At 36.1% G+C, this 144,179-nt stretch overlaps 1 non-coding gene across 1 annotated transcript; it reads right to left on the reverse strand.

The window, feature by feature from the left end:
* Positions 1-106,727: 106,727 nt before the first annotated feature.
* On the reverse strand, positions 106,728-106,855 carry LOC114677239 (small nucleolar RNA SNORA25). Its single transcript, XR_003728530.1, has one exon. It is a non-coding gene; the product is annotated as a small nucleolar RNA SNORA25 (small nucleolar RNA).
* Between the last annotated feature and the right edge of the window lie 37,324 nt (positions 106,856-144,179).

The following is a 144,179-nucleotide window of genomic DNA, read 5'->3' on the forward strand; positions in this document are numbered from 1 at the left end:
TTGGTGTATTTCCTGAGAGATGTATTAGACTTTATGCAAGGTGCTAGTATAGAAGTTTTATGTACAGCTGCCTGATACCAGAGATCATGTAGATGATGTTAAAAGATAATGTGAATTCTGAAAATTTGGATACTGGTATTTGCTTACTTTGTTGCCGAATTGCCTGAAGTGAGCCATTGCTCTCCAAATTGCAATTTTCCTATGTCTGTAGTGGGAATAATAATATCTGCCCTGTCTAACTCAGGGAGATAGATGAATAAATTGGGTGTAATAATGTATACCAAAATACTTAATAAAATAAAGCTCTAAATAAATAAGATATATTCAACTTAATCTTTGGTAAAGATCTTCACTTTTAGTTAAAAAGATCATGTAAATAATGGCTATTTACCCAAGTTATCTGATTTTTTTTAAAGAGAGAAATGTGACTGTTTTGGATTAAGAGAAATCTATGTATTATATAAATTGCATGAGTGAAAGTCATTTCATAGCATTAAATCTTATTATTTCAGCAATTGAGTATTTAGGATGTTTAAATGCCTGTTTCATGTTATCTATCACTCTGTTAGTCCAAAACACTATTTTTCATATCTCTTGATTTTTGTGGATCACAAATTTTGATAAGTGTCTACTGAACAATTCTTATGCCTCATTGACTTCAAGTGAGGCCACATGGCGGTATTTAGCTAGTGGCAAGCTAGTCTACACGGTTGACCACATGGCTTCATTTGCCTCCCTAGTGCCTTCACAAACATATCTGGAGGGTTGAGTTCAGTGGGACCACTCTCTACTTCCATGCAGTCACACTGCCTCTCCACATGGTCTCTGCGGCATGGATTTCTTACATGAAGTTGGTCTTCTGACAAGGTGATTTAGGCTCCAGAAAAACAAGATGGAACTGCCAGTCCTTTTAAAAAGTGAGTTCCAGAAATGGTGTGGCATCACTTCTTTCGTACTCTATTGATCAAATAAGTCATAGACCAGCCCATAGAGAGAAAATAGATCCACTGAATTGATAGGAAGCATATCAAAGAATGTGTAGCCATCTTTAACTGCCACAGTGCATTTTAAGGATAACTAAAGCATGTATGGAAATAAAGTTTTCATCATTGAATTTTTTTCAGCTAAACTAGGAGGATTGTAGCTTTAGTTTTAGTTACATATTTCCATCCAGTACAATCAGTACAATCATGAGTTATTTCATTAGAAATAATTAAACCAGTTATATGTCTGCTATGTGCCTTGACTTAGACTAATGGTTATCAGTACAATATTAAAAGAGAAGTTAAATTTCTATATAGTCAGACATATGATCAAGCAAAGGGGTCAGTAATCATTTATCTTAAATTGTTCAAGTCACCAGAAAGATTTAATTTGTTTGGGTTACATAGTTAAATCTGTAAGTCCTTGAAATTATTACTAATACAACAGATAATAATGTTTTAAGGAGACATATATTTATTACTAGTAAGAAATTACTTAAATTATTTGAAGTGGAATGTTAATTAACAACAGTATATTCTGTATCTTAATGAGAAATTTTGCATTTTATTCAAGAGTGAAGGAATTTTCTGACAATAATTTAGCAAATATTACTTAATGAAGGCTCCATTTCATAACTCTTAATCACTAAATTATTAGCCAACATCTAGAATTGTATGCAAAGGAAGCACTATTCCTGTTTTTAATTAAGAACATTATATGTATATTATATAACACATTTGTATAAAATGTTTGTTTGGAAGACTAGAAGAGATATCCCAACTTACAGCTTAACAGACTGCAAGATGACTCTCTTGCTCTCTTTTCCTCAAGTTTCTTTTTTCTATTCTTGTAATATTCGCACATAAATGTAATACTAAATAACAAGTGTAGAGCATTCCACATTAACGGGGAAAAAGCATCTCTATTTCTTTATGGAAAACAGTATGGTGATTCCTCAAGGATCTAGAACTAGATGTACCATATGACCCAGCCATCCCATTACTGGGTATATACCCAAAGGATTATAAATCATGCTGCTATAAAGACACATGCACACGTATGTTTATTGCGGTACTATTCACAATAGCAAAGACTTGGAATCAACCCAAATGTCCATTAGTGACAGACTGGATTAAGAAAATGTGGCACATATACACCATGCAATACTATGCAGCCATCAAAAAGGATGAGTTTGTGTCCTTTGTAGGGACATGGATGCAGCTGGAAACCATCATTCTTAGCAAACTATCACAAGAACAGAAAACCAAACACCGCATGTTCTCACTCATAGGTGGGAACTGAACAATGAGATCACTTGGACTCGGGAAGGGGCACATCACACACCGGGGCCTATCATGGGGAGGGGGGAGGGGGGAGGGATTGCATTGGGAGTTATACCTGATGTAAATGACGAGTTGATGGGTACTGACGAGTGGATGGGTGCAGCACACCAACATGGCACAAGTATACATATGTAACAAACCTGCATGTTATGCACATGTACCCTAGAACTCAAAGTATAATAATAATAATAATAATAATAATAAAGAAAAAGAAAAAAAAAAGCATCTCTATTTCTGTTTTAGTGGAGTGATTATTGTCCAAACCTGTGTGAAATATGTGGTAGGTTTGTTTCTGTTTTTTTTTTTTTTTGGAGATACGGTCTCCCTCTGTTGCCCAGGCTGGAGTGCAGTGGTGCGATCTCAGCTCACTGTAACCTCTGCTTCCTGGATTCGAGTGATTCTCCTGCCTCAGCCTCCCAAGTATCTGGGATTACAGGCGTGTACCATCACACCCAACTAATTTTTGTTGTTGTTTGTTTGTTTTGGTAGAGACAGGGCTTAGAGCTTGGCCATGTTGTCCAGGTTAGTCTCAAACTTCTAGGCTCAATTTATCTGATCCACCCACCTTGGTCTCCCAAGGTGCTGGGATTACAGGTGTGCACAAACCTGCTGAAATGTGTTCTTGAGTACATAATTGAGAGGGGAATCTTTATTAGAATGGCTGAAATAAAAATAGTTCTTAAAAATCCATATACTTTGTGATATCATATGTGTATGTGTTTATTCAGTCAAGTAGTCATTCAACAAACTATTTGCAAGCATTGAACCAGACCCTGAAAATACAAAGATGAATGAAACATGGTCCTTGTCCTCATGAGTAGAAAATCATCAGCAATGGAATAAAGGGCACTTTTTTACACTATGTGATAATGAGCACAGTTACTGCAAAGACACAAAAATAACAAAGAGTGATGATGATTCGGGTAACTACAGATTGACGGGAATGGACAAATACAGAGTGTGTGGGTGTGAGGTGGGAAGTGGCAGTGAAAAGCAGAAATAATGAAAAGATTCTTTTACATCATGCTAAAGATGTAGGTTTTAATTTTTGCTGTAGACAATGAAAAAACCATAAAAGAATAAATAAGCTAGTAATAGGATCTAATTTGTCATTTAGAAATTTTACTCTGGGAACATTTTAGAGCAGAAGTCAGGAAATTACATCCCATACCTGCGAAATCCATCTGCTGCCTTTTTTAAAATAAATAAACTTTGACTGGAACATCACTCCACCCAATACTTTCACATAGTGTCTATGGCTGCTGCCCTGCTACAACAGAGTTAAGGAGTTGTGATGAAGACTATAAGGATGTACAGCCTAAAATATTTACCATTTGACTTTTTACAGAAAGTTTGCTGACATCTCATTTAGATAATTGATTGGAAAGGTTTGAAATTGGAGATAGAAAGAACAATTAGGAGGTGAGCAATGGTGATGGCCTCTATTAAATTAGTGGCAGTGGAAACGCAGAGAAGACATCCCAAGGATGTTAGTAATATAGAATAGCAGGACTTTGCAATTGATTAAACGAAAAATAAAATTTATGATGATCCTCAGGTTTTTGGCTTATGTCATTTTTTAGACTAATAATAGTGGAGGGACATAATGTTCTACACATGTTCATTTGGGTGCATGTTTAGATGAAAATATCTATTAGCACCCAGATTTTAGAAAAGAGGTCCAGGACGTTAGATGGTAACTGAAGATAGTCTTTGTTATGATCATTGAATGGGAAGCCTGAGAAGATCTATTGTATCAGTAGAAGACCAAAGATAGAGTCTTGGGACATAGCAACAGGAAAAAAATGTATGCAGAAGAAAGAAGCTGGCGGACGGAAGTTTGAGATATGACTAAAATGATTCTCTTAACCATCATGCTGCATAAAAAGAATTTATTTTTAATTGTGTATCCTTTTATTGACAATGACTTGATATTTTAAAATGTAAGCATACAGTACATTTAGCCCAGGTTATTCATAGAATTGAATTAAACGAAGTCTGACATAAAATCTTTTTTGGCCCCTTTTCAAAGTTGAGCATGTAGTTGGTATTAATATAAAACAAGAAAAAAGCCTTAACTCAAAATGAAATAAAGTATTCTCAATCATGTTGCTGATGGAGAGGTTTTATGGAATACCCATCTAATGGTGATGTTTGGGAAATGAAGTAGCAACTGTATTACGTCAGACATCTACAATACATAATTATTTCCAGAAGACTGAAACTGTGATTATATCCTTGTTACATAGAAATCCATGTGATAAAAGACCATGTTCAAATATGATTCTTTTATGAGTCTAAACTCCAAAACTTGTCACTAACCCATCTACTTCAGTTAAAACTAACTGTTAATAACATGATGCTTTATCAGAGAAGTCTAACATTTAGAAGATGTATTTTTCATATATGAACTTGTTATGAAATACATCATTTTATTTATTTTGAACCTAGTTTCATAATTATTATTTCAGAACTTCAGAAGTTCAATTTTTAAAACATTTAATAATTGCTCTGTGTTGTATTAGAAAGCAAAAATTCCCATGTATGTGAATCACGCTAATAGTGATGATTTATGGAAAGTTAAAGGGCACTTAGTTGGGAAGATATAAATAATTCTACTTAACCAGTAAGACAGTGATATAATCAAGGTTAACATAGCATATTCCTCTGCCACTAATAAAATTTGATATGAATAAATGTAAGATTGTGATAAACCGTAACCACCATTTAAGCACAATATAATATCTGCATATAGTGTTACATAAACTGCAACTAAGATTTAAATAGTTTAATAGTGTAAAATCCTTTTTTATTGTACTATACCTTGCAAACGTGAAAACATGACAAAAGTTATAGCAGTTTATAGTTTTTCTATGTCTTATACATTATAAATAAATACATTCATTATTAAAACAGGTATTAAAGAATCTATAATTATAAAGCATGTAATTAGAATTCACTCTTTAAAAAACTACTTTTTCTAACTGTTATAGATGATGACTACACCACTCTCAGACTATGTTGTCTGATATGTTACCTTCACAAACTGGGGTAAAAAGGTTCATATAAAGAATAGAATATTGAATTATTTTTCCTCAGAGATAAGCTTTTCTATAGTTATTTCATTTTCTGGTTTTCAGAAGTCTTGCATTAAGTGAGAACCCTCAGTCGGTAGCTCCTGCATTTGCCTGTTTCTGGTGTTAATTATCTTTTGTTTGCCCTTGATAATCCTGAGGTTGGTATGCAGATGATATGAAGGCTGCGGAATCATCTCAAAGTGTAAAAAACAATGGCATTGTCAATTCTGCATCACAACACTTTATAAATTATGAATGTTATCCACATTAAGGAGAGTGGTAGACTTTTAAAATTATTTCCATGAATAGATTAAATTACAAGTATTATTACATTTCATTTTATTAAGTGCATCTTAGTAGTTATTAGAGCAAATGAACATGTTCTCTCAATTACATAATAACATTAGAACTAAAAATTATGCATCAACACTCCCAGATGCATAATGGAGCATTGTATATTAATCACTCTAAACAATATTTTTGAGTTTATATAAAGGCAATTATTACCTATTGAGCAATAACATTATTTTATTGGTTTATTAAAATTCAGTTTAAGAACTACTTCTTTTCCTAAAAGCTCTAGGTATTTTCAATTTTTATTCATGAAACATAATGTATACGAGTAGTTCAATTTACTTGTGTTTGATGATGTTTACCTTTCTATAAAATAATAAGATTAAATGCATATAACAGGAAGTGCCTAAAATGTAATGTCCATGATTAGCTCTTCAAATTAAGTGAAAACCATTCAAAATTATATTGCTAAAAGTTTTACTTATGCAATGTGGCAGTTATAGTTTAGTATTATAATAATAACTACTAACATACATTTATGTTAGTGTTAATTGAGAACAAAGAGTTACAAATAAATATGATTACAATCCACATATAATTATAGAATTGATTTTGAATTATTTTTCCAAGTTTAGATGACTTTTAAATATCAATTTTCAATGGAAGTATTTCTGTATTTCATATTTAATGTTCTAAACTCATATTGTTTATTTATCTTTAATGGTTTGATGGTTTTAAAAGAATGATTAATTCATATTAGAATGTTATTTGAATGCTAGGAATTAGTTTTCTTTCTTATATCTCAAACTGTTTAGCTTTAATGTTAGAATCATGTTTATGTAACTAAAGTTTTAGTAAATATAGTTAGAATTGAATATAACAGTTTCCTATATCAATACTACTTAGCATGATTGCACAAACACCATTGATGTCTTTAAGTCCGGTGGAATATAGCAATTGATTTATAATTAATTTAACAACATAAGTAAAAGTCATTTTACACTTTTTGAACATCTATTCAGCTTGAACTTTGTCAAAAATACATGGTAACAGTAACTCAGTTGACAAATTTGAGAATCTAAATTTTAAAAACAGTAAAACACCTGGTTTTTTACATTGGTAACTTAACCGTGTATTATCATCTATTTGATTAGCAAGCATATTATCATAAAAGTAAAAATCATGATTTAAAACTAAGAAAAGATAATCATCTACAGAATAATAACACTTTTATAGGTTGATTAAAATTTAATTTGAGAGTTTCAATGAAAAATCTTTCAGCTATATGTTTAGGTATATTCCTTGTTTAACTTTTTTATATGAAAATGCATCTATTAATCATTCTTTTTCTAAATAAGAGCTGTTTTATTTATAAAAATGTCTAGTTCTGCCAGCAGAAGGAAGGAATATGCAATAATTCAGATCAAGAAATATTCTGAGGATACATGGACAAAATACAGAGCATTTTTTATTACTGTTGAAAGGAATGTAAGTCAATATGACTCATTTATCTATGTATTTAAGTGAACAACAAATACTATCTCTGAGATATTTTTAGAACATTCATTTTTAATATTTCTCTCAAAATGAGATATACAGTTTATATAGCATATGGCACAGAATAACTAAATTTTTAAAAATCTTCCTCTAATTCTTTTTTGTTTCCTTCCTGTTTTCAAAGAAGTTTCCGATATGAAAGTGTTAATAGTGCCTTTAAAAATTATTCTTATTTAAGAAGAAAAAATCATATTACTTCTTAATCTTTCTAATTCTGTTCTCATAAGATGAACTTGGATTTGTTTCTTTAACACTGAATCCTTTTATGGAGACCTGATTTCTTTACTAATGAATTGAAAAAAAAAAAAATGAGATCAGGTTCCTAGGTAAGTACTATTACCTAAGTCACATGCAATAGTAATGCTGCTTCACATAATAGAAAATAAATATTTGGTTCAACCTCCCATATATTTTATAAGAGTAGTGATTAAGATAGCAGGTAAATAGCATGCAAAAGATTATGCAGTAGTTTGCAATCTGCCTTTAAAGCATCACTGAAAAATTTCTGTGAGGAAATGAGAGCCAGGCATAATTCACTAAAATTACATTGAACACCTCTTGATCAATAGTGATAAATCTAGTTTGGTTGTTAAATCAATTTTCTCCTTTATAGAGATATATTGTCGTGATTGTTTTAAGAATAATTGTTTCACTGAGGATTTTTATGGTGATTAGGAAAAAGTAAACAAGAGAAAACTTAATGTCGCTCCTTGGCATTGTCAGCATTTCAAGTTAATTTGTTAGAGATAGCAATAGTGATTTATATCATTTTGGGCAATTATGTTTTCTTGAAAGAAATTCAGTGAGACTGATTTCCTTTCAGAAATAAGCAACCTCTGTGTTTGTTTTACTTTTATAAAAATCTCAGTTCTTGCCAATATAAATATTCACTAATGCACACTCTCTCTTCCAGCTTTTATCACTTTCCTTGATTTCCTGGCATAGATCACATTGAAAAAGTCCAGATAATATTTTTGTATTACAAAAATGTTTAGACTAGACTCAGTGACAAAAGCAGACTCCAAAGATTGCTAAAGTGGTTTTTCTGAATTATTTCTCAATCTAAATATAAGGGACATATGTGTGGTTGTGTGTGTGTTCTCTCCGATTTCCAATTTTTACTAAAACAATGGATGCTTTAAAATATTTTATAAATAATTATTTAAACACCTCAGTGTTTAAGTATACTGTAAAGGAAGAAAAAAGCAGATACAAGTTTAAGTAACAAATCATTAATTTTTAAAAAATAATTGAAACAAAACATATTAAATATACTTGACTGGTTTTGGTAGGAAAAATAGTACAATGCTAGATATCTATATATTTATGTCTATACATAAATTAATAATGAATACGAGCATAATTTTGCTTATTTCAATAATTTTATATAACTCATCATTTATAAAATCTTGTTTAAAGAGTGAAATATTTATTTTGATGAGCAATTATAAATTATAATTCTTATGGGATCTTAAATTGGCAAGTTAGGTGCTTTTGTGAAAGAATAGAATTGTCTAAATAATAACATCACAGGATGACATAGTTTTAAAATGTTTACAAAGTCTAAAACGTAATACAAGATATTTCTTTGGGTCAATAACAATCTTATTTGCATATAGCTAAGATAATTATATTTCAGCTAAACCATTGTTATTTACCCATGGCAAACTACACAATGAGATAAAGTATTTTAATTAGAAAGCATATTCTATATTTTCTTCCACTTGTATGGATATATTGCAAAATAGAAGCAAAGCATTAATGAACCAGTACATTAATATAACTGTGAATTTATCAGTGTTTTGCTTTTATTAAAATATAAAAATCCTCACATATATTGCAGCACATCTTCCTTTGAAAATGCAAGACATAATATATTTAGTATGCAAATTTTTGTTACAAAATTATGTTTTTTTAAATGCCAAGTAAATTTTAACCCATAAAGTCAATCTTGTGTGTGTGTGTGTGTGTGTGTGTGTAAAGTTGTTTTATCAGTAAATTTTTGGCTTTTAAATAATTGTTTAAGTTAAGCTACCAATTATTCCCAGATTTCATCATGTATCCACAAATTATCTTTACAATTCTTTAATATTGAAAGATGTTGTTATGTTTAAGTATGTCTTAAAACTTCACTTTTCCCATCAGTGAGGGAATATGATAAATAAAATCCAAGGAAGCTAAGTATGATAAATAAAATCCAGGGAAGCTAAGTAAAATCAAAATAATTGTGACTTCCAAACAGAAAATATGTTGCAAGTTAAAGGCAGAAAAAGATGGTAACTTCTTAGGCAGGGTGTTGTTATAGAATCTGTGTTTGACATTGTCATAACATTGAAATTTATGAAGTGTATTTCTCTGCTGTATTTGATGTACTTCCTTTGACCGGACCCCTGCACTGTGTGTAGAAGGCAGCTACAGGTAATCTTTTTTGATTTCTTTGTAACAGATATTAACGAAATAAAAATTATCCAGTTTTATTTAGAAATGAAACGTTTAATGAGGTATAAAAGGCATACCTGTAGGAAACTGATGCATTTATTTAAAATGGAGTTTGCTCAGTTGTTAAGATACTTGGATGATACAAATTATCACCTCTCATATGTTTATAAACACCTCAGGCTTTCACAGTTAAACATAAAATTAACTGTTTAAAAAACCTCCAAATTATTTGTGGAAAATTTACATGCCAGTGGTTACTTTTTCTCATGGAAATTCGATAAGGCCAGAAGATATGCTTTGAGGTCACAGGTCACAAGTAACCTTATACATATTAACCATTCTGCTATATATCAATGCACCAAGATTTCAGCAGTCTCTGGAACATTAAACCTTCTGTCATTCTTGTCCCCACTGAGTTTGATTCTGCTGAGGTTTAGTGGAATTATAAACACATATGAAAATATGCAGAATATATTTCTTTTTTGAAGTGATTATAATGTGATGTTTCTGCACTGCCAGCATTCCTAATAAAGCAAATGTGATGTTTCGGTGCAATATGACATCCACCATAATCTTATTAACATGTAAGCAGCATAAGACAAAACATGCACTGTATTACCCGCTTTATTTAAAGGCATAGAACAAATAGATTTCTTAATGTAAACTTTTACAATCTTTGGCAAGAGACGCACGCCATCAACTTTGGAATTCCTTGCAGTTTGCAGACACAGGTTTGTCAAATGAAGGGTTTTAACAGTTGTTAAGTTCTCCCTTACAAATAAAACAATAATATCCAAAGTAACTAAGTGTAGTTTTAAATCGATTGATCATTTTGAACACCCAAAGAAGATGAATGACAGTGAGCAACATTTACCTGACACCCCTGAATATTTCACAGAGACAAGTTGATATGAGTTTGTATAAATACTAATATTAAGCAGAATTAGCTTTGGAAAAAATAAAGAAATTGTACTGAGGTGAAAATTGTCACTGTCAGGAGAAATGAAGTTATATCAGAGAACAAGTGACATACAATTTTCTCTAGAGTGTTTTTAATAAAAATAGCTTTTCTTTGAATATTTTGAAGTCAGACATGAGAGGCAATCTGGGCGTTTGTCAGAGTTTGAGAGTGTGAAAAATTGCTGCCTTAAATCATTTAAGCTGAAAAGCAACTTCTTCCTGCTGAGATAATTTCACATTGACTTACCGTGCAAGCCCTTCAGGCATTCCCAGCTCAGAGCAGAAGTTTTCAAGGTAAAAACATAGAGCGAGAACATGGGAGAAGCTGGGACAAGGATCAGCAGCAACTCCAGGCGTTCAGGCACATCTGACTTTGATTAATTAGAGAGCTGCTTTTCTATTTCCACATGTACTGCCTGATGGAAAGGTAGAATGGACTGGGATACACAAACTTGGAGTTGACTCTGTTAGATATCAGCAGGTTTTGACATCTTCTACCGAGCTTGCAGAATATCTGCTAAGAGGACTAAATTGCTGAAGCACACTTTTAATTTATTCATTTTCCTAATGCAGAGAAATTGTCTGAATTGCAATAGATTTGATTTTCAACGGTGAATAAATCAGTTACTGTAAATGTTTAGGTTAGATGAACAGGAAACTATCTTGCTGCATAATGAAAAATGAGTTATTTCCCCCTTTTTTGGAAAGATTTTTGATAGAACTATTCGATTTTAAATTTAAGTACCACTCAACATGATTTTTCCTCTTATTTTAATGAAAAATACTTTAATGTGTTGAAAATCTTTTTATGTTCTGCAATCATTTTATATTCAATAAATTGTTTTCTTAAATTCTCTTTATAAAATGTTAACATTTAAAAGATATTCCACCTTTTAACATTTTATTAAAAATTAATACACAAGATAAAATTACTTCAGGAATATTGCTTTTAAAGTTGCCAAGCATTTAAATAATAAATGTAAGTTTAAATTTTTTTTAAAGTGTGTATTAAAGTCTAAATTATTTTAACTCATTATCTGATATTTAAATATATAAATGAATTCTTTTGAAAAAAATTGTGTTTATCACCTACAACATGTTTTGAAATATATAAATGCATTCATAATGCATAGCTTTATTTTAATTTCTTATTTCAGAGATAAAATACTTAAAAATTAAACCCTTTGGTTTCCAGAAAGATAATTCTTTTGAAAAACAGTATTTATGCATTTGCTTAAACTTTCATTATTCTGAGTTCATTTTAATTACATAATGAAGATTCTCCTCCACCCCTTTTCTGTTTTTTTGTATGTTTGTTATGGAAAATGCTTTGTTATATTTTTAACATCTAGTGAATCTCGTAATTGCTTTCTTCTTATGCTTTAGCTCCTAAATAACTCTGGCAGGATAAGCGACAGCTTCAAGCAGATTTCCAGTGATACTGTCTCTGTCTTAAACTGTTAGACTCTTAAGAGTTCAAACTGATCCTGATCGACATTCTCCCCATTCCTGGTTTGGTGACATAAGGGATGAACACAGCCTTGATATCAATCACTTCTAAGGTAGATTCTGAAAAGTCTTGCTGTGCATCAGCCAAGACATAGATTCCTTAATGAAATAATAGGATCCTTAGTTATTATCATAATTTTTTAAAGAGAAGTCCTCACATCAGACATTGTCCCTTGCCTCTGTCAATCACACATTGCAATTAACTTATTAAATTGCACTTGAATTGGATTGACTACTAGAGAGAGGAAACGAAAGTTCTTGAAAACAGATTCTTCTTTTACATCCTTCAAACACTTCTGAATCAGGGAATATGTGATCTGGGTTTTTCTTTTACAGCGAATTAATTTTTTGGTTTTGACTTAAATAGGAAAGATTTTTAAAAACTCCTTCAGTGAACTGGCTAGTTACAGTTCATCTCCTATACACCCTTCCTCCCCACTGCCCCACCCACCACAGGGGAAGTAGCAACCTAACATGACTGAGATATGCTTAATGTATTAACTATGAACTGTCCAATTCAATTCATGAAATATAAATTTAGTTTAAAAAATATGTATAGGACACAAAAATGAGTGAGATATAATTCTTGTCTCCAAGTAGCCCATTATTTAGTTTTGCCATAAGAAAAGTAAATGATATGTGCCAATGAGAGGTAAAAATAAAGTTTCAAATGAGTTCAAATTGAGGAAGAAATTAATCAATTTAGAAATTGAACACAATATTTATTATCTTTTGTGTGCCTGACACATATGACATAATTCCTAACCTCTAACAGCTCACAGTATAGTGGTAGAAACACTTGTGTAAATTGCATGATTACAATACAAAGAGTCAGAGGTATAACACAAGAATAAAGAATGTTGGGGACAGACGTGAACCCATTGAGAGTCCTGAGAGAACCAGAGAAAAATTTCACACAGTAGGGGTGACGATTCAGAAGGACTTTGAAAGTTTCCAGCAGAAACAATGGCATTAAGGAAAGGCACAGAAAGGTAGGTGGCCCATCTGTCTAGGGTAAGATGAACTGCTTATTGTTTCTGAAACAGAACTGCACACAGTTCGTGGGGAACCGGGAATTGCCAATGTGAAATCATACCACCTTTAATGTCACATACTTCTGGAATTACACTCAAGACATAGAGTGTAATTGGTGGAAATGAAGAAAGATAAAATAACACATGTATTAATTAAGAATGGCTGGGACTGCAAGAAACCAAATAACTGACCAAAGTGTCAACACAGAAGAGGCTGTGGAAGAAGGTGGCAGCTGGCCAGCCTTTCTGTGATACTTTTCGTCACAACATGCTTACTACACATTTAGGCAAGTAAAAAAGAAGTTGAGAAAGTGAATGGCTTTCTCCTTAGGAAGTTTGTGTTTTTAGCTACAAAGAGAAGATTTCCTCAGTAGGCTTCCACTTAACTTCACACTAGCCAAAACTGGGTCAAATGTGTACCTTTAAATACAAGGGAGACAAGTAAACCAAGTACTTCGCTTTCCAGCCTCTACAGTTAAAGGAGGTTGTGGGAGTAGGAATTTGAGAGTGAAAGCTAAGTGAGCCAACCGGCAGCATCAGCAACAGTGTACTGTCCCTGCTCTGTAGCCTGTGATACATAAGTAAAATCCCATTTCCTGTACTTTTCCTTAATGCACTCTGAACTCCACTTGCTGTCTACCAGATCCAACTTCTGGAAGTACCAGATACCTATTTGTTACCCTTTTATCAGTAAATACTTTTCTACCCTCCATACCATATTACATGCTCCTCTTAGATACACAAGAAAAAAGCAAAATATGTTATTCAGAAAGATAGGACGATAGCCAGCTGTGTGAGCACAATTCTACCACCATTTTCCCTCTGTCTACCGCTTTTCATTTCTTTATTGAGAGATGCCAAGGCAAAGGTAAACAAATCCAGCATAACGCGATGACTGTGGGGAGGACACAATGACTTGAACCTAAAAGTAACCTCTTACTGATTAGCTGGATGACTTTTCTGAGCCTGTTTCTTTACTAGTGGAATGCAAACAATAATGATATCTATCTCAGGCATGATAAAAGGATTAAATGAGACAATAATTGTAAAGTGCTATGTACAGACTTGGCATACAGAAGTAATTGAAATGTTTTAAGTCTTTTTAAAAATATATAAGTTATATCTCCATTATGAAGATACCACTCCAACCATAAGCTAGAAGTAAAGAATTGGCACTTCTTAATGCCAGTCAGAACTTCTTATAAGCTGTCTATACCTAATATAATGACTTTTATTATGTCCTGCTATGTTTTCTTATACATTGCTGTAATTTCTCAGAAAACTAATTGTTGATAGCATTAGTTGAATGTTTCTAATTCATCACAAAAGGACCTTTGTTTTATGGCTTGTGATGGAATTGCTCTTTCTCTATGGTCTATATTTGACTGGACTGATTGGGCTACATTGGGCCACATATCTCATGACCAGAATAGAAGCAATGGGGTACACCTTCTCATAGTGAGAAGTTGAGTACAATATGTTTATAGGTACTGAAAGTTATGTGGTCTTTAAATCTATAAAATTAGAGAAGAATAAATTACCCTGAAAGTTGAAAAAAGTTGACGTTCTTTCTTTTGCTTATCAAGAAATTATCATGACTAAAAAACAAAACAAACAAACGAACAAAAAACAAAACAAAACGAAATGCGGTGGTGGGTGAAGGTAACAGCAGCAGCTTTGCACGTGTGACAAGAGTGGACTTCAGAAACTTTACAGATAATATTCCACGTGTTTCTACAAGTCCACAATCTCTTACCTGAAATCAGATGTGTATTAGAAGTCATAATTTTTCTAATTATATGAAGTGAATAGTGTGCATCTACCGTATATGACATAGTACAGGACCTGGGACAGCATGCTATAATCAAACACATTCTATTGCTTAGAAAAAGTTAAGAATGTTCCTACTGCTTGGGATAAATTAAGTATTTTAGTCTCATGTCAAATCAGGTCATATTTTGTGCTAAACTAGTTGTAAACAAAAAAAAATGTTTTTAGACTATTTTGCATTTTTGAATTGTGATAAGAGGCTGTGGACCTGTACATATATAGTTTATTATTATGTCTTTTTTTTTTTTTTGAGATGGAGTCTTGCTCCATTGCCCAGGCACAACCTCAGCTCACTGCAGCCTCTGCCTCCCAGGTTCAAGCGCTTCTCCTGCCTCAGCCTCCTGAGCAGCTGGGATTACAGTCGTATGCCACCACTCCCGGCTAACTTTTGTATTTTTAGTAGAGACAAGATTTCACCATATTGGCCAGGATAGTCTTGAACTCCTGACCTCCTGATCTGCCCGCCTTGGCCTCCCAAAGTGATGGGATTACATGCATGAGTCACCACACCTGGCCCTTATTATTGTCACTTTTAAATGAAGAAAAAAATTAACATATTAAATAAAATAAATAATATCTTCCTTTCTATGGACATTGAGATGTAAACTGATAATTTAATTAAGCTTTATTGTAGTTAGGTCATTTATGGAGAAGCCCTACATCTCTTTAATCATGGATTTATTTATATTTCACCCTAATTAATGAATAATTTGGAATAGTTTACAATAATACAACACTAAACGGTAAAGAACTGGTTGAAGCAATTGGAGCAAAAAAAAAAATAGGTAAAATATCAGTAAAGCTATAGGCTAGGAAAGTATGTAGAAATGGATTTTCTCTAACCTCTACATTTGCTGGAGGTGAAGACAAATGTAGCTTTGACCTTCCCAGAAGTCAGTGCAAAGAAAGGAATGTGATTAGTTTTACGTTTCTCAGAGTCCATAAAATAAATGCACTGTGATCTTTTGTGAGAAGCAGAGCATTTTGTAAATCCAAACCTGAAAGTTTTCTTCTCATACAGTTCCAAAAATTTCTCTACCAGAAGGAACAACAAATTCCTCTTGGCTGTTTGTAATGTCTGTAAATGTTGACTTATGGTTTGATAAAAACCATATTCATCCAAGAGCCAAACAATGAAGTTCTAGTGCACAGACTTCTGCCTAGAAAAATGTAGATGGGATTGAGTCATTCAATTTTTTCAACTATGCTTCTAACAAATGGGCTTTTGATCAAGATTCTAACTTAGATTTTCTACTGCTCTCCAGTCAGAGCCATTACCTCTCCTGGAGAGTTTCACTCATAAAGGAAAGATTATATCCCGAATATAAGGCTGAGATGGATATCCTGATGTCTCTCTCTAGTTTATCACTAGAAGCTATGTTGGGGAAAAAAACAAACAAACAAACAGTTTTTACTGTTTCTCAAACTCTTACTACCTGCTTTACTTGTTATATTACACATCCTTCTTGCCTTTCTGTTACTCTCAAAGCAGGAAGATTCCTCCAACTTTAATAATTGACAAGCTTGACAATCTACAGAATCAATGCGATTCCTATCAAAATGCCAACATCATTTTTCACAGAGTGAGAAAAAATGATATTAAAATTCATATGGAACCCAAAAGGATCCCAGATACCAAAACAATCCTAAGTAAAAAGATCAAAGCTGGAGGCATCACATTACCTGTCTTCAAATTATACTATAAGGCTATGGTAATCAAAAGAGCATAGCACTCCTTTTGAAACATGTATAAAAATACACATATAGATCAATAGAAACAGAATAGAGAACCCAGAAATAAAGCTGTATATCTACAGCCAACTGATATTCAAAAAAGTTGGCAAATAGACACCGAGGTAAGAACCCATTCAATACATGGTGCTTAGAAAATTGAATAGCCACATGCAGAAGAATGAAATTGGATGCCTATCTTTCACCATATATAAAAATCAATGTAAGATGAAGTAAAGACTTACATAAGACTTGAAACTATAATAATTCTAGAAGAAAACCTAGGAAAAACTCCTCTAGACATTGACTTAGGCAAAGAATTCATGACAAGGTCTCAGAAGCAAATGCAACAAAGACAAAAATAGATTAATAGGACACAAACTAAAAAGCTTCTGCATAGAAAAAAAATCAACAGAGTGAACAGATGACCTATAGAATAGGTATAGAATAGGATAAAATATTTGCACACTGTGCATCCAACAATGAACTAATACCCAGAATCTTTAAGGAAGTCAAACAACTCAATGAGAAAAAAAAAAAAAAAAAAAAGAAAGAACCCCTCTAAAAAGTGGGCAAAGGACACAAACACACATTTTTCAAATGAAGACAAACATATGGCCAACAAGCATATACATAAAATGCTCAACATGACTAAACATCAGAGAAATGCAAATTAAAACCACAGTGAGATACCACCTTGCACCAGTGAGAATGGCTATGATTGAAAAGTCAAAAAATAACAGATGGTGGAGAGGATGCAGAGAAAAAGAAACACTTATATATTGTTGGTGGGAACGTAAATTAGTACCGCCTCTATGGAAAACAGTATGGAGGTTTCTCAAATAACTAAAAATCAAACAATCCTTCAACCCGGCAATCGCACTACTGGATATCTACCCAAAGGAAAATTATATATATCATTATATCATTATATCAATTATATATATCATTATATCATGATATCATTATATCAAAAAGATACCTATACTCATAGATTATCACAGCATTATTAACATTAACAAAGATACGGGATCAAACTAAGTGTCTATCAATGGATGATTGGATAAAGAAAAGATAGTGTTATATACCAGGGAATACTACCCAGGCATAAAAAATAATGAAATCATGTCTTTTGCAACAACATGTAGGAACTGAAGACCATTATTTTAAGTGAAATAACTCAGAAACAGATGGTCAAGTACTGAAGGTTCTGACTTATATGTGGGAGCTAGATAATGTGTACATGTTGACATAGAAAGTGGAATAATAGACACTAGAGACTCAAAAAGTGGAAAATAGGAGAGGATTAAGGGAAAAGAAATTATCTGATGGATACGATGTATACTATTACACAAGGTGTCCTTGTAACCAAATTGCACCTGCACTCTAAATCTGTAACAACAAAAAATTTAGAAAGATAATTCATAGGCTTGAGGACACTATCAAAATTGTGGAGGGCATTTGCTGCATACATCACTCTATGCAAATGGTACCCCTTGCAGTTTGCAGCCAATATTTATGGCCTTACATGGCTGCTCTCCTGTATCTGTAACACTCACCTTCCCTCCCCCACACACATGGCACTCACAGTCTGATAATGGGTGTATAGATTACTACTTCTCTGCCTTTGAGTCAATTCTCTAGTTCCTTCTATAGCTCTGAGAATTATTCTTCTCCTTCTTTTCAGACTCTTGTTTTATGTCCAGGGTTCAATTTACTCTCTGTTTCCCACTTTGTCATTATATGAGTTTTTTATTTGTGTCAAATAGGGTAACATCAATAATTACAATTGTCTTCTATGCCCAAAGTATTTCTGTCTTTGAGGTAAAAGCTAGTCAACCATACCAGTTATATTTTGATTAATAGCATTATTATCTTGATTTATTACTGTACTAGACTCTAGTAATAATGACAAATAATTTTGAGGATGGGTTTGAAACAAAAAATTCAGATTGCATATAATTTGAAAAAAAGTAAAATTTAACAGGTATTGAATCTCATTTCTTTATTTCAAATAATCTGAGATCAAGTTCAACAAAATATTACATTTTTGGTGAGTCGTACATGTAAAGCTGAATGTTATCTCTGAGGCTTTGTCTTTGGTAACTCAGCAGGCTTTCCTTCCCTACACCCTCTCTCCTTAAAGACTATCCTATGCTATTCAATTTATGATCAAGTTAAATTTTGATTGATAACTGATGAATATCCAGAAAAACAATGATTCCTCCTTGCTCTATTAAATACCAAAGTAAAATATTGTGGGGAGACTTCCTTAGACTTATATTTGAGTCTTACAAAAAAAAATGGCATAATGTAGAGGAGGATGCCTCACAACACATCTTTCCCAAAGAGTAGGCCAAGCACAGTGGTTCATGCCTATAATACCAGTACTTTGGGAGGCCGAGGCAGGAGGAGCGCTTGAGATCAGCCTGCGATTCAAGCGATTCAAGACCAGCCTGGACAACATGATGAAACCCTGTCTCTAAAAAAAAAAAAAAAAAAAAGGAAAGAAAAAAATAGCTCGTGGCACATGCCTGTGGTCCCAGCTACTCTGGGGGCTGAAGTGAGAGGATTGCTTGAGCGCAGGAGGCTTAGGCTGCAGTGAGCTGAGATCATTCCACTGCACTCCAGGCTGGGTGATAGAGCAAGACTCTGTCTAAAAAATAAGAGTTTGAAGCAACTGAGCTGCCTCTAAATTCAGAAGTTTCTATGCTTCTGGAGCATCAAAAACAACAGAATGAGAGTGCAGAGGAAGAACAGGAACCCTCAGACGTCTTCATGAAAACATTAACCTAGACAGCCAGTTTTAGTCATTCCCAAAACAGAGAGACCATTGCCCATGTTTGTAGCTTGATGCTCCAGAGAAAATCTTCATAAGTTTGAGCCGTTTGGCCAACATTTGCCAAGAGGTCAACCTTTTCCCAGAGACTGCTGAGGAGTCCAAAGCCCTAATCCTAATCCTGGAGGGGTTGTTTGAAGATGAGAAGCTGCAGCAGATTCTTAATGATATCCAGATTAAGCACAGCTTTGAATATTAATCTCCAAATATCACTCTGCTGCTTGGAAGAACCACGTCCCCAGCAAGGCACCACCTTCCCAGCTAGGGCTGACTTGCACAGAAATTTTGTTGCCGAAAACAGTTGGGATTCCTTTGAAGAGAATATCCCAAGTGTGGTTGGGTTAGGTTTCTGTTTCAAATAACTGTTAGGCTACGATGACACATAAACTTGGGGCAGCCTTGCAGTGACTGTCTATGCCTTCCTGAGCATTCCTCTAGGGAGGATGAGTTGAGAGGCATATACAGGATGTTGTTGACAGCCTTGTCCATGGTTTCTGGCCCCTGCATCATCTTTTATTCTTAAAATTTCATTTTTTAATTTAAATGTGTTTATATTTTCTGAAACTAGACCAGACATAGTAGACTTTATAGGGAAAGGACAGTTTTACCTAGTTGCTAAAGGAAGAATTAAGCTGGTGTCATTGTTGGAAATTGAGTTGAGAGTTGAGAGTATTGAGGACTGAAAAAGCCTAGGCACCATTGTGCCTGACCTGGGAGACAGGGAGAAAACATGCCATGGAAGCATTTACACCTGGGGACACCTGCTAACTGCTGTGGGGCCCCTAGCCTTGAGATGGACAGATATTTCGTCTTTTATTCCTTGGACCGCCTTGCGGAATATGAATTTGGAGTAAGTGGTCCTGAAGTACTCATTTGCCTCCCTTAAATTAAATGTTTTCTCTCATAGGCCAGACTTGAAGGTCTGAATACTTTGAAGTCTGCTCTTATGGGGCACCCTGTCTAAATCTCTGGCTTGCTACTTAGCAATAGATATTCTGCAATGAGGTGATTTGCAAAGAGGGAGTCATGCCCTTCCTGAGCCCCTACAGTGAAGTCACCTGATCTGAAGCTGGGTGGGAGAAGCACTTTAATAGCTCAACATTCTAGGTTTGATTTTTCCAAAGGGAAATATGCCTCTTTTTAAAAAAAAAATAATTCAGAAGTTTTTCTTTGGGGCACTTGCTGACTGTATATGAATTAGTGATCCAGGGAACAAGTTGGGGGAAAGAAAAAAGTTGGCTTTAAAAGTCAAGATCATTTTACGTTCACTATTAGCTAAGGCAAAAATGTGTAATTCTTATTTGTATAATAAAAGGAAATGTATTTTGACTATATTGTAAAGTTAAATAAACAAATAATTGTGGAATTATTGGTCAAAGAGGGAAATAGGGCCTTTAGAAATTATTCTTCTGACTGTGGTCTCTTCACTTTCTAACTTCCTAAAATTTTCTTTTGTGAGTATAGACATAAAGAAATCTGGAGTGATGCAAACTAATTGCAGAAGTCTAGTCTTAAGTTTTTCACTGTCACAAATATCATCAGTTTACTATTTTCACTTTTCATAGTTTTCTCAGCTTAAGCATAAGGTCTGCAATGAGCTCATGATTGTAAATACATTCATTTCATCAACTTCATGCTGTTCCTAACCAGTGTTTTCTAAGTGTTTTTTCCCAAATCTTTTGCACTGTTATGTATTTTCATATGTTCTCCTTACACCCTATGTGTCTCTTTTGTAATTAATTACAACTGCAGTTAATTACTTATTTAGGCTCTGTCCTCCTGCAGGATTATAAATCCCATGTCTCCTTTGCTGCAGTCCCTAGGTCCTAGAAAACAGCCTGGTTAATCAAAGGTCCTACATAAACATTTGCTAGGAGTGCAAACGTGAGGGAGTAGATGAAGCAGAGCAACACACACTTTCCATAGGGAGCTTTTAGAAAATATTTTGATTTTAGATGGATCTCACATCTATTTTGCTCAGCTTTTTTTTTTTTTTCCTTTCTTAAGCCTGTGCATTTTGAGGGCAATTCAATTCACCTGTTTTTATTAATCTACACTCAATTATTCAGGATGCTTCAAAAAGCTTATTTGATGTTCAAGAAACTTCACCAACAAAACAAAATAAAAAACACATTCTTTTATGGATGACATTCATTTTATTATGCTTTGCTTTTAAGGAATAGTTTAAAGCTAGAACCATTTTGTTCTCAGGTGAGATTCATCTTAAACCTGAATTCATCCAACTTTTAATTATTTGCAAAGTTCTCAGCATCCAAGGTTGGCATTAGTGGGAAAACTACTAGTGTTTATGATTCACTGAAAATTAAGGGGGCTGACATGTTTGTAATCTATTTTTATCATGGTTATTGAGTTTTCAGTTGATCTGAACATGTATATATACATTGACTGAGTTTTATAATTTTAGATAAAAGTAGCACTACTGCCTACTCATTTCTTAGATATCCTCATAGACTGAAGCACAATATACACAGCCATGTGAACATTTTTTCTTTTTTTGAGACAAGTTCTCACTCTGTCTCCCAGGCTGGAGTGCAGTAGTACAATTGCAGCTCACTGCAGCCTTGACCTCCCAGGCTCAAGCTATCCTCCAACCTCAGCCTCCTGGGTAGGTGGAATTACAGGGTCACACTACCATGCCAGGCTAACTTTTTATTTTATTTTATTATTTTTAGAGAAGAGTCTGGCTATGTTGCCTAAGCTGGTGTCAGAATCCTGGGATCAAACAATGCACCCATCTATACCTCCCAAAGTGTTGAGATTACCAGTGTGAGCCACAGTGCTTGACCAGCTTTTCCTTATAACAATTATAAAATCTACGTAAAACAATCATTTTTTCCACATGATATGCTCTCCATCACACAAACAACCCTAGCATGTTAGAGAGCACAAGCTGTTACCTAGTGTCTGTTTTCTTTCCTCCTTGATAATAGCAACGCCTAATTTTTACCTAGACCATCACTAAAACTAAATCCCCTAGTCCCCCTTGTGTTAGAGATGAATACATTTGACCAATAGGATTAATCGGAAATGTTTATAATTTGCAGGAACTTTTCCTCAAGGGAGATGCCGCTCCCTATTTAGCTTCCGTCTTGTCTTTCCTGCTGGATGGAATGCAGCATGGTTCTGAAGGCTGGCGCTTGAGCAGCCACACAGAGACTGAGAAAGCTACAGGGCCATGCTGCAAACCATGGTAAAAGCAAAACAGGATTCTGGGTTCCTGAGTTTTTCATGAGGCTGCTCTGCACACTCACTCCAGATTACCTCCCTCTAGATTTATTTTATGTCAAAGAGAAGCAAATTTGCTATTTTGTTTTGGTCATTGTTGTATTTTTTTTTTTTTTTTTTACCAGATTTAAAAAATCTAGCCTCCCTCCATCAAGAAAACTAAAACTAGGAAGTAATTTAAAAAGAGATATATGATTAAAATGACAGCCAAGAAGACTAAAACTAAGAAATAATTTAAAAAGAGATATATGATTAAAATGACAGTCAAGAAAACTAAAACTAGGAAGTAATTTAAAAGAAATACATGATTAAAATGATAGTAAAGTTTATCTGTCTGTTATATTATCCATTGGTAAAAGTAAAGGATTCTAGAAATTTTGAGATAATTAGTTACTGTTGTTATCACTTTTTCTTTAAATTATTCCCTAGATGTGTCACTAAGGAAGAGTTTCACTGTGCGTATCACGCTTCTTCTGTCCTTCAAAATAGAGAAGAAAAAAACCCCACACTTTATGATTGGAGTATCAAGTATCAAGACACCTTAACCTAACAATCACACTAAACTTTATTTATTCAAATTTGTGTTGCATTTTATTGTATATATTTTCATACCTAATTATTTTCCACTTGCATTCTTATTAACCTTTAGTCACCTTCTGTGGGGGAAGATCAGGAAATAAATATTTTGATGATGACCTGATGTATCAGATTAAATGAGGAAACTCCCTCTTTCATTTAGAGTGCTTTCTCTAAGGCCAAGAGGCGGGTCATAAAGAGGTGATTCCTGAAGGACAAAAAATATCTTTTCATTATCCAATAGACTACATTTCAGGGCAAATGAGTAAAATGTGCATGGACTAATTACTAAGCATTAATTGTCAATTAAACTCATTCTGGTTGAAAACAAAAAATCTTCTCGTCTAATAAAGTTAAAAGACATTATCGTGAAGGAAGAAAAAGTGGTTATCATGTCCATGAGGGGCTACCATGCTCAAGATGCCTCAGCATCAACCAGTGGGGGTTACTGGTAGGAGCAGAAATTTCAACAGTATGTTCAAAGACTGACTCATTTCACCTACATTACAATAACTTAAATGCTTTATATAGGATGATATTCCAGGAGAATTTTTCCTTACATATCACGAAATGGGCTTATTGTATGCATATAGGCAAACTTTGGGACAACATAGAGGTCATAATCATAATGCATATTGTCATATGGGCTAGACAAAAGCAACCTCACAAACAGGAATTTACACATTGAGTGAAATAACTTTAAGTAAATCTCTGACATGGCTTTCCTCCCTGTTTGTCTCTCCCTTCCTCTCCCCCTGCCTACGGTTGTTGTTGTTTTGTTTGTTTTTTCTGATTTCCTTAAGGTCTGTAAAAGGATTATCTGCCCTTGAAGGGTTCTGCGAATCCTTCCTGATTGCAGAGCTGCAGCTGAGCCTTAGCTCTTTTGCTCTTATTTCTTTGTTTCCAAGCCTGCAAAATGGGCTTGGAAATGAAAGGATGTGAAATCCAGTGCATTATGCTAATCTCACCATTTCAAAATAACACATATTGAAAGGGCAATATAATTGATATTTCAACCAGTATAAACAAAACTCAAGATTCTTTGGATGCATAAGAAATAGAAGACTATATGTGCCTTAATAATTAATGTGGCATCTGGACGATCAACCCCTATGTTTAGATCTGGGAGTAATTGCTTGATTTTCATCAAGTGTACACCCTGGTCAGCTTCAGGCTCTTTCTACAGAGGATGCTGAAACTCCTAGACTGTAAGCACGAAAGCAGAACCTTTGTAAGGTGTACCAAGTCACATGTCTTATGTTTGAAAGTAGTTTTTAGCCAGTGAAGGTCTCTGGAATTGATCTCTATACGCATGGCTTTAAATCACCTGTTTCTACTAAATTAAAAAATAAATCCTTCAGCTGTAAGAATATCAGCTATAAGAATATCAATACACATATGCATATATTACATTTTAATCTTAAAACTAGATTGCATGCATTTAGCCCTTGAAGTCGAGTCATTGAATACAAGATATTAAGACCACTAGAACTAGAAGTGTTTCAGTGAAGGTTGGCTAAACTAGGAAAAGGTTGTTGTTTATTATTTGTGTTTCTACCTTCTTTGAGCCTGGTAGCCCCTAATGCTTATATCTTAAAAGTGACTTTGTGTATAATATTGTCTGTGAATTTCTAAATGCAAACTTCCAAATATTTCTGTTTTAAGTTTGCTGTCTTATTCCATTTGTGCTGCTATAACAAAATATTCAAGACTGAATAATATATCAAGAAATTCCATGCACATGGTCTTCAAGGAAATTATAGGATCCTTTAACTTAGAAAACATCTTATACTTCTTTCACATTTTCCTTAGTTCCTGAGTTTATTGTAGTTATTTAATAAATATTTGTTGATATTATATATAAAAAAATGCTGGGGTATAAAGCTCTAAGTGGTGAAAATTTTCATAAACTTTTTTTGTTGAGGGAGAAGAACACATCACTATCTTAATTTAAAATACGAAGGAAGATCTGATCTTCCAAATTTGTTTTCCTTAAAACTGACTTTGATAGTAATTTGATAGTAAAATGTAAGAGCCAATGAATCAAAACACGGTGATAGGACAGGAGCTGGTCAAACCTTTACAGGACTGATCTTAAGATTCAGAAAAGCAGAGAATTCCGCACAAAGTCAACAATTAAAATTCTAAGGATATAAAATAAGGACATTTTCAGACATGCAAACTTCCAAATAATTTCTATTTTAATTTCGCTGTCTTATTCCGTTTGTGCTGCTATAGCAAAATATTCAAGACTGAATAATATATCAAGAAAAGAAATTAATTTTCTTAGAGTTCTGGAGGCTGGAAAGTCCACAGTCAAGGCACTGACAGGTTTGGTGTTTGGTGAGGTCTACTCTCTGCTTCCAAGATGACAGCTTGATGGCTGTATGGTCCAGTGGGGAGGAATGCTGTATCTTCACATAGCAGAATGTGGAAGGGCAAAATTAGCCAAACTCAATCTGACAAGCCTTTTTTATAATGGCATTTATCTATTCGTGAGGGTGGGCTTATGACCTAAGTACCTAAAAGGCCCCATCTCCCAACACTATTGCATTGGAGATTAAGTTTCCAACACATGAATTTTAGGGGACACATTCAGATCATAGCACACCCCTTTCAGATGAATCTTTAGAATGGTCTTCTATACCCATGAATAAGGCACCCTGTTCTATAAAGGAACAAGAGAACAAGGGGCTAAAGGAGAGATGACCCAGGATAAAAATAAAACAGACTGTCAAATGGGTTTGATTGTGTATAGAATCACTAAAAAGTATTGGCTATGATTGTTGAAGTGTGTGGAGATATTTAGATATAGGTTTAAAAATCCAAAAACAAACAAACATTGCAATAAGTAACCCAAATAAAGGAATTTTAAAGTGTCCAAAACATGATTGCATGTTCAGAATTCTGAAACTACTTTATATGTATAGCATTGAAAAAATACATATGTTAATTGTGGTAATGGATATCATAATAATAATGGAGGCCAGTTGTCTCATTGTTGGAGAAAAAACATTACAAACAAGCAAGGGCAAAAGACTATAGTAAACTCTGTGGTGCTGCATTAGACATGGAGATATGAGCAAAAACAAAGGTTCATTTTAATACACATGCAGATTTATAGATACAGAAATAATTGTACATGAGTTCATATACATACATATGTTCCCTGCCTATGTATCCTTGAGTGAGCCAAAGAGCAGTGACATTCAGTAGCAATGAGCACACCTACTGCCCAGATGTAGGTTTCTAAATACCACATTCTAATAAAAGAAACTAGGGCTTCTTGAAGAAATGGCTGATACTAGAGACAAATACAAAATGTACCTGTAGCAACTTTTAGTGCCAGAAAGTAAAGTAGTCAAAAACAAAAATAGAGGAACATATTAAAAGGACGTAGGAGCCAACCTGAAAGCCCTTTCAGTGGCAAAAGCTGGAATAATTTGAACAACAAATAAGTAACTATAGTATTGGTTTACAACCCAAAATATAAATATTCCGCTAGGCGCAGTGGCATATGCCTATAATCTCGGCTGCTTGGGAGTCTGAGGTGGGAGGATCACTTGAACCCAGGAGCTCAAGACCAGCCTGGGCAACACAGCGAGACGGTATTTCAATTTAGGAAAAAAAAAAAAAAGGAGAAAAAACCCATTTTTAAAAATATAATTATGCATGAGTCCATGCTGTTATAAATAAATAAGTAAATAAATAAATGGTGGAGAAGGCACAAATTTTCCTTACAGAAAAAATCCATTTAAGAAATATAGAAAGAGTGAAGGAAATAGAGAATCACCATTAGTATGCCACAGTAATAATTGCTGCAGGCACTGGTAAATGCTAAAATTAGTGGATGAAACTTTAAGGAGAAATGGAATATTTGCATAGCCCCAAAGTATCTTCTCTTACGTATGCATTAATTGCTGTGGTGATTTTAACATATGTCCACAAATTATTTGATACACCTCCCTCCAGGTGGTGGCGCTTAATTCCCCTTCCGTTGAGGATGGGCTGAATTTAATGACTCACTTCTAATAGATTACAGAAAGGAAAAAAAAATAGTAATTTTACAGTATAGAAACCTGACAGATCAAAGTTAGCATCACCATTAATAAGTCATGTTGGAGTCATGTTCTCCTTGTTATGATGCTATGAGAACAGTACCTCACCATTGTGGAAAAATGTATTTCCTCAGTATAATTATCACAAAACATCAAATAAACATAAATTAAGGAGTATTCTATAAGACAGTTGAGCGGTATTTCTCAAAAGTGTTAAGATCATGAAAAACAAGAAAAACTAAGAAAAGGTAACAAAACAGAACAGATTAAGGCCACATGACAAGTAAATGCAATGTGGTACCCTAAATTAGATCCTGAATGGAAAAGTGACATTAGTGGGAAAACCAATGAAATCTGTACAAATTTCAGACTTTATTTAGTAGTATTGTACCAACACTAATTTCTTAAGTTTGACTATGGTTATGTAAGATATTAATATTAGGGGAAGCTGGGTAAAGGGTACATGACAACTCTCTGTAATACAGAAATTATACAATATTGGAAATTCTTCTGCAAATCTAAAATTTTTTCAAAATAAAAAGGTTTTTTAAAGTGTGTACAACATTTGAAATAGAACTTCATTTAGAGGATAGGGGAGAAGAAAGGCATGTAAACAATTAAAATTCTCTTATACTTTATGAGAAGTAAATTGTTTTTAATAGAAATAGCAGTCTTCACATACTAGTTAGAAATATGATTGTCTCTGGGGAGCAGAATCAGGAAAAGAGGGCAAGTAGCTGTCCTCCCCTGTTTTTCTGAGACACAGTCTCCTTCATTGTCCAGGCTAGAGTGCCATGGCACAATCATAGCTGACTGTAACATTAAACTCCTGGGCTCAAGCAATCTTCCCATCTCAGCTTTCCCCCAAGTAGCTAGGACTACTGGCATGCACCACCATGCCTGGCAAATTTTGTTATTATTTTTTATCCTTAAAATTTCTTGTAGAGATGGGGTCTTGCTATGTTTCCCAGGCTGGTCTGAAATTCCTGGCCTCAAGCAATCCTGCCTCTATCTCCTAAAGCAGTGGGATTACAGGTGTGGGCCATCATGCCCAGCCTAGAACTGTTTTTTTATTATTATTATTATTATTATTATTATTATTATTATAAACTTTTTAGCACAATTTAACTTTTATGACACAGTACATATACTATATTGATTCGATATTACAGAAGCAAAGCAATTTTAGCAATAAATAATAATCCAATTGATTCTTAAGAAACCTGCATCAGAGATCATGACAAGAGCCAAGACAAGATATCGGGTACCATCAGCAGTTACCAGGAGTAAGACCCAAAGCCTCCCAACAAACAGCAGTATCTGGTACTGATTTGCACAAATGCACTGTACTATTTAAAAGCCTTCTCATATGATGCTGCTAAAGTCAGCTACCCAGAAATGTTTTGAAGTTCATGAAAATCAAAATGTCTTAGAAATATAATAGATCCTTTAAAAGACTGACATTCTGCCTTCTATTACATAACATGGCTAAGTTCAACAGAGAGCTAGAAGCATAAAAGGCACATCAACTGCTAGCAAAAGGGAGATGAAAGCAAAACAAATATCTGGGGTAGGGGGGACGTTTCCTCTAGGAAGACTAGGATTGAGGCCTTTAAGGAAATGACATGCTATGGATTTTGTTGGCATACATTACTAGGAGGGAGAGGGGACTGGCAAAGCTTTAATCTCAATGTCATGATTTTTTTTCTTTTTAGCTTTCTATTTTCCTGTCTTCTTGTTTCCAGTCACCATAATCTCCCCACCTTCTATCTTCTCCTTCCCTCTTTTTTATTTACAATTTTTCTGTGTTTTTATCTTTCCTAAAAAAGGCCTCTTTTGAAGTGTACGTTTTATCTCAATGGCTAACAAGAGGCGCTGTTAATAATTGGGACTCTGAGATAATGGAGAACATATACTTAGAATGAGAATAAGAAATCTTTAATTTAGCCACAGTAATATCATTTTTCTGACAACATTTTTGATGGCATTTCATTGATTGTTAAACATTATGCAAAGAAGACAACTCAAGGATATTGAGAGTTCTTTACTGTTTAAAAACTTCTAAGGAAAAAAAATTAGATGTGCTAGTTTTACTACTATTGCTCTATTCCATAATCATTCTGAGTTATGAGGTCCCAAGAACATTTATGAAGATGCAATAGGTAAGACATTTTGAGAAGTGAAAAGAGGTAATACGTGTTACTGGTTCCTATGAGATACTTCAATTCTTTCCCCTGTGTTTGTTTTTTTATGTTTCATTGCTAAATCCATCTGTAAAGAAAGACTGGAGTCTTTGCCTGAAGGAAGGAGTATATGAATATGTAAATAATACTTTAATGTGATGAGATTTTTCTATTTGAATATAAATTTGATAGGCAATGTTATGTTATCCTAAATATCAACACAGCTCAGAACCAGATGATCACATTTTGTTAACTATTTCTAAATTTCATTTGCAACTGTGTGATTTACTGATAAAGATTAAGACATAAAAAGGAAGTATTTTTATTTAAACAAAGCTAGACCTTCTTTTGCCTTGTTTATTTTATTAAGCATAGCTGGGGATAAAATAACGGAATTTAAGGACAGCCGGGGGCTTACTACAGATGGTCAGTACTGCATAGTTTCTTCTATTTTAAGTTCTTTCTCAAAGTACAATTGATCTACTAAGTGTGTGCCTACTTTCTTTTTTTTATGTTTTTAACTGACAGATCAAATTATATGTACGTACAATATGATGCTTTGAGTTATGTATACATCATGGAATGGCTAAATTTTGCTGATTAACATTTGCATTAGCTCATATAGTTATCATTTTTGTGGTGAGAACATCTAACATTCATTTCTCTTAGCAGTTTTCAAGAATGCCTACTTTCTTTATCCAAATCAAGACAGAAAAAATTCCCTTCAGTGTTTTCTATTAAACAAAAAGTAGTAAATATTATCTTTAAAAATCACTGCACTAACAAGAAAACACACTGGACTATGGGAATTGGGTTAGCACTTATATTCTTTATTTATCAAGAGAGAGTTCATGAAGGTCACTGAGAATTTGGCCTTGGTAAGGAAAATCATAAATAACATTCAAATGTATTTAATAAAAATAGAAGGTCAGACAAGGATTTCAGCATTGAGAATAAGGCAAAGCAGCAGTACAAATGAATAGTAAGAAGCCTGTTTTGAATTACACTGGAAACGTTAGCATGGAACAAAGACTAGTACTTTTCAACGTCATATCTCTGTCTGAAAATGATCACCCAGTAACAGTGGAAAAGAAACCTGACAGCCCACTTTGTGTTGGCAAAAGCCCCAACAACATAGTAGAGGAAAAGGAATTTTTCTTCTTCAAATTTAAATGAGAAGGAAGTCAGTGGCTAGAATAACAGAGGTGGATCAGGGCTCAATATATCAACTAGCTCATGCCATTGCTTAACTAAATATAAGCAAATCATTCAAAGTCAGCCAGCTAGTCTATTTTAAAGCCTCCTATGAAATATGCCTCCTTCTCTCTCATACAATCAGCTTTAGTAAACAGCTGCAGAGCATAAAGGCCTGTATATTGAGAAATAATATCTCAAGGTTAAGAGAAAGAAATGCCCTAGATATTATAACCATACCTGATGTAACATTGCAAACACTGTAGAGCTTATCACATGATCAATTAGAGGAGGTATTTTCATCTACTTTTATAGAATTAAATACTATTTAATTTGGCTGTTACTTAAAAATTTATCAATTCTTTCACCTTTCCACTGAACTCTGAATTTGTATATCTAGCTCTATATTTAAATCTCTATTTAGATTTCTAATACTCTTCTTAATATCAGCATGTCAAAAATTAAAAGCCCGCATACCTTCTTATGCACACACACACACACACACACACGCACACATGCACTCACCCTTACTACAGTCTTGCCAACACACACACAGCTCCTATAGTCTTGCCATCTTAGTAAATGCCATCTTTATACTTTGAGCTTATCAAGTAAAAAATCTTGTAGGATTTCTATCAGGAAATACTTTTGACACATTCTTTTAGACACAGTCAGAGTCCCACCACTTCTCATCACCTCCATTACTGGCTTCTCCAAAGCCATGGTCTTCTTTTACATACTCAATTCCAATAACTTCCTACGTCCTCTTCCCACTTCCAAGGTAGGATAGGGCACTTGTTTCCTTCCTTACTGATTATAATCCCAATGCTCTCTTCTAGTTTATTGTCACAAAAGCCTGATGATCCTTTTAAAGTATAATTCAGATCTTGTCATTTCTCTGCTCAATATCCTTTAATCATTTCTTGCCTCATCCAGAGAGTGTCATTGTATTGGTAGAATCTCCTCTAACCATCTGATACAAAGTACTCATCTTTCCTTGGCAGACCTTGACCTTTCTACCCTGCCTTATTGTTTTCTCTGATATTTATTACTATCTGACACATTCTATGTTTAACTGTTTATATATTTTCTATCTGGGTGTTAGAATATAAGATCCATGAAGGTAAAGGCAATGTGTATTTTATTTGCGACTGTATTCCAAGTACCTAGAAAAGTACTCAGCTCAATAAATATTTTTGAATAAATAAGTTTATCAATCAATAACAAGAAAAACTTTAAAAGGGACTGTAGCTGTAAGTTATCATATGATGAACTCCCATAGATTGAATCGTGTCCCCCAAATGTGTGCAGGAGTCTTGACAAAAAAGCCTTATTTACAAATATAGTCATATTCACAGGTACCAGAGGTGAGGACTTGAACACATTTTGTCAAGACCCTATTTATAAATTATGGTGAGGTTATACTGGATTAGAGTGGGCTTTATTCCAATGACTCGTGTCCTTATAAGAAGAGTTTCCTTTGGACATAGACACACACAGAGAGAGAACGCTATGTGAAAATGGAGATAGAGAATGGAGCAATGTGGCCACAAGCCAAGGAATGTCAGGAATTGTCTATAACCATCAGAAGGTAGAAGAAGCATGGAAGGATCCACCACAAGAGGCTTAAGAGTGATCATGACCTTGGCAACAACTTGATTTTAGACTTCTATCATCTATAACTGTGAGACAATAACTTTTCTGTTGTTTTAGACTACCCAGTTGATGGCAATTTGTTATGGCAGCCTTAGGAAACTAACATATAAGTGTTAGTCTCTTTTTCATCAACTTCTGGGATATTGGAAGTTTAATAGAATCTTTGAATGGAAGATTTAAAACAAATATACTGAATATATTTTGTACAGGACAATATTTACTATGCTTAACTAACAGTTGTGGTCTTGGGTTTGGATTGCCCATTAAACTCATGAGACAAAATGAACTTCACTCAGACCCTAAGAATAGACTTCACATATCCTCCAAAAAAGGACACAGGATGGCCAATCTTGAATGTGCAAGAACAGCAGAACAGAGACTTATGACCCCCAGCTACACTTACCAAATGTTGAATCTCTCCAAATTGGGATATGGATAATCATAGGAGGTAAGGTCTAGTGGCCATGGACCACCTCAGCTCAGGGAAGTCATCAGCTCTAGGATCTCATCAGCTTTTCTACTTCACTAGACTCAGAATCCTTCCAGAGGTATGGAATCAAATCCCATCTCTGCTGCAGCTAAATACTTGTTAATTATAGGTTATTCCTATACAAGCCACTCAATAAACAGTCTAGGCACTCAAGTATAGGTGTGCTATTCATTATGTATCAACCTTAGCAGGATTCATTTATCTTGCATCTGCCACACACTAACATATTCCTGGTGCTCATATTTCAAGGAGGCGGATTTAAGCAAAGGTCAAATCCTTAGATGTGTTTGAGGATAGAGGAAAGGCAACAGACCAGGCAAATAACATTTCCTCTCCACAAAGAATAATGTATAGCTCAAAAATAGAATATTTCCAAGAATTGTCTAGATGTATTAATAGAAAAACATTTCTTTCACTTGTGCAGCACAGTCTATATGTCAAAGCACTTACATCCAACCACATTTGTCCTCAACATTCACTGAGGTGAAATAGAGTACTTGTGATCTTCTTTACTGATTATAGTCCCTCGAATGAAAAAAATCAATAGCCTACGAATGGCCTTTCTACTAATCTTCCAATTACGATGTTTAGAAGTCTGCTGATTATGTTTAAAGTCAAATTAGGGATATTTAGATGTATTCCCAAATATTTGAGAAATGTTTGACAAACCCTATAAAAATAGTATGCTCTTATTATAATCATTTATTGACTCCACTTTGGACATCCATCATTAGGATATTGCAGACTTTACCATTATCCATTGCAGTATTGTTTGGTGTATTTTCTTACCTAGCTGCGAATGGCTCTCAGAACTAATCTAAGCAATAGAACAGTCGGATCTGTGAAACTTTTCAGATAACCAAATGGAGTTATTCCATCATGGTAAACTCTGTAGTACAAGGCAACAATTAGGGACCCATGCCGGTTAAATCATTCCATAGAAAGATACTAATAATATGAAAATCAAGACGATGTAGAATCTTCAGAGAGGTCATATTCTATTTATTGGAATTTAGTTATTTTTTTAATACACATTTTAAAAATTAATTCTTGCCGGCACATTTTGGTATAATAAGTTTATTCTATCTACATTTTCCTCTTCTGTAGAAAAATGTATGCATGCATTTTTCTTCCTAATCTGAAAGTTTTTAAAATAACTTTCAACAGCACACATTTCCATTAGTATGCATTATTTGTATTTTCAGATGGTCCAAAAGCATTTCTAATTCAGTATAATTATTACATGCAGTGCAGCAAACACTTTAGTTTGATAAAGCTCTCATTGCTTCCTTTATTAAACAAATATTTATTGAACACTTGCTATATGCCAAGAATGAGTAAGTGCTGAAATGTTTGCAACAAGGATGAATAAAATGTAGTTAATTTCTGGCTCATAATCTGATAGAAAATAAAGCTTAATATGTGAAGGCTTTAAGATGTACAAATTGTCATAGTATCATCATAATGAATTGCTTCACACTATTTTCTGGAGTTTAGCTTTGAAATTTTAAAATGTTTTCTAATCTGACATTTTCAACATGGAATATAAGTATTAGGAAAGTTACTATAAAAATAAAGTTCCCTGGTCAATTAAGTTTTAGATCCCAGCCTACTATATATTGCAGAGTATATCATTCCCTCAACTACTATGAAAAGTATTTCAGTAAAAAAACCTATTTGCCATATTTGTTTTGAACTTATTTGATTTTGGATAATTTTTTCACATTTTGTCTAGCAAAATCCTAGAGAACTGATGTTTTGCAAAACACAATTTAATATACTCAAATGAATGCTGATGGATTTCTTTGATTTGAAAAGTAAATTTAAATCATGTTATTTCCTAAAATAGTTACATGTAAGTTTAATAAATCTGAGTCTTTAATCACTATCTATTTTTCGGAAGATACTTCTCTTGAAGGGTACAACATCAGAGATTAAGTTGATGTGTTTTTTCCCCCTTCTCTATCTTTAGTTAGAAAAGGTGCCAAATACTTCACGCTATAGCTGGAGAAAATTACTTTGGAGCAGAATTATTAATTTGTTAACTTCAAAAATATTTATCATCCCTTTTTGCATCAGGTTCTGTACTAGGTACTGGAGAAACAAAGAAAAACCAAATGAAAAAGGCACCTACACTTGTGAAGTTTCCAAGTAGTAGAAGACAGGCATCTATTCAATCACCACATAGACATATGCATAAATTACAAATACATACCTTGTATGAAGGAAGGCTACCCCTCTTTATTCTGAGAAAAATTGCTTCAGTGCTCTATATAAGGGTAAGGGCAAATTACCTTTATATGATCTTTTCTGCTCTTGGAAGAATAATTTTAGTGTCCCCGAGATGATTAAATGTCTAGTTAGCAGGCCCTATTGTCCTGGAAAAATAATGTAGCAAGACTTGTTATTCTTTGAGCAGCTTTGAGACACCTTTGTTAGGTGGCTTTGCAGGACACTGGGCAGAGTTTCCATAGCTGGCCTCTAGAACTAGCCCTGACCACTCATGCCCCAGGGAAGACTGACCAGCACACAGCTTGGGAAGCTGTAACTCTAAACTGCAAAACCTGGTAGGCATGAGAACAATACTAGATCCTCAGGCCTCCTAGGTTATGAAGGCCTCTAAACTCAACCTAACACCGGTTATTAGCAGAACTGCTGTGAAAGGGCTCTAACCTTCTGATACAAGCTGGAATGAAGTATCAGTTGCCTCCATGGAGTTATAGAATCAATCTTCCAAATTTACTTTATCAGTGTGAGAGTGACTTCACAGCCTACAAGCCTACCATCTCTGCCAGAGATAATCGGACACCATGATTTTCTAAACAATGTTGTTACTGATGCTAAAGTTTAATCTCAAACACTAACACAGTCTTGAATTCTAAGACACAAGCACATGTGTCTCAAATCTCTGTCAACTGAGGCCCATGAGACAATAGAAGTAAGAATCTGGCATTACCCCTTCTCTAGGGGTAATTTAGAGCCCAGTGGAAGTAAGTAGATGATGGGGTTGAGAGGGAATTCATATCAGGCTCCTAGCCTATTGGTACAGTGTTTCTCTGAACAGCTTGTTATTTTGGAATAGAAACTATAACAATGTGGGATTTTTTTTCTTATCATTTTCTTGTACATAATATTCGTCCCATTTTTAATAAGACTTTTATTTTTTATGGCTTGGGATATATGAATTATTATCTTTAGAACAAAAAATTAAGAGAAAATAGTTTCTGATCTTCAAAATAGGATATTTTTAGTCTCAAGTAAGACAAGTATATCTAGAACTAAGCTTTATCTAGAAAAAATACTTTTAAAAATATTAGTTTTCACATCTTGAATATATTGAGCTACAGGCCTTGTGAACTATATCATACAGCTTGACATAGAAATGATCTAGAGTAGGACAGATGCTGCCCCTCCAAGGGATTGTAATGACAAAGAAGAGTGATAAGTGAAGCTGCCAGTCTGTGTCCTGATTTCTCTCTAGACCCAGAGTTAGGAGGTGTGTTGGAGGAATTGAGGGACTGAAATGACAGTAAGATTGTTCCATGATCCTATTTGGCAATTCAGAAGGAGATTACTTCATACTGCCTTCCACATCCCTAAGGCAGTGTGTGATGGAAAACTTTGAATCCATCCTGGCTAGGCAGAAGAAGTCCTGAGCTTACTGCACCTAAGCTTCTGTTGGACCATATGAGGCAACAGTGGAATAACAGATCCATGAATGTCCTGGATGAAAGGGGTTCCAGAAGTCACTGAGTTGACACTGAGCCAGTGGATCTGCCATAGGTGTCACTACTGTGACCGTGGTGAGGTAACAAAACATTAAGTGCTGCAGGGAAGATAGCCTAATCCAGGGGCCAAATGAAGGATGAGGCTGTGTCAGTCCATTCTTGTGTTGCCATAATGAAATACCTGAGGCTGGGTAAATTTGTAAAGAAGAGAAGTGTAATTGGTTCACATTTCTGCTGGCTCTATGGGATGTGTGGATCTGGCATCTACCTCTGTTGAGGGCCTCAGAAAAGTTATAATCATGCTAGAAGATGAAGGAGGAGCCAGCACATCACATGGTGAGAGAGGGAGCAAGAGACAGAGAGAAAGAGGAAGAGCTAGGCTCCTTAAACAACCAGATATCCCATAAACTCAGAGTGAGAACTCACTTATTATCATGGGGAGGGTATCAAGCCATTCATAAGGGATCTGCCTCCATGTCCACAACACCTCCCTCTAGGCACCACCTTCAACATTGGGGATCACATTTCAACATGACATTTAAAGGGGACAAAACATCTAAATCATGTCAGTCCACCCCTTGTCTCCAAAATCTCATGTTCTTCTCACATTGCAAAATACAATCATCCCTTCCCAATAGTACCCCAAAGTCTCAGCATGTTCCAGCATCAAATCAAAAGTCTCAGGTCCAAAGTTCAAAGTCTTTTCTGAGACTCAAGTCATGTTCCTTCTACCTCTGAGCCTGTAAAATTAAAATCAAGTTATTTACTTCCAAGATACAATGGTAGTATAGGCATGGGACAAACAATCCTGTTCTGAAAGAAAAAAAAAAAAATTGGGCAAAAGAAAGGGGTTATAGGCCCTACACAAGTTCTAAACCCAGCAGGGCAGTCACTAAATCTTAAAGCTACAAAATAATTTCCTTTGTCTTAATGTCCCACATCCAAGGTATACTGGTGCAATGTGTGGGCTCCCAAGGCCTTGGGTAGCTCTGCCTCTGTGGCTTTGCAGGGTGCAATCCCTCAACTGTTCTTACAGATTGGAGTAGAGTGCCTGTGTCTTTTCCAGGCTGAAGACACAAACTTGGGTGTCTCTACTATTCTGGGATTGGGATGGCAGCAGCCCCTTTCCCACAGCTCCACTAGGCAATGCCCTAGTGGGGACTCTGTATAGGGGCTTGAACCTCACATTTACTCTTGGCACATCAATAGTAGAGGCTATCTGTGGAGGCTTTGCCCCTGCAGTATGCTTATGCCTGGGCCCCAGGCTTTCCCAAACATCCTCTGAAATATAAGGGGAAACTGCCAAGCCTCCTTCTCTCTAGCATTCTGCACACCTGCAGGCTTAATGTCACATGGAAGCTGCCAATGCTTATGACACCTTGTACTTTCTGAAGCAAGAGATTGAGCTCTATCTGGTGCTCTCTGAGCCACAGCTGGTGCTGGAACGGTTAGGATGTAAAGAATAGTCTCCTGAGATGATATAGGACAGTGGGGCCCTGGGACTGGTCCTTGAAACCATTCTTTCCTCCTAAGCCTCTGGGCCTGTGATAGAGGGGCTGTCCTGAAGATTTCTGAAGTGACTTTGAGTTCTTTATCCCATTGTCTTGATTATTAACACTTGGCACCCTTTTAGTCATCTAATCTCTCCACCAAGTGGTTGATCTGCAGACTGCTTGGATTATTTCTCTACTACACGGCCATGCTGCAAATTTTCCAAATTCTGCTTCCCTTTTAACTAAAAGTTCCAACTTTAAGTCATTTCTTTGCTCTCATATCTTATTACAGGCTGTTAGAAACAGCCAGGTCACTTCTTCAACACTTTGCTGCTTAGAAATTTCTTTGTAGGCTGGGAGCTAGCCCTGTCTCTCCTTTTCACATTTTTCTGTTTGCTTCATATTTGCTTGCAGCTGATTAGATTGTGCAGACCAGATTAAGGGTGGATCTGCCTTCCCCAGCCCACTGACTCAAATGTTAATATCTTTCAGCAACACCCTCACAGACACACCCAGGATCAATACTTTGTATCCTTCAATTCAATCAAGTTGGTACTCAGTATTAACCATCACAAGTCTATCCCTTGTCAACTTGAACCCATACATATCTCCTGAGATCATATATAATCTTCAAATAAAGACAATAAGGGTCATAATTATACCTAACGTAGTACAACTATCCTTTGTACAACTGGAAATTCACCAATCCCCAACCCAAATACTATTACATAAAGTTAACAACATGTAAATGCTGTTATGAAGTCAATAAATCTTATGTCACATGGTAAAGGAGAAAGGAAATAAAATGCAGATATTTTCTTAGTACAAGTCTATACATGCACAAACATGTTTTTAACAAAAGAAAGAGGAAGTACTCACGACAATTACAGTCCTTGTGTCCGCAATTGGTCACATGGTCATAGCTGGTATTGATGACTACCTTCTTTTACTACCCATTCTGTATTCCCTTTGCCTTCAGCAAGCACCTCAGCAGGTCATGGGTTTTTCCTGATGCAGTGACCCAAACATTCATTCCTGAAGGGTCTGGGTGATTTGTACTCCTGCCTGGATTGGGCTGTTGTAGTTTCCCATTGACCTTAATCACAGGGCGTGGTAATACTAAGAGACATCCTAATGGATCTCCTGAATTCCATGTGTACTCTTCCTTACCTCAGTTGTGGAGTAGTAGACTGATTTCATTTTGATAGTCTGGATCAATCACCCAGCCAACCCTGTAACTCCCTTCTTAGCCTGTTGACTTAAACGTAGGAGGAGACCAAAGTGTCCAGGTCACAATCTTAACTTCAAGTTTAATTGAATCTTTGTTGTGTCTCCTGGTAGCAGTGTTCCTCCCTCTGGAACTAGGACCTCTAGGCCAGCAGAATGTAATGTTGTGGAAACAGAAAGCAAAAAATTTGCTAGTGGATCACTAGGGGTGATGATGAGTGGTGCTACTTTCACTTCCATCCCTTGATTTCTGGATCCATGAATCTTGACTATGAGAGAAACAGTACTATATATTCAATGCTGATTCTGAGCATACGCGGCCTTCTGGAGAACTTTCCCACAGCTCTGCAAATTATTATCACCTAGTTGGCATTGTAATTGTGACTTCAAAAGGCCATTCCACCATTCTGTCAATCCAGCTGCATCAGGGTGATGGGGAACATGGTAAGACCAGTGAATTCCATGAGCATGAGCCCACTGCCACACTTCTTTAGCTGTAAAATGAGTGCCTTGGTCAGACAGAATGCTGTGTGAAATACCATTATGGTGGATAAGGCATTCTGTGAATCCACAAATGGTAGTCCTGGCAGAAGTATAGCATGCAATAGGCAGTTGTTGTGGGAAGTCAGGGACCCCAAACAGAGGGACCGGCTGAAGTCATGGCAGAAGAATATAAATTGTGCAGATTTCATGGACATTTATTAGTTCCCCAAATTAATACTTAATTAGGAAATTCCAGCCTGGCAAATTCTAGTCAGACCGGTTCTCTGCTCTTGAACGCTGTTAAAATGTTTATCAATGACAATGCATGCCCGAAACTTCATCAGCAATTTTAATTTCACCCTGGTCCTGTGATCTCGCCCTGCCTCCATTTGCCTTGTAATATTTTATTACCTTGCGAAGCATGTGATCTCTGTGACCCACACCCTATTCCTACAATCCCTCCCCTTTTGAAAATCACTAATAAAAACTTGCTGGTTTTGTGGCTTGGGGGCATCACGGAACCTGCCAACATGTGATGTCTCCCCCGGACACCCAGCTTTAAAATTTCTCTCTTTTGTACTCTTTCCCTTTATTTCTGACCGGCCAACACTCAGGGAAATAGAAAAGAACACACATGGAATTACCAGCGGCAGATTCCCCCAATAGGCAATAGCATAGGAAAACCCATATCCAGAGTAAGTGTCTATTCTAGGAAGAACAAACCTCTGCCCTTTCCATGATGGAAAAGGTCCAAAATAATCAACCTGCCACCAGGTAGCTGGCTGAGCACTTGAGGAATGGTGCCATATTGTGGGCTCAGTGTTGGTCTCTGCTACTGGAAAACTGGGCACTCAGCAGTTGCCGTAGCCAGGTCAGCCTTGGTGAGTGGGAGTCCATGTTGCTGAGCCCATGTGTAAACTCCATCCCTGCCATCAAGGCCACTTTGTCCATGAGCCCATTGGGCAATGACAGGGGTGCCTGCGAAAAGAGACTAACTGGTGTCCACAGAACGGGTCATCTTGTCCACTTAATTATTAAACTCCTCCGCTGAGGTCACCCATTGGTAAGAACTCACATGGGATACAAGTATCTTCAGTTTTTGACCACTCATAAAGGTTCATCCACATACCTCTTCCCCAAATTTCTTTGTCACCAATTTTCCAGTCATGCTTCTTCCAACTCTTTGACATCCAGCCAAACCATTGGCTACAGCCCATGAATCAGTATATAATCACATATCTGCCCATTTCTCCTTCCATGCAAAGTGTGCAACCGAGTGCACTGCTTGAAATTCTGACCACGGGGAAGATTTCCCTTCACTACTATCTTTCAGTGATGTCCTAGAAAGGGGCTGTAGTGCTACAGCTGCCCACTTTCAGGTGGTGCCTGCAAATCGTGCAGAAGCACATGTGAACCAGGCCCTTCTCTTCCTCTGTCAACTGATCGTAGGGACCTCCCCATGAGGCCATCATTTCAGACTAGGGGAGAGAAGGCAGGGTGGCAGAATTGGAGACCATAGCCATTTAAGCCACTGCCTCATGTAATTTACTTGTGTCTTCAGGACCTGCTCAAGCTGGATCATGTATATACCACTTCCATTTGATGATGGAATGCTGCTGTGCACAACCTACTTAATGGCAAGATGGGTCAGAAAGCAGCCAGATCATGATAAGCAGTTCAGGTAGCATGGTGACTTGATGACGCATAGTAAAACATTCAGTTTCCACCAAAGCCCTGTAACAGGCCAAAAGCTGTCTCTCAAAAGGTGAATAGTTATCTGCGGAAGATGGCAGGACCTTGCTCCAAAATCCTAGAGGCCTCCATTGTGATACACTTATGGGAGCCTGCCAAAGGCTCTAAACAGCATCCCTAACTGCCACTGACACCTCAAGCTGAGTCAAATGGCCCAAGTTGCAGAGCAGCTTGCACAGCAACCTGGTCCTGTTGCAGAGCTTCTCTTGTTCTGGAATCCCCTCAAAACTGGCAGCTTTGTGGGTCACTTGATAAATGGGCCAGAGTAACACACCTAAATAAGGAATGTGTTGCCTCCAAAATCTAAATAGGCCTGCCAGGCATTGTGCCCCTTTCTTGGTTTTAGGAGGGGCCAAATACAGCAACTTATCCTTTATCTTGGAGGGAATATCTCAACAGGCCCCACACCACTGGACCTCTAGAAATTTTACTGAGGTAGAAGGTCCCTGAATTTCTCTCAGATTTATTTCCCATCCTCTGGCATGCAAACATCTCACCAGTAAGTCCAGTGTGTTTGCTACTTCTTGATCACTGGATCCAATCAGCATAAAGTCAAAGTGATCAGTGTAATGCACTAGTGTAATATCTTGTGAAAGTGGAAAGAAATCAAGGTCTCTCCAAATAAGATTATGACACAGCCAGAGAGTTGATATACCCCAGAGGTAGGACGGTAACGGCATATTGCTAGCCTTGCCAGCTGAAGGCAAATTGCTTCTGGTGGGCCTATGGACAGGAATGGAGAAAAAGGCATTTTCCAAATATATGGCAGCTTACCAGGTACAAGGAGATGCATTTATTTGCTCAAGCAATGAAACCACAACTGGTACAGCAGCTGCAACTGGAGTCACCACTTGGTCAGGCTTACAATAATCCACTGTCATTCTCTAGGTCCATCTGTCTTCTGCACAGGCCAAATGGGAGAGTTGAAGGAGGATGTACTGGGAATCACCACCCCTGTGTCTTTCAAGTCCTTGATGGTGGCACTAACCTCTGTAGTCCCTCCAGGGATGCTATATTGTATTTGATTTACTATTTTTCTAGGTAGAGTCAGCTCTAATGGCTTCCATTTGGCCTTTCCCACCATAATAGTTCTCATGCTACCAGTCAGGGAGCCATTGTGGGGGTTCTGCCAGCTGTTAAGTATATCTATCCAAATTATGCATTCTGGCACTGGAAAATGACTACAGGATGAGCCCAGGGAACCACTGGACCCACTGTAGGTCAGACCTGAGCTAAAACTCCAGTAATTACCTGACCTCCATAAGCCTCTACTTTAACTGGAGGACCACAATGAGTGTTGGGTCCCCTGGAATAAACATCATCTCAGAGTCAGTGTCCAGTAGTCTCTAAAATGTCTGATCATTTCCCTTTCCTGAGTGCACAGTCACCCTGGTAAAAGGCTAGAGTTCTCCTTGGGGAAGGATGGGAGAAAGATTCACTGCAGAAATTGTCAGTAACGTAGTGAGGTCCTTCCTCAAGGGAACCTGGCCTCCCCTTCATTCAAGGGATCCTGGGTATGTAAACTGGCTCAAGTCTGGAAATTGATTGAGGTGCCATGATTTTCTGTATTTATAATTCAAATTAGTCTTTTGTCCATTAGACCTGGAAGTTTTCTGTTCGCATAATTTAAGTAGGAATGCAGTAGGCTTCTTATCAGTTTCATTTGTAGAGACACCATGATTAATCAGCCAATGCCAGAGCTCTACACAAGTCAGACTATTCTGATTGCTGCTTTTCCTCTGCTATCCATTATAGTAGCTACACCAACCTTACATTTGATGGTTGAGTGCTGTCACTTGGCCCCTGTCACCTCAGGATCCAATTATTCCCCTAGTATTTAAATTTTGTAGTTGAATGACTGCAGTTCCCACTGTTAGATCTGACAGAGAAGTGCAATAACAGGGTTGTTCAAAGATGCAGGTGCTGCCCTCACAAATCTATTTTGCAAGACATTGGTCAAGGGTATATCTTCTCCACCCTCCCAGCTGGGATGAGTAGGTCTAAAGTGACTAATCCACTCCACCATCTCAATCTCCTTAAGGCTTTGGATCCCTTCTTCTACATTAAACCAAGGGAGACCATACGTTTCCAGCTTGCTCGCAGTGCCATCTTTTCACAGATGGCTCACAGGGCCATCTTTTATTCTATATTTCAGCTAACAAAGAAAATAAATTATTAGAACCTTTTTTAACTCCTCAAGCTGCAACACTAAATGCAGAGTCCATACTAAGTGGACCCAAACCAATAAATTCAGTCTGATCCAACTCTGTGTTTCTTCCACCACTATCCCATGCCCTTAATATCCAGTCCCATGCCTGTTCTCCCGATTGTTGTTTATATAAATTAGAGAACTCAAGCAGTTCTTTTCGAGTGTAGTGCACCTCCTCATGGGTCACACTCTTAACCTCACCTCTAGGGGCGCGCTGGGACTTTTGTCTAGTTATAGATCTAGAATCAATCAGAGGTGTTGGGGGTGGCTCCTGAGGAGAATCAACATTACCTTGCCTGGCAACTGCCTCAGGAAAGGCCATCATTGTTGCCTCAGGCAGCACAGAGTTTATCTCCTCAGACAAAGGTTAATGGCACTCTGGGTCGGGGAGGGGATGTTGCCATTACTGGGGATAGGGAAGCTGTTCCTTCTGGCAAAAAAAAAAGGTTCATCAGAGTTTACAAACTCAGTGTCCCTAGCTTCATCAGGGTCCTCTCATTCCATGTCTCCATTCCAAATTTCAGGGTCCCATTCTTTTCCAATCAATGCCCTCATTTCAACAATAGATACCTGGCGAGGCTGTGCATGCATCTTTATCACAGGTCAGCCACTCAGATGGTAAGAGCTTGTGTCTGTTTTTCCATAATTTCAGATCTTTCTCTACAGGAGATAAGACTCACTCAGGGCAATCTTAGCCAATTTGAGGCTCAGTATCTGTTTCTGAAGCCAAGAGATAGAATTTCTGAGTTTGTCATTTTCTCTCATACATTGTCCATTGTACTTGGGAGCAACCAAACAGTTTCATTATGTTCCTTGATTCTCCACATATAGTCAAAGGTATTATGTATAGAGCCGCTAAACTCCTGCCTCTCACAAGCAGTGAATCAGGAGTGTCAAATGCATTTATTTGGCATAACTATCTAAAGAGTTCACGTCAAGGACTATCTGTGTTCTTCATACTATTACAAGTAGAGTCCTTAGCATTTTTAGGTCTAATCATATTAAGCAGCCAACTCCAGAAAGCCCAAAACCAGCAAAAGAACTCCATCCTTAATATTCTGTTCCACAAAAACCATTCCTGGTACCAAAATCTGTATTAGTCAGAGTTCTCTTAGAGGGACAGATAGTTCTCTTTATATATATATAGGAGTATATTAAGTAAAGTTATATATATTTATAAAATTATATAACTTTAAGTTATGTTTATATTATATCTATTATTTATATATTTATAAAATATATAACTTTAAAATTTTATATATATATGAATAAAGTTCTCTCTCTCTCTCTCTCTCTCTCTCTCTCTATATATATATATATATATATATATAAAGGAGAGTATATTAAGTATTAACTGACATGATCACAAGGTCCCACAATATGCTGTTTCAAAGCTGAGGAGCAAGAAGAGCCAGTTTGAGTCCCCAAACTGAAGAACTTGGAGTTGGATGTTTGAGAGCAGGAAGCATCCAGCACGGGAGAAAGATGTAGGCTGGGAGGCTAAGCCTGTTTCTCCTTTTCACATTTTTCTGCCTGCTTTATATTTGCTGGCAGCTGATTAGATTGTGCCCATGAGATTAAGGATGGATCTGCCTTCCCCAGCCCACTGACTCAAATGCTAATATCTTTTGGCAACACCCTCACAAGACACACCCAGGATCAATACTTTGTATCCTTCAATCAAATCAAGTTGACACTCAGTATTAACCGTCACGGATCCCTAGGATGTGGACACAGTTCAGCCAAGCTCTCGGCTAGGGCATAAAGGGCGACTTTTACTCCAGGTACCAACGACTTCCTCATTTCCATCTGAGACCTGGTTAGCCCGGACTTCACTGTTTATATCTTAACAGTATTTTGGTCACAACCATTTAACCAGTCTCTAAGAAGTTTCAAATATTCCCTTATCTTCCTGTCTTCTGAGCCCTCCAAACTCTTCTAACCACTGCCTCTTACCCAGTTCCAAAGCCACTTCCACATCTTCAGATATCTTAATACGCACACGCCATTCCTTGGTACCAGTTTTCTGTGTTGTTAGGTCATTCTCATTGCTATAAATACCTAATTTATAAAGAAAAGAGGTTTAACTGGCTCACAGTTCTGCTGTCTGTACAGGAAGTGTGGTGCCAGCATCTGCTTCTGATGAGAGCCCCAAGAAGCTTACAATCATGGTGGAAGGTGAAGGGGGAGCAGCCACATCACACAGCAAGACAGGGAGCAAGGTGGGCAGAAGTACCACGTTCTTTTAAACAACCACATATCCCATGAACTCAGAGTGAGAACTCTCTCATTACCATGGGGCGGGCACCAAACTGTTCATGAGGGATCCACCCCCATGACCAAAACGTTTCCACCTGGCCCCACCTCCCACACTGGGGATCACATTTCAACATGAGGTTTGGAGGGGAAAAGACATTCAAATCACATCAGAGGCTAAGACTCGAGAGTTTCTTCATTGCCAGTGAGAGACTAGTTGCTTCCTAGCCAGCCAGAGTTAGAGACAATCACCTACATTAAAATCCCTCAATTGAAATACTTAGGATGGTTTTTGTTTTTCTTATTACTCTGTCCCAAACTGGTAACAATCATACTGTTTGTTTTTATAGCAAAAGATCATGGATAATTCAATATTGACAAATTTCTCTTGGGGAAAAACAGGAACTAAAGCTCAAGACTGAAGTTACTAACAAATATTTCTCACATATATAATACAGAAAGTTGTGTTATTGACTAGATTGATATTGTTATTTGCCTTCTTATGTGTATACTCTTTATATTTAAAAAGATTTCTCATTTTTAGCATGTTCTCTCCTGTCATCCTGCAATAGGATGAAATACTGCCTATATAGCAAAATGCAGCTGTATGTAGATATTTATAATGCAAATAAGCATAATGCAACATTGCTATTATTACACTTACCAGATGCCATCCTGTGGTTCCCCATTTAGTACTATTGCTTACTTACATTTCTTAATTAGCTTAGGGATATTATTTGTGAAAAACAAGTGGCTACGTGAAAGTATATCAGCAGACTTCATTTTACATGGTAGGACAGAAGCACGGTCTAAAAACACAATAAAAATCTTAGAGTGGATGAGGAGCAAATTTATGAGTAATTTTAAAATCTGCCACTCAAGCAAAATAGAAATTAATATGTAGAATTTTTCTAAATACAAAATAAATACATCATTGAGGGAATTAACTCTTTTTAATCTAAGTGTCCATCTTACCACATTGTCTCCCAAATGCATAGTAGCTACTTGCTCTATATTTCTATATGCAACTGGAATATTTAAATGTTCATAAGTGTTAGATATTTTTGAAAAATAATCAAGTCATGTATGTTTTTGTATCGCACAAAATATAACATAAAATTGATTGTCCTGATAAGAATAAAAAAAAAACAACAATTTTTTTGAACAGGTTTTGTTTGAGATAGGGAAGGCCTGTAAAGCTGACCAAGACATCTAACGCTTTCACAATAAATACAAGCAAAAAGTGTACCTTCCAAGAATGTTACGCTGATGCCCTAAGGGATTCGGGGCTCTCACCTAACTAAATACAACATCCTGAGAGGTGAGAGTAGGAAAGCATGCTATTATATCTCACAGGAAACATTCTGATTCTGGTGTCTCATTCTCATGACAAAGGTGGCAAGCAGAGTAGAGAATAGCACAGCATGGATCCATCCTCCTGACAAAGACAGGAAGAAGAATGGAAAATAATGCAAAGTTAGTGCCTTCTTGTTCAAATATATTATAATCTTAGGTCTTCCTCTCTTCCAGCAAGGATGTGAGACATTTAGTCCTGACAAAGTGTAACTGTGATATAATAATTGCTAGAACTGCAGGCTTTAGAGAGTTTCAGGGTTTGCTTTCCAAATAGAAGGTGTACTAACATTCACAAGTGTTTTTGTTTTCCCAGAAAGAATGTTTTTAAAGGAAATATAATTGCTATACCATGGAATTGTATAGAAAGTAGAGGCAAGACTCTTCAAAAATTGCATTGTGGTAACCTTAGACTATTTGCAAAAGAAAATAATTTATGTTGGAAAATGAAGGAAAAAACATCTACTGAAAATGCTGCCGTTACAATATTTGTCATTGCATCTAGTGATAGCATGGAACAAATAACACAGCTCTGACTGTAAGTGTATATGTGTTCATGCCGTCCTGTATACATGAACAAAAGTAAGCTAGAAATTATAATAACAAAACAAATTAATAAAAGTCATCTCATTGTCATATGTCATTAAAATATTTTTCAAGGGTCAAAACTCCACAATTAAAGCAAACTGAAAAGAACTTGAGTATTTAAAAAAATAAAACTTGTGCATAAATACTATTATCTGGATATTTATTTCATTTAGTATAGTATTCTGATCATTTTAAGTTGCAACTAGGGAAATCCACTGCAAATTCAACAGGTTGTAGTTATTCAAATTTTGGAATGTCTATTTTCAAACTTTCATTCTGAAATATTTTTTGTCATATCTAGAGCTTGAACTTCTAAATAGCAGTTTAAGAAGTTCTAGTAGCAGTATAACAGCGGCTTTACATACATTCAAGTTTAACTCTCACAGCACTCTGTGAAAAAGAACCTGCTATTATCTGTACTTTACCAAAAGGAAACTTAGCACATCACACATCTATGTGTTGGGGAAAGGGCCTGGCAAAAACTTCTCTTTTGTCCTCTGAAGGTTCACTGAAAATTAACTAACAAACGACCGATTAATATACTAAATGGCATATAAATGTGTTAACATGCATGGGGGAGCATTGCAGAGTGATTACCACACATGGGCTATGGTTGGTTCTATACCCTTCTTCTTAGGAAAAATGAAGATGGGAAAATGTGGATGATTTAAGGGAGCCAGTAAATGATTTTGAGGAAAATTCAATAAACTTGAAGTACATTCAACGGCTTGGAACAATCTGTTGGGCCTGCAGAACAATGGTTTGTGGCAAAAGGCTGTCAGGTGTATTGAGAGATTTCAATCTTTTTTCCAGCAACATGAGTTCAGTTAATGGAAACTCAGGGAAGGGACCAGAGATCATTGTTTTCTCCTCTGGCAGGTCCAGAGTTTAGGCAGTTAAGGGAATTCCAGAGAACAACTTCACTCTGTGCTTTGGGAGAGAAAAACGATTGAGAGATAGATGGGTGGGGAGGTCAGAGAGATCTTGAGGCTTCTTCTTCAGTTCAGCATGTCAAAGTGTCATATTTTAGGGTATCAGTTTCTAAGCCCAAACATTGAAAACTGGGATTGAATCTCCCAGTTTAAAATAAGAAGTGAAGTTGGCACTAAAATCAGAAGTACTATACTTTGAGACTTGGACTGTACTATACACATGTGACGACATCTGAACCTATTTCTCATGAAAAATGATCTGATAATTGTGTCTGATTTATTAATTAATAGAAATATGAGACTCAAAAAGTGACTTATTGAAGGAGTCATCAGCAGATCTGAATTTTGCATGTATACACCTTGTACTTGCTTTTTGTTCTAGAAGTCTCAGCAATGGTTAGCCTTGGCTTGCTCAAAATGGGAAACTGGGTATTTGGGCACTAGTCCCGTGGGTGCTTTTTGCACCGACATCTTAAAGAGCTCATGACAGAGACAATAGCTGAACAGATTGGAGTGGAAATTCAGTTTTAAGATCTAGTCTGTCAAATCACTGTGTTCCCAAAGCACTGTGCAACACCCAGATAGAAGAGGTAACCACCTTGATGAAGAAGCAAGTTGAAGTTAATTAACTGACTCCTAGTTGATGAGATGCCAAGAGAGTGAAGGAGGAGAGCTGAGGAGGGCGGAGAGTTACTACTACATCACTGAATGTGATATAGTAGTAAAGATCACGTTGCATGGGAAGTTTAAGAAACTGAAATGCTAAGTTATATAAAAGGTATAAAAATGGCATAGTCAGAAATAAAGAGTGACACTTAAATTATTATAAGTAGGCTTGAAACACTTTCAGAATGTGTAAAAGTCTAGAAAAAAATGTCAAAAATAATCACAATAACTTATATTTTTAGATACTTACCCTGGTAGGTATCATCCTATGTGCTTTATGTACATTAACTTATCCTCACAATAGTCCTATGATGTAGAATTGTTATTGTTATCAATATAATATCATTGACTATATAAGGAGAATGAGATAGATTTAGAACTTGCCCAAGATCACTGGACTTCAACTCAGGCAGTTAGTTGTAGGCTCTGTGATCTCAATTACTAACATACGACCTTATATATGGTTGAAGGCACTAGAGAGAGAGAAAGGAATCTTAGAGAGGGCAGCATTCTAGAGACTCTACTGAAAAAAAAAAGTATATAGCAAGGACAATTTTCTTTTTATTTGTGGATTTTTAAATTGTACGTCAAGCTGGTGTAAGCAGGAAAATGTATGTTGCACATGTGAAAGAATAGAGAAGTATAGGGAAAAAAGAAACAGGAGGGAAATGAAGGGAAAGAACTCAATCTAGAACAACATACTTTCTACTCCCACTATTATTAATATCCAAATTTAATATCAGACAAGTAGTAGAGAGAGGAACATATAATTAATCTGTAGGGCAACCAAATGAACATATTCATGCCTACCTACATTCATCATAGGTCCAATGTATATAGCATTACACAATGGTATAATGTATCATTGATTAATCTTTGCTGCAAAGGTCCAAATAAGCATAATGCAATATTGCTATTATTACACTTACCAGATGCCATCCTATGGTTCCCTATTTAGCGCTATTGCTTACTTACATTTCTTAATTAGCTTAGGGATATTGTTTCTGCTCCCAGTCAATTAAAGTGGTTTACAGAGAAAGGAAAGAATGTGTGATTAGGGCAATGCAAGAGGTAATGAGAATAGTTTTGAACTCCCTATTTTGTAAATAATACCTGCTCGTATTTACTTGTTCTGAGAAAAGTTAATGAATGTCATTAGAATCTCAGAAAGTTAAAGTCTTAGAATTTTATTACAAGAAAGAACATCTTACTACTTACTTTAGAACGCATTGGAGGAGGAATGTCTCCAGTAAGGCTGCCAGCTCACACTGTCCAGGTATAAAATGACTGATGCTTGCAAAAATGAGGGTTGTAGATATTAAGAGGCAGCATTTCACTTCATTTCATTTTGTGCTAGTTGTACTACTTGCTAAATATATTATAATATTCTAAGCACCAAAACATTAAAAAAGTCAACATCCTAAAATAACTTAGTAGATATAAGCCCCGAAAGGTTACCACTGATTTTTTCCCTTTTTGTTTAGCTTAATGGGAACTAAAATATCCTAGTTGCTATTCTTTTAGTTCGGGAGATTACGTACCTTTGGTTTCTTCCACATCTAGGAGGATTCTGTTTGCTCTGTACAAATCGCTAACGCCTCTAGGTCTTAATCTTCTCATCTCTGTAATGGAATAGATAAGATATTAAATTTCTTTTTTTCAATATTGCCTTCCAAAGACATTTTGTTTAAAGATCACTTTCAGTCGGTCCAGCTGTAGGGATGTTTTAAGAGATGTTTTGAATATTTTATGGTCAAATTTGTGCTAATGATTTATATTATTAATATCCAATTTTAGTATTCAGACAAGTAGTAGAGAAAGGAACATATAATTAATCTGCAGGACAACCAAATAAACATATTCATACCTACATACATCCATGATAGGTCCAAAGTGTATAGTGTTACACAGGCAAGCAAGGTGTTGGGAAAATGTTGTCAGAATGTTGTAAACAAATATACCTATATATATCTCATCAAAAAAGTAATTCTATTTTCCTTGAAATTGTTGTCTTGGAAGGCTGGATGGTTTATTTCAACAATTACATTACTGTTCAAAACAGTATTTAAACTCATCTTCTCGAACTGCCTTCAAAACCTGTGACACTTTTGTATGAACAGCCTCAATGATGGCAAGATTTCATTAAGGATGGGTGGATTTGGTTGTTTACAAAAGAAGACCAAGTCTCTTATAGAGTTTATTGAGTGACTCCTACATAACAACAAATAAAGTATTCCAAAATTGTTTTGAAAACTTTATGTTCAAATTTTATTACAAGAAAAAACATCTTACAACATCATTGCAACCACACACACATCTGTGCTGCAATACAATAACATTTCTATGAACAAGCTTCCCCAAGAAATTACTATGCTTTATATTTTATACATTTCTTGCTTTAGCATTTATACATCATGTATACAGATTTTTTTCTATCTAAAGAAATACTATGAATATCTGTCATAAAATAATTGTCATAATATATTGATAAATTTATCCTTTCTGGATTTCATGCATTTCAACTATATATCAACACATTGTATAACTATAGAATTATCCACAGTTACCTGCAAGGTGAGATAGATGATTTAAGATGACATTTTTCTTTCTATTCTGTCCAATTTGTGTGTGATATTTTATTTAATAGTATTTTTGAAAAGAAATATATTATTTGATAAAATTATTACTCAATGAATTACATCAAAATGTCATCTTTTTATGTGCTTAAAAGGCTTCTTATCCTCCATTATTAAGTGATAAAGGATTATAATTTGACAAAAAATGATACTAAAATGAATGATTTTAAAAGTATGTTTTAATAAAATGTAACATAAAATGCAAAGCAAATATAAAAAAGAATTCCTTTATTATACTGAAACTAAATTTTAATTTTCCAACTCACACTATGTATTTTTATATGTAGTGTATATATATATTGTTATATATATACAGACACATGTACATACACACATACATACATGCATACATACATACATTTATTACGTTTGGTTGTTTTTAGGTATATACCTTTTTTTGTCTTTCACTTTTAGTTTGCATTAATGACCACAAGATTGCTAGATCCCTAAATATTCTACATGCTTCAATATGATTTGTGTGTGTATTATAAAGCTTCTTCTAGTGCTACTGTTTTAAAAAGTTGCATTTAGTTAGTAAATCTAAATCACACTCTCAATTCTCTGCTGAATCGTAGTAGAAAAAATTCTCTGAATTAATTAATTTATTAAAAAACTAAAGATAAATTTAGTAAAACTGTATAAATGCATACTTAATGATCCTAGGAACTTAGTTATACATGGCGTATTTGAAAATAGATTTAATATTAATTGAAAAAGAAAAATACTTTGTCCATAATTTCATAGAAATGAGTTATTTTTCTTCATTGGAAAAAGAAACTTGTACTATCCTATATCAGTTGTCAATGTAAATTTACAAAGTAGTATACAGAAAACTATTTTAGCATTTATGTTATTCATTAAATAACTATTAAACACTGGTCAAAAACCACTGAGGAAATAAAGATAATGGATAATATATCAGTCATTATTCCCCTCAAGGGGCATACATTCTATTAGGGAATACCAAACTGACATGAAAATAATTATAATACAAATAAAAATGTCATCTATACTATTATAAATACTCATGCAAGTTCTATAAAAAAGATAAATAACAATTTCATCTGTGGGTAATAAAGAAAAGTATTTGGGGAGCAAGCCATTTGGTTATCTATGAAGTTTACTCCAAAGGTCTGTTACCAATTACTACATAAAAAACTATCTCCAAATTTATCAACTTAAATACACATTTATTATCTCACAGTTTCTGGAGACCAGGAATCTGGGCACAGCTTAACTGGATTCTCTGTCTCACATTCTTACAAAGATGGCAGTCCAGGGTCTGCTGTTTCATCTGAAGCCTCAACTAGGGAGGGATCAATCCATTTGCAAATTCACTCAGCCTTTGTTGGTAAGATTCAGTTTCTCAGAGATGGCTGGACTAAGGGTCTCAGTTTCTTGCTGGCTGTTAGTCAGAGCTCACTCTCAGTTCCTTGTGATGAGAGCCTTTCCAGCATGGAAGCTTACATTTTCAGAGTGTAAAAGCCAAATAAGGCAATAAAGAGTGTGCCAGCAAGATACAAAGAAGACACATTTTTTTAACCTGATAGTGACATCCCCATCCCCTTTGCTGTATTCTCTTGTTTAGAAGCAAGCCACTAGTTGCAGCCTGTTCTCAAGGGGAAGCGTAGTTGCACATGGATGGGAATACAGGGAGTTGAGGTTATTGAGGGCCAACTTAGAGCTCTACTTACCATAGAAATTAGTAAAAAAGGCTTGTAGACATTCCATGGAAGAAAGAAAAGGATACAAATTTTCAACTATATGTATTACAACTTTATTGGGGCACTATCCATTTGGATTGATCTTTGGAGTTGAATTTAGAAGTCTGCTAACTAAAGTATTTTTATTTTGAAGCTAGTTACTATCTAAGTGAGTCATTAAGAATTTCTTTTGACCTATGACCATACTATTGAGGATAACTACTATTCTTTGAGTATTTATTACATACCAATCACTATGCATTTGTGATCTCATTTAACTGCAATAATCTACTTATAAAATGAGTACTGTATTTAAAGAAGAAAACCTGGAAACGTTACTTAAAGGTGCTTTAATGTAAAATATATTGCAATAATGAAAAAAACCAAACATGTCTTAATGCAATGGAAATTTATTTCTTGCTTACGTAACATTCTAAGGTTTACCCAGGCTGGAAAGTATGGGGATAAGGTTGTGCTTAGGCTGATGATGTATCTGCTATCATCACTATGTGGCTTCAAAGTTTGCTGTACAAATTTACTTAGAAGTATAGAGCAATTTAAGTAGTCAGTTCTTCTGAGCCTAGACTGAAAGTGACACACATCATTCTACTTAGATTCCTTTTGTTAAAACTACATCGTTTGTCTCTCCCTTATGTCAAAGAAAGTTTAGAGTTGTAATCTAGGTCTATGGCCTAAGAGGGAATGGAAAATGTATTGTGGTTGAATAAGTGGCAATTTCTGCCATAAAGTAAAAATCAAGACTCTGAAATGCCCTGAGATCATTCAGGTTGAAAAATTGCACGTGTTAGTTATGTGTCTGTGCTCCGAGCATTTTAAACTCCAGGTTCACAAGGAAACAGCCCAAACCACAGAGCAGAGTTGAGGTTATTGAGGGCCAACTTAGAACTCTGCTTACCACAGAAATTAGTGAAAAAGACTTGTAGACATTCCATGGAAGAAAGAAAAGGATACAAATTTTCAACTGCCTCTACAAACAAATAGCGTATAAGAATGTCGTGTGTTTAGTCCTACCTTAGGATGAGTTCCATTTAAGAAATTTTGTTCAGCCATTCATTTCAACCTGAAGCTGTCTTTAAAAAGTCTTTAATAAACTATAAGGAACCTTCTAGTTGCAAGAGTAATTTAAGAGTTCTTAGGGCATGGGTCAGTATATGTGGGTGTATAGGAGAGCCGAAAAGGCTTAGCACGTTTTTCCCATTCATGATATCAAATATAGGCCATGGGGAATTTCATGGGCCTGATTTTGGGATCTTTCACTGTACTATGCTACCACCTGTGACATATGTTTAAATCAAGGACAAGGACAGAAATACCAGTAACTTTCTGTGTCCTCTCTTAACTTTGTAATATTTTCAGAATATGATTTCTTTGGATCTTTTTCTTTTTCTAACACCTCCCATGAGCATAAACCTACCTTGCTGATGGTTGATTTCCAACATTATAATAATACACTTCATCCCTTCTTCAGAAGAGGCTGTATTAGGCTGTTCTTGTGTTGCTGTAGAGAAATACCTGATACTGGGTAAATTATAAAGAAAAGAGACACTAATGGAAGGCATGTACAGATATTGACTATACGTGTCTTCACTAATGTCTATACATGCCTTCCTTTAGTGATTCATTAATCATATTTTTTTACATCCAAGTGTAATCCAGTAGCCTTATTTCTGTGTCCCCGTGCTCACTGAAAGCATAGTTTTAAGCCCTCCAAGTTCACATTTACCTATTTAAGTAGTCAGCAGTCATAGACTTATGGTCATAAAGATCAGAGAATTGAAGTATATGTGATAGAATATATCCTGCTGACAACGAATTTGCCTACTTTGTTATTGCCAAGAACATGAACAACTCACTATACTTCTTTATCAAAAATGCCTTTTTAATGGCTCCAGTGGTTTTCACTCCCACTAACACTCTACATTGGTGTTGTTACTGTTAGAAGTTGAGTAGATATAATAAGACTCTCTGGTGGAACTTGAGGATTCATCGTGGAGAGATCCAAAGCTGTACAAAGCATTATGTAACCACGATCAGGCCAAACGGGTGATCATCCAGGAGGATCATCTCCTCTTTGACTCTCTAAACATACCATCTTGCCAGAATTCAACTACTCAAAGTTATGTAGGGCATCGAAGTTGAGCCATGTGACTCCTGTTATACCCATCCAGATAGGAATCTATGCAATATTTCATTGCCTCTTACTAAGCTTCCACAATCTACTCTTTTTTCCCATTCATTTGCCCATTTACTCAAAACAGAAAATTGTAATATTTCATACAAGATGTGATTGACTTCCAAAGATGTCATAATCAGTTTTAGTGAAAGTCCAATAAATTCAGCCCGATTCAGGCAACATAAACAATTCTGAGAATCTTCCTCTTTCTTTGAGATGAGCTAGAGACCCTGGCACCTCAGATGAAGGGACTTATGGTGGTGTTTACATTAACTTGGCCTTAATAGATTAATAATAAATTAATTTAAATTATTTAGCCTTAATATCTCGTTTCTAGCTGGGAAAACAGTCAAAGATATCTATGCAAGAATTATATTCTCTCTAGATCATAACCTCTGTGGATTTCCTCTCTAAGCTTTACCTGGCTCTTTCTTACCTGACTGGTGCACTATTGGTCCTTCTTTTTAAGTAAATTTCTTCCTTTTCTTTATAGCTTCAGACCCCGTGTTTCAGGTGTTTGTTTGTTTGTTTGTTTTAATTTGAAATTGTTTCATTTATATTGTAGATCTTTGTTCACTTCCATAACAGACTCTGGCTCTAGACCCTCCAAATTGTCTGGCCATTAAACCAGATGGCTTGCCACTTGGTGTAAAATATAAGGTTAAACTTTCCCTTTTATGTGTCTATGCAAATGCACAAAGACCAGCACAGGTTTTCATAGTGCCAGTAACTAAAAATATTCTTTACAGTCTGCATGACCCCAGGAGAAATTTCCATGACCAAAGTAAAGGAGCCCTAAGGCAGATTATCAGGGCTAGACAGGAACAAAGAGGGACATTTCCATCCAATCCCACTGTGTGCTTGTGTCAAAAACTTGATGTCTTAACAGAGAAGATTCTGCGCGCACCTCTCTACTATGCCAAAGATACTTTCTGAGCTGGACAGCACCATTACACACCATTATCCCCACCAGAACCTCTCTTTTTAAATCTATTTTGAGACTAATTTTTAAAGAGTACATCTGAGCCAATCACAAAGAGGTACAGGCAAGGCAACATTTCCTTCTATTGCGATAATTTAGCAGCAGGAAAGCCTAGCAGTATGAAAAAATTTGAATGAAATCCGCTCTGAAATAGCAATTTTTTCCAAGAAAGTAAGGACTACAGAACTTTGAAAGATAACAGGGAATTATTTGAAATTATTCTATGTGGTCAGATGATGAGGCAGTGGGAGAGGGAGACCCCTCTTCAGTACAGTAGTACATACAAAGGAGATTATATTTCATGGTGGCCAAGTGCCTAGGTGTGGTTCCTTAATAATTATATGGCCTTAGGCAGGTTATTTAACCTCACTGTACCTCAGTTTCCCCATAGATTTTTTTCGTGAGTCTTAAATGAGTGAAATCACCTAAAACTCTTAGAATGGTTTAACAGAAAACCAAACACTGCATGTTCTCACTCATAAGTGGGAGTTGAACAATGAGAACACATGGACACAGGGAGGGGAACATTATACAGTGGGTCCTGTTGGGTGGTGGGGGACTAGGGGAGGGATAGCATTCAGAGAAATACCTAATGTAGATTATGGGTTGGTGGATGCAGCAAACCACCATGGCGCATGTATACCTGTATAACAAAACTGCACATTCTGCACACGTATACCAGAACTTAAAGTATAATAATAATAATAATAATAATAAAGAATGGCTCCTGACACAGAGTAATCATTCAGCAGCTGTCACTTATTGGCATTAGATAATCAGTAACCAGACACCAGAAATTCATGTGGGAAAAGAGCCAGACTTTGGAATTAATAACTTAACGTAGATACTAACAGCACTTGCATAGGCTGTGAGGCTATGTTAGGCTGCTCTTGTCTTGTGTTGCTATAGAGGAAGACTTCACACAGCGTAATTTATAAAGAAAAGAGGGTTTTGTTTTTTGTTTTTTGCTTTTGTTTTTGAGATGAGTCAAGCTCTGTCACCCAGGCAGGAGTGCAGTGGAGCAGTCTCTGCTCACTGCAAACTCTGCCTCCCAGGTTCAAGTGATTCTCCTGCCTCAGCTTCTTGAGTAGCTGGGACTACAGGTACATGCCACAATGCCTGGCTAATTTTTGTATTTTTAGTAGAGACGGGGTTTCACCATGTCAGCCAGGCTGGTCTCGAACTCCTGACTTCAAGTGATCCACCAGCCTCAGCCTTCCAAAATGCTGGGATTATAGGTGTGAGCCAAGGCACCTGGCCAAGAAAAGAGATTTGCCCATTTGTGCCTCATGTTCCATTATTGGAGTGCAAGCATGTGGTAGTTATTTATATCCTACTGCTCAAGGTCATTGCCAAGGTCTGATTGAAAATATTCAAAAACTGCAACCTCAGGCATAAATGGGTTAATTGGCTCATGGTTCTGCAGGCTGTACAGAAAGTATGGTGCTGGCCTCTGCTTCTGGTGAAGGCCTCAGGAACTTAGGGAACTTACAATCACTGCGGAAGGTGAAGGGGAGCCAGTGCATTATTTGGTGAGAGCAGGAACAAGAGAGCTCGGGGGGAGATGTCACACAATTTTACACAACCAGATCTCATCACCAAGAGGACAGTGCAAAGCCATTCAAGAGGGATCCGCCACCATGATCCAAACACCTCCCACCAGGCCCCACCTCCAACACTGGGGATTAGATTTCAACATGAGATTTAGGGGATAAACATCCAAATTATATCAGAGGTAATCAAAAAAACAAACAAGCAAAAAGACACTTCTCAGCATGAATACTGGCAAACTATCCTGAATAGTCTTATCAATGAGTGTGAGAAACACATGTGCATTATTTTTCACACAAATACACACAGGACAGAAATGTACATACTCACCAGAAAACCTATGAAAAGAATCCACATCATAAACTAAGATGAAAAATACAGTAACTCAATAGGAAAGCAAAAGGTACTTTTGGGAGATTCACTGCGACAAACAGAAGTGTTTTGGGGGAAGCAGATCTTGTACTCATTAACGGAGGAACATGATCACTGAAAGAGAAAATGAAATATTAAACCACACAAAATAGTCTCAGATGAAATAGATGCTAAATGAATAGCTCACAGGTGTAAAAGAGAGCAGGATGAAACAAGGGATTATTGTAAAAAAAAAACCCAAAAACTAAAAATAAAATATCTAAACACATATCACCTTTAGAAATAAAGGAAGCAGAAGCAAAGTCAACACTACATAAAATTAAGTCAGTGATTAGGGAAATCTTGAGAAATTCTTCCAGAACGCAGAACATAAAGACAAAAAGAAGAAAAGACAAGAGAGGAGACTAGAAGTGTGAAATAGAAAAGAATTAAATTTCATCCATGGCCAATTGGTAGTTCAGAAAAAGGGGTTAGATTAGATTAGAAAAAGGGATTAGACCAATTGGGATAAGAGCCAGTAATCTTCCTTCTAAATTGACCAAGTGGAGTGGGAAAAAGAATAACATTTATTATCTGGAGAAAGATACAAGTCTATAGATTGAAATATTTTATTTGTGACAAATATTAAAATTAATTTTTAAAATTCTTAATGTGTATTTATTAGTTTACTAGTTCAAATTAAAAAGATGGGTTTACTTTCAAAAACAGTAACAAATTATACTGTCTTAAATATTCAAGATGGAAAATTACATATTAAAGTCTCTGAAAAATTATGCTATAATTAGATGTTTTCCAAAATTACTTGACCATAATTTTCCTTTTTTTTAAGTGACACCAATTAACATTTTCCAAAAGTAGTGTGTTAAACTGCACAGTTTAATAAACATAAACCAATCATATGTTGCAAACTTTTGGGGGTAAAAGTTACATTGAAATACCATTATGGACTTGTACAACCACCTCCCCACACAAAAACAGTTAGATCCCTACCTGTATTAGTTTGCTAGGGCTACCATAACAAAATACCATAGACTGGGTGGTTTAAATAATAGAAACTTATTTCCTTACAATTTGGAGGCTAGAAGTCTAAGATTGAGGTGTCAGCAGGGTTAGTTTCTTTTGAGGCCTCTCTCCTTGCCTTGGAGCCAGCCATCTTCCTCATGTGTTTTCACAAGGTCTTTCCTCTGAGTGAGAAGGTATGTGTCCTAATCTCCTTTTATAAGGATACCAGTCATATTGATTAGGGTCCACCCTAATGATCTTATTTTAACTTGCTTCTTAAATATCTCTATCTGCAAATACAGTCATATTCTCAGGTACTGGAAGTTTAATTTCAACGTATGAATTTGGGGAATGTAGGGTCAGTGACACAATTCAGTCTCATAATACTACCAAAGGAAAAATAAAAATTTCTCAGACTTCCAGCCAACATTAACAGCCAGAAGACATAGAACATTTTACTCAGGGTTTTGTGGAGCAAAAAAAAAAAAAACCATTATACAAGCTAGTGATTCTATACCCAATCATACTGTAGTTCATATTAGAAGACAAATTAAACAAATTTTCAATTGTATAAAAACTCAGAAGATTTACTCCTATTGCAAGATATAAAATTCAGTAATCATAAAAATTTATTATAAAATAATGTGTACAAAAATATAGCTGTGTTAAAAATAGGACTTGAGAAAGTAGATGGATGATATTAAAATAAACTGTGATTATATCTTGAATCTGAACTTCCAAAAACAAGTAAAGGGATGAATGGGGATTAAAATTATCAACTTAATACTGTAACATTCATTTTAGTTATATCAATAGGTATGACTTAATCATGATGTTTATAACTAGTATATGTATTTGTTCTTTTTCCTTAAAGGTAAACATTTGTAAAAATAAAAACAAGTATAAAACTTCCAAATTGTAAGAGAAAACAAAGAAAGCATAGTTACTCAAATCAGCTGTTCTCAAACTTTTTGGTATCAATACTCTTTCACACACTTAAAAATTATTTTTAATTTTTGTGCTCTTTTGAGATCTCAGAAGAGCTTTTGTTTATGTGGGTTATATATAAACAATTGTCATACTAAAATGAAAACTGAAAAATTTTAACACACAGTAATAGACAAATACACATTCCATCCACAATTGGAACAAAGACATCATTTTTTGTTATGTAGCCTCTGGAAAACTCAGTGTACGCCTATGAGAAAATGAGAGTCAAACAAGGCAAATGTGTTAGTTTTATGAAAATAGTTTTGGCTTTGTGGATCCTTGAAAGGTTCTTGGGGACTCTCAGGGGTTTCCAGATAATTGGTTGAGAACTACTGATTTAAATACAAAGTAAAAGAATAGGACACACCAATAAATACAACATGAACTTGAAAAAAAAAAGACTGAACTTTATCTTAAAGAGACATTATAAATAAAGATTAAGAACAAAAATAAATTCACTTTTGATGTAAAAACATCTGTAGTTTGGTCTTCTCTTTTCTTCTTCTAAAGAGACTGGTCTTACTAATGCACCCATGGTCTCTGTTTTCCAAAATTTAAAGGGCAGCTTTCAGGCATAATGTTTTCAGACTGCCAGTGACATTCCCCAAAACATACCCTTTCATAAACGTAATTTCTTCCTCAGCTTCTATGGTGCTATTTTCTGTCAGTTCCCTTCACATGTCTTTCATCATTGCTTTTATTTGATTAGTTGGTTACTTTTGTTTGTTTGTTTGTCTGGACTTCGCATTATACCATTACGTAATCTGCTTCTTCTGATCAACACTTAAATGTCTGTCCTTCCCTGATTTCTGTTCTTCACCTTCTTTTTTTTCCCTTTGAACATTTTCTTTAGAACATTTCATCCACTCTCCTGGTTTAATCAGACCTTTTGGATGATCCCTCCCAAAATTTTAACTCATATATTTATATATTTTTGTATAAGTTCATATAACACACTGCCTAAATGACAAACTTGCTTGAATATAAAACAGCCCTTTCAAATTCAACATATTCAAAACTGTATTAAGAAAATTTCTCTCCTCAAAACGGTTTTTCCTTATACTCCATTCGATTAGTAATTAATTATCTTGATTTAAACACTTTATTTACTTATTTTACTTTCTATTTCTAGTGGGCTAATCCAGAGCTTTTTCATATCTTACTTGATCTATTGTCAAACCCTCTTCTGTGACCTCCTACCCACCATTCAAGCCTTCCTTTGATCTACATTCAGAGCAATCCTCCTAAAGGCCAAATGCTGCCATTTTAACCCAAATTTAAAGCCTCCATCTCCCACACAGCATCTTAATATGACATACAAGGCCCACTATCTACCTTTGTCATGTAATTTCTGCACACTTTTCACACTGCAAGTTATAACTTATGATTTCCATATACTATGCTGCCTACTTAAGATGTTTTCCAAAGTTTTTTCCTTGAATGATTCTTATCCTTGAAGATTCATCTTACGTATCATATCCTCTGAAGAAATCTTACTGTCATAGCCAATATGTATCATTATATTGAAATGGTAGCTTACACAGATTCTTCTCCATCACAATACTGTAAACTCATTGGGGCGTACAAATGACGACATATTTTATACCCTCTATGCCAAGTATGAGCTAGTGCTTGGGACATGAGCATAAATGTTTAAGTGAGTTTAATTTATTTCAAAACAGGGTGGTAACGGTAAAAAATAAACAAATAAATAAATATCAATGAAATTTAGTAGATAACCTAGAAATATACCCTTGAATATATAATAATTATATATGTAATAAAGATGGCTTCAGGTGGAGTTAGTCAAAATAGAGGCCTGATTGAATGGATTAATCACTTAGAAAAAAAAAACAATGTAACAATAACATAGATTAAATAACTAAAATAATATATATATAATAAAGTAATCATAAAGATACATCGGGAATAATCAATCTGAGACTACAGGAATTCTTAGAAAATGTGAAATATATTTACAAAATAATAGTAAGAAATTATTACAAATTATTAAAACTCATGGCAGTTTTAAAGTTCTCTAGATAAATAAACATTAAAGCCCCTCTCACAAAACAAATCTTTAAAAATTACTAAGAATAACATTTTCAACAAAAGTGATAAAATATTTGCTCAATATATGAAAACTCATTAAAACAACAAACAAAATAGCAAAATGCAAATAAAACCTAGAAATAATATGATCAGGAGGTTCACAAAAGATAAAATAGAAATAACCAAGCAGCATGTTTTCAAATGTTCAATCAAAATTTTTTAAATAGATGAAATCTTCATTCATTACTTTTGCAAATGAAAATTATAATGTCTAATGTTTGTGATGGGCTAATGAAATTGATCTCAAGGGGTGCTAATGACATTGCTAATAACTGCTGGATATACTTTGAGAAAATGCTTGGCAATAAATCCCAAATACAATAAATATTTTTTATCTCATTTGAACTGACCTATTTCTAAAACTCTATACAATAAAGTATAATTCAAAATGTGGCAATAGATATATACATAGAGAGGTGAATATGTCAGTATTTATAATAAAAACACAAGTAAACAAACACATGTAAATGTCTAAAAGTAGAGAAATTCTTATCTAACATATGGTTTATCTTCTCCAAATACTATGACTCAACCATTAAAAATGATTTTTATGTATGCTTATAACAAAATGGAAAAATGCTTATGTTGGAATTTTAAGCTAAAAAAATGTATACAATTGCACATCAACTGTGATAAAAACTGTGGTTTTAAACTGATTTTAACAAAAAGAGAAAAGGAAATAACCCACAAAATTTATTTTAGAGGTAGATTTTTCTTTTTTGCTTAACTCCTAAATATTTACTAATACAATCCTACTACTTTACAGCAAAAGAAAATAATATAACTTTTTCAATTTTAAATATTCATGAAACTTCAAATATTAGGGATTTCTTAGCATTATAGTAATATTAATATTTTTATCCCTGATATGATATAGAATCTTAAGTCAACAGAAATTTTCTGCTGTGTTTAAATATATTCTCTTTTAATTATGATATTTTGGGGCTTACATACCAAGTTACTGATGTAGCAATTATGATTCACATGCCTAGTGTAAATCATTTTTCTATAAACAATATTTTTACTTTTATAAACACTATCTCAGATCTCTCTAGGAATTTAGGTATCTAACCTTTGTAATGGTTAAGAGCACAAGGTCTGAAAGTAGATTGCTTGGGTTAGTTCTGTCACTTACTGGCAGTTTGACCTTGGGCAAGTCATTTAACTTCATTGTATCTTAGTTTCCATATGTGTAAAATGGGGACAACAATAGCACTCACTATGTATGTTTAATGGGGATAAAATGATTAAAACAAGTAGAACATTTGCAACAGTTCTGGGCAAATACTAAACACTAAATAAATGTCAGCTATTAACCATTATTACTGTAATATTATGTACAAGTACACTAAGTCTATGTACATATGTATTATACATTATATAATTATACATACATTATTATTAGTTTTTCGTATGCATTATTCATTTGAAATCTCACCACAAGCCTGTGAGATAGATAGGGCAAGCATTATAACCATTCTTGCATATGAGTAATCTGTGTCTCACAGAAATTGGCTCACTTGCCCAGAGTTTGAAGACTAGACATTTTCACTGTTGGTGGATATGTAAATTGGTACAGCTATTATGGAAAATAGTATGGAGTTTTCTAAAAAAAATAGAACTAGAACTACCATATATTTCAGCAGTCTCACTTCTGGGTATATAGCCAAAGGAGACGAAAGCAGTATCTAGAAGAGATATCTGTGCTGCCATGGTCATTGCACCATTATTCAGTATAGCCAAGATATAGAATATTGGTACCCCCCCACACACACATGCACACACACATACACAATGGATTGTTTTTTGGCCTTAAAAAGAAAAAAAAAATCCTGCCGCTTGGGACAACCCTGAGGACACTATGCTAAGTGAAATAAACCAGACACAGAGAGAAAAATATTACACCATCTCACTTACATGTGGGATATGAAGAAGTCAGTCTCATAGAAACAGAGAATAGAATAGTAGTTACGAGCAGAAGGAGAGTGGGGAAAATGGGTGATGTTCGCCAAAGGGTAGAAAAATTTAGTTTTGCAGGATGAATAAGTTCTCGTGATCTATGCACAACATAGTGACTATAATTAATAATACTGTGTTGTATACTTAGAACTTGCTAAAAGAGTAGATAATAAATATTCTCACCACACACATACACTCAAAAAACTATGCAAAGTGGTGAATATGCTAATTAACTTAATTGTGTTAATTGTGGTAAGCATTTCACATGTACACATATATCAAAATATCACCTTGTACACTTTAAATATGTACAATTTTAATTTATCAATTATACCTCAAAAAGTCTGGGAAAATGAAAATGTATACATGTACCAGATAAAAAACGTTGACAAGACTATTCCAAAGTCACTCCAGGACCAAGGCTCATCATGACTAAAGTATCTGTATGAGATGAATTATTTGAAAAAAGGCAAGAAGCCAGGGATTTCTGTTTGTTTTTATTTCATATTTCAATATAAGTGGGTAGATACTTACCAATGCTAAACAACAGTCTAGGGCAAGAGGGAGTTCTGATTTATAACATTTGCCCATTTTCTGTTTTTATGCTATGAATATTATAGTCCATTTCAAGATATCCATCTGACGTCTTGGAATATAGTTTGGAAGAGACATGCTTGATCAGTTCTCCCTAACCAATATGGCTGGCTCCAGTACATCATTGACCATAAAGGAAAAAAGTGATCAGAAGTAAAACTTTGTCTGTGGTTGATTTCAACATTTAAATGAACATCAAAGCTATTTCTCTTGCAATATTGTATAGAAATTGTTGCTAACCAGACCACTTCAATTTTCACTTAAGACCTTAGAGCTGTCTCACATTAGAATAACTAGTCAATTATAAGATCTCCTAGGCCACATCCGTCTGTGTTTTAGTGTAGCCCTGAACTACACCAGTTTCCCATTTCTAGTATATGTATAAGGAAGCATCGTTCTGAGATGTTTATTGAGATCTTTGTCTAAGTTATCAAGAAAACCACATTTATCGGTACTACTTCTCTTCTTCAGGGCAGGTCAAGGAAAGATGCTCAAAGCTTCCGTTGATCTTTATTCAGATCTTCCTCCGACCTTTTCAAATATAGATGCCACCCTTTTTCAGAAGGGCAGGTTTCTTATTCCTCTACATTCCAGTACTATAGGTCCTTGACAGTATGAGTGACCTGACTTTGCTGAAAGGTCAGAAGGAAGAATTGTTCTATGATTTTCCTATCACCTCTGAAAACTCAGAGTACTCAATGTGGATTCTCTACTAGTTTAAGTGAGCTTGAGATAATTCAGGTTACTTTTTGATGTATGTTCTGATTGCCAAGAGCTATTTACTTAGAATTGACAGGTCAGGGGCTCCTGGATCCTTTACAAACATAAGTATATATATATTTGAATCATCATTGGTTTCCAGCCTGGGCCACTGGCAAAACAGTCTTCACAGGGTAAGGCACAATAGAGTTGCATGTTGTCTTCTTGTCTCAAGTACCATTGTAGCAGTTTGCATTTTCTGAAATAAAATATCCAAAGGACTAAGCCGATACTTTACTGTTAAATTTCACAGTGCCCTAGACATATATTTAGTTATGGATCAGACCAACTTAGCAAAGTGTAATTGGTTATCCACAAGTCTGGTTCTGATGTGAGGTACTGGCACTACACATTCTTGAAATACAAGATAGAATTGCCTGTTGAACTTTTCAAAGATCATGGGTGATTAGAAAAACCCTCCTCTACTGACATGTGGAGAAAGTGACAATGCAGGAAAGCATCAGCTCTTGATTAGAAAGGCATAATCCTCCCTTTCCTTCTCATTTTCATACTTTCACACCATCTTCCCATGTAACACAGCTTCAAAACAGTCACTCAGAGACTGACTTCTAGATTTTTCTGTATTGAATTTGACAGTTGAGGCTTAATGATAAGTAACCCGCCTGCAGCAGAAATAACTTTATCTTGTGCAATATGGTAAGCCCTGGTGGTAGAAGGAGTGAGAGAAACAGTATTCATTAAATAACTTTATGTAAATATATTGCAGCATGGGTACCACAATAACACACCACACTTACAATGCTGCAGCGTCTAACACTGACTCCAGCTACTCCAGCTGTTTTTTAATCCATAAGAAATGCTACCTAACAAACTAGAAAGAGAAGATAAAATGTTTTTAAAAATCAGAATGCATACGTGTCAATTTACCATCCTCTAAAAGCTGACCCTGAGACAAGGATTCAGGTGCAAGTAAACTGGGAGGTGATCCCAGGAAGCAGAGTGAAAGAATGAAGAAGTGAGAAAGAAAGGAAAGAGGGCCATAAAGAGGGTGTGTTGATGGGTAAGTTATCACCGTGAGCAACTGGACTTAAATCCTCCTGGGAATCTTCAGAGAGACAATGGAAGCACATCTCCAAGGTAGAAGATAACTGGAATACTTAACCACCTCCCTTCTCCCATTGGCTGATGGTGGCTCTTCTAGACTTTAAAAATGAGACACTTTGGGCCTGTCCTGTACTCCAAGTGAACATGAGCTCAGGCAGAAAGATACACTGTTGCTTAAGGTAGGAAGACATTGATGTATGCAATAACTGTGCATCAAAGCTTCAGGTGAACCCTGCGCTGAAGTAATCTGACAGAAACTGACAGCATCTCCTACAACACACCTCCTTCAAGCATGGCTGAGATGCGGCAGCCAGGAATGAAAAAACAAGAAATAAGGAATTAAAAAACAAGAACCATGTGGAGAAAGGAGATGGTGGCAGATACTGAGTAATCCACAGAAACCCACTCTGCCCTCTTTTCCCTCTTGTTGCTCTTCTCTTCTCAGAAAATGTCCTGAGCTCACACTGACTGCCCATATACCTGCAGTCACACAGGCCCACAAGTACTACCATCTTCTCCATTCCTTAGCCCGAGTCTTCCTCTCTTCTTGTCAAAATTAAACTGACCTGCCCTGCTGTCCATTTTCTCAGATACTTTCTACTTTCAAAAGTAACCTATTGTTGCCAGCTAAACTCTTGTGTACCATAAGCTTGTTGATTAATATGTTTTCTCACCCAAGGATATTTATAATTTGTCAGTAGACCAATGGATATTTTATGAATTAAGGTATAATTAATGGTATACTTCTAGATAAAATGGTGGGTTGGTGGTAGAAGAATTTGGAGAGATAAGGACATTCTTAATTACCGATGATATTTTTTCCCCTAAAAGGTGAGAAATATGCCCCCATTTGGAAGTTCATATTGACTAATATTATTTTGAAATCACTGAGCTCAGCTTTAATTATCCCTATTTATTATTTAACTTTGTGTAAGATATGTTTGTCCCCAACATATTTTACAAAAGAACTAAACAATGTTGAACCTGTTTTATTTATTACCTTTAAATATAATATTTGGCATTTTCAAACAAATACATGCTGCAAACATACATATATAATATATAAATACAATAATATATTGTATACATTTTATATTCGTATACAAAAATAATAAATATATGTGTATATACAATAATAAATCAAATACCTGTGAACCTACTGCACAACCCATGAATGACAAATTTGCCAATAACTTCACATGCAGCTATATGCTCTTCCCTATACCCCTCCCTACCTCTCCCCCGGAAGTAAATAACTCCATCCTGAATTGTTCCTTTATCATTACTTTGCTTTTTTACAAAATGGCTTTTAGCACAGACGATTGACAAATAAACAATACATTGGCTAATTTTGTTTGTTTTTGAGATTTATGAAAACATATGTGGTATTATGGGACTTGTGACTTTACAAATTTTATTTTTCAATGTTATATTCCTAAGAGTAATTTTTATGTTTGGATGTAACATGTAGCCGCACAGCGTTTCTCTTCACTGTTGTGTAAAATTCCGTTATAAATATATTTTAATTTATTTATTTTGTATCCTATTTACTTACATTTGTATCATTTCCTCATTTTGCTATTAAGAGTAATGTTCATATAAAATATTCTTGTATCTGTTTTTTGGTGCACCTGTGCAAGAATATGTACCTAAATATGCAGGTGATGATTTACATACTGAGATATAACAAAATATGGAAATGTTCAACTTTATAAAATAATCACCATTCTTTGCGGAAGTTGGTGGGAATGAGGGACACTGGCTGTCCTTTATGCAGCATGCTAAGTTCCACCAGAAGTCAGGAGTCAGATTTTGTCATTATAAGCAACCGCCAAGAACAGAAGAAGGTAGCCACCTAAAGTAAAGTCAGTGTCCAAGCTCATTCATATTCAGTATTCTGCAAGGAAACGAACAAATAAACAAACAGGTATTAAATAAAGCAAAACAGAAATCAACAGGAAAATCGTATTTTTCCTTTCAAAAGGATACCGTTCAGGAAAAGAGAGACAAGCGTGCTATGCTTCCACAAACCCTCCTTGGATTGTTCCACGTCCCTTTCCCCCAGCTTGTGGGTGATTTGGAGCTCAGCAAATGCACAAATATGTCATGTGCAACCTTTAAATAGCCGAAGACAGCTAGATATGCCAGCCTTGTTGGAGATATCATTGGAAAGCCCACCACAGTTGACAAATAATAGAGATTTTTGGGGGGACAACAGTGGATTCTATGCATGTCAGAATTTTTTTGGGGGGACAATTTAGTCTTTAGTAGTGGTTCTACTGCTGTGATGGGTTTACTGCTGTGAATCCAGTAAGTTATAGAAGAGACAGCTGTCTGTGCTTAATTGACTATTTCAGTCCCAATGTTTTCCTTGAGATGTAATCATGTCACATAGGCATATACTCGTATAACAAATACACTAGGTATGTGATTAACTTGTATCATTTCATAAAAGTTGTTCCATATTGTTGTTGTTTGCCAGTATAGCTTAAGTGGTTCACTGTCCTGAACAAATATCTAAGCCATTAATATGCCCTATTAATTTGTACAAAAGAGTCTTTTTTTTAAATCAATATTGGGATGATGCTCTATGGCCAGGAAAACTACCTGAAATTAGCCTACTGTGAAAAACATCGACTGCTGTAAGATATAAGCAGTTTAGCATATGTATGGCATGTGGCATTCCTTGAGATTTTCCCATGTCAGAGGGACACTCTTTCAGTCACAGCAAGTCTTATTGGCTACCAGTAAGCCAGAAGGTGGGAAAGCAGTAAGGGAGGTTATCTATGGGAATAAGGGTCTGTGCATATAATTTGCTAAGATATCAGTGATGCTTTTTTTTTTTTTCTATTACACAATGCAAAATTTGGGAGGCTTATCTCATCTAATGGATGTTTAGTGCAAAGAGCACCCACTGTGGAAGGAGGCTGTCAGGTCAGAGTCAGATAAGTGAGGGTTGCTGATCAGTCCAGATGCCAAGGATAACTAACAGAGTCTAATTGCCAAAGGCTTCAGTAAGTCGTGAGATTGCTCTAAGCCACCTATAATTTCATGGGATTCTGAAGGAGGGAAGGAGCTCCAATGCAGGGGCTGCTTTATTTTTACCTAAACTTCTTCCAAGGTTTCTTCTTATAGGGATCTCCTCTCAAATTTGACAGCTCACTTGGTGATTTGGTATAGGAGCTTTACATTCTTAGTTGTGGAGCATACTGTTTCTAAATCCACAGACCCCCATCTAAGGCTGAGCTTTATCCTAAGGTTAGAGATATATATGTATATTTCTGACTCTTCATGTCTTTTTACTACATTTTGATAATTTTTATAAATAATTCCATTCACTAATTCATTCATTATTTGTGTTTTATCTGCTGTTTAAACTCCTCATTGAGGTGTTTTATTTTATTTGCCTTCTATACTTCTGTTTTTCATTTTCTAGGTATAATCTCTTTTTTTTTTTTTTCTTAAATCTGTCAGGTTAAGTCCTGGTAGGTCTTGTTTCATGCTCATCTTTGTTAGCGCACCTTTTGTTTCTTTAATCATTTCAAATGTAATTACATAAGTTGCCTGGTAATTCCACTATTAGTATTCTTTAGTGTCTACAACTTTACGTGCCTGATGATCTTCATTTGTAAGTGCATTACTCAATGTTTATCTGCCCTGTGGGCCTAAATTTTGAGAACTTTCCTCCAAAAAATATTTTCTTTTGTGGGTGAGTGGGAGAGACACCAATCTGGAATCACTTCAGTTCTCTCCTTATTTTGCAAGGGAATGCCTGCCCCGATTTCTTCACTGCACCAGAGGAGACTCAGTGTCTTAATAGCAATGTCCGTCTGTCTAGTTTCAGCTCCAATCCATCATTGGGGTTCCAGATCACTGTTAGTGTATACATGTATGTGAGAGGACCAGGGAGGTCTTGAAAACATTCTCCACATCTTAAAAAACTAGCCATATGTCCCAGAATACCTTAAGCATAATATAGTTGCTTTATAGTGGAAGAACCATTAGAACATTCGATTGGCCAGGTGCAGAGGCCCATGCCTGTAATCACAGCACTTTGGGAGGCCAAGGTGGGTGGGCCACTTCAGCCAGGAGTTCGAGACCAGCCTTGCCAACATGGTGAACCCCTGTCTCTACTAAAAATACAAAAATTAGCCAGGCGTGGTGGCTCACACCTGTAATCCCAGCTACTCTGGAGTCTGAGACAGGAGAATCACTTGAGCCTGGGAGGCAGACGTTGCAGTGAACTAAGATCGCACTACTGTGCTCCAGCCTGGGGTACAGATTGAGATTCCATTAAAAAAAAAAAAAAAAAAAGACATCCAATTGGCCAGAACAGAAATTTTTCAGTAGTCGTATAGTTAATATACATTGGTATGTTTAGAACATTTGTGATTCAAGGTACAGAACTTGGGAACTAATGAAATGTCCAAAACACTAGATTTCAGAGGTCTTAGGTTTAATCCTTTTAACCACTTCTCTATTATGATTTAATTTGTTACTCTATACTGATTCCTCTATTAAGTAAATATCTATGCATATATGTTATCTCGGGCTCAATATTCTGTTCTAACAACCTTTTTTTTATATTGAGTAAATAGCAACTAGAAAAAGTAACATGTTTGAGTTTCAAACTTATACAATTTTTTTTTTTTCTGATGATTTAGAGTAAAGTGACCACAAGTAAGTAGTTGAAGGGACAAAATGACTGATAGCTTGGAAAATCTATAAAATAAATACAGAGTTTTCTATCTTTTTTTTTGATGAATCTGAAGTGTTATTAACCAATTAAGGTTTTTAAAATGACTTTAAAAACAGCTCTCTCCTCTTCTATCAGGTGTCTTCCTTGATTTACATGTGACTAACTCAGAAAATACATATAAATATTTTATGTTTACTATATAATTGATGCAGACTTGTTAATAAGCCAGGAATATACACTCTATTTTCTGGAAGAAAATGTATGAATTTCCTCTTTTGATCAATTCGAATGCTTTATTTTTGAATTACTGTGTTTATTAAAGATTACTTATATATTGAATTAGCATATTATAACTCAATAATTTTTCTCAACCTTTGGGACTATTGTGATTTTGAAGATACCTAATTGAAGGCAACATTAAAATTTGAATTCTGCAATCCGGACTTTTCTAAGAAATATACAGACACATGAAAGAATCTACAGGTTTAACTGTAAAAATTGTAAATTTTTTCCTTAAATGTTTTTTGGTTGGCATTTAACTCTGTATATCTGATGTTTACTCATATCAACATATAACTAACTTTCTTATATTTAAATGACCACATAAATATACTGCCACTATAGATAGATATTGTTTTAAGTTTTAGTTATTAAAATCATACCAAAATGAGTACTGGAAAATATATCCTTGCTCACTTGGATAAACTATCCATAAAAAAATTCTTAAAAGCAAAATACTGGATTAAAGGCTATATTAACATCTTCTCAAAGAAATTGCACAGATTACCTTCTCCCTTATAGTTTCTGTGATTGCCTCCTCCCCATATCTTTGCCCACACTGTTATCAAATTCAATTTTTGCCATTCTGGTGGTTGTGACATGTGATGACAATTTTCTTCTACTCTGTGTTCCTCACCCGTTCCTTATCTCTGTCCTCTACTTCAAAAATTTATGCTGAATTTTGGATCTTCTGGATAAAACCCCCAAATCTTTTAATATTTATCTCCTATTTTTATTTGACTTTTGCTCCAAACGCCAAAGCATTTCTTTCAGTTTCTTACTCAAATCAATTTTTTAAAGATTTTTTTTCATTAGGTTGGTTGTTCAGTAGTTTCGTGATTTTCTTTTTTCATTTTGCAATCATATTTTAAATTCTCAGAGACTCATTTTGTTCTCAGATGAACACTTTTATTATTGCAGCTTGTGGAACACTTTCTCAAATCTAAGGATACGATTTCCCAGTATTACCTCTATTTGTTGCTAGTGATCCTTCCCTTTCAACCTAAATGTCTGCTGATGCATAGTTGTAGATTCACATTTGTAGATGAAGGACCAGGTCGGTTAGTATAATTAGCTGGCAATCATTCCCCCAAAGATGAGCAGTCAGTTCTCTAAATCACCTGTTCCTTTGAACGGGAGTTGGGAGCAGGGCAGGGAGGAAGAGGCATGCTGGCTGTAGTGTCTGTGTTATTGTACAAACTTGGCCGGCCGGTAAGGTGTGCTTGGGATTTATGTGGCTTGGGCGGATTAGCAGGTGGGGATCCATTCCAAAGCCAGCATTTGGTAAGGTTTCCCGTGTAGGTGGAGGTGCTTTTGCTTCTTGGGCCAATAGATGCTTCCTCTTCTGCCCTCCCAGTTCTTCATGGAGGTAGTAAGGATCTAAGTGAAACTGTCCACTTTCTTTCCCCACTCTTATCACCTCTTCTCATAAGGAGGTCTCCCTTCTCAGATCATTTCGATTTTTATATTTATTAGTTTTAGTTTTTACAAGAGTGCTTATGAAAGTGGACCTTCTCTTGAACATTAACCTATAAGGAGGGGATGGGATCAAAGGATCTTGCTTGTCCCATGCCCTGATGGCTGCCTCATTGCCCAATAATGTTCTTTTCTTTTCCTCTGGAAAAAAAAACAAAAAACCACACAATAATTTCAACTATTTTATTGAGGTATAATTCACATGCCATAAAAATCTTTGGCTGACTCTAGGTTTAGCATTTCTCCTAGACTCTTGAGAAGTCCATACCATCCTTGGGGTTTTGAACAGTACCTTTTCTTCCCATTTTCCTCCCTCATTTACAATCTATCTTCCAAGCTTTTCTTAAACATTCTGGCTCATAGCTGCCTTCTTTTTTATCTCCTATTTGCATCCTACTTCATTCCCTAAAAAAGTTCGTTTTTTGTTATTTTAATGGAAACTCTGGAGGAAAGAAGGTATAGCCATGGGCTTTTATCTGTTTCCTTCCCAGTTTCATGTTTTTATGACATAAGGTAGTGTATTATTGCATCTTTTACATGTATATTTTACAACTAGGGGACATAGGCCACATATCCACTGAAAATATAATTGGTTGATGGAAAAGATTACAAGAATCTACCTGCTCCCCATTTTGGACAGAAAATGGGAAGTCTCTGAAGAGATGATACTTTCAGAAGAATTCGTTAGAAGTAACACATGTTGTGTCACACAAGAACCCTGTACAGAAAGCACCAATAAGTATATGGTATTTTGACTCTAGAAAGCACAAAAAACAACTTACTTGATTGATTTAGATATGACTGTATGTACTTAAAAATTCGGTCAGTGTTCCATTTGTGTTGTTTGATACATCACACACACACACAAACGCACACACACCAGCATATGTGTGTGTGTGTGTGTGTGTGTGCGCGCGCGCGCGTACATATATATGTAGGTATATTTCAATACAAACATGGTTTTAGGTTCTATTACAATATATATTTATGGTCTCACTATTCCATGGCTTTCTATACTTCTCATGTAATACATTCTGTGACAGTCTCACATTAAACCATCTACCAGAAGGATTGACATTAGTTATGGGATACAGTAGTTGCAGCTCTTTAGACATATAACTACTGTGCCATTTTGATGTAATTCTGTATAAATTTCAAACATTTCTATTTAACATAATCAAGTGGTATGAAATCTTCTTTCTAAATGGTAAGTATACAGTACTAGCTCAATTGGCACTTAGCAACGGTCCTTTTACAATATGCACAATAGCTTCCAGCAGGGAGTTTTTAAAGGACCATCCTTTGAGAGCACAAACTCACACATGTACAATCAGTAGACATCAAGGTTCTATCTCCAGCGCCCCTTGAGATGTTATTTAGCTAATGTACAAATGTTACAGCTAAGCTGTTAAGCCTGAAAAATAGAACACACAGCTGTATGCAGGTACACTCATTTTTCATTCTCTTGGCTAATATCTTCATATTCTAATTCTACATAAAATAATATCTGGAATGATTTGGGATAATTTTTAGAGCATAGGCATTTTTATCTTTTCAATATGCTAGGAGCATTTGTGAGTATAATTTTTCATAGTACCAGAGCACTGTGAAGTGGATATGCACTGAAAGAAGTTGCTTGATTATATAATACTTAGTTTTTCTGTCAGATTATAATTATGCCATAGGCTGCTGACACTTTTCATTGTAACAAAGGACATACAATCCAGTATTATTTGACTCTACAGCACACCCCTGGGAGATGGGGACCAGGTCTTATTCATTGTTGTATCTTAGTATACTTGGTGCCTGCCACATAGCTGGTACTCAATAATTACAGGAATGCATAAATTAATACATGAATATGGAAACTAAATTTAAAATAAACCAAGGTATTATTTTATATATTATGTACAAAAGCTAAATTGATTGACACCATGCTTTTTATATTAAGAAAAAAAAAGACATTATACATTTTTCAGAGCACACACTACCATATTTCTATCACATTTCTATTTTCTTCACTGACCTAATAAATCAGTATTAGATATATCTACAACATTAAGGTTACAGTAGGCCCAACTGGAAATTTCTAACGGGATTTCATTATCACATTTTTTTTACCCTGTTCGAAGTTTATTCTGATGCAGCTTTCAAAACATGAACAGAATAATTAGCAGAGTGCTGTGCTGAAAATGTACCCGAAAGGATCACTGTTTTCAATCTCATTTCAATCCAGACTCCTCTTCACTGTGCCCCATCTCTTAGCCTATGCTGACATAACTACTTGCCATTTCCATCTCCCTGAGCTGACTTCCTGGTACCAATGAGGTTATATGAAAGGAAGAAGGGAACACAGCAAGTCCTTGACGGTTCAAATCCACCTTTTCCCCCTGTAGTTTGAACCTGTTAATTGACAAGCCTTGCTTTGTGTAAGCTGGTATATGAGGTTGCTGTTTTCTCTTTATCACAGTTGTGTGTTTTTGAGGGATCGTGGAATCCTGAAGTGAGAAGATGAAGTTATTAAGCTGGAACAGCAACATTGTACTTCTTTCTTTTGTTATGTGTTTCAAATTCCATTACCAAATTTTGTTGTGAAAATATCTTGATTTGGATGTCTCTAGACAAATGTTAGTGTCTCTTCTTCTCCTTTGACATCTTCATCCTGTTCTGACCACAGTCTGTAATGTCATGGTGACATTAATTTGTGGCAGGTGGGAATTTGGAAAATGGGTAATCAACCTCCTCCCATTTGACTGACTCAAAACTGAAGTTAAAGATTGTGTCTAGTTTAGATTACAATAACGGTAGCAGATCATTTGGCTCCAGGTCACTGTTTACAGTTTCTTCCAAAATTGCTACAGAAAGTATAGTACAGTCCTCTTTCAGTATTCATGGGGGATTGGTTCCAGGACCTCCCTCAGATACCAAATGCCATGGATGCTCAAGTCCTTGGTATAAAATAGTGCAATATTTGCATGTAACCTACCCACATCCTCTGGTATACTTTATTTCTAGATTACTTATAATACCTAATATAATGTAAATGTTATGTAAATGGCTGTAAGGAGGTTTTGTTTAGGGAATCATGACAAGGAAACAAGTCTGTAGATGTTCAGTACAAACGCAATTATTATTATTATTATTATTATTATTATTATTTTGAGACGGAGTCTTGCTCTGTCGCCCAGGCTGGAGTGCAGTGGCGCCATCTCGGCTCACTGCAAGCTCCGCCTCCCGGGTTCACGCCATTCTCCTGCCTCAGCCTCCCGAGTAGCTGGGACTACAGGCGCCCGCCACCACGCCCAGCTAATTTTTTTGTATTTTTTACTAGAGACGGGGTTTCACTGTGTTAGTCAGGATGGTCTCGATCTCCTGACCTCGTGATCCGCCTGCCTCGGCCTCCCAAGGTGCTGGGATTACAGGGGTGAGCCACCGCACCCGGCCAAACGCAATTGTTTAAGAAGTATTTCCCATCCCTGATTGGTTGAATTCATGAATGTGCTACCTATGGATATGGAGGGCCTACCATATTCACTTAATTCAACTCGGAGATTCATTAAACTTAGCAGTTCATAGATGAATGGACTCTTGTTATGAAGTCAAACCAAGCTTTGTTACAGAAATAAAAAAGAAAATTTGAGAGGCCTTGTATTGGTTGTAATCCACTTGTTAAAACATATTGTACTTATGTTTAATCCCAGACATATCAAATAATTTTTCCTTGTTCTTGCTACATTTATTCAAATGTGAGAACATTTAGGCAAGACAAAAAAGGGTACTTGGAAAATGTGGCTATTTTAATTGCCTTTGCCTTTGCAAAGCCATCTCCCCTTTTCTACACTGGTATTAATGTTAATTTGAATCATCTTATAAATAAAGAGGAGTAATAGAAGATCACCGTTAGCACAATTGCCCACAAAATGACACAAGTACAAACCATATAGTTAAGCATGAGAAGGTACTTAGGATTCTGTGTCTCCTTATGCAACCTCCTTTTCAGCCTCTCTGCTAACAGCCTTCGAGTGCACTTATTGGTCGGGACAATACAAGATGGGCATTATGTCCCTCTGTCTGCTGAGTTATTTAACAGTGATCCGAAAACTCTCAAGTAAGACTAACACTGTGTAAGTTTAATGGAAACTGGCAATCTGCCACTGAAGGCTTTTGCGAAATCCAAATTAAGGCAATTCAAAAGACTCTAAAGTTTGCAATGGGATAAAGCCAGGAAACTTATGCTATCATTCGAACTCTGCTTTCTTTCCTACAATTTGCAGGTGATAGCTGGCTTTAAAATTTTACTACAAAACATGAAACTTATCAAAACCGTGGAAATATTGCTCATATGTATATAAAAGAGGATAGAAGGGATTTTTGTCTTGAAACTATTGGTCTCCATATTGTATTTTCATTTGCACGCAACAATATTTTGGATTCACAACATATTGTTCACAGAATTAAGAAGTCCCTTAAAATTATTTATACAAATAAAAGTTCCTCCTTTAGATTAAAACCTTTCAAGTTATTTTCAAATATAAGTTTCTGAGCAATGAGGAATATTAACTAAGCACACTTACTGCTTTCACTCTAAAATTTAATTTTTAGAATAACTAGAGCTGGTTAGAACTAATTGTTTAAACTGGTCAAAGCTAAATTATTGGCTACCTCACAATTTGAAAAGCCGTAACCAATTTAAGCCATTAAAATCATCTGTGGACTCACATAGTAAGCCAAGTTTTGGGTGGAAAGGATCCAAAGTCCCTGAGATATTAAATTTAAAAGCCCACTCTCTTACCTTTACAACTCTAAATTACAACATTATGACCCTGATGCAATATATATTTTAAGAGAGTGTTGTGGTACAGTACCGTATATAATTATTTCACTCCTAGGCAAAAAGACCCATCATTCAAAGGGGATAAAGCTTTAAAAAAAGTTATAAAGTCTATTTCTTAAGAAAAATATGTAATTTACATCACTAAGTTCTACTATACAGTTGTGTCCTATCAAATTTTGGGATCCCTGCCTAATATAATATTATTTTTTCAAAATTGTTTCTAACTCTCTTTGAGATACAAGCCTGAGAGCAAGTCATTTTTTAATGGCAAATAAATAAATAACTCCAAAATGAAAAATCATCAAAATGAAAATGATCTTCTACAATGATTTTCAGTCTTATCAAGTATTTGATAATCTAAACTTAAATATCATTGTTCTAAGGTTTCGGCCCCAGCAGCTTATACAATTGTTTTCACTGCCAACTTAAACTTACTTTTTAAATGAGTAATTTAAGCCAGAAAAGTTAAATATTATTTGGCTTTGCTTTTGAGTTGGAAATAGAGTTTGAGTTGGCTCAGTGATAAGCTAAAACAAAAAAATCTGCTCCTACTGAATCACATGTAGATCTACTTAAGTTCTTCTTGCATCTTTCCATAAACCACCGAAAAGCAAATAAGCAAAAAGTAGTATGTGCACAAAATAAATGCATTTCCTAAGTAAGGGTTTTTTGACAAAACTCCCGCATGTCTTTTGTTTATAATTACCTCCCAGAAGAAACATTTTTCTTTGTGTTTCAACTTGGAATTTCATAAAATATTGAAAGAACATTCTATACCATAGTATGCTATGATTTATTTAATTCATCATTATGCCTATGCCCTTACAGGAAGATCATTTCTTCTGTTTACACTGTATTATGATTTGTTGGTTCCATTTGAATCTATAACAACACACACACACACACACACACATACACACACACACGATAGAGAACATTCACTACTGATAAAGTTTTAGATTTGAATTTTGAGTAAAACAAATGGACTGTAATATCTACTCTTTAAATATGAATGAAGAAGACAAATGACTGAAATAATATGTATTCATAGTGATTCTTTGTATTATCTTTTCCGATGAAATGAAACAATCTGCCTGTTTACTTAAGGTGGACTCTTTCTTGTGGCAGCATAAAAAGTCTTCACTCTATATCTTTTCCAGGTACCAGAGCAATTATCGAATTTTTCTGACCTTCATGTTCCATTTCAGGAAGGCAATTACTTAGGAATGAACCAGTAAGGGAATCCGTTTTGAGAAAAAAAAAAAAAAATTGTCCTGGTTAAGAAATTTCTAATAATTTCAAAGTAGAAATAGTTCAACTCAGCAAAGTTGACTCTAAAATCCTGTACTATAAGTAAATACAGTTTTCTTAGACCAAAATAACCCAAAACCTAGATTCTTTGTAAGAGAATCCCACATTAGTGAAGAGTAACTCGAAGTTAAATTTCCAAGGTCATGTATCTCACTTTTATTAGTAGTTAGGCTGACTCTTGGAAGATATACTTTCCCCATTCTTATTTTGGCCTAAGTATGAACAAAAGCTCTTTGGCTTCATACACTTTAACATAGGCAAAGTTGGAACTTAGACAATACTTTGAAGATTTGAAAACTTTATTAAATAATTTGGGATATCAAAAGAAAAACATACACAAAATTACCAGAAATACACAAGCGCTTGGGTAAAAATTGCAATATAACTGAATATATGTGTTTTATTATCACAGGCCTTTATCTCAAAGAGTTCACAGTCTAGTTAAATAATGTGCATATTAAGAAGTATGCATGAGAGAATGTAATACTTGCAATATTAATTGTGCAAGGAACACTTGAGTTATTAGAGAAGGCTTCAAGAGAGGCTAAAGGATAGTGATTACTCTCAATGTTGTATTAGGTCTAGCACATCCAATTCTCAAGAGCTAATTGTGTACATCTCTTCTCAAGTCTCAGTGTTTAGGAAGGCCATATTGGTAGCTTGAAATTGGCTTTGGTGGGAGTATTTACACCACCAACATTGGCAAATACTACAAATCAGGGATTTTTGTTTGTTTTTGGATAGCCACTAAACATCTACCTACCTGCATACTACTGGTTACTCACCAGTGGGACAAAGAAGGAAAGGGGATCCAGGCAGAGACAGCACATGAAAAGTGATCATTCATGATACAGCACAGTTTCAGTGAACTTCAAATCAATCTCTTGCTAGAACATAATGTATGAGAAGAGAAAGACAATATGTACCTCAGAATAAGTATGCAGCAATTTGACAATGGTGAAGACTAGTAAAGAATGTCAGAGAACTTGGGTCATATCCAACAGATCAATGTTTCACGTAGCGTGGTCCTTCAATCACTCACATTAGAACCACCCAAAAATTTAAGATTCTTGAGTCCTTTTTGAAACCTACTGAATAAGAATCTCCTGGAAGTAGACTTGTTAATGTATATTTTAAAGACATGTTCCAGATATCTTAATATTAACTCAAGTTTGAGAAATGCATCAAATATTTTTAGGTAGGTGAAAATATCAGCTTTTAAATCTTATCACAGTGAGCTTGCCCCTAACCCATTCCTGGGAGGAAACTGAGGATGAAAGAGATGCTGCCTTTAGAAAATCCTTTGTATCAGGGTTTGTTCACCTCAGCACTATTGGCTGAACACTAGTGGCCGAAGACACTATTGACATTTGGAGCTGGATAGTTCTTTATTGTGAGGAGGTGTTCTGTACATTGCAGAATGTCCACCAGCACCCCCGGTCTCTGTGCACCAGATGCTAGTAGCAACTTCCCCAATTATGACCATCAAAAATGTCTCCAGATACTGTCAAATGTCCCCTGGAAGGCAAAGGTGCCTTGTTTGTACCATGCTGTCTATCTCTGGCTATTCCTTCAGTCGGCTTTACTGAAGTGACTGATAACGGGAATGACCTCACTCCACAGTTGAAACTCAATTTCCAACCTCCAGGGTTGACTTTATCATAGTAGAACTTGCAGGAAAACCATATGTTAGTATTCTACAGTGATCATATAATATGCATAGCAGCTGTTCCAGTATATTTACTTAGTAATGGCGTTGCATTTTCTTGAAAATAATATTGAATTAGCCAATATGTTCTGTGACTATTACTTAAAGTCCTCCCACCTTTCTCAACTCCCTGCACACACCGTAAACCACCTCCCCACACCCTGTGATGTATTTAAAGTTCTTTCCATTAAAATTACTTTTCTAAGGTTATGATCTTTCTGTAGAAATACTCTATTAAAATGCAAAAGCTGGACACCATTCACAAATAATATATTTTTAGCTTTAAATATATAAATATTTAAGTAAATATTTACTAACAGGAATATTCTCATCTAGACAGGCAGCTCCTTGATGAAAGGAATGATTTCTCCTTTATCTTAGTACCCATAGCACCTGCCATATATATCATCTGTTGCATAGGAGATTTTTAAAAAATATTTAAATCAATAAAAGAAACTATCTTCCAAAGAATAGTTGCATAGGACATAGGATTAGAACAAGTTTATTTTTATTTTTTAAATTCTTTCAGTTCTGCAATACATGTGCAGAAAATGCAGGCTTGTTACATAGCTATACATGTGCCATGGTGGTTGGCTATACCCATCAACCAACCCATCATCTACATTAGGTACTTCTCCTAATGCTATTTCTCCCATAGACCCTCACCCCCTGACAGGCCCCAGTGTGTGATATTCCCCTCCCTGTGTCTGTATGTTCTCAATGTTCAACTCCCACTTATGAGTGAGAACATGTGGTGTTTGGTTTTCTGTTCCTGTGTTAGTTTGCTGAGTATGATGGTTCCCAGCTTCATTCATGTCCCTGCAATAGACATGAATTCATCATTTTCACGGCTGCATAGTATTCCATGGTGTGTATGTGCCACGTTTTCTTTATCCAGTCTATCATTGATGGGCATTTCACCAAATCTTTGCTATTGTAAACAGTGCTGCAATAAACATATGCGTGCATGTATGTTTATAGTAGAATGATTTATAATCCTTTGGGTATATATCCAGTAATGGGATTGCTGGGTCAAGTGGTATTTCTGGTTCTAGATCCTTGAGCAATCGCCAGAAGCAACAAGCAAGAGGGAGCAAATAACCATGGCCAGCCCTTTAGAAATCTTCGACAAGCAATTTTTTTCCATTCTATCTCATTTTGCCCTTCTGATGCCCTTATTCAGCTTCTCTTCTTACTTACTCCCTAGATCCAAAAAGCATGTTTTGCCCTCCAATTTTCTCTACTTCTTGCCCTCGCATTGAAAATAAACTCGTTAAAGCTCATCATCACTGGTCATTAACAATTTTATTTTTAATGCAAGAGCAGGGAGTAGAAAACATTGTGGGGCAAAACATGCTTTTTGGATCTAGGGAGTAAGGAAGAAGAGAATCTGAATAAGGGCATCAGAAGGACAAAGTGGGACAGAAGGGGAAAAATTGCTTATCAGATATTTCTAAAGAGCTGGCCATGGTTATTTGATCTCTCTTGCTTATTGCTTTTTTTTGTTTTGTTTTTTTCCACAACACATTTTATTTGGTGATGTGGACTACTGGATAATAAATGAGACAACTTAAGGCAATGCCTCAAAATCTCTGCATTTTTCTGGTATGGTAACTTCCTTTTCATAGCTGATAAACTTCCAAATTTAAGAAAGTTCTGAATTTTTATAGATGGTGACTCACTGCTTGCTAGGATGGTGGCTTACTTGGTAGACTGCAATATTCGCCAGTGTGAATATTCCAGAGAATGCTCTTTGACAGTGCAAAGATTGTATTTCACAATATCTTGCTGGCATTTTACATATTGATTTAATGTCTCAAGTAGCTCTGAAGAAGATGTTTGGTATTTAGTAATTGATATTTCTACTGGGAAAAAATTTAATCGTATAGTTATAGCTTCAGATATTCTTTTGCAAATGTTTCCTAATGAAAGTTATACAGCTCATAATGTGTATTCTGGTAAGTATTGACATCTTCTAAAATTTTAGCAATCCTAAGTTGACTTTCATCGAACCATGGTTCACTTGCATTTGTTTGCCAAACTGTTGTGCCTCATAGGAAATTTGAATCTTGAAGAATACCTGTCAACTATCCTGATTACTCATTGGTTAAAATGCCATTGCCTAGTCTTAGTTGTCAGTCCTCACAACTTACAGCTGTCATTTCTTGCTTTTAGAAATAAATCAGATTGGCATTTTTTAAAGCATTATCGGAAGGATGCTATACTTTGCAAAACCATATGTGTGTGTGTGTGTGTATGCAAAACCATATACATATATATATAGAGAGAAAGAAAGAGTGAATGTACTCTTTTTATCTGGTTATGGCTTTATACATGCAATACTCAAAATTATGGCAGGTAAAAATCTCTCTCTCTCTCTCTCTCTCTCTCTCTCTCTCTCTCACACACACATATACACAAATACAGATGCAACACACACAACTTTAAGAGATTACTTAAGGATGAAAAAGAAGATTTTGTTGTTGTTGTTGTTGTTTGTTTGTTTTAATCAGGATTCTAAAAAGACCTCCTGAACAAGAATATTCCCTTTCTAGAACCTATAGTGCTTGAACTTCCATCATAGGCATTATCCTTTGAAATTTGCTTATTCTCATCTAAACAAGTGCAACTGCAATTAATTCTTGAATGAGGTAGTCTGTTAAATCCCTAATATTAAATTGACTTAAGGATATAACCATCTACTAACAGTAAGTTCTGAAAAAAGGAGAAAGAAAAATGCCAAAGAGTAGGCAAGGTAGATGGCATGGTCAAAGAACACTATCTACTCCATAATTTTGCCTGGGCATCATTGGTGACATAATCAAGCAGAGATGCTAGATGGCAATTGAAAGTTATATGAAAGGTATGATATGTCCATTATTTCTACCCTACCTGACATGGACATAGGTGCAATAATAACGTTGTACAAAATTTGACATCAAACATTAATGTTCACAAAATCTTTCTTGAGAATCAAGATAATTAGGAACAAAATTTAATTTTCTTTGGCTATGTGACATCCACAAGAGATGCTAATTAGGACATCTCTACAGGTCTCTATTTTTAAAAGGAAAATATTAAGCTCTTTTGTTACATAAAAAGAAAATGTATTAAATACAAATAGAAAATATAATAATTTACTCTTCTGCCCTCATTTCTTTGAGTGTATTATTATTATTATTACAAAGAATGATCTTATGTGAATTGAATGAAAAGTAGAAAAAACTGAACATTAATTAGCAAAATAATTTAATTTTTCCAGCCTTATTGTTTAATTATTCATTATTGGTATGATCATTTAGTTTATATTTGTGAATTGACACTATTTACAACAGAAATGGCTAAATATTTCTGAAGAAGTCATCTGTTTCCATTTAGATTCTGAAGAGAGAAGGATAAAAATAACATACACAAAGAGAAAACTTTCAACTTAGCTACTTGACTGTCATACCCAATCTTACCACATTCAATATTCGAAAAGTTGAAAAGGTTAAACACACATTTAGTTTGATTTCTTCCATTGTGTGTATGTGTTTAAAATATATACTCAGTTATTTTTTTTATTCCACAGAGAAAAAGCTTACTTGCTTAAATTCTATCCACATGCATTTTTGACTGAAGAGAATGTCCATTCTTTTTTCCTTTTAGTCAGGCATTAAATTAGCTTGCTCAGTGAACCCAATTGTTTAAAAACAAGAATTTGACAGACCGAGTATGAATACAGTTTATTAATTGAATCCACATTTATTTTATAAATGAATAATATTGCTACTAAAAACATTCCTTGCTACATAAAACATAAGGAGAAAAATTCTTATGAGTAGCTCCATGAAAACTTACTTTTGTTGTCCATGTGTCAAATTGGGAATTAATAGCTTAATAATCTGTTTTAATTCTTTACCACCTCTGAAAAAATTGACCTCCTCATATAATTTTTAATTTGTTATTGAAAGTTGTAATTGTCTTCACTGCATTTTTCCCCTAAGAAGTAATGATTGTAAAAAGCCCACATTTAGAACGAATCAGATTTTTTTTTAGGCATTGATCTTTTGATCTAATGATTGGAAGCTTCTCTCAACACCTGGATGGGGAGCTTTAGTTGGGCTTTTAAATCCAAGAAAGTTCTTTAAAAATAATTTGATCATTGTGTGGAGAAATTTATAGCATACTAGCTAGATTCAGTTATATATGAATTATGAATGAGCATTACACTACAGGTGTATGAATTTAGTATTTATTACCAATACCCCTCACTAGGGAGTTTCCAATAATTCTCTTTCCAGGAATGGCTGAGCCAATAGTTAGTTCTGTATTCCTAACTGCTTTCTTGTTCTTATGTGTGTGGCAGGAGGTTTACAGGCTCTCTCTACATTAGGTCTAATAGTGGCTGTTCTCAGAATGTTGCTCTCCTTGCTACACATGTCATTTTCCCTCTCTCAGTATGGTACACTGTTTTTCCCTACATGCACTATGCTGTCTTTGTATGTGTGCATCAGGTGACTTTGAGTTCTCCAGCATGCTGCAGACGGGGTCAGCAAGGTTCACCAGCTGCAAGCCAAGCTGACCCAAGTAGGAAGCTCAGCTGGACCCACAACACTACCACTCAGTGTAACCTAGAAATTATCACTCACAAAGCCAGTACTAAATAATGAGCCTTGTGAGTGGCAGCACTGATTATGTGCTTTAAGAGTTGGTCCAAACTATAACTTGGTGCTCCTGCCTCATTCTGCTTCATACTTCAGTTCTGTACTGGGACTCACACTCCGTTCTCTTCCTGTCTCCTTGGCTTGATTAGTTCTTATAAAAATTCCTGCACCTTTAGCCGATGAGGTGGCCAGAAGTGCTCAGCTGGTTGCTGAACGTTGTGTCCAGGGTGGAGACCACTCATTATGGTTAAGACTAGAGGAGAAACAAGAAATTTACCAGCACTGTGGGGCCACAAGTACCACTAGAGGGAGGGCTGGAGAAAACCACAGTGTGTACTAGATAAGCTAGAGCCAAGATTCAGGCCCCACAAAGAATGAACACAGTATTTTAGGGAAGTAAATGTTTTAAGTGGAAGATAAAGTTATGGAGTTAGTAGTTCAGAGACTAAAATGAAGAAATCAAAGGAAAAATAAATTGTAAAAGGAAGAATAATCTCAAGTGATTACCTCAAATACTAATTTTAAAATCTGAATATACAAGGTAGTGACTAGCTTAATGAGTCACAGAACACATACAACCTTGACACCTGACATCAGGACTTTTTTCTCCTCCACCTACCTTTGTTCCTCTGGTTCTGGCATCAAATCCTATTCATATCAAGTTGTTACACTGACCACCCAGGACTGCTTTACTGCTCTTTGCCTTACTTCAGTGGTTTCTCACTTCTTGATTTCTGCAACCCTAGTTTACCCACTAGATTGATGCATTTCATATCTATGTCTTTGATTGATGTATGTTATGTGTGTACATGCAGGTACCTGCTGCACATTTAGGTGACTGCATTAGCCTGCCTGGATGTCCTCAGAGGAAAGCCATAGTCACTTTATAGTAGATTTATTTCACTAGTCCTTTCCCTCCCTCTTCTGGTTTCATCCCATCATTGTGCAGCCAGGCCATTCTATTTTACACATGTCCTGTTACTAACCAATGCAGTCCAAGACAAGGCATCACTCTCTTACCTCTGCTCTCTGACTTCTACTTTAAAGATGTACATCTTTCTCAAGGGCTACCCATCTCATTCTCCTTTGTTCTGTGCTAGTGACATCTCTTAAAGTTATACATTTTTTTCCTTCATTTTCTACAAACCTTTGAATGACCTTTGCACAGTAGGAGGAACAAGTTTTCAACTCTTATAAAACTTTTGGAAAGGGAAAGGACTGGTTTCTTGTCAGAACTCTAACAGAAAGACAGTGATACTATTCAAAGTGTTTAACAATCAGTACAGCAGAGGCACTGACCAATCAGATTGATGCCTGGCCACAATGCTGGAGGTCGGTTGCTCTGCCAGGCCCTAGCCTTATCTTTGTGAGATTATGGGAACGTTAGGGAATTCTTGGGAACACTAAAACCCCCAGGGATGGAGAGGGTACTTGAAGGTCTCAGTAGTTACTTAACAGCCAGTATGGAAACATTTCACTATTTCTATAACATACGTTATGACCATACCAGCTACATATCAGATCTGCAAGAAGACCATCTCCCTCCAAACAGAAACTCTATGTTGATTCCTGTTTCTTGACTGTAAGCGAACTTCCAATTTAAAAAATTGCCCAGACTCAAAGGCCATCAGGAACCCACATGAAAAGGTATATTCCCTGTACATCAACATTATTTTTTTAAGTCAACATTATTTACTCCTTATGAACTTAAATCACAAATCATGTTATAGCTTTTTGTATTACAAATTTTCTTTTTCTTACTCGAAGTTTCAGGGTTAATGGCATTTTTCTAATTTATACAATAAATACCTAATGTGTACCAACAGTGTGCGAGGTATTGGGGATATGACAGTGAACACATAAGACAAATTCCTGCCTGAATGGAGCTGACATTCTAACCCAGAGGTTTTAATGTAAAATTTTAAATGTTAGAATTGCGTATTAAAAAAAAAAACCCACATATTATGTGCATTTAATTGTACATACCTGCTTTTTAGTGCCAGGACTTTTGCATGCCAAAATTTTCTTCACAGAGCATGTCAGTGAAATGTTTGCATGTTTGCACCTCCAACAGAGAAAGAAAAAACAGAAATGCCACATGCTGTGAAGGCATACAGAGATAAAAAGAACAGCCCCTAACGTGGAAATGTTAAAATATTATTTGCAAAATGTAAAGTCCATATAAAATATGGTTAGGCATAAAGGTAGTGATGTAAGTTCCAAATACACACTCTAGTATTCCACAATTCCTAATAGCAAATTTAGGCAGAAGAGAGATCATTGAGCAATAGGCTCAGGAATATTTGTCCATTTCTATCCATTTTGAGGCCTACTTTATCCTTGAATTCTGAACTTCCTTTGGCAATGAAAGGAATCATATCAATTTGATTTATCCCAGGTAGATAGTCAAAACCCAGATTGGAGAATGGGCTTTTTGGTTCTACCCTTTCTTGTGCACTCTAAGAGACAGCACAGAGAGAAATGTCCTAGAGTAAAGGAGCTTGGAGGATAAGCACTCCAATAGTTTAGGTTTGGATTTCATGTTCTGTGCTGGTGGATGAGAGGGAATTTATCCCCAAAACAGTGTTTCATTGTTACCACAATCAGCATGTTCTCTTTTCCAAGGAGCCTGTGGGGTGGCTGGCTGTTAAGTGCTAGATTAGGTATCTTATGCACTAAATTGACTAGTTAGGTAAATATAGAGTTCTCAGTTTTCAGAGCATGTATATTTAAAAAAAATATTTAATGAAAGAAGTCAGCATGAGAGTTGGTATTTCCCCCTAAATACTGAATAGAGTGTAACCACGAGGTCATAAAAATAAACCCATCTGAATCTTCTGCCAGTTTTTCAGAGGTGTGTGGGAGAAGGTTAGAAACACTGGAGAAACAATGAATGTGTCACAGATGGGACAAATATGACAGTTTCTGTAGGTGCTCATGTTGTGCCATCTTTACTCACGGCAGCTCACCACGTCCATCACAATGGACTGCTCTCTGGATGGAAGACAGAATCATGGGAATTAGTTTACAGTGCAAATGCAGTTCTCTCTTTCCCTCTGTTGATCGGCACTTCCATTACTCTCCAAAAAGTGAACAGAACAAAACAAAAAGCCCACTATTTCTGGACACAGTTTGGGAAGTAAATAACAAAGTGTCACTAAAATAAAAGAAAAAAAAAAAAACACCTGAAATTAGAGATTGCATGGAGAAAGGAAAATGGTATATTTGAACAATTTTGAAATTACATAAACTTTATGTCTATGTTTGTCAAAGAATGTATGGAAATGTGATGAGAATAAGTAACAGGTGAACAATTCTATCAACATAAACAATGATCTTTCTATATTACATCTATGAACTTTCTACATCAGAATGGTTCTAAATTCTACACAGTGGTCATAGATGCAAAATAACACTCCTGATGGAACTTATTATTTTGAGAAACATGTATCTGTTGATTTAAGTAAATGAAGAATTTTAGATTGCATGCTTTGTAAACGATGTTCTATTTCTCATACAACTTGAGTTTATTACAGAACACTGCTAAGTCCTATGGAGTCTCAGCAATAACACCAACTTTCATAGCTCAGTGGCTTTTCTCTCTCTAACCAACTACTTAACATTTAAAGCCAGGCCCAGTGTCCTAGAAGTTCTTGGGAAAATCATCTAACAAGGCCTTAGAAACCCAGGCCCTGGGTGTGGTGCACCTTAGCCTTTTAAAGAAACAAGCGCAGTGTTTCTTACGTTTTCCACACAGTCTGGTATTTAAGGTTGGAAGGCAATTTGTAATAAAGCAGCAAAGATGTTTGTGGTTTATTTTTTAAATAAAGTAATCTATTTATTCATTTATTGTGGTTGAGCATTAAGTCTTCTGTCTCACAAAGAGCATCCTTCTTCAGGAAATTCTGCTATTGGCCTCTAAAAGAGAATAAGGGTTACTCAGGAAAGGAATGGATGATCTGTTTAATTTGTCTAATATAATATGGCTTTGAGGTTCTTAAATACCTCCTCAGAACTCTGATTACAAAAAAACTTCCCCACTCCAAAGTGAGATGTCATCCCATTATTTGGTTTCAGAAACATTAACATGAATTTCAGGCAAGACATCAGAGTGTTCCCCTAACACACATAGTCTCCAATTTAGACAACAGGAAAATCAATCAATTGATCAAGATTTTCTTCCATGTCATTTGTTTGCTATTATCAATTTTTGTTAGATGATCCCTTCTTTTCTTCCAGTGTGTAAAACCTTGGAAGCTGTGTGTGTTAAACATTTGTCAGGCAATGTGGTCTTAATTATACAGTTATTAGTTAAACGAAAGTTTAATTACTAATGCCAATAGCATGTTATCTACCCATGGTCTAGACACTTGGACCTAAACCATATTAACATTTCTATACATATAAAGGGAAATATAAAATTCATAATTATTCAGTTTTTTAATATCTTGTTATGGGACACACATATGTGTCTATACATGTTATTTTATGTAATCTCTAGTCTATCAGTTTTAAGATAATGAATGTGACCTTTCTATCTCCTTCAAATTCTATGCCCAACTAAATGGAAACATATTATTTTGGTTTATGATCAAAAGTTTCCTAACAATTTAGATGCACATTCATTCAGTAAAATCTCATAGTCTGACTCTGTAGTTGACTAAACTTAAGGATTTCGATTACTTTTATTTCAATTTCATTTAGTTTGACCCAGTTGATAGCCCAGTTTTGTGCCGAATACCTCTCACACTAAGACAACAAAAAATATAGTAAAAATTGTTAATCATGGGATTTTATAGTTCATGTTCCAAATTCAGAACTGAAGTTATACAGATGGATAATTTGCCCCATTTCCCTGGCTAAAATCAATAGTAACAATTTAAACTGGTGGTTTAAACATTTTAAAGAAATAAATTAGTTCCAAAAGGTTGTATCTTTGACTTTTCAGCAGTTGTTACGTTTTAGCAACTTTTTAAGCTGGGTTCTACTTTTTCTTTTTCTTCCTCAGGCCTTTCTCATAGTTGCATGTCCTTTTATAATTGTACAAAGCACAATTAAAATGATCTTTTACTGATATTATTGAAATAGACTTCAACATGACTGGTTTGTACTTTTAAGCTAAAACAGACTTAATCATGCTTATGTTGGCTGAGTTTGTCATTGTTATCCACATTAACCTGCAGCAGATATGTGTGTGCTGCTGCTGTGCAGAATACAAGATGTAGTCCAGTAAACAACTTCGAATGTGATACCCTGGCATTTACTAAAAATAAGAATCACTGTTTAAAACGTTCTTTATTTATTTGGGATTATATTAGAGTATTCAAATGTTATCCTCATTTGGTTCTTCTATTTATGCTGGTTCATATGGAGGAGAGTGAGGGGGTGCATAATAAAAAGAATTATACTTTTTGTTCTTTCAAAATACTGAGAAAATATAGTCCTGTATTAAGAAACATTTTAATATAAAACTACTAGATAATTAGGAGGGCTATGTGGTAGTAAAGATATTTTAGCTCTTACATTTTTTATCACATTGGGGCTATTTTTTTCTTTTCCACTTTTATTATTAACCTTTTTATAGAAAATTGGCTTACCAAGAATTTATGAATTAATAAGTCTATTATAATGATAAATGATAATTACCATTTAAATCCTGACTCATTTATCAGCTTGTTCACTGCATGTCAGGTGACACAAGACTGTATGATTACTTGTCTGGTGAGTATTTTTCAATGGATTGTTATACTTCCTTGAACTTTAGATCCTCATACCATATTTTTTAAAGTATGATAAAATGCAGTTAAGTAGTTTGACGCAGAAATTACAGACTGTGCTATAAATAACAGAAGAAGTGGCTTCAATATTTTTAGAAGATCGTTCTTAGGTTCCAGTGACAAATGTAGAGTACCCAGTTGGGTCAAATGAAAAGTTCATAGACAGACAGTTTCAAGGGTTGCAGGATTGGTGATGTTATAGTAGCTAAACTAGTCACCATTCAATGTCAAAGTGGAAAGTTTTGGCTTTCAATACATCAGAAACCTCCGGGATATGAATCAGTAGTCTCTATGCTGTTCCCCACAGAGAGGCGCCTAGTCTTCAAACCATGCACATACTTGCCGACAGTTTAAACAGACACAATGGGATTAGATAGACCTTAGGGAACAGATGTGGGGCTGCTCGAAGTTTTCATTATGAGAATCAAAGCAGCAGAAAATTTTCACGTTTACAGGTTGCATATGGTTTTCACTCACTGGGCGGTAGTCAATCAAGGTATTTTGAAATTGCAAACATTTTGTTAAAATGTAAATTCTTCTTTCCCCTCTCACTCTTTCTGACAATGCACAGACTTTTAAAGCATGTGAATATTTGCTATCTGTTCCACTTCAGCTTCAAATTAAACTTTTTGTGTGAATAGCATAGAACTGAAAAGAAGACATGATTTGGGATCTTTAGGTTGACTTTGTCTCTTCCTCAAAGCCTCCTATAACAAAAAGGAATATCTAGTAATATTAGCAATTGTGTGTTCACCAAATAAGGATGTATTAAACTGAAGTCTGTAATTTCTGTACTAAAGATCAGAACTCTCTTAAAACACATAGTTTTACAAGCCCGGTAATCAAGCTAGACATTGAGAATCTTCCTTCCCATCACTGTCTTCACTTTAAATGCCTTCTTGCTAGGATTCTCTGTAATCTATTCTATGATAGAAACCCTTCTGTAAAAGATGAGTTGAGTGTACCTGCTCTCCCACTGCAAAACCATTGGAACCATGCATTTTAGAAAGAAAAAAGAAAGAAAACTGATTAAAGCCCAGTAATCTAAAGCAGGGGTTCTCAAATTTTTCTGTGCCTCTGAATCACCTGGAGAGCTCATTAAATCATGCTGGGCCCCACCCCTAGAGATCCTGATATAGTAACTCTGCAGGAGGACTTGATAATTTGCATTTTAAAGAAATTCCCAGGTGTATTAGTTTCCCATTGCTGCTATAACAAATCACCACAAACGTAGTGGCTTACAAAGCACAAATTTATTATCTTACAGCTTTGTAGGTCAGAAATCTGAAATAAGGTCTATAAGGGCTAAAATCAAGGTGATGCCTTTTGGAGGGTTTATGGAGGAGTTCACTGTCCTACAGTTTTCAGCTTCTAGAAGCCATCTTTATTCCTTTATGGTCCCTTCTCCTGATATGGAGACAGAAGTGCTTCCAGCAGTGGCTTCTTCTCTCCTCCCTGACCTTAGATCCTGCCCTTTCATCTCTCTCTGACTGGAACTCTCTGCCTCTTTCTTACAAGGATCCTGTGATGACATTGGACCCACTTGCATAATTCAGGAAAATGTACTTATTTCAAGATTGTTGACTTAGTTACACCTTCAAAGTTCCTATTACCATGTAAAGTAACATATTTACAGATTCCGAAGATTAGGACATTTTGAGGGGATCATTATCCAGCCTCCAATACCAGGTGATATTAATACTATCACACTTTATGAACCACTGATATAAATGATGGAACAACTAACCAGCAATAGCCACAGTTACCTGTTTTATTACAAAATATACTGAGAATGACCAAATCAGTTTGGGCTAAATTTTACTATTCAATAATGGTTGTACTGTTCTCAATCTTTGATCATTAAAATCAACTAGGGAGTTAAAAACAAAAACAAAGCAAAAACCTTTAGAAGCCCAGGCCAATCCCACACCAATTAATTCAGAATCGTTGTGGATGTGAATCATTCATCAACGTTGTTTAAAGCTCCACCATTGATTCATATGCATCCAATTTTGGGAACTACTGAATTATGTACACACAGGGCAACAAGTTGAAAGGCCCCAGACACATGATTACAAAGTTAATTGTAATTGTTGTGAAGTATATGTGAAATTAGAGTTCAAGAAACAAATTTTTTTGAAGCAAAAGAATAGCTAACTATAGAGCACCATGAGTAAACATTCTCATACTTTATGTTATTTGAGATCTACACTTAGCCTGTGGTTAACCCATCTGTAAGTACAGCAGGTAGGATTATTTTTAGTTTTATTTATTAAAGATGAGAAAAATGAAGTCCAAGGAGATGCATTGTACAGTTAATAAATCACTTAATTCAAATTTCATCTCAAGTCATTTGCCTCCAAAGTCTCTTTATTACAATGGAATATTGCTATAAAAAGTCCAAAAATTATTTTAGCTGTTGTAAACTCAAATAGCATCAGGCACAAAATGAATCAAGTGTGATGTGTATATGACAATAGAAAGTGGTGGGGAAAGTAGAGAGTCAGAGGACACATGCCATGCTTAAAGGCAGTTCAACTTGTGTTGTTTTTAAACAACCAAGGCCAAACAAAACACATATTCAAGCCAGATTCAGACCACCTGGCTGCCAGTTTGCTACTTCTGAAATACACTGTTTTCCACTTAAATGTCAGTTTGTCAGCACTTTACTCTTCAGTGCTTTATTAATGTTTTCCACATATAGCCTTAAGCCTTTGGTGTATAATTGACAGTAATTGCCTCCTTGAATCGCTCCTTCTTCCTTTCTCTTCCTAAATTCCCAGATTTGGCACATATGCATGTAGTGTCATTGGAATGGTTTGTCAGCAATCCAGCAGCAGCCCATCACAGCAATGCCACCAGGAAGTGTGGATTTCTATGACCGAGTTCATTTTTTAAAACTAGAAGTTCATGGAGTATTTTATTGTTTGCCAGGCCTCAAACTAAGACCAGACCTAATACGGGTTGCTTCTTTCCACTATACATATTTACTCAACGAATTTAGTATGCATGACTACAATTATCTTTTTATACCTATTAGAGCGATAGTGGCCCCTTTAGTATAAATAAATGAAGCTTAAAACACTATTACCTGAAAGCCAAGTGTTACAAAGGTAGAACTCAAAGGCAGCCCTGACTTTCCTTACGTGGTGTGGAAATCAGGCTCAGTAGTTTGTAGTTACAGTATGCACTAGAACAGCCGGATAGCAGGATTTAACACATCTGCCTACAGACTTAGTCAAATGCCCGGAAATAAAAGTAGGCTTACAGTGTCAGCAATAAGGATATTTCTCTAACTGTTCATAGATTTATGCTTATGTATTATATTATTAAGACAATATGTAATGTTTGCTTTCAACATGCCGAGTACAGTGCTGTTTCTGATTCCATTCCCCTCCCCCTTTTAAAAATCTGCATGGGTTTGGCTGACAAGCAAGAAAATAAACATTTCAAGTCACATCAGAAAAAAACCCTCTAGCAAGATCCTTTGCCTGTAGTGGTAGGAGTTTTACAGGTAGTGCCATATGACTCTTATATTCCCATTCTCCACAGAGGAAGGATGTCTGCAGCATTCTAGCTATGAGAAATAAATCAAAACTTAGCTTTAAAAAGTTCTATAGGCAAACAAAGTGTAACACAAGAAGAGTGCAAAAGGAAGCATTTAGACGTCTTGTATTGCCAAGGCAAGATGGTGATCAGGAAATGTTTTTGGAGATCACTTTTGGCCTTCTGTGAATCCATCATTCGCATTTCCCAAGACCAGTCTTCCATTATGCCAGTGCCCAATGCTATGAAGGATGAAGGCTTTCGGGTTTCCCAGTTCTCAACACCATCACATAATCTTCCATGTCTGAATGCTGTGGATTCCCCTGTGATTTGTTCTTACTGTTCTTATAAAACCTTTGCTTATTGTTCCTCAACATGCTCTGTTTATTTTAAACCATTTACCTTCTGTATCGTCTCCTATTTCATGAATCAGTTAGGTTCCATCCTTTTTCTCTTCTTTCCTTCTTATCATCCTCCCGGAGTTCAAATGTCATACTCTCAACTTCGTCCAAACTCTACACATCTGACATCTTTCATGAAGACCTTGATCTGACTTCTTTCTGGACCCCCACAACACTAATATCTGCAACTCAGAACATATTTTGAAACTGATTTCAGATTTATATTGGTTAGCCCCCAACAATTAACAATCAGGGAGCGTTTCTTTTTCTCTTTCTTCACATGTACTCTTTCCATGTAGCATAGCACAGAGAGTATCAGAGCTGCTCATGTATATTATTATATAATACTATTGTAATTTTGCCATAGGTACATATATAGATACACACACACACATATACACACACACACACACACACATATATATATATATACACACAGCCCGAGACTTCTCAATTATGTACATGCAACTCAGTGTTCTACACTCAAGATTACAACTTCCCCATTTCTGTGCACATTTATCCCTAGAGTTCTTACCCTTCCTCCTAATTTGTAATCCTCTAAATGTCCTCCTTTCTCCAGGATAGAAAATGGTTAATTCCCTAACCCTGCCATTTTACTGTTTTTTCTTTAAGTGCCTTGGAGTTCACTTCAGAATGATTTCAGATTCACTCATAATTCTCATCCTCTTTAACTTAGCTTCTACCATGATGTCAGAGTTAACTTTCTAAAAGACGAAGCCAATCACAGCATCCCCCTAATTATTGAACACCCTTTCAACTCTCCAATGCTTCAGAGATACAGAACTTCTTGCAGTCCCCATGACAGCCTCTTTCATACCTCTGGATCTTTACACGTTGTTTATCTGACTCGAGAGTCAGGCCTTGAAAGCACCAAGCAGAGATCAGCTTTCTCTCCTCTGTATTATTTGGTACCTTAACATATTTCACATTTAGCACTGATTGAAACTGCATTAAGATCATGTATGTGTATCCATCTACTATGCTATACTACTATCAGCATTTCACAATAGAGAAGGCTACTTTTAACCAAAATCAAAAGCCAGGGGAATGGAACTTTTCTCTACAGATTGGAAGCAGAAATAATGATTTAGCTAGTGGAGAAGATGCAAAAAAATCCGATATCCATGAACATCTTATAAAAATATGATACGAAAATGGACAAGAAATGGAACTACTTTATTTGGCTGATGTCAGGAATGTGAGAAAAACTGGAAAACAAATGGAGTTTGGAGAATGATGAAGATTAAGGATTTTGCTGCTAAATGGAAACAGACAGTCAGAACTCTTGGCTCAAAATAGCAGCCAGGCCTCATTAGAGAAGTTTAAACCCTGCCAATGAGGGCTGGATGGTGGCCTGCTTCCCTGAAAACTATTTGCTTATTTAGGGGATTTAGGCCCAGTGTACCCAAGATCTGAAAATATTAGTTCAAAAAAAAAAGTATAACTTATTCCTCAAAACAATCAAATGTTTAACGGGGCTATCCAGCAAGTAAGCAAAGGATGAAATATGAGTGCCGGTAATGATTGGAAGGGACAGATGTTGTCATAAGACACATGTATTTACTCTATGCATATTGACTGAGTATCCACATCATGCCAGATCCTGCGGAAGGCAAAGGGGATAAGTTTACAAAGATGTCTTCAATTGTGACCCTTCTTTCGATGAACTCTCAGATTTGTAGAAAAAAATACATTCAAACAACTGGTTTCCATACTGTGGAATACATGAATAAGTTAGAAAGGTAGCCAAAAAAGAGGAACAAGGACAACTGGCCCAGGAGCAGGCATTTGCTGAGATGGGAATGTGGTGTGGAGGCAGTTACGTTACAGAAGGTTTTACAAAAAAAGCCGTGAGCTGGAACCAGGTGATGAGTTTAGGAAAAAAAAAAAAAATGCAGTGGTTAATGATGCTCTCAAATGTTAATAGAAATCATAATTAAATGCTTGCTTTTTCACTTTTTAAAATATTCTCAAAATTTTCTCTAGTTTGCAGGCTCTAAATTAAGTTAATTTGAATTAAAAAGAGTCTTTAAGTAAATCAAGTATAAACCATATGTAGAAGGAAAAAGTCTCTTGAATTATGTAACATATTTACACATGGTTAATTTTTCCATTGAAAAAATGCTGTCTGCTTCACTGGTACTCTCTGTGTCTCAGAATGGAGATGTTACAAGAGATGGTTATTTTTAATTTTTCAGTATCTACTTGTCTTTGTGAGTGACACAGCAACAAGTACTGCCAGAGTCAGTACTTCCCTGAGAAAATATCCATAGTTAGTTTCCTGAATATATTAAGAATTAGAAACCGGTGGAACACATGACTAGCTAACAAACAGTTTGTACATCTATGTTAATTCATACATTCATTCATTCACGAATTTTCATTTAATGCAACAGTACTCTGACTGTAAAGAGTTAATAACTAAAGAGATTTATGTCTGAACTAGCTGAGATATTTAAATTCTAGTTCAACAAATATTGGTTGCTGACAACGATGACTTGTGCTCTCCCAGTTGCTGAATCAATTCTGTAAACTACAGATTTTTAATTTCCAGGGCTGTGAATCTGACATGTTTTATCAGCAATCATATAGAAAATCTAAAGCACCAAGAGAAAAAAAAATTATTCCATTACATTTGTTCATTTATCTAGAACTTATTACCATAGCATATGATGTGTTAACTCACTTGTAGAATAAATATGATGGTGAGAGAAAGAAAATTAACATATGTGGAAGACTGCCGTATTAGAGGAGGAAATGTTGATGGCTACTGGATAAGCATTCCTTTTCTACCTGGGGAAGCCCAGTCCCCATTGATGTAAGACCTGGGATCACAAAGATGAAGGCTTAAGAAGGAATATTGATTTTCTGGTTGAGAAAAAAAAAAAAATGAGACCAGCAAACGGACAGATGTCGGCAAAAGAAACTTACTACTCATAACATTTATGCTTTTGCTTTTTCTGTATCAGATCTGCCATAGGTTTAACAGATCATAAACTGAAGCTAACTTTCTGAATGATCATTTAATTCTTGAAAAGTAACCATAAACTAAAGAGGAAAAACTACTGATATATTAATCCTGGCAGCAGGCAGCAATTCTAGGCCCAAAAGTTTAATGGACCTGAGCTGAATGGGACATAACAAGATGACTGTCCTAACAAAATACAGTCTGTCTCCCCTGATGGATGAGGAATGTTCTTTCCCCATTCTCATTTGAACACAGGAGAACATAAAGTGCCAGTTAAACTAAGTAATGTTGCATAACTAAATTACAGGGGGTTTGTTCAGTTCTCCAGTACAGTATGAAACTCCTCAAACTGGAAGTATGTTTTAATCAAGGGTCTGAATAAGCAGTCCCTCATAGTTCTGCAATATCTGAGTTCATAGAAATATTTTCTTTAGAATCCTCACCTCTGTAAAACTGCATTAACAAAAGCTATATACATATGAAAGTTATATAAAGAAAGTGGGCATGTATTAGGCTTTTTGAGGTGAACTTTTGTTAAATAGCTTTGAAAGAAATGTGGAAAGAGATTAATTTACAATTAGGTTTTAAGCAATTGCTTTTAAATTTTGCAAATGCAGATATTTAATTTTGCTACCTGACTGGCATAATACTTGTTTTTTGAATAGGGTTAAACAATTTATATGATATATGATACAGCTTTGAAAAGCTTTTATTTGTTGTATTGGGTAATTTGTATATGGTATGGGGGAGGTGATCTAAAGCTTTGCATTTAGCGATTGCAGAGGAGGCCCAAGTACACAAAAAATTCTGCACTTTATTTCACTGGGATGAATCCACTATGACCCGGAAGGCTTACCTATAGATAAGATGGTTTGGCCTCAATAACACTTTGAGTCTTTACACTCTCTGGGGTTTTGCATACTCCTTTAGACACAGGTCTTTGTCATTAATGAGAGTCGCATGAGTGGATCCCTGAATGACACTTTGGAGAATGGTGGGACAAGTTTTTAACAAGCTAACCCTTCTGGCTATAACATGAAAGGGAACTCTGTGTTTAAGATAGTGTGGGAATAAAAGAGAGATAATTTGCACTGCTGAAGAAATAATTATTAGTTCCACATTGCTTTCCAATGTGGTAGGTGGAGGAGAGGGGAAAGAATGTGTTCATGTCTAGGAAATCGCTGTTTATTTTTCTTGCTGATAATCTGTAAGATTAGGGATACCTTTCTAAAATTTCAGAGATTGCCCCAGCTGATTTTCTATGATAGTGCTTTAGAAAGAAATGTCAACAAATTTTTCTATTGCTCATAATGACTGCCTATTTTAGAGTAACTTTGATGCTATTGTACAGATAAATTCTGTGGATCTGTATCTTACAAAAGATACCCTCCCTACAAATGGGAGAGAGTGTGAAGTGGATGTGGTGCAAGGACAGGATTGGGAATTTAAGAGACAAAAATCTCCATTTTGCCTAAAAAAAAATACCATGTTATTTTACACTATGTGACAGCTTCCTGGGTTTTCATATATTTAAAACCTGAGGTTCTAAGGTTAAATTATCCTTCCAATGTCACATAATTAGAAGCCAACTGGGGCTGAATGATGCTTTTCTGAAGTTAAATTATCAGTGTACCTTCCATTACCCTATACTGCCTAATACATTGCCACATACTCTTCTAAGTAGTATTTATTTTTGTAATAACTAAGACAAAATCTAACTTTATTGTAAATGAAATACATATTCATCAAACTGAAAGTGTACAAAAATAGTATTTTAGGTATTTTAGATGAGAATATAAAGATTTAACATTAATATTTATAATGATGTTTATTGATATTTTGATGGTTTCTAGCTGCATCCATGTCCCTACAAAGGACATGAACTCATCCTTTTTTATGGCTGCATAGATGCTTTGAAAGAGAAATATGGCTGGTTAACCAAACTGAGAAAAAATCTTAAAGCTCACAAATTCTCAAATAAATACAACTGAAAACCAAAAGTTGCAGTATTTTTTTTTCTCTTTAATTTAACCCTTATCATCTTTATAAGTGTATTCAGAGGAGTGAGTTCTTGCCTATCCCCTGGATGAAAAGGACAGACCTGAAGCTATTGATTGGAAGGAAAAAAGACAAGAGGTTACCACAAACACTCTCTTTGCTTGGCTGCCACTCAGGTACTGGCAAATGATTAAAGCTTGATCTTTCTCTTGGCAGCCTTTTTGGGTGCTTCAGAAGCCTGTGTTGAGGTTGGGCTTCTCTCTCCTACAAAACCATGGCCTGCGGGAATGCAGCTCTCTGAGTGTGAGGGGCTCCTCCTTCCAAGAATGTTCCCTTGCCTCCAGGTTCCCTCTGGTGAAGTCTGTACTTCACCTCCCCAGCATGCCTGTCCTAAATCACCTCATGGCACTTCTCTCTCATGTGATTCTTCTTTAGTTTCCATAACAAACTCAGACAACAGTGCTCACTCCCATCGGTACCCAGCTAATTCCTCAAACTGGACATTTCTCCAGAGTGAATCAGATTCCAGTCCACTTGATCCTCCAACAGAATGGGACACAATTCAGGATTTCCCATTTGCACAGAGAAGGTTACTTTATAAGATTTGAAAGGAGAAGCAGGTACTGCAGCCCTACCTCACTTAGAAGATGAGCTTGATACATAGAACAGTAGCAGCACCCTCTGAAAATAAAAATCTATTTACAATCCTTTCTCCATCTGCTCTCTCAGCTCTTTTTTTTTTTTTTTTTTAGATAATCTATGTGGGTAAGAGATTTAGGAATCATCTAGCCAGGTCTTGGCAACCCACTTTTTGTAAATCCGGCAGAATTATCTGACTTATATCTCACTGACATTTATTATTTTAAAGCATTGAGCTAAATTTTCCTTTTAATATCTTGTTACAAACGTAATACTCTCTACTTTTGAGAGTATAGTAAAATGTGCTTCTCAAAAATTGTTGACATGAATTTAAATGGAAACCCTTCTGGCAATGTGAATTATGAATTTTCTAATGGCTATATTCTTTGATTTAAAAATTTTATTTCGAAAATCTAGTCTAAGTATATAATCCTGAATGCAAAAAAAAAAAAAATAACCTACACATAATAGCTATCCTCAAAAATATATCAAAAACATCCTAGATAGAAACAGCATGTAAGTGATTAAGTAAAGTAATAGAACCCAGGTAATGAAATATTATACAAGCAGGAAAATGTTTATGAAGTTTATACAATAATAAAGAAAAACAATGATAATTCAGTAAAAAGATGTAAAAGTTAGGCTTTAAATTTTTACCTGTAGTATAAAAATAACCATGTTAAAATGTTTTTTAAAAGGATCCCTCAAATATTTTTGCATACATTTTTTAAAGTTCAGGAATGTACCAAAGTATTAACAGTGATTATCAATGAATGTTTTGATGTTAGGAAAGGTTTTCCTCTCTTTATTACTATGTATTTTAAAATTTTCCTACACTAAGCATATATTTCTTTGAAAATTCTGCAAATAACAGTTAAAAAATAAATGCAAAGCATTAAAATAGAAAATAATAACCATGTCACATTTTATCCTTGGAAGACATAGTCTAAAATGCTTATTCCTTTCTCTTTTTGTAGATCAAGTATGATTCTAAATCTTGTAGACTTTGCATCCAAAATGTCTTTAACCTCATTTTCCCTTTTCCAGGGCTTTAGCGTTACTCTTACATATCTTCTTACTTCCTCTTACTCTTAACACCACAACTATTGTACCAGATTCCTAACCAGTCACCCTGATTTCCAGATGTTTCTCTGACCTTGGTTCAAATCCTTTCCAGCTTTATGAGTTTCAGGCATATTACTTATCATGGATAAGCATCAGTTTAACTCTTCATAAAAATATACTTTGGGCCGGGTACAGTGACTGAAGCCTGTAATCCCAGAACTTTGGGAGTCCGAGGCAGGCAGATCACCTGAGGTCAGGAGTTCGAGACCAGCCTGGCCAACATAGTGTAACCCCGTCTCTACTAAAAATACAAAACTTAGTCAGGCATGGTGGTGTGTGCCTGTAATCCCAGCTACTTTGGAGACTGAGGCAGGAGAATCACTTGAACCTGGGAGGCAGAGGTTGCAGTGAGTCGAGATTGTGCCACTATACTCCAGCATGAGTGACAGAGCAAGACTCTATCTCAAAATATATATATATATATATATATGTGTGTGTATATATATATGTGTGTGTGTATATGTGTGTGTGTATATATGTGTGTGTGTGTGTATATAATTCTATAGTTCTCTAAGGTGTGTATAAAAAGAAGTTATATACCTCTTTTAGTGTCTGGCCAATAGTGGCTGTTAAATAAAGGCAGCTCTCATTATTATAATTTCAATTATGTTATTTTTCTGTACTTTTAATGTTGCTATGATGTGCAGTTTAAAATACAGATTTTTTGATACAGTCATTTAAGATCCTCCAAAACATGATATCAAGTACCTCTTCCACTTTATTTCACAAAATTCAACCCTCAACTTCAAGCAAAATGGACCGCTTTCTGCTTCTTGGCCTCACTACTTTGTCTCTTCATGTTGGTGCCAAAACTAGGCTTATTCCCACAACTCCATTGATCCCTTTTCCTTCTATTCCTCTCTGTTATGTTCCACCTTTTTGAAATGTCATGTCTTATCTGAAACCTTTCTGAACCCCAAAACCAAATTAGATTACTAACTTATCTGAACCTTCATAATATTTTCCAATATCCTTAGGATATATAACGTTCCATTCATCATCCTGGCTGGATAACTCTGATAGTCAGGTCTTAGCTTGAAAAGCAATGTTCTCAGAGAGGCTGCGTCTGCCCAACCAAGCTAAAGTAGACCCTAGGCCACTATCACATTTTCCTGTATTTTTAGTTACTCAGTTGTCTCCCTTCTTTTTTCCTACCACTTTGCCAGTAGATTTCTTACTTCTCAGGAACAAAACTGTTTTCCTTAGAAGTCCCTAGTACCATATCTTTCGAACAATAAATATTCAATAATTGTATGAAATTGAATTGTCAAAAATAAAATCTGTATCATCTACACTAAAGTTGGTAAGAAAGCTTCTAATTTGAAAATTGTTACTAAAATCGTATAGTTATCCTCTCCACATCAATATACACATTCAGCATTCACACACTCACATTTATTCATACACGTTTGCACACACGCTATTCATAGACATTTGCACACCCCATTCACACATACATTAATTTATACAAATACATCATTCACACATTCACAGACACCACTTGCACACACACACCCCATTCATACACTCACACTAATTCACATGCACATTCATTCACACAAACACACCCCTCTGGGTTCTTGGTCTCTGCCATAATTTACATAATGTTCAGTGAGCAGGTATGGCAGGCACCAATTATAGGAAACTCGAAATGCTCTATCTGGAACTCTCAGTGGAAGCCATGATCTGTTGTATTTTGTATGTACAGAAAAGACCATGGAAAGAAAGAGAGGAAAAAATGGTGATGTGAATGTTAAGTATAAACCTTTGGAAACAGTAACACATTCAGTGTAGCTCACTTGATAGTATAGTTTAGTAACGTCTGACAGAGAATCCAAACCAACACAAAGTTAGAAAAAAATTGAAATTTAAAATATGAAGAAGAGCAATTATGCAGAATCTATAAAACTATAGCCTTCTTCAGCAAGAATTTTGCTGTTCATTTGAGACTTCTCGGAAACACAGTTTGGGTTTTTAAAAATATTTTCTTTGGAAAAAATAATATAAAAAGAAAATAGAGTAATAATTTTAATAAAAATGTAAATCATAAAATAAATAAATAGCTATATACTGTGTTTTAAAAGTTAATCAATACTAAATGCAAAATCAAAAAAAAGAAGCTGTCCCCCAATTACAGTATTCCACACTCGAATTGCTTCAAAAATACTTCTGAATAAATAAAGATACTTGTTCCTTCCACGATCCTCACTGCAGCCCTTCGGCTTTTATCAGAAAACTTGAACACCTGTTAACTCTTCTCTTCCTCTATCTTCACCCTCTGATGCTCTTTAGATTTTTCCCATCAGTATTTAAACACATTCAGTGTTTCCCACTATAATCAAAAGCCCTCCTCCAACACATTTATCTCCTATCTTCTAATTTTTCTCTTCCCTCCCAAATTATGGCAAAATTTTACAAAATTGGTTACACATGCTTTCTCCATTGTTCTCACCTCTTACTACCATGCCCTCTTGAACTTGAAATACATTAATTTTGTGATATTTCTACAGTGACCTCCCTGGTAGGTTGAATAATACCCCCTCTCCAAATGCCCATGTTCTAATTCTGAGATTCTGTTAATATGTTACCTTAAATGGCAAGAGGGACTTTGCAAATATGATTAAATCTAAGATCTTAAGATGGGGAGGAGGGTCTGGATTATGCAGGTGGGTCAAACGATGTAATCACATATGGCCTTAAAATAGAGAGGCAGAGGGAAAAGCCGCTACAGGAGAGTAGCAGGAGATATGACATAAGAAAGAGGTTGGGGCTGGGTGCTGTGGCTTACAGTAATCCCAGCACTTTGTGAGGCCAAGGGGGGAGTATTGCTTGAGCCCAGGTGTTCAAGCCAAGCTTGGGCAACACAATCAGACCTCATCTCTGCGGAAAAAAAAAAAAATTGCCAGGCAGGGTAGAGCATACCACTTTTCCCAGCTACTTGGGAGGCTGAGGTAGAAAGACTGCTTGAGCCCAGGAAGTTGAAGCTGCAGTGAGCCATGATCATGCCACTTCATTTCAGCCTGAGCAACAGAGTGAGACCCTGTCTCCGGAAAAAAGAAAAAAGAGGTTGTAGTGATTTCAGGAAGGTCAGGAGCCAAAAATTGCAGCCAATCTTTTGACGCTAGAAAAGGCAAATAAATGAAGAAATGACAGGTGTGCTAAAATCTCAGAATTTACCACTATGGAATTCACCCATGTATTTCAAAACCACTTATACCCCAAAAGCGATTAAAATTATACACACACACACACACACACACACACACACACACACACACACACATTTTAAAGCTAGTAAAGGCAAAGAAACAGATTCTGCCCTAGAGACTTCAGAAGGAATCAGCCCTGCCAACACCTTTACTTCAATCCAGTAAAGCTGATTCTAGACTTCTGGTCTCCAGAACTGTAAGAGAGTAAATTTGTATTGTTTTAAGCTGCCAAATATGTGCTAATTTATTACAGCAGCAATAGGAAGATAATACAGTCCCATGCACTAAGTCAAATGGAGGACAATTCTTAGTCTTCCTCTTACTTTTCACTAGCAACCTCTTAGCTCTTTAAATACCACTGGACTTATTATTAGATCTTTGACTGATTCTTCTCAGACTCCTTTGCTTACTCCTCCCTTTCTACCAAAATAGGAAATGTTAGAGTTTCTTGAGACTCAGTCTACATTTTTTTTCTTTTTCCAAGTCTTACATCTCCTCAGGAAAACATAGCACCACTGAGTGCCTTGGCAACCTATAGAGAACTTCAGTCTTTGGTCACAGCATTAAGAGCTCTTGGTTTCGTGGTCCCATGAGCCCTCTTTAAAATAACCTAAAGACTCCATCTAAAACCACACCATTTTTCACTCTCTGAGCAATCATATCTAGTCTGAAATCTCCTGAAAACCATATCCCAAGCCCACCTGCTTGGTTACAAGTATATACACCTGCTTACTTTAGTTCCCCACTCAATTATCACACAGACATCTCAAATTTAAAGTATCTACAACTGAACACATTCCTTTCCTCCACTCTTGTTTTATTTCTAGCATTAACAATCTCAGTAAAAGGTACCACCAGGTTTTCTAACCAAAAACTTGGGATTTATTATATACGTCCCCTTTCCTCCCCTACCATATACAATCAATTACCAAGTCTGATCAAGTCTACCACCTAAATGCCTATTATGGCCAATATCAATGAAACTAATCTAGTTCAAATCACAATCTCGGATATGACTAAATGAATGCAGTGTTCTTATGACATACCCGCCCCCAACAGTGCACAATGTAGCAACACTAACTCAATTATGTTCAACCCCCCCATATACATAGCCATTCCCCCACATAATAGGCACAGTGATATTTAAACACACACAGTCACACACATAAATCCTATATTACTACGGACTTGCTTAACACTCTTTGCTCTTCGGATATAATGTGATTCAGGAAATCTTCCCTTTAGACTTTGGTCCCTGCCTCGTTCTTTACTTTCATTTCTCACTATTCTATGTGCTTCTCTTAAATCACCTTCATGGTCCCCTTCTTTTAGATCATTGTACTTTTCATTTTCTTTTTTCACAATTCAGGATCATGGAACTCTGAAAGTCTCTTTTGTGTAGAATTCTTTCCCCACCATCCCCTTGTTTTGCCCATCTTATTACCTAACTAGTTCCTATTCATGCTTTGTTCTCCTCTAAAATGTCAGGGACACATTCTCTGATACCCTCTCCAAAACTAGGTTAGGGCTTCCTGTTATGTGCTTCCATATTAAACTGTACTTTGACTTCAAAATGCGTATTGTATTTAAATATACTTTAAAAACATTGTCTTCTCCCAGTAGATATTTTTTCCTTTTTAAGCAGCATTATAAAAGTATAAATGAGGCACAATAAATTGCACATATTAAAAGTATAAAATTTCTTAAGTTTTCACATATATGGATACAGCCGTGAAACCGCCATTACAATAAAGATAGTGAACACATTCATAACCCCAAAGTTTCCTCTTGCCCCTTTGTTCTAACAAAGTCATGCCATATTTGTCTTGTTCCTAATGTTCCTGGCACACAGTGGCACTCAAAATATATTTGATAAATGAATTAAACAGCCAAGTTTTTCATCAAAGGATTACATAAGCACCAAAAGCAATGTGTCTTTGTTTTTGCAACTTTTGTAAAATAATGCAAACCTATGCATCACTGAAGATTATGCTTTATGAGAACAATAAATTTTATTTTAATAAATTCAAGTAGAAAAATCAGAGATTAAACAGATTCATAAAATATGATTCTGAACACATATATTTACGTAGATTTATTTATATGTAGCTAGAAAAGATAATGGACATTGACACAAAAACTAGCAATGGAGAAATTGCAGGTGATTTTAATTTTCTTCTTTGTGCCTCTCTGAAACTTTTAAAGACCACGTGTCATAATATGTTGAATGGGACCTTTCCTGCATTTTAAAATTTTGGCTAAAGACCCATGCTGTGGACAACAAGTAGTAAGTATTTCCACATTCTAATCAAAACAGCCAAAAAACTGTCAGACTCCCCTCTCTCGAGTTTGGTAAGAGGTAGCCAAATCGGTCTTTCTACTGTCATATTCAACATTCTATGCAACGTACAAAAGCTAACATCCTAATTTTGTTGAAGGGGAAAGTTGGCAGAAAGTGAGCCATTCTAGTTTATTTTCCACCCCATCCCATATCTGAAGGAAAGGGAAAGGCTGCCATTCCTTTAAATCATTATTATACTCTAAAAAGAACTACTTTTAGAGATTAAGGATGGCATAAGAACTGGTGTTGCTAACCCTGGCTGGATGCTTGCTGAGCTGCATTCGTGCACAGGCCCATACATGCTGCCACCTGAGTAGAGAATGGTAAGAAAAGTCTTAGGAGCTTCAGCTTGTGTCCTTTGGAATTTTAGAGTTTCTGTCTTACAGTTTTTTTTCAAGGCAGAAGTTTGACCACAGAGAGGGCAGCAAGAGTCAGCCCACCTTCAGTAAAGACACACTAGTTTCCTATGTGGGAAGTGGATACTACAAAAAGTGGCAAGCTCAAGCATCTCCATCTGTCCTTCTTGGACTAAAAGGGCTCTCTGCCGTGGCAGAGGAACACTAGCCGTAAGAGCAGTAAGTGGTGAGATGAACCAGTGTGGACAAGAGCTGAGTTGCTAACTAGAGGGTGGTGCAATACAGTTGTTCAATGGCGACCCAAAGGATCCCACCTGTGCTCCACGGACAATTCAGCATTTAGCATGCGAACCCCTCACAAGGTATTGAGGACTAAAAGAGAACAAAATGAGCATCGATTACCCCTGTTTTTTTCTTTTTACACAACTCCGCACATGACCCCTTCTCCTGCCTTGACCTTGGAAGACTCAGAAGATGATAAATTGAGGATGACTAGGTGGAGATACAGAACACAGTGAGGTAGGCAGTACAATCCCTTGGTATGGATGGGGCTTAAGGCCCACAGGCCTGGCAGTTCTCAGGTGTCTTTCGATCCCACACGGTCCACTGTTGAACTCCTCAGGTGGACGGGAGGCAGGACTAGATTGCAGCTCCAAACAGAGCAGCTTGCGAAAGTTCGCATTGTGAATTGTAGCTCCAGACTGACTGCAAGAACAAACCAGCAATCTCGAGAGGACCCACAGACCCTCTGAAGGAAGCGGACTGCTCCTGTAGGACCCAGGAGACACTCCAAATACTGTGAGTGCCCCAACTGTAGAAGTGGGAAAGGGATACCCTCCTCTCCCAAACACACACCTCCACTGGAGAAGTTGAAAGTCTGTTTGCGGGAGAAGTTTCTGACTTTATCTGGAGCTGAGTCAATTTAGAGAGCCAAGTGAAATACAGGGGTAGAGAAAGTAGCAGAAAGGCCCTGGGAGCTCACTGCACCCCCAGGTAGGCCTTCCTGCTTGGATCCATTGGGAGGGTGACCAGAGGAACAGGGGGTAAAACTCCACAGGGAGAAGGAAATCTCCAACTGACCTTTGTAACAATTTGAAGAGGGTGAGAAGCCTCCTGGCCAGAAATCCAGGAAGGGTGCAAATCTGGTGTGCAGACTCCACAGGTGGGGGAATAACTAAGCTCTTTTCTTTCACAGCTGGGAGGCAGGTAAGCTCAGGGTAAATTTTCAAGCCCAACATACCTTCCAACTGGAAATAGACTGGGGGTTGTTGTGGGGTGCATGATGGGAGCGAGACTGGCCCTTCGGTTTGCGTGGGAACTGCATGAGGCCCGTGACTGCTTGCTTTCCCCCACTTCCCTGACAATCTGCATGACTCAGCAGAGGCAGCCATAATCCTCCTAGGTACACAACTCCAGTGACCTGGGAATCTCACCCCCATCCTCCACAGCAGCAGCAGCAAGACTCACCTAAGGACAGTCTGAGCTCAAACATGCCTAGCCTTGCCCCCACCTGATGGTCCTTCTCTACCCACCCTGGTAGCTGAAGACAAAGGACATGTAATCTTGGGAGTTCTAGGGTCTAACCCACCTCCAGTCCCTCTCCACACTATTACAGCTGATGCTTTCTGGAAAGCATCACCTCCTGGCAGGAGTCCAACCAGCACTAAAATAGACCGTTAAACCACCAAAACTGAGGACTCCCATGGAGTACATTGCACTCCCCCAGTCATTTTCACTGGAACAGGCACTGGTATCCACAGCTGAGAGACTCATAGACGGTTCATATCACAGGATTCTGTGCAGATATCCCCCAGTACCAACCCAGAGTTGGGCAGACTCGCTGGGTGGCTAGACTCAGAAGAGAGACAACAATCACTGCAGTTCGGCTCACAGGAAGCCACATCCAAAGGAAAAGGGGGAGAGCACTACATAAAGGAAACACCCCATGGGAAAAAGAATCTGAACAACAGCCTTCAGCTCTAAACCCTCCCTCTGATGGAGCCTACCCAAATCAGAAGAAACCAGAAAACCAACCCTGGTAATATGACAAAACAAGGCTCTTCAACGCCCCCCAAAAATTACACTAGTTCTCCAGCAGTGGATCCAAAGCAAGAACAAATCCCTGATATACCTAAAAAACAATTCAGGAGGTTAGTTATTAAGTTAATCAGGAAGGGACCAGAGAAATATAAAGCCCATTGCAAGGAAATTCAAAAAATGATACAAGAAGTGAAGGGAGAAATATTCAAGGAAATAGATAGCTTAAAACAAAAATAAAAAATTCAGGAGACTTTGGACACACTTTTAGAAAGTCTCAGCAATAGAACTGAACAAGTAGAAGAAAGAAATTCAGAGTTTGAAGACGAGGTCTTCTAATTAACTGAAACCAATAAATACAAAGAAAAAAGAATAAGAAAATATGAACAAAGTCTCCAAGAAGTCTGGGATTATGCTAAATGACCAAACTTAAGAATAATTGATGTTCCTGAGGAAGAGGAGAACTCTAAAAGCTTAGAAAACATATTCAGGGGAATAATCAAGAAAAACTTCCCTGGCCTTGCTAGAGACCTATACATCCAAATACAAGAAGTACAAAGAACACCTGGAAAACGCATCGCACAAAGATCTTTGCCTAGGCATATTGCCATCAGTTTACCCAAAGTTAAGACAAAGGAAAGAATTTGAAGAGCTTTGAGACAGAAGCACCAAGCAATGTATAAAGGAAAACCTATCAGATTAATAGATTTCTTATCAGAAACCCTACAAGCTAGAAGGGATTGGGGCTTTATCTCCTGCCTCCTCAAACAAAACCATTATCAGCCAAGAATTTTGTATCCAGTGAAACTAAGCATCATATATGGAGGAAAGATACAGTTGTTTTCAGATAAATGCTGAGAAAATTTGCCATTATCAAGCCACCAGTACAAGAACTGCTAAAAGGAGCTCTAAATCTCGAAACAAATCCTGGAAACACATCAAAACAGAACCTCTTTAATGCATAAATCACAAAGGACCTATAAAACAAAAATACATATTAAAAAGCAAAAACAAAACAAAACAAAAAACAAAAGTACACAGACAACAAAAAGCATGATGAATGCAACCTCACATTTCAATATTAACATTAAATGTGAATGGCCTAAATGCTACACTTAAAAGATAAGGAACCACGGAGTGGATAAGCACTCACCAACCAAGTATCTGCTGCCTTCAGAAGACCTACTTAACACATAAGGACTCAATAAACTTAAAGTAAAGGGGTGGAAAAAGGCATTCCATGCAAACAGACACCAAAAGTGAGCAGGGGTAGCTATTTTTAAATCAGACAAAACAAATTTTAAAGCAACAGCAGTTAAAAGAGACAAAGAGGGACATTATATAATGGTAAAAGGCCTTGTCCAACAGGAAATTATCACAATCCTAAACATATACATGCCTAACAACAGAGCTCCAAAATTTATAAAAACAATTACTAATAAACCTAAAAAATGAGATAGACACGATAATAGTGGGGGGACTTCAATACTCCACTGACAGCACTAGACAGGTCCTCAAGACAGAAAGTCAACAAAGTAACCATGGATTTAAACTATACCTTGGAACAAATGGACTTAACAGATATATACAGAAAATTTCATCCACCAACTGCAGAATACACATTCTATTCAACAGTGCATGGAACTTTCTCCAAGATAGACCATATAATAGGCCATAAAATGAGCCTCAATAAACTTAAGAAAATTGATATTATATCAAGCACTCTCTCAGACCACAGTGCTCCTGAATGAGCATTGAGTCAAAAACAAAATCAAGACAGAAATTAAAACATTCTTCAAACTGAATGTCAATAATGACACAATGTATAAAAACCTCTGGGATATAGCAAAGGCAGTGCTAAGAGGAAAGTTCATAGCCTTAAGTGTCTACGTCAAAAAAACTGAAAGAGCACAAATTGACATTCTAAGGTCACAACTCAAGGAACTAGAGAAATAAGAACAAACCAAACCCAAACCCAGCAGAAGAAAAGAAATAACCAAGATCAGAGCAGAACTAAATGAAATTTAAAACAAAACAAAAAAAGATAAATAAAACAAAAAACTGTTTTTTTGAAAAGAGAAATAAAATTGCTAGACCTTGGTAAGATTAACCAAGAAGAAAGAAAATCCAAAATGCAAATGACCTCACTAAGAAACAAAACAGAAGATATTACAACCGACAGCACTGAAATACAAAAGATCATTCAAGACTACTATGAACACCTTTATGCACATAAACTAGAAAACCCACAAGAGATGGATGAATTCCTGGGAAATACAACCCTCCTAACTTAAATCAATGAGAATTTGATACCCTGAACAGACCAATAACAGGCAGCAAGATTGAAATGGTAATTAACAAAATTACCAACAAAAAAGTACAAGACCAGACGATTCACAGAAGAATGCTACCAGACATTCAAAGAAGAATTAGTACCAATGCTCTTGACACTATTTCACAAGAGAGAAAGAAGGAACCCTCCCTAATTCATTTTATGAACCTAGCATCACCCTGTTACCAAAACCAGGCAAGGACATAACCATAAAGAAAACTACAGACTGATATCCTTGATGAACATTGATACTAAAATTCTTAACAAAATACTAGCTAACCAAATCTAACAACATATGAAAAAGATAATCCACCATGATCAAGTGTGTTTCATAGCAGGGATGCACGGATGGTTTAACACACGCTAGTAAATAAATGTGATACATCACATAAACAGAATTGAAAACAAAAAACACATGATCATCTCAGTAAATGCAGAAAAAGCATTCGACAAAATCCAGTATCCCTTTATGATTAAAACTCTCAGTAAAATTGCCACAAGGGACATACCTTTATTTAATAAAAGCCATCTATGACAAATCCTCAGTCAACATAATACTGAATGTGGAAAAGTTGAAAGCGTTCCCTCTGAGAACTGGAAAAAGACAAGGATGCTCACTCTCGCCACTCCTCTTCAGCATAGTAATGGAAGTCCTAGCCAGAGCAATCAAACAAGAGAAAGAAATAAAGGGCATCCAAATTGGTAAAGAGTAAGTCAAACTGTCACTGTTTGCTGATGATATGATTGTTTATCCTGAAAACCCTCAGGATTCCTCCAGAAAACTCCTAGAACTGATAAAAGAATTCAGCAAAATTTCCGATACAAGATTAATGTACACAAATCAGTAGCTCTTTTATACACAAATAGCAACCAAGCAGAGAATCAAATCAAGAACTCAACCCCTTTTACAATAGCTGCAAAAATAAATAAATAAATAAATAAAATACTTAGGAATATACTTAACCAAGGAGTCAAAAGACCTCTACAAGGAAAACTATAAAACACTGCTGAAAGAAATCATGATCGACACAAATGGAAACACATCCAATGCTCATGGATGGGTAGAATCAATATTGTGAAAATGACCATACTGCCAAAACCAATCTAAAAATTCAACACAATCCCCATAAAAATACCAGCATTCTTCACAGAGTTAGAAAAAAGAATTCTAAAATTCATATGGAACCAAAAAAGAGCCTGCATAGCCAAAGCAAGACTAAGCAAAAAGAACACATCTGAAGGCATCACACTACCTGATTTCAAACTATGCTATAAGGCCATAATCACCAAAACAGCGTGGTACTGGTATAAAAATAGGCATATAGATCAATGGAACAGAATAGAGAACCCACAAATAAACTCAAATACTAACAGCCAACTGATCTTCGAAAAAGCAAACAAAAACATAAAGTGGGAAAAGGACACCCTTTTCAACAAATTGTTCTGGGATAAGTGGCTAGCCACATGTAGGAGAATGAAACTAGATCCTCATCTCTCACCTTATACAAAATCAACTCGACGGATTAAAGACTTAAACCTAACACCTGCAACAATGAAAATTCTAGAAGGTAACAGTGGAAAAGCCCTCCTAGACTTTGGCTTAGGCAAGGATTTTATGACAAAGAACTCAAAAGCAAATGCAATAAAAACAAAGATAAATAGCTGGGACCTAATTAAACTAAAGACCTTTTTCATGGCAAAAGGAACAGTTATCAGAGTAAACGGACAACCCACAGAGTGGGAGAAAATCTTCACACTATAGATCTGACAAAGGACTCATCCAGAATCTACAATGAACACAAACAAATCAGTAAGAAAAAAACGAACAACACCATCAAAAAGTGGGCTAAGGACATGAATAGACAATTCTCAAAAGAAGATATACAAATGGCCAACAAACATATGAAATAATGTTCAACATAACTAATGATCAGGGAAATGCAAATCAAAACCACAATGTGATGCCACCTTACTCCTGCAAGAATGGCCATAATAAAAAAAAAAAACAAAAAACAGTAGATATTGTTATGGATGTGGTGAACAGGCAACACCTCTACACTGCTGGTGGGAATGTAAACTAGCACAGCTGCTATGGAAAACAGTCTGGAGATTCCTTAAAGAACCATTTGATCCAGCAATCCCACTACTGGTTATCTACCCAGAGGGAAGGAAGTTGTTATTTGAAAAAGGTACTTGCACATGCATGTTTATAGTGGCACAATTCACAATAGCAAAATCGTGGAACCAACCCAAATGCCCATCAATCAACAAGTGGGTAAACAAACTGTGCTTGTGTGTGTATATATATACACACACATATATAATGTGTATATATAATGTATATAATGTATATATGTGTATATATAAACTGTGGTTATTTATATATAGAGAGAGAGAAACTGTGACTCTCTCTCTCTCTCTCTCTATATATATATATATATACACACACACACACACACACACACATAAAATGGAATACTATGCAGCCATGAAAAGGAAATGAATTAACAGCATTTGCAGTGATCTGGATGAGATCAGAGACTATTATTTCAAGTGAAGTAATTCAGAAATGGAAAACCAAACATCATATGTTCTCACTGATATGTGGGAGCTAAACTCTGAGGATGCAAAGACATAAGAATGATACAATGGACTTTGGGGACTTAGGGGAGGAAGAGTGGGAGGGGGTGAGAGACAAAAGACTAAAAATGTGGTGCCGTGTATACTGCTCAGGTGATGGGTGCACTAAAATCTCACAAATCACCACTAAAGAACTTACTCATATAACCAAATACCACCTGTACCCCGATAACTTATGGGAAAAAAAGTTTGCACTCTTGTGTTCACATATTTTTTAGTCTCCCCAAATTTCTTGCTGTCACTGATGTCTAATTTTCTTCCATTTTTATTGGATAATTTAATTTGTATTATAAAATTTTTTCATTTATTGAAAACAACAACAACAAAGAACACAGTGAGGTAACAGACCATACTTCCCTTCCTTGTGCTCCAGCCAATGAGTTAGACTTGATTCTAGAGAATGGGAGAAGACTTAAACTGGGTGCAATATTGAATTGTTTACATTTGTTTGGACTAAACCTATTTAAAGGTCACATTGACCTAGTTGGCTTAGTTGCCAAGGTAAGACTGTTCTTACAATGACCAGAAAGTGATGTGTCTGTTGACGGTGTGACCCTTTAGTTGCAGACAGGGACTTTAACAACGTGGTCCAAGGCACTTAGTGTAGATTATTACATGCATTTCTTGTTTACATTGCCACTAAGTTTAGCCATTCTGCTATCCAATTATACATGGTTAAACTTGTGTTATTTTTAACTCATAAAGAAAAGAAGAAATTCTCAGAAGCCTCATTACAAAGCAATTCTCAGGGATGATGGTATAAAATTAAGGAATGGGTAAAAGTGTTATGTGATATCAATATACTTTCATAGAACATCAATACTAGTTACCTTCTCCTTCTAGATGTGGGCATCTGAGCATTGACCATAGTGAATGGGGATGACAGAGCTTTCTGAAGTTTTCTAGGCAGCATAGGCTTCTAAGAATATGTATGAATCAAGAGCGGGGAGAGTACCTCAAAATATGACTAAGTTAAGAGGATAGGATCCAAAACAAAATGTGTTTGATTTCTATAATGAAAATAAGCAACATATATGCATATTTTAAGCACAATGTTTTATGATGCTCTTTTCTACAGTTATGCAAATTCAGTGGAATACAAATATTTGATCACAAAACAAATTCTGCTGTTACGATTTTCTTAGGATAGAATCTAGAATTGGAAATAATAGGTAAACTGTTATAAATAATGCTAAGCATCTTAATATATATTGCTAGATTATTTTCTAAAGCTTGAAAGGAATTATAACCTCTTAGCATGTATTGAGTATTAACATCCTTTTCAAAATTGCTAACTTACTAAACAAGAGTATCTTATTAAACTTTGCACTTATTTATTCTACAAACCTTGAATGGTTCATTGTCCTCATTACCATTTGTATTTATTGATACGTTATTGTGATGTATCTATTTACATACGTTGCCCTTTTATGCTGTCAGGTTTTAGTGTCATTTTTTTCTGCTACTGATAAATTTGAAGGTACTTAAGATATCTTTTAAATGTGGTTAGTATAGTTGTATCAAAAGATGTTTCATTATTTTTTTAGCAGTAGTCACATAAGTTCAATTAATAAAGAAGCTTCATCCATTCATATATTTATTCAATAAACTTAACCATTTGTCAACTCTAGTGCTAAGTAAAACAAGAAGCCAGTCCCCAAGATGCTTATCAGAGAGAAGAGTTTGGCAAGTATCATAAAAGCAACCAAGGTTACATGTAGTAGTTTATATTAGTCTGCATGGGCTGCCATAACAAATCCCTCAGACTGAATGGTTTATGTAACAAAAAACTGAAATTTATATCCTCACAGTTCTGGAGACTGGAAAACCAAATTCAAGGTGGCAGCAGGGTTCGTATCTAGTGAAAGCTCTTCCTTTGTGTGGCAGATAGCCACCTCCTCACTAAGTACTCATGAGGGCTTTCCTATGGTTATGCATACATAGGGAGAAAAAGAGAGAGAGAACTCTGATGTCTCTTACAAGGATAATACTCCTATCAGATTAGGGCCCCACCCTTATGAAATCATTTACTTTTTTCCTCTGAATACAGCTGCACATGGAATTAGGGGTTTCAACACAGAAATTTGGGGTAGAAGGTAACACAGACATTCAGTCCATAACATACTTTGAGTTATTCTATCTTGGAGATGGTAAGAAAAATAGGAAATATACTCATTTATTCATTCAGTGAACATTTATTGAGTGCCTAGTTCACACCAGGCTCTATGCTTAATGTTAGTAATAGTAGCTATTTTCCTGGAGGAGATAATAATCAAATGAAGGAAAAGAAGACACAAATCACAATGCAATTTGAATGCTATAATATAACCACCACAAAGACTCTGAAAACACAAAAGAGAGAAAGATAAATATGTCTGTGGGACTTGGGAAAGATAACACAGAAAAGCAAAACATTTATTTGGGTCTTAAATGTTGGGTAGGATTGTGTAATGCAGAGATAAAAAACAATTGTATAATCATGACGAGAAATGGTTGCTCAGGCAATGTTTTGTGTTTGAGTCCTCACTTTTGAGTTGCATATTTTTCTAAGACTACTTTCTGAGTGGTGCATTTGGAGTTTTGGACATATGTCTCACTCTGTCCTCACCCTCCTCTCACTAAAATTCTGAGAGTAAAAGAATGGAAAGTAAGGGAAATCTGACTATTGTTCTTGTCTTTCAAAGTTGGTGTCATCTGTAGTGCCCTCAAGAAAAACATTTCATTCTAACGTCATTTGGATATTGGTTTCAAGAAAATGCACCTTACACAGTGGTTAGGTTCTAAAGTCAACATAGATGTAAAGTGTGCTTATGATGGAACCACACAAATCCTAACCAGTCATATAACTTTGTCTATGTCAAGAAACAATGTTTATCCTCCACTTGAATAACTCTTTCCAAAAAAGGTGAATATCTAGATTTAGCTAGCCTAATAAGATTACTTTCAGTCCATTCCAAGATGGCTGAATAAGAACAGATCTGGCTGCAGTTCCCAGCATGATTGACACAGAATATGGGTGATTTCTGCATTTTTAACTGAGGTCCTGGCTTATCTCATTGAGACTGGTTGGACAGTGGGTGCAGCTTACAGAGGACAAGCCAAAGCAGGCAGGGCATCGCCTTACCTGGGAAGTGCAAGGGGTCGGGGGATTTCCGTTTCCTAGCCAAGGGAAGTCGAGACAGACTGTACCTGGAAAAACAGGACACATCACCCAAATACCGTACTTTTCCCATGGTCTTAGCAACCAACAGATCAGGAGATTCTCCCCCGTGCCTGGTTTGGCAGGTCCCATGCCCATGGAGCCTTGCTCACTGCTAGCACAGCAATCAAAGATTGACCTGTGAGGCTGCACCCTGGCGGGGAGAGGGGTGTCCACCATTGCTAAAGCTTGAGTAGGTAAACAAAGCAGCTGGGAAGCTCAAACTTGGCAGAGTCCACCGCAGCTCAACAAGGCCTACTGCCTCTATAGACTCCACCTCTATGGGCAGGGCATAGATGAACAAAAGGCAGCAGAAACTTCTGCAGACTTAAATGTCCCTGTCTGATAGGTCTGAAGAGAGCAGTGGTTCTCCCAGCATGACATTTGAGTTCTGAGAATGGACAGACTGCCTCCTCAAGTGGGTCCCTGACCTCCGTGTAACCTAACTGGGAGACATCTCCCAGTAGGGGCTGGCTGACAATTCATACAGTCAGGTGGCTCTCTGGGACGAAGCTTCCAGAGGAAGGATCAGGCAGCAATATTTGCTGTTTGGCAATATTTGCTGTTCTGCAGCCTTTGCTGGTGATACCCAGGCAAGCAGGGACTGGAGTGAACCTCCAGCAAACTCCAACAGACCAGCAGCTGAGGGAACTGACTGTTAGAAGGAAAACTAACAAACAGAAAAGAATAGCATCAACATAACAAAAAGGACATCCATGCCAAAACCCCATCTCTAGGTCACCAACATCAAAGACCAAAGGTAGATAAAACCACAAAGATGGGGAGAAACCAGAGCAGAAAAAGCTGAAAATTCTAAAAACCAGAGTGTCTCTTCTCCTCCAAAGGATCACAGCTCAGCAACTCGCCAGCAACAGAATAAAGCTGGATAGAGAATGACTTTGACGAATTGACAGAAATAGGCTTAAGAAGGTCAGTAATAACAAACGTCTCTGAGCTAAAGGAGCATGTTCTAACCCATCGTAAGGAAGCTAAAAACCTTGAAAAAAGGTTAGATGAATGGCTAAAATAAACAGTGTAGAGAAGAACTTAAATGACCTGATGGAGCTGAAAACCATAGCATGAGAACTTCGTGATGCCTGCACAAGCTTCAATAGCCGATTCAGTCAAGTGGATGAAAGGATATCAGTGATTGAAGATCAAATTAATGAAATAATGACAGAAGACATGATTACAGAAAAAAGAGTAAAAAGAAATGAACAAAACCTCCAAGAAATATGGGACTATGTGAAAAAAAAAAAAACAAATCTATGTATGATTGATAAATCTGAAAGTGATGGGGAGAGAATGGAATCAAGTTGGAAAAGATCCTCAGGATATTATCCAAGAGAATTTCCCCAACCTAGCAAGGTAGGCCAACATTCACATTCAGGAAATACAGAGAACACCACAAAGATACTCCTCGAGAAGAGCAACCCCAAGACGCATAATAATCAGATGCACCAAGGTTGAAATGAAGGGAAAAATGTTAAGGGCAGCCAGAGAGAAAGGTCAGATTACCTACAAGGGGAACCCCATCAGACTAACAGCAGATCTCTCAACAGAAACCCTACAAGCCAGAAGAGAGTGGGGGCCAATATTCACCATTCTTAAAGGAAAGAATTTTCAACCCAGAATTTCATATCCAGCCAAACTAAGCTTCATAAGTGAAGGAGAAATAAAATCCTTTACAGACAAGCAAATACTAAGAGATTTTGTCACCACCAGGCCTGCCTTACAAGAGCTCCTGAAGGAAGCACTAAACATGGAAAGGAACAACTGGTACCAGCCACTGCAAAAACATGCCATATTGTAAAGACCATTGATGGTAGGAAGAAACTGCATCAATTAATGAGCAAAAATTACTAGCTAACATCATAATGATGGGATCAATTCACACATAACAATATTAACCTTAAATGTAAACAGGCTAAATGCCCAATTAAAAGACAGGCTGGCAAATTGGATAAAGAGTCAAGACCCGTCAGTGTGCTATATTCAGGAGATGCATCTCATGTGCAGAGACACACATAGTCTGAAAATAAAGAGATGGAGGAAGATCTACAAGCAAATGGAAAGCAAAAAAAAAAAGCACGGGTTGCAATCCTAGTCTCTGAAAAAACAGACTTTAAACCAACAAAGATCAAAAGAGACAAAGAAGGCCATTACATAATGATAAAGGGATCAATTCAATAAGAAGAGCTAACTATCCTAAATATATATGCACCCAATACAGGAGCACCCAGATTTATAAAGCAAGTCTTTAGAGACTTACAAAGAGACTTAGACTCACACAATAATAATGGGAGACTTTAACACCCCACTGTCAACAATAGACAGATTAATGAGACAGAAAATTAACAAGGATATCCAGGAATTGAACTCAGCTCTGCACCGTGTGGACCTAATATACATCTACAGAACTCTCCACCCCAAATCAACAGAATATACATTCTTCTCAGCACCACATCACATTTATCCTAAAATTGAACACATAATTGGAAGTAAAGCACTCCTCAGCAAATATAAAAGAACAGAAATCACAAGAAACTGTCTCTCAGACCACAGTGCAATCAAATTAAAACTCAGGATTAAGAAACTCACTCAAAACCGCACAACTACATGGAAACTGAACAACCTGCTCCTGATTGACTGCTGGGTAAATAGAGTAATGAAGGCAGAAATAAAGATGTTCTTTGAAACCAATGAGAACAAAGACACAATGTACAGAATCTCTGGGACACATTTAAAGCAGTGCATACAGGGAAATTTATAGCACTAAATGCTCACAGGAGAAAGCAGGAAAGATCTAAAATCGACACCCTAACATCACAATTAAAAGAACTAGAGAAGCAAGAGCAAACAAATTCTAAAGCCAGCAGAAGGCAAGGAATAACTAAGATCAGAGCAGAACTGAGGGAGATGGAGACACAAAAAACCTTCAAAAAAATAAATGAATCCAGGTGTTTTGAAACGATCAACAAAATTGTTAGATCGCTAGCAATACTAATAAAGAAGAAAAGAGAGAAGAATCAAATAGACACAATAAAAAATGATAAAGGGGTTATCACCACTGATCCCACAGAAATACAAACTACCATCAGAGAATACTACCAAAACCTCCATGCATATAAACTACAAAACCTATAAGAAATGGATAAATTCCTCTACACATACACCCTCCCAAGACTAAACCAGGGAGAAGTTGAATCTATGAATACACCAATAACAGGCTCTGAAATTGGGGCAATAATTAATAGCCTACCAACTAAAAAAGGTCCAGGACCAGAGGGATTCACAGCCGAATTCTACCAGAGGTACAAAGAAGAGCTAGTACCATTCCTTCTGAAACTATTCCAATCAATAGAAAAAGAGGGAATCCTCCCTAACTCATCTTATGAGGCCAGCATCCTCCTGATACCAAAGTATGGCAGAGACACAACAGAAAAAGAGAATTTTAGACCAATATCCCTGATAAATATTGATGCGAAAATTCTCAATAAAATACTGGCAAACTGAATCCAGCAGGACATCCAAAAGCTTATCCACCACAATCAAGTCAGCTTCATCCGTGGGATGCAAGCCTGGTTCAACATATGCAAATCAATAAACATAATCCATCACATGAACAGAACCAGCTAAAAAAACCACATGATTGTCTCAATAGATGCAGAAAAGACCTTTGACAATATTCAACAGCACTTCATGCTAAAAAGTCTCAATAAACTAGGTATTAAAGGAACATAGCTCAAAATAAAAAGAGCTATTTATGACAAACACACAGCCAATATCATACTGAATGGGCAAAAACTGGAAGCATTCCCTTTGAAAATCGGTACAAGACAAGGATGCCCTCTCTCACCACTCCTTTTCAACATAGTGTTGGAAGTTCTGGCCACAGCAATCAGGCAAGAAAAAGAAACAAAAGGTATTCAATTATGAAAAGAGGAAGTCAAATTGTCCCTGTCTGCAGATGACATGATTGTATGTTTAGAAAACCCCATTGTCTCAGCCCCAAATCTCCTTAAGCTGATAAGCAACTTCAGCAAAGTATCAGGATAAAAAATCAATGTGCAAAAATCACAAGCATTCCTCTACACCAATAACAGACAAACAGAGAGCCAAATCATGACTGAACTCCCATTCACAACTGCTACAAAAAGAATAAAATACTTAGGAATCCAACTTACAAGAGATGTGAAGGACCTCTTCAATGAGAACTACAAGCCACTGCTCAACAAAATGAAAGAGGACACAAACAAATGGAAGAACATTTCATGCTCATGGATAGGAAGAATCAATATCGTGAAAATGGCCATACTGCCCAAGGTTATTTATTGATTCAATGCCATCCCTATCAAGCTACCAATGACTCTCTTCACAGAATTGGAAAAACTACTTCAGAGTTCATATGGAATCAAAAAAGAGCCCACATAGCCAAGACAATACTAAGCCAAAAGAACAAAGCTGGAGGCATCACAATACCTGACTTCAAACTGTACTACAAGGCTACAGTAACCAAAACAGCATGGTACTGGTACCAAAACATATATATACCAATGGAACAGAACAGAGGTCTCAGAAGTAACACCACATGTCTTTGACAAACCTGACAAAAACAAGAAATGGGGAAAGGATTCCTTATTTAATAAATAATGATGGGAAAACTGACTAGCCATATGTAGAAAGCTAAAACTGGATCCCTTCCTTACACCTTATACGAAAATTAATTCAAGATGGATTACAGACTTAAATGTTAGACCTAAAACCATACAAACCCTAGAAGAAAACCTAGGCAATACCATTCAGGACACAGGGATGGGCAAAGTCTTCATGAGTAAAACACCAAAATCAATGGCAACAAAAGGCAAAATAATAAAATGGGTTCTAATTATACTAAAGAGCTTCTGCACAGCAAAAGAAACTATCATCAGAGTGAACAGGCAACCTACAGAATACGAGAAAATGTTTGCAATCTACTCATCTGATAAAGGGCCAACATCCCGAATCTACAAAGAACTTAAACAACTTTACAAGAAAAAAAACAAACAACCCCATCCAAAAGTGGGCAAAGAATATGAACAGACACTTCTCAAAAGAAGGCATTTATGCAGCCAACAGGCATATGAAAAATGATCATCATCACTGGTCATCTGAGAAATGCAAATCAAAACCACAATGAGATACTATCTTATACCAGTTAGAATGGCGATCCTTAAAAAGTCAGGAAACAACAGATGCTGGAGAGGATGTGGAGAAATGGGAACACTTTTACACTGTTGGTGGGAGTGTAAATTAGTTCATCCACTGTGAAAGACAGTGTGGTGATTCCTCAAGGATTTAGAACTAGAAATACCATTTGATCCAGCTACCCCATTATTGGTTATATACCCAAAGGATTATAAATCATGCTACTATAAAGACACATGCACACGTATGTTTATTGTGGCACTATTCACAATAGCAAAGACTTGGAACCAACCCAAATGCCCATCAGTGATACACTGAATTAAGAAAATGTGGCATATATACACCATGGAATACTATGCATCCATAAAAAAGGATGAGTTCACGTCCTTTGCAGTGACATGGGTGAAGCTGAAACCATCATTCTCAGCAAACTGTCACAAGGACAGAAAACCAAACACCACCTGTTCTCATTCATATAGATAGGGACTGAACAATAAGAACACTTGAACACAGGGCAGGGAGCATCACACACTGCAGCCTGTCGTGGGGTGGAGGTCTGAGGGAGGGATAGCATTAGGAGAAATACTAATGTAAATAACGAGTTGATGGGTGCAGCAAACCAACATGGCACAAGTATAACTATGTAACAAACCTGCACGTTGTGCACATGTTATACTTTATTATACTTAAAGTATAATAAAAAATCTTCTTAACTACTTAATAAATTGAGAGTCTGATAATGATGTCTTTTTGCTATTCTGAATAAAGATTACTTTCATTGTTATGTTAAAATATACATACCAATTATAAACATAATCTCAAAGACTCAAATTTGTAATTTTTTCTTACAGTATGCTAGAGAATATTAGTAAGAATTATTTGGTTATGCTTAATTAACAAAGAGAACATAGCATTTGAATATTATTGATAAGAAAAAAAAATCTAAGAATCATATTTGAATACTAAGTCCTTGGCAGTATTTTCAGTGCCTTACAAGGAACATTTCAGGGCATCCTCAAAACAACCGCACGAGGTAGCCACTGTTGTTATTATCTCCATTTTACCTGTAAAGCGTAGAGAGGTGAACTAATTTGCCCAAGCTCACACAATAGAATGCAGAGCTAGGATTTCACCCTGATAGTCTGACTACAGAATGTCTGGTCCTAAATGCGGAAATATACTGTCAAACAAAAGGAAAGAACTGGTGATCAGTAACATAGAGAAAGAATTTGATTAAAAAGCAAAGGTAAAAGCAAAATTTTACCTGCGATAAAATAATTACTCCCTTATTGTCTTCTACAGCCTTACCTTCTAATTTCTCAAATTGCATCAGAGTTATTATAATTACTAGTAACAACCACTCCCCCACCAAAAAAATAATGCCATACCACGTGTCTATGGTCTATTTAGGAATGTAAAGAAAGGACAGGCCTAGCAGCAAAGCAGAAAGAAAATAATTTTTACATATTTTTACATATTATTAAAAATCAGCCTTGTATTTCCCTCTTACGAGTAGCGTCCCAAAGACCTACAGTGTCTACTGTGTTAAGTGTGGGTTCAAGAGATTAGGGGCACTGATGGGCCTCTAGTTCACTGTTATTTCCTTCTCCTTGCAACCTCACATCGCTATACATCTGTTTTGTTGATTCAGAAGAGCACTTGAAATGCTTTACAGTTGATTTTGACAAGTGCTACAATTTGATAGGGAAAGATAATTCTTGCTGAGATGATTTTCGAAGTACAGAAATTATACTTTTGAGTAGATATTACCTTTCTTTATGATCAGGATTTTCACTTAATATACAGCACACTTAAGCTTGGTAATCACATTTTCCTTTTTCTGAAAAAAGTGATGGGTGTCTTTGATCTCATATATTAAGGCATTACACATTAAAATCTTATTCCAAGTTCTGATTGTTTTCTTTGTTGCAGATAAAGCATGTCTGACAAATTTAAGGATATCAGATTTATAAAATGCTATATGAATATGAAGTGGGATTATTAATTAAATGAGAGACTCCTGATCACACGATTGGGCTGATTGATGAGTTCCTGGGATGTACATTTTCTGCATGCCTCTAAATCCACTAAACTGAAAATTAATCAGTAGTGTCTTAAAGACCACAGACTTATTACTGACAGAATAAGCACTTTTAAGAAATAAAATATATGAGTGTGATTTTAATTTATATTTTAAAAATATTCCTTTATCATATAGACTTTCCCATTAGTTTAATTATAAGAGAATATTTTAATATTTGATATTTGAGAAAATTCTTAATGAAAAATTATCATCGCTCTGCTTTGTTTCACCAATGCTATGTCAGAGGTTGACACAATTTTAGAGAAAATCAAGGTTTAAAGCTTATCTAATGCTAACTCAAGATTGTAAGTGGCCAGGGACAGTGACTCATGCCAGTAATCCCAGCATTTTGGGAGGCCGAGGTGGGCGGATCACGAGGGTAGGAGATCGAGACCATCCTGGCCAACGTGGTGAAACCTGGTCTCTACAAACACAAAAAGTTAGCTGGGTGTGGTGGCGCATGCCTGTAATCCCAGCTACTCGGGAGGCTGAGGCACAAGAACGGCTTCAACCCAGGAAGCTGAGGTTGCAGTGAGCCAAGATCGTGCCACTGCACTCCAGCCTGGTGACAGAGTGAGACTCCATCTCAAAATAAACAACAATAAACAAACAAACAAGCAAAAGATTCTAACTTGGTTTAAAGCAGGCTGAATGATTCAGTGCTTTGGGATCTCAGTCCTGTTGGCATAGGATCTCAGTCCTGTTGGCATAGGATCTCAGTCCTGTTGGCATAACATCCTCAGTAATTAAAGCCTTTATTATTGATATGATGGAAACTAAAACTTGATCCATGTCTCCATGTTAGAAAATAGTTTCTAAGTATTCCATCCATCTTTGTGTAGGTTTCTACATTATTTACAAAGATAAATGGAAATATTGTTAATGTGGGATACGCTTCACAGTTACATTGAAGATGCTATATACCACTGCCAAACAGTACTGGTGTCAGTACTTCAGTACAGTTAAACAGCATCTCAGAATTCTTATTCTGCTACTCGGGTTCATGTTGTCAATGTGGTTTTTCCTAATCACAATCCAAATTCTAGATCCAACAAATAATTCCACCAGGAATTTATAAAGTGGGTGTCCTCGGCCACTTTAATTAAATATATTAAATGTATTTAATATATATTATTAAACCTTGTTTCTTAAAATACAGTTAAGAAGAAAGACTTGAGTTTGTACTTTTATTCTACTATTTCCCAACTAAAGAATATTGAGAAATTCTTTACCTGTCTAAGCCACAGACTCCAAATTGTCACTCTGCATGTCCAGAGCATATTATTTTCCTAACAAAAATTCTGAGAAGATAAAATAAAATAATGAATGCAAAGGTATAGCCCAGTACTTGGTGAATAGAAAAATTCTCAAAAACTGATGACTGTGATTAATGTTTTTTCCATCACTGATGCCACTTTCCTAGTTACTACCCCATGCCAGGTTTACTAAAACAAAAATATATCCTAATGCTTTATTCTTCCATTTCCATCCATTTCAGTTCTGTTATGCAACAACTCTATTTCTTATAAAATATTGCTTTCCTTTTGTAACTCCTCTGTTAAAAATAGGTTGTAGTTCATAAGAAAATCCCTAGACTTCTAAGATTTCTATTACCTGGCTTCAAACCTTGTATAGCCTATGCTTCTGTTATTCTCCGGTAGATACCTGTTCTCTATTCTCACTGGATTACCTTCAGATTGCCAATTTCACCTTACATTTTCACACTTGTGTACCCTTTCACCTGTATAGGGAGGTAAATACAATAATCAATTAACTGCAGGACTTTTTGAAACTTTTTACAGATAGAATTTTAGCATGTTCTCGGACTGATTTTGAGCATGCCTATGATTAAGCCTCAACTATCTAGATAAAAAGAAACAAGAACTATCAAAACTAATTTAATTTGTCATTAACTGTGACTGGAAAACCTATTGGTTTCTATCCATGTTATGGGTATGTATGGGTATTTGTTTATTTATTTCAGAATATGTATGTATTTTTTTTCCATTTTGGTTAAGAGCAGCAATTTAACTTCATTTGACTTTTCCCTCAATGATTAATAAGAGTTCACCTTCTCAAAATCATTGTTATAGAAAAGGCTGCAGAAAAGTGGCTGAATATATACTGATCACAGACTGAACCTTCTAAATTTAACGATGGAGTCAGTCCTTATTTTCAACTTATTTAACTGTGATCCTCCCATTTGATTGAAAAAGGGAGAGATGAAGAGGGAGAGAGGCGAAACTTTCCATGTTCCTCTTCAACACAGAAGTGAGTATAACAGAATAGCTCATCCAAGTCAGAGAGGAGACAAGAAAATTATGTTAGATAGAATTAGATCATTCCGCACCAAGAAGCTTTTATTTCCTTCTATATTTTGGAAAAAGTTTTATTGAGGTATAATTAACACACTATAAAATTCAGCTTAAGTGTGCAGTTCAGGAAATGTTAGTAATTTCATACAGTCACACAACCATAACTACAGTTTTGTTTTAAAACACTTTCATTGTCCAAAGCAGGGGCCCCAGTCGGACCATGGCCTGTTAGGAACTGGGCTGCACAATTACCACCTGAGTTCTGCCTCCTGTCAGATCAGCAAGTGCATTAGATTCTTATAGGAGCGTGAACCCTGTTGTGAACTGCACATGCGAGGGTTCTAGGCTGCACGCTCCTTATGAGAATCAGGTGAATGCCTGATGATCTGAGATGAAGCAGTTTCTTCCTGAACCGCCCCCCTTCAACTGCTGCCCCCAACCATGGAAAAATTGTCTTCCGTAAAACCAGTCCCTGATGCCAAAAAGTTGGGAACCACTGGTACAAAGCACTTCCCCACAAAAGCAGTTACAGTCAGCTCCCCATCCCACCCCATTCCCAGGAAACCACTAATCTGTATTCTGCATCTATAACTTTGCCTTTTCTAGAAATTTCATGTAAATATAATCATGTAAATATGTATCATTTATTTCTGACTTTTTTCACTCAGCATAAAATTATTAAAGATCATCTATGTTTCTTCATTTATCAGTAATTGATTCCTTTTAATTGCTGAGTAGTGTGTCATTATATGAAAATGTCACAATTTGTTTAGCCATTCACCAGTTGATGTTCATTTAGATTTTTCTAGTTTATGTTAAATAAGAATGAAGGTGCTAAGACACATACATACATGTCTTTATGTGGATATGTGTTTTCATTCCTTTAGGGTAACTACCTACGAGTGAAATTTTTGGGTCCTATGGTATGTATATGTTTAACGTCGTAATAAATGGCCATGCTCTTTTTCAAAGTTGTGTACCATTTTAATTTCCCACCAACAGTGTATAAACGTCTCAGTTTCTCTGTATCTTCAAAAATAATATTGTCTTTTTTTTTGACAGCAATTCCATTGGGTATGTCGTATTATCTCATGGTGGTTTAATTTGTAGTTCCCTATTGGATAATATGTTAAGAATCTTACAATTGTTTCTCATTCACATATCATCTTTGGTGTCTATTCATAGCCTTTACCAACTTTTAAAATTGAGTAGTCTTTTTATTTAAGTTGCAAAATTTTTCATATATTCTGAATACAAGTACTTAACAGATACACGATTTAGAAATATTTCCTATCAGTCTGTGGCTTGTCTTTTCACTTTATTAATGACCATCTTTGGAGATAAATGTTTTACATTTTGATGAACTCCAAGGTATATATTTCTTTCCTCTTATGAACTGTGGGGTAGAGTGTTCGATCAAGTAGAGAGTGTTGTTCAAATCTATATTCTTATTTCTTTTCTGTTTAGTGATTAAACAGAAAATAGTATAGTCTTAGTTATTACTGAGAAGCAAACATTAAAATCTTCAAGTATAATTGTTTAATTATTTGGTTTTTACATTACGTTTTGATGTATTTTAGGGCACTGTTATAATGCGATATACATTTATGATTATTATATCTTCTTCGTGTATTGACACTTTTTTTTTTTTTTTGAGATGGAGTCTTGCTCTGTCGCCCAGGCTGGAGTGCAGTGGTACAATCTCAACTCACTGCAACCTCCACCTTCCAGGTTCAAGAGATTCTTCTGCGTCAGCCTCCCAAGTAACTGGGACTACAAGCATGTACCACCATGCCCAGCTAGTTTTTGTATTTTTAGCAGATACAGGGTTTCACCATATTGGCCAGGCTGGTCTCCAACTCCTGACCTCATGATCCGCCCACCTCGGCCTCCCACACTGCTGGGATTATAGGTGTGAGCCCCGTGTCCAACCTGTATGGACACTTTTATCTTTGCAAAGCATCCGTCTTTCTCCCCAAGATTATTTCTGTATTAAAGTTTATTTTATCTGATATTAGCATGGCCACTTCAGCTCTCTTACAATCATTGTTTGTATAGTATAGCTTTTACTTTCAACTTAATTGTGTATGAAACTATACTGTTTTGTAGAGAGCAAAATAGCTGGATCTGGCTTTTTAGTTCAATATAGCAATTTCTGACATCTGATTCTTTATTTAGCTCTTGTTTTGAAGTTTTCACTAAATATAGCATTCCAGATTGACCTTTTTTATTCTTTCAATACTTTCAAAAATGTCACTTCATTGTTCTTTCAGGTAGCAATTTCTGACATGAAGTCTGATGTATTTCTGTTCTCTTTCTCCGTGTTGTATCACTTTTACTTTGGTAGGCTTTATAATTTTCTGTCCTTTGCTTTGGCAGTTTGAGTATTATGTGCCTAAACAGGTGTCTTTATTGTGTGGTATGTATGTGTGATCAAATTTATCCTGCTACACATGCTCAATTTGTTGCACGCAGTTTGATGTCTTTCATTATTTGGGGGAGATTCTTAGTCACTGTCTTTTCAAGGAATTGTTCTTCTCTAATATTCATTTTCCCTCTTCTGTCTCTCCACCCACCTCTTTGGCTTAAACCTTTTGCTGCATTCAAGAAAATTCTAGATGAGAAGTAGAATTTTGTGTCCTTCCTGTAGCAGCACATGATCCTTTTCATTGGCTTCAATACCAAGGGAAACTTTCTCTAGTCTCCTTCCCCAATGTCAGTCTTTCCCATGAGCACCTGGCAGAGGTCATGGAAAAGAGTCTGTGAGTGTGTACAAAATCTCATTTTTTGTCTGGGTCTTCCCAGGTTTCTACTCGGTCACTCTGTCCCACACTCAGCCTTTAGAAATGTGTTAACAGTTTAGTTGATTTCTTCTTAGCCACTGTAAGGCAGCCAGCACAGTTCTTTCTATACTCTGACAAAGGTGAAACCATCTGTACATCCCCTCACTTCTTACAGGGGTCTATACCTCCTTGAATATCAGTCTATTAAGTTTCCTTGTCATTCAGATCTCTGACAGGTTAAAATATATATATATATATGCTTTGTGGTTTATCTAGCTTTTTTCATTGTTGGGGGTAGGTGTGGACTTCTCTCCAACTTTATTATATCCTAAGAAGAAGCAGAACTCCAAACATCTGCTTTTAGTGGAGGCTGCCCATCAGAAGACCTTGCCCTCTGGTGCAAGACCAATCAGAAAAGATGGAGGGTAGGCACCCTAAATAAAAACAGTGTAAGATGTGAGACCAGAATGTGTTGCCAGCTATGTTTCTTGGTGAATGAAAAAAAAACTAAATATACGAAATAAAGCTGATATGAAGACAGAAATAATGATGCTAGGAGTGTGGGCTATAGTTCAGGACTGGGATTAATTTGCCTCTGGTGCTCACTGGTCAAATTATCATCTTTCTTAAAATCCTTAAATAGTTCCTCATCGCACAAGACTAAGTTTATCTCTTTTCACGGCATACAAGAGCATTGTTATTTGACCTTGACTTAACCTCTCTATGCTCATTTTCTTTTTGTGCATCTCAATGTGCATTTTATCAAACCGGCTGTATTGGATTATTCTGGTAGCCTCCTAACTGTATCTTTTGCTTTCACCTTTCCTTTTCTGCTGTATATTCTCATTACAGAATCTGTGAAGATACTTTTCTATCCTAAACTAAATCACATCACTGCAAGGGTACAACAGTTTCCCATTTTTTTCCCATTTTGGCACATTTTTTCCATTCTTATCCTTGTTAATTCCACTTCTATGATACTGTTTTTGTTATCTTTTTAATGTATCAAAACTCATTTTTGCCTCAGAAACTTTGCACTTACTGTTCTCCCTGAAACACCTCCCACCATCACCACCACACAATATACACATCATAGCTGTTTGACATACTCCTCCCTTTCTTCAGTTATCTCCTCAAACATCCCTTTATCAGTTATACTTACTTCAAATGCACTGCTTCAAAATACTATCATTTTTTTGTTCTTCCACCACAGTACTCTCTCTCTCCCTTTCATGTTCTTTTTTCCCATAGCGCTTCCAATCTGACATACTATTTATTTATTTTTATTTATTTTTTCACTAAAGATAGGTTTCAACCATGTTGGCCAGGCTTGTCTCAAGCTCTTGACTTCAAATGATCCACCCGCCTCAGCCCAAAGTGCTAATCTGACATACTATTTCATTAGTTTGCTTATTATGTTCCTCCCCAACTATATCATAAGTCTGATGAAGATAGGAATTTTTTTGGTGATATCGTTCATGTTTTATCTCCAAAAACTAAAAAAGTTCCTAGTTCATAATAGATATACAATAAATATTTACAACTCTATTCTTTGCAACTTAACACATATAATTCCTTCTAACTAAAATGCTTTCTCATTGTTCCTTGGACAACTTGGAATTTATATTTCATAACCCAGATTAACCATGTTCTCTTCCTTGCAGCATAAATTGCCCTCTTTAAAATACTTTATTATTCTATATTTTGTGCAGCTACAGTATCATGCACATACTTCATTATAACTATTCACCATCGTGATTAGTTACACAAATATCTTCGCAGAAATAGTGTCTTCTTTGCATTTTCTAACAACTCAGCCCTAGGACTTAGTAATTGTTTATTGAATTTAGTGAGTGAACTGAAGTCATTATTTTTTTTTCCAAATGAGCTTTCACCAGAACCAAGATACCTTTCAGTCAAACTAATAAGAACCTTGAAGTCCTTCTCCATTCCCACCCCAAATTCTGTTTGGTAGCTGTCTCGTTGATGACTCTCTCTATGTCAATGCTTCACAGATATGTCAGTTTTGGTGCACACTTTTCTAAGTTGTATGCAAAAACTGGTAACTGAATTATAGTCAAATCACGCTTAATAGTGAAGGCTTTCTTCAGAAAGAGGTACTATAAATTATTAGGGCTTGTCAACACCTGACTGTTGCTGTATTTTCTGATTAACTCACATTTATGTCACCCATTTTTCAGCTCTGCTTCAGATAATTTAAAAATGCTTATTATGCCTTCCCTGCTCTTAGCTGTCTTTAGGTAAATGCCTATGCAGCAGTTATTAAACAGTTTAAAATGAAAACAATCTATATCGAAAATTAGTATTTTACTCATGTGACTTAGTTCAGGCCAATATGATATGAGTGGAAGTGTCATGTACATATCATTAAAGACAAAGACCTTTATACTATACTCTCTTCTCCCTTCCTACTCACTAGAACTAAAAGTCTGGAGGAAATAAGGAAGCATTATGATAAAGATACCAGAGTGACTTAGCAGCTTGGGTCAATGGATGGCTTTTTGCAAAAGAGCTGCCTATCTACCTTAGGCTATTATATAGGAGAGAAAAATAAACTTCAATCTTGTTTGAACCAATACATTAGTGTTTTGTTGTTGTTACAGCGACTTGGTCTATATAATAACATACATGAAGATATAATCAAAGTGTTCGCTGGCTTCATACTGTTCTTAAAATAGAGGCTAAAATTTTTCACATGGCCTCCAAGGTCCTGTGTGAAAAGGTTTCTGCCTGACTTTCAAGCCTTATCTTGAGCTACTTTTCTCGTTGTCCACCCTGTTCTAGTAGTTAAAAGCCTTTTATCAGTAACCGGCACATCACAATCTTCTCACACGTTTTTCTTTTCTTGGAAGGTTCTTTCTTCCACCCAAGAATTGTTTTCCCTGTGTATTCCTACTAATCATTTGTATCTTACTTAGCTTAAACTTAATGTTCATATGGAAATGTTCCATGATGCCCACCCTAATATAGGTCAGATTCCTTTGTTATATACTTTAATAACAACTACCTCCTGTTCTATCAAACTCTTATCTCTGTAATTTTGCAATTTTGTGACCATTCAAATAATGATCTTCCATTAGGTTGTAAGCTATATGACAGCCAAGAACATGCTTGCTTTAGCTCATCACTCTAACACCAGACATAGTGCAATGCCTGGCTTCTGACAGGTATGTAGTAAATAAGTTGAAGGAATGAACAAGATCGTATTAATGATTCCTTTCTGCACATAATCTTTACTGCTGCTAATTCATTACACATGGTTTCCATCCTTCCTCACACTGCTGTCCATCCCCTGGTCACTGACCAATATTATTTCCTTATTAAAAATACACAATGTTAATAATACGTATCAAATTGGATTTTGATACACTATCAGTGGTAATAATCCAGGAGGCTAGAAATTACCTTTTCAAAATGAATATGCAAAATATAAGTTTCAAAACAAACATGGGAAAGCCACTGGGGGAAAATCTACCCAGTTGTCATGTATTTATTGCAAAACAGTGTAAGATAAACTTGTAAGAAATTAATCTCTCTCATGTTTGTGTGGGTAAAGATTTTTAGTCCTAGTGTTATAATTTTACTCAGCCTAAACAGTATGCCAATTATTAGTTTACTCAAATTTTTCAAATTCATTTTCTTTTGGAAAATATATTTAAAAGTTAAGAACCGCCAGCCTCAGCATGCATTGACATTGCTGTCTTTTAGAAATCCAGTAATTATGCTATATAATGTATCTAGTCTCTTTTAGAACTTTGTTAGATACTATTCTTATATAAATAGGGAAAAGCAATTGAAGTAACACCTACATAATTAAGAATGCCTATCTATTAAAAAAATCACAATTTCTTTCACATACATTTATTTTCTCAAGCATCAATACTCTTCAGTGTTTCTCTTTTGAAAATATTTTTAAAACATTAGTTTGGGTATATTATATTTTGTTAACTGATAAATCAACTAGCTCTATAGGGCATAGAAAATAGAAGAAGCATGCAATTTGTAAGTACAGTTTCCTTTCAATATTCCCTCTGTTGTTAGAAATATATGTACCAACATTTCTTTACTTAAATGTAAAGTGTTTTATTTGTTTCTAGTCCACTGAGAATTGAAATAAAATTGGTTTACCACAGGTAATTGACATTTGAAGAATAAATCAGGAGAAATTTTCTAAGATCTCATTTGTATCTCCGAAGGCGTACCTTCTGGGACTTCAATAGAATGGTAAATGTTTGAGTTTGGCCTTGGAGAAATTTGCCTGTGGCTTGTATAAGAAGAAGAAAATACAAGCAGTCATAGTCCTTTATAAAATTGTAGGATACATGTACCTTCTTACACACATTTGTTTGTATTTGTGTGTCTAATAATTGGATTTATTGCAAAAGTCATTGAAATTTTTAAAAAATACCTCTTCTTTTCAGTAATAGTAGACATCAGCTGTCACCTGACAACATTGTTCTGCAAAGCTTTATTTTAAACTTCTTACCTTCCAGGACTAGGGGTATGTATATATTATGTGTCTGAAAAAAAAAATTGGCCTAATATTTATGTAAAGTGAATAACCCCATTGTTAATGAATAAATTACTATTCCTTTTCTTTTTAATGATATCATAAATTAAATTAATTAAATACTTATCTTGATTACAAATTTTATTAAGCAAAAATTGTCTTTGGTACAAAATGCAAGATTTCTTTTTTTATTATAATACTTTAAGTTCTAGGAAACATGTGCATAATGTGTAGGTTTGTTACATATGTATACATGTGCCATGTTGGTGTGCTGCACCCATTAACTCATAATTTATGTTTGGTGTATCTCCTAATGCTATCCCTCCCCTCTCCCCCACCAGAAAATGTAAGATTTCTACAATCATCACATATACACAATATCTAAGAATTAAAATATACTAAGATACTGTATTATATAAAATAATCCCAACAAATTTGAAAACATAGATGAAGTAGATGCATTATTAGAAAAGCAAAATATTGACAAGAAAACTAGAAAACCTGAATAATATTATAATTTAATAATTATATATCAAATTAGTAGTTAAAAGTTCCATTTCCCGTATCCTCCCCTAAGGTGTATATCTTATAGACACACACACACACACACACACACACACACACACACACACACCCCACACACACATATACACAGGTCTAAACATACATACAAAGGATAGAGATTTCCTTATTTTCACATAGCCAACAGAAAAAGGAAGAGACACTCTCCTCCCGTTTTATGATGCTTCCATTCCTTGGATAGTCAAATCAGACAAGGATAATACAAGCTAAAAAAAAAAAGCTACAAGCCTATAACATTCATGAATATAGGTGCAAGATTCCTAGACAAAACACTACCAAATTGAATTGAACAATGTACAAGCAAGATAATTGGCCAATTTAGGTTCATTTAAAAAATGGAGGCTGGATGCGGTGGCTCACACCTGTAATCCCAGGACTTTGGGAGGCTGAGGTGGGTGCATTACTTGAGGTCAGGAGTTCAAGACCAGCCTGGCCAACATGGTGAAACCTTATCTCTATTAAAAGTACAAAAATTAGCTGAGCGTGCTAGTGCATGCCTGTAATCCCAACAACTTGAGAGGCTGAGGCGGGGGAATTGCTTGACCCTGGGAGGCAGAGGTTGCAGTGAGCCAAGATTGCACCAGGGTGATGGAGCAAGACTCTGTCTCAAAAAAAAAAAAAAAAAAAAAAAAGGAATCTGGTTTCATATTAAAATTTCTTAAATATTATTCTCCAGAGTTACAGTAATAAATAAAACCACACGATATTTCAAATTTCAACAACAAATCCTACTATATGTAAAACTTGGTATTTGATGCAACGTAAGACAAACATTGCAGATCATTAGTGAAAGAATGGACTAGTTATAAAGCTGCGCATAAACTAGTGTGTGTGTGTGTGTGTGTGTGTGTGTGTGTGTGTGTGTGTGTGTGAAATATTTCTATCTCACACAGACATCAAAGTACAAAAATCAATTCTAAGGGGATTGAAATCTTCTATAAATCCATGTGAGAATATCTTTATGTCTCTGGGGTAGGGAATGGTTTATTAAACATGAAACGAATATCACAAACCACCAAGTAAGACCCACCAAGTAAGACTACAAATTCCATTGGAGTTTAAAATAAATGTTTTAAACAAAGGGAGAAGACAAGTATAAACCAGTTAAACATATTTGTCATACATACTGATATAGGATTTGTATTCACATGATATGAAGAACTCCTAAAATCAATAGAAACAGACCAATAATTATGTAGATAAATAGGTAAATAAATGAATAGGTATTTCATACTGAGAAAACAGTAGTATATCAACCTATGCAAAACTGCTCAATTTTATTACTGATATGGCAGGGCAAATTCAAACTATAATAAGATATTCCTGTTTATCCATTCAAGTGCCAAAACTGAGAAATCCGACAAGCTCAGAGTTTCCAAAGACGTGAAGCAAAATAAGTTTCATTTATTGCTGGTGAGAATGCAAATTGGTACATCCACTTTGGAAAAGTTTGGCTGTACCTATAAAGACAAATGTGCACATGCCTCCTGCCCTAGCAATTCTACTCTTATACTTGAAAGGGAAGTGTTAACAGCTGGACTGTAATTTCTTCTTCAGTGTCAGATATGAGGTTTTGACCCTTATTGAAATCCCTTGCAACACTAGCACAAGGAATGTATAAGAGTATATAAGGTCCAAGATAAACGAGAATCCCGCTGAGGGGTGCTATGGACTGAGCCACGTACGTGGTCATCAAGATTCTTCATTGAATGGCTGGCATGGAGTTGCACAAAAAGATGGAGGCCATCACAGATTCCTTAGGAGATTACATTACGATAAATGTATAAATATTGATAGGTCTCTAAACTGAATGGCTGTTGTTAACTAAGGTGGTCCATACACATTCAGCCACATCTTCTGTGACTACCCTCTAGTACAAAGTGATTAGAGCACAGGAAGCAGCTTCTGAAAATTACGAGACCTCTGCTTTGCTGTTGCTATGCGTGCATTGTTGGCTGCCCTTATCCTTTCTAAAAGCTACATTCAAACTTGTTGCTGGGTGAAACGGATTGGCTTTCATTTGTTTGCTTGCCAATCCAAATCTAAGATTATGGTTGCTGAAAAGACAATGAGTATTACGATACTCTACAGAAACTATTGTATCCACCAAGACATGGGTACAAAATGTTTTAGTATCATTATTTATAATATCAAAAGAAAAATGAAAACTTCATCTCCAGGATTCAGGTGGCTCTCTTTTCTGGGAAAACCTAAGACAACAGTCAGTGGGATAAAATGTAATTCCACTTACTGAAAATGGTCCCAGGCTACAAATGCTGCTGCACTTGTCCACTTACCATCAAAATAGGACAGGAGAGTGCTGGAAGAGCCTCACAGTGGGTCAATGGTCTTGATGGACCGAATGTCAGCATCCATCCATATAAAGCCCCAAATCGTGCAAAGTTAAATAAGTTTTCATTTGGGAACACAGTAATTGGTTGTATATTGATTGGGTTCACAAGGAAACAAATTCTGAGGATAATACATGCTTAAAGTTTACTGGAAAATAATTTCAGAAGAAAGTATATAAGGGAGTGAGGGAACCACAATTTGGAGCTCTAGAATTGGGGTGGCCATGGAGAGTGGACCCAAGTTGAAGGCGGTAGGTTAATTAAGTCTTTATATCTCACATTAAATGGTTTGGACATTGGATAAGTGCTTCCTTTGGAGTGAAAATTGTGTGAGGCAGTGTCCATCGGCTAAGGGGAATTTCCAGGAAAGTCACATAGCTGTAAGCTATCAGTGGCCAACATTACTCACAGAGGGAGGAAGTAGTGTCTCAGCTCTGGAGAGGGATCTAGTGGACACATCAGAGCTCTTGTTTTGTATTGTAAGTTTACCCCATCACGGAGCTTCATCTCCAGGATTCAGGTGGCTCTCTTTTCTGGGAAAACCTAAGGCAACAGTCAGTGGAATACAATGTAGTTCTGCTCACTGAAATGGTCCCAGGCTACAAATGCTGCTGCACTTGTCCACTTACCATCAAAATAGGACAGGGGAGTGCTAGAATAGCCTTCCAGTGGGTCAACAGGGTAGCATATGTTCTTCCCTGACTCTATCATGCAAAAGAAGTCTGACATTTACCTATTTGGGATACCACACCATATGATTATCAATTAAGGGGTACACGACATTCTGGAGGATAAAGCCCCTTCCTCGCATATATCATTTGCAAAACAGTACCTTTGCTTTCACTTCACAGGTAATACCATCATTCTGTCAAGTTGACTGTGCATAATAGGACCACTGCATCACATGGTTATTTACCCACTATTACACACTCTTTGCTATTAAGTGGGATCCCTTAGTTCAAAGAGATTATGGAATCTCATGTCAGTGGTTCAAACAACCTGTGAGCTCTTATCTAACACTGTTCACATTATGGAAAAGGCAAATCTATATGCAGAATATACATCAAGTTCACTCTAAATAAATTGCTGCACCTTCCAGTGTGGAAATCTGTATCATTGTAATTAGCTTGCCACCAAGTGACTGGTTGATTTTCTTGAGGAAAGGTGCAACATCGGGGGCACAATATTGGAATTTATTTCTGTTAATAGCTTGAACATCCAGCAGCACATGAAAGTACATCAGCCTTGGTAAGTGTGAGCCTATATTGTTGACCCCAAGTTCAAGTTCATCTTCCATACCTACTTACATAGCTACTCCCCTATTGAGCCCATTGTGCCAGCGTTGAGTAACACCAATGGCAGAGGCTACCTAATTTCAGCTGGCAAGTAATTTTGTCCACTTGATTGTTTAGTTATCTTCTGTGTGCTTAATTAGTACTTTGGCCTGCTTGTGCACAATCTCTAATGTTCTGTTTCCAACTTAATATGAATTGCTGATGGTCCTTATGATTTTGTGGATCCAACAGAACTGCAGTTTGTGAGGGATAGTTCTGGCTGCATGGATACCCTATGGCCAACTGCTCCATCTTTCTAGGGCCCAATAACATTTCTAGAGATATTTTTCAAATGGTTTCTAGTTCTCTGATGCAGATGGTTTGCCGTTGTTCCAGATTCTACAGGTCTTCATTGTTATTCTCCTATTGGGATTTTCCATAAGGTCCACATGGCAACTTTTCCACCATAGATAACTGCAATAACACAAAGGTCATATGGTCCAAGCATAAGGCTGCTTGCACCACAGCCTGGATATGCTGTAGGTCACTTTCCTGGTCTAGGCTTCACTCAAAGCAGGCAAACTTCTGTGTTGTTTGATACATGGGTTGGAGCAATATACTCAAGTGTGGAATTTTACGCCTTTAGTACCCAAGGAAGCCTATCGGTCATGGTGCTTTCTTCTTAGAAAGAAAAAATACAAAATTCAATACTTTGTCCTTTATTAGGGAGGTATCTTGCCATACCCTCTACCATGGATTCCTAAGCACCTTGTTGATGTGGTGGGCTCCTTTGTAGGGCTTATTTTGTGTCCTTCAAAGTACATATATCTCAACATGGGCCTCCAATATATTTGCCACTTTTTAAAATTTATTTTTTTAACTGACAAGTGAAAATTGTATATATTTCTAGAGCATACATATTGTATATATTTCTAGTGTGTGTATATATATATATACACACACACACATATATACATATATGCATTGTGGAATGGCTAAATCAAGCTCTTTAAGATATGCATTACTCCCACATACTTACATTTTTTGGGGGGGGACTTGCCATTTCTCAATCATCAGGTTTATTTAGTATGATGCCCTTGATGTAGTAGACCAACATGATGCTTTATAAGATGTGGAGACAGTTCAGATCCCTTCTGACTATTTTATAACAGAGGGTGGAATTGTTAATATAGTCTTGGGCAAGACTACAAATGGATACTGTTATGGACTGAATTGTGTATCCTGAAAAGCCTTTTTGTTGAGGCCCCAATGTGACTGTATTTGAATACTGAGTCTTTAAGTAAGTAATTAAGATTAAAGGAGGTCATAGGGTGAGGTCCTAATCCAATAGTTCTGGTGTCCTTACAAGAGGTGCTAGAAGAAAGTCCAGGTGAAGTGACAATGAGAAAGTAGATATCTATAAGCCAGGAAGAAAGGCCTCACCAAAAACCAGATCTTGGACTGGCATACAGATCTTGGACTTCCAGCCTCCAAAACTATGAGAAAATAAATTTCTGCTGTTTAAACCACCAAATCTGTGGTATTTAGTTATGGCAGTGCAAGCAGACTAATACAGATACTATTATCCGTGCCACATAAAACTGAACTCTTTTTGGTCTTTTTTCCTGATGGTGATGGAAAAGAACACATTCACCAAATGATGGCTACAAACCATGTAACTGAGACTATGTTAACCTACTACAGCAAATATACCAAATACAGCAGCACAGCAGCTGCAATAGAGACTACAGAATACCACATATGACCTAGTTATATTTGAGCTTGCAGTAGTTCTTCTCTGTCATGGTCGAACTGATTATTGTAGGATCAGACTGGTAAATTAAATGAGGTATAATGATAACCCCCACCCTTCTAGTTCTTAATGAGTGGCAGCAATATTTGCCAGTCCCTCAGGAATGTAATATGCTTTTGGTGTACTTTCATGGCAGAAGCTGTGGGGTATTGTATTAGTCTATTCTCACACTGCTATAAAAACATACCTGAGACTGGGTAATTTATAAAGGAAAGAGGTTTAATTGACTCCCAGTCCTATATGGCTGGGGAGGCCTCACAATCATGGGGAAAGGTGAAGGGGGAGCAAGATACGTCTTACATGACAGCAGGCAAGAGAGATTGAGAACCAAGCAAAAGGGATTTCTCCTTATAAAACCGTCAATTCTTGTGAAACTTATTCTCTACAGTGAGAACAGTATGGCCACAACCACACCCATTATTCAAATTATCTCCCACTGGGTCCCTTCCACAACATGTGGGAATTATGGGAGCGACAATTCAAGATGAGATTTGGGTGGGGACACAGCCAAATCATATCAGGTATTGAAGCTTCTGGTTGGCCTTTCTCACTATGATAGCTCTAACCCCACACAGAAGCCAAAGACCCCAAGTGAGGTCTCTGACAACTACAAAGTCTACCCATGCCAGTTATACATTTGGAGAACTGAGAAATAAACATAGAGTGATTTATACACCTAGTAGCCTCATTGTGAGCCAGACAAAGGCCAATAGTCTATTAATTTTATCTGCCCGTTTTATGTCCCTGTATCAGCAGAGGACTCATTATGATGCTGGAATCAATGTCTCTTCAAACCCTATAACCAACAATCCTCAAAATGTCTTGTTTTCTCATTTCTCCAGTGCACAGTTACCACAGTGCACAGGGTCTCTTATGTGGAAAGATGGGGAAAATTATTTCCACACACATTTGTCATGGGATTGCAGGGTCCTTCTTCCTGGGAATTCAGCTTCTTCAGTGTATTCTGGGTCTGAGATCTGGCTCAAGTCTGGAAATTGACAAGAGATTGTGCCTGTTTATTGAGGCAGGTTTTTAGCCTCCCAATCACCCATCCTTGATTTTTTTGTTGTTATTTAAATAAATTAAGCATTGTTATTGTTGACTGTTCATAAACACGGCCCCTAGAAATATTAGGCTCTTAAAAAATGTATTAGGCTGTTCTTGCACTGCTATGAAGAAATGCTTGAGACTGTATAATTTACTTTTTTAAAAAGAGGCTTAAATGGCTTACAGCTCTACAGGCTGTACAGGAAACATGATGCTGGCATTTGCTCAGTTTCTGGGGAGGCTGCAGGAAACTTACAATCATGGCAGAAGGTGAAGGGTAAGCAGGCACATCATATGGCCAGAGTAGGGGCAAAAGAGTGAAGGTGGAGGTGCTGCACACTTTTACATTATAACATCTCAGGAGAATTCACTCACTATTTTGAGGACAGTACTAAAGGGGATGGTGCAAAACCATTCAAAATAAATCTGTCCCCATGATCAAATCACCCCCTATCAGGCCCCACTTCCAACCTTGAGGATTACATTTCAATATGAGCTTTGGGTGGAAACATTCCAAACTATCTCAGAGGGTTATACTGTTCAGGTTGCCACTGCAACCTTGCTACACGTTACAATAATTGCACCCAGCTTGCTATTGATGGTGAAGTTCCTATCATCTCACTACTATCAGGAATCACAGTTACGTAACAGTAACTTTCCTGTTAGCTTTGGCCTCTAGAGATTATCCACCAAAACTTCTCAATAACTGTGTTACCACTCTCACAATCACATTGCTAATCGCTTTGCTATACAGATTGTTCTTTAAGCCCTCCTTTGGAACATAGTTGACTGGTGGATTTTTCTGCCCTACATAGTCTATCCCTTCTGACATGCTCCTTCCCATAAGCCTTTTGATACCATCCTTTACCATCTGCCATAGCACTCCTGGCATTTTACTTCTCTTAGTGTGGGTCACCACTTGTTTCAGGATTTCAAAAGTCATGCATTCTCCAGAGTTTCTTACCAGGATATTTTTTCCTGTATCACAAATAATTGCTCTCATTTTATTAAACTCTTCCTTATCTAACTTTATATTCTACCCTTCATGATTTATTATTCTCATGG

The sequence above is a fragment of the Macaca mulatta genome, chromosome 3 (genome assembly GCF_049350105.2).
Source record: "Macaca mulatta isolate MMU2019108-1 chromosome 3, T2T-MMU8v2.0, whole genome shotgun sequence".
Taxonomy (NCBI): domain Eukaryota; kingdom Metazoa; phylum Chordata; class Mammalia; order Primates; family Cercopithecidae; genus Macaca; species Macaca mulatta.